General features: G+C 36.7%; 3 protein-coding genes, 1 non-coding gene and 1 pseudogene across 4 annotated transcripts; 4 read left to right on the top strand and 1 right to left on the bottom strand.

Moving 5' to 3' along the window:
• Nucleotides 1-21,916: 21,916 nt before the first annotated feature.
• On the top strand, nt 21,917-78,690 carry PPP3R1 (protein phosphatase 3 regulatory subunit B, alpha). Its single transcript, XM_016137878.2, has 6 exons — nt 21,917-22,343; nt 51,909-51,948; nt 68,133-68,309; nt 69,364-69,423; nt 71,700-71,884; nt 76,517-78,690. The coding sequence occupies exons 1-6, from the start codon at nt 22,341-22,343 to the stop codon at nt 76,562-76,564; spliced, it is 513 nt and encodes a 170-aa protein (XP_015993364.1). The 5' UTR covers nt 21,917-22,340; the 3' UTR covers nt 76,565-78,690.
• On the top strand, nt 36,656-36,774 carry LOC118606086. The gene has a single exon (XR_004952302.1). It is a non-coding gene; the product is annotated as a 5S ribosomal RNA (ribosomal RNA).
• On the top strand, nt 69,430-71,693 carry LOC107506932 (annotated as a pseudogene).
• Nucleotides 78,691-81,974: 3,284 nt separating the features above from the next.
• PNO1 (partner of NOB1 homolog) lies at nt 81,975-90,445 on the bottom strand. The gene is made up of 7 exons (XM_016137877.2): nt 90,185-90,445; nt 89,800-89,949; nt 87,599-87,682; nt 87,359-87,419; nt 87,004-87,121; nt 83,592-83,662; nt 81,975-82,912 (listed from the first exon to the last, which is right to left on the bottom strand). The coding sequence occupies exons 1-7, from the start codon at nt 90,389-90,391 to the stop codon at nt 82,845-82,847; spliced, it is 759 nt and encodes a 252-aa protein (XP_015993363.1). The 5' UTR covers nt 90,392-90,445; the 3' UTR covers nt 81,975-82,844.
• Nucleotides 90,446-90,782: 337 nt separating this feature from the next.
• WDR92 (WD repeat domain 92) lies at nt 90,783-113,771 on the top strand. Its single transcript, XM_016137879.2, has 8 exons — nt 90,783-91,092; nt 99,596-99,696; nt 102,058-102,188; nt 104,458-104,559; nt 107,003-107,118; nt 107,828-107,962; nt 110,203-110,300; nt 112,828-113,771. Exons 1-8 carry the CDS (start codon nt 90,910-90,912, stop codon nt 113,033-113,035), a joined length of 1,074 nt encoding a protein of 357 aa, XP_015993365.1. The 5' UTR covers nt 90,783-90,909; the 3' UTR covers nt 113,036-113,771.
• Nucleotides 113,772-132,397: the final 18,626 nt, after the last annotated feature.

The following is a 132,397-nucleotide window of genomic DNA, read 5'->3' as shown; positions in this document are numbered from 1 at the left end:
GCAGTGTGCTGAGTCAGCCTTTGGATCAAACCTAAGAAGAAAATGACCAAGGTGACAGAATTGTAACTTGACACTCCTTGTGCAGCCAATTAAGCCACCCATAAATATCAGAGAGGAGAGTTGCATGCAAAAGATATTAGACATTACATAGATATTAGCCACTACACATCATTAATAATAACAAAGGCCACTATTTACTTAAGCTCTATTATTCTGAGCCTGTCCTAAGCACTTTATATATTGCACCTTATTTGATTTCCTCAATCACCCTGTAGAGTAGCAGTATTGCTCCCATTTTACCGATGAAAACAGAGAAACTAGGTTCAAGAAACAGGCTCATATTTATCTATTTTCAAAATTTGCCTTGTTAATCCTTGTCCTGTTCTGAAGACAGTCAAGAGCTCTCACTATTCAGAGATCCATTTACAGCCCCCATTTAACGAATTACTGAGGACCTTGACTTTTGTTCCTCCTTACCCCGTAGGTCAAAGGGTTCTTTTCAAAGGTGAGAAAAATAGTCAAGGCAAAAAAGTGACTGTAAACCTATTATGTGCTTTGTACTGACATTTAAGCTTAGTTATACCATTTTTTTTGTTGTTTTTGAGTTTTTATAACAGTTTATTTGAGCCAAACTGATGACATATGCCAGGGGGCTAAGATCTCATATGTTCTAGTTATATACCTTTTAAAAGCAGAACTATACTTTTTGCTAACTTTGACCTCCTCTCAGCACCTCCCATCAAATTCCAACCACAAGCGTTTCTGAAGACTGTGTTCCTTCAGTAACTGGCTGGCCCCTTGTTCACATTTGGAGTCAAAAGTTTGGTTCTGGGATATAACGCAAGGTTTGTGAGTTTCTGTGGGTCATGATTATTTTTACCACCTATTTGCCCTCACCATGAATCCTTGAAAGTTAAATGTAAATTGGTTTCCATATTAAAATATTTTATCTAATTTTTATATGGGTTTAATTTTATTTTGTAAAGAAAAACTAATTAAACTTGGTTGGTTAAAAGTAGTAAACAAGAATAAATCTACCACAACCTTCTTTTTCCTAGGAACTTGGAGCTGGAGCTTGTTTTCATGATATAATTAGGTAGGGACTTGTGCGACTTAATTTAAAAGTCTGAATTATAATCACCTTTTTTTTTTTTTTTAAACCAGTTTTTTTCTCTGCTACCCCTGAATGAACCTGGCTCCGCTTTTCCAAATTCAATGATGTCAGGTCAGCAGGGAGCAAATTCGAGACTGTACAATTCTCTTCAGCTGTTAGCTGGGGAGATCTTTTCATCCCCAAGGTCTAAGTTCAATTCTAAAGGGCATGTTTTTTTTTCAACGTATGTGGTTATCCTTTATTAACGGTAATGGGTGTTAGGTGTGAACATTCAGAAGACTCTATACCCCTGAGATTTTACCAGCCATGAATTTTACGAGGCCAAAGTAAACACATTTTTGCTCTTTGACTCCATTCTCCTACATGTTCAGATAAATGTTGATACCTGAATAAGAGTCTAAGTGATGAAATGTACAATGCATGTGGCCTCTGCATATGTCGTCTATAAGACGTGGCTTTAAAAATGGGTTCTTTTCTTCTCTGATTAATGCTTGGCCTGTCCAGTCATTGTAACCCTGTGAGGGAGGTGAGGAGACATTTCTGAAGTTTTTTTCCTTCTATCTAGATGTCATACAACTTGTGCCAGAGAACAAGATATACTCAGTACAGCATTAATGTCCTATTCTAAAATACTTGTATCCTAGTCTACCTTTAGCTGATTTGATCAGTTTCAGATACCCTGATATCCTCAAGTGAAAAACAGGTGTGAAAAAAGAGTGAGTGAAATATGAATAACAAACTGTTCAAGATGAAACAGTTCTAGAGGGCGCGTTCCACTTGCCTAAGAGGTGTGTCTCAAAGCCAAATAAGCTGAAATAAGAGGCAGGCTTGTTTGTATAGTATTTAATAGGCCCCAGAGGGAAATGGGACCGCTCAATGAAACAATCTTGCCTGATTTTTTCTTAGGCTCTTTATTAGAAAGGTCTCTAAAATGTGATGGTTTTAAGAATACCAATCAGCTGAGGCTTTAAAAATGTATGCTGATGGCTTTAATCTTACCGTGTATATAATTGTCAATAACAATGGTGGCATTTAGCATGTACTTGAACTCAGTAATTTCTGGATAGGAAGAGCTTTATTGACACAAATTCTTTGCCAGAAAAAAAGAGTGGGAAGTAATATGATTAAAAGTAATATCAAGATTCTTTCATTGTGTCTGAAATTATTTTTAAAGACATAAACAACTCACCCTTTTCTTTGAGGGTATTAATATACAAAACACAAAAGTCAACTTGTGGTTGTCTTTTCATGACTGTTGGCCTCAATTCCTGGCTCAGGAGATACCATAAAGCAGTTTAACCGGTTTTGTCTTGTTTGAGAGACAAAAATTAAAATTTCAAGAGTTTTTATCTTAACCCAGAAACAGGAAAGAAAGCAGTCTATCAGAAAAAGTCATAAAACCAGTTTTCCAAAAGTGTAGACCTTTTTCACACAGTATCGATCTTAAAAAATAAAAAAGTGGGTTTTTTTTTTTTTTAAAGATTTGTGTGTGTGCATGTGTGTTTATGTCTTTCTCTAGTTGCAACTGGACACCTTAGATTTTATTCTCATCTTTCAACTACTGGCATGTCATAATCTACTCTAGGGAATGACTGCCTAAATTATTATATTCATAAATATTCTAGTGGAAAACACTTGCAAGGCTCATTTTCAGAAATATACTTCAGTACCTTAAAGCTGAAATCTATCTCATAAGACCAAATTCAATCCTATTTTTCTATATTATAGTCAAAAATTTTGAAGTATTATTTTAAATATTGCAACTCCAAAAATATTACAGAAAAGAGTTACATGGATGCTATACAAACCAATAATGAAGTTTATTATGAAAAAAAGAGAAACTACCTAGTGATGGTGAATTCCATTTTTCATACCACCCAATACTGATAGTCAAGCAGCCTCTAGGATAAGTGATTTTTTGGAAAATAAAATGTGGACAAATGGATGTTATACTGGCTCTCGACACATTCAATCTCTTTCTGTTTTTCCAAAAATCATAAATCAGACCCCAGTTGTCAAATTTTTAGCTTTTGAAGAAGAAATTGCACTAGATGTTTATTTACCAAATTTAACTAAATCAAAGTCATCACAGCTAATTCTGGCTCATTCCTGGGATTCTTCTAATCACAAATTACTTGATTAAATGAGTAAATGTGCTATATTAACTGAATGATTTGAAAGAGTAAAGTTGTTTATACATCGTTACCCATTATACAACATTCTATATTAGTCATTGGCCAATGTATAATTGGAAAGGGTAATAAGAGCCCTCTGTGTACAAAATGGTTGAGGTAGAGGAGGAGATTACAAAATAATCTCTGGATTATCTTACAATTTGTTGTTATTGAGACAGCAATCTAAAAGTAAAACCACAATAAACAAGTAAACCACTTCTTTAATAAGGAGGAAATTTTTATTTTCCTTGTTGCTTTCAGTCTTCATTGTTCTTCTTGAATTCCATTTTTAAGGAATTTTTAGAGGAACAATTTGAAGCTTAGTAAGTAAGTTTAGATCTCAAAGATTGAAGTGTTTGCATTACCAACAAATAATATGTGATTGCAGGCCCTGGAAACAAATGGCTAGCATTTTTGAGAATGCTTAGTACTTAGCATTTTTGACATACAAACTACTCCCTACCACACACACACACTATATCAATCTAAATTGAAGCAGACATGTTTTTATACATGAGGAATGAGTCTCTTCTTAAACACAAAGGGATCTGATTTCAACCTCCTGGGCTTCATTTTCTGGCCTAGCTACTTCTTCCACGCATCCCCAGGGTGAGTTTCTTGGTCTCATGGAATCTTCATCTCCCTGCCTGGTAAAGGGGAGGAGGGATAATAATGATTTCACCACAGGGGTGTTGATAAAAATTAATTAGTATTTATAATATGCTACATTAAGGTCCTCAGGCAATTCGTAACTTAGAATTTATATGACACTTGATCATTGCTTAAAGTTTTTAAAACAACCATTGCTTTTTCAACTTAGGCTAAAAATACAACAGATCTTTATACTTCAAACGGTAGGATTAAACACAGGAACACTTTGGCTTTCCTAGGTACAATTATTTTTCCTGAGGCGAAAATACTAGCATATTACAAAAGCTTATTTCCTTAGCTTTAGACTATGAATAGAGTAGCTTTTATTTATAGTTGACAAAAGGAAAAGGAAAAAGGTTTAATAAAAGCCATTTTAATAGCTTATTCTGCCATCTTTGGTGGAATTTTCAATTACTCATTGCTGAAGGGGAATCGGTTCATCTATTTTACAATTATTTAATTCTAGCACTTAAGAAAAAAACCTTGTAAGTCATCTGGTTGATGTCCAAATGACATCAGGTTATTTTGTTGATGTCCCCTGCCTGCAATAATAGTGAAGAGGAATTTTTCACTCAAATGACTAACCCTGTAATCAGCTCTTTGTTCTGCTTCTGTAGACATGCTTGCTGCATAGACAGAAGGGCAGGGTGACCTTGAGATCAACTGAAGACCCATCTTCCCCTTTGCTTGTTCTGCCTAGATATCAGATGTATCCCCTTTGCTTGTTCTATCTAGATAACAAATGTATTGCTTTTGCTTGTTAAACCCTATGAAAGTAAGGTTACCCCTGAGCTTGGAGCCCAGATCTTCAGAGTGCTAGCTCTTCTGGGACTGCTGGCATAATAAATCTGAGTTCTCCAACTCTCCAAGTGGTGCTTGGTTTCTTGCCAGTCTGATTTTTCTGCAGTAGTATTAAGCACCTACTCTGTGCAGCAACATTCTCATATTATAGATGAGGAAACCGAGGCTCAGTGAGCTTAAGAAATAAAGCAGATTTAAAGCCACGCCATTGGACTCCGCAATCCGTTCTCTTTCTACCACCTCAAACAACCACCTCCAAGAAGTTATACCTAGAGCTTTTCTGCCTGTATAGACAGGCATTTTTTCTCTTCTTTGTCTCCTCTCGCTCAACTTAAAAATTCAACTAAGATATTCTAATGAAACTTCAGTCCCATCCCCAGAGAGCTCAAAAACATACACTAAAATCATCAGTTAAAATTTATTTTGAAAGATAGGTAGGTTCAAAATACTTTAAAAAATACTTTTATGTATTTTTATTGAAGAAAACAAAAGCTACATATATCCTCTCTTGAGAATGGACTTAGTTCACTCAATTTTAATAATTTCTTATGCCAAATTAAAGTGCATGTTATATAATCAGTACCTTTTAAATACTGCATTAAAGTATACTACACATACGGAAATGAAGTATACTTAGTATTTGAAATATCTAAAATCCATCCCATCGTCATCTTGTAATAAGACAAGATGCCATTTCACATCTTAAAGAAGCGTATATAAGTAATAATGAACTCTAATAATGTATAAATTAGCTCATATACCTAAAAGTACTTGAAAAGTTATGCTTATAATTTAAATTAGGGCATTATTGATAAAGTATTATTATAATTATGATAATAATTTAAAATGATAATATATTTTCTTATGCCTCTGGACAGCAGGCAAGATAAAGATAATACAAAATCATAGGCACCTCTGCACACTATCACTACCTTTAAGCAGTGATTAATAACTCATACAATATATAAATATATATAAAAGTTTGTTCACACAATATGTCTCCATATTAATTACATAAATCAACTTCATGGCCTATTATTGGAATGATAATGCCTTAATATCCAGTAGTTCCTAAGAATTTGAATAGCAATTGAGAGAAGTCAAACTTAAATTGATATCCATCTTTGTTCTTTCATTTTACTCATTCGCTCTGTTTAACATTCACTGACAATTAAATGGATGGAGAACCCTTATTAAACAGACATCAAAGCTGGTAAATATCAGATTTTCAATTATGGAGGTTGAATGATGCTCCTGGGCTGGAAATACATATTTATTGAAACATTGCCAATGAGAATAGGTCTTTTATTGTAGTTGGTCGCACGCCTCTTATCTCTAAGCAGTGAATCAACTCAACCCTACCTTTAACTCTTGCAGAAAATGTAGACCACCACATATCCTGCTCTATTGTAAGATTCAAATTAAACAAGAACATAATAGCCATTTCCCAAACACCTTGAAAGATTGACTTGGTCTTAATCTCTATTCTCAGTGTCTATTGTGGCAGGTACAAGAGCTGAGCGGCCTTCTGGGTAGCAAATCTCAGGTGTGCAGCTCCCTCCTGGTCCAGGGGCTCTGGCACCATTAGCAGAAAACACCCTGAGAAGGTCCCCTGAGGGCCTGAATTCAGCTTTTGTCTGCCTGGTGAAAAACATAATTCTTCTCCAACAATTCCCTTAGGATTTTCCCTAGGGAGTAACATATAACACTAAACTGACCCAATTTGAAGAACAAGTTAGCTACAGGAGAGAGAAAACAATGTCCCTTAAACTTACTGACTGAAACCTCAGTAATTTGAGTTTAACTTGCTATATGAAGTTGATTAATTATACTCTTATAGCACTAAAATCTGGTTTTAAGTTTTCAGGGGAGAAAAATCCTATTTTTAAAGAGTATTAAATATAAATACAGGTATTTAAAAGATCATAAAAACTTTCTAACTTAAGAGCTTTGTTGAAAGTAGCTTAAGGTATTTATAAAATTTATTTTCATCTAATATAATGACCTATTTAAACCATTTAATTTTCCAACTTTTTTTCTTTAGAGTGGAAACGTTCACACTGTCTCAGGTTCAAAAAGAAAAAAAGTATTTATGCAGAAATATTTTAAAACTCTTCATTTTATAAACATTATATAATTCTAGAACTTAAACAAAAAATAAAATAAAACAACCAATTAAAAAAGATGTTGTGGGGTGAGGGATGGGGGACTTAGAACTGATCCATTGGTCATGTAGTATATTTCTCTCATTAAATCAGACAGAGGAATTCTATGTCAGCAGATAAAAAGCTATTCCAATTTCCTTCATAAATACGTGTTGATATGTTAACAGCTCCACTGGTGAGAAAGTGTTTTCAGATATTTAAAATTAATGATATAGAATGAGGGGTCGTTATCTGCGTAGAAACACAGTACTTTTGGTACAATAAACTCAAAAACGAAATTCATAAAGCAACTAAAATTAAGTAAACAAAATCTGTATGAATCTATTTCAGAGATGAAGTCTCTTGACTAATTCAAAAAGTATCAGTCTTCCTTCCCCCTCGAACACTCATCTATTTCCTTAATTTATCTGGTTATATAACTGATTCTGTGACTTGTAAACAAACAGTCCCAGGGCTTGACAATTCTGGATCTGGGGGTTTGTACTGCTGTTTCCCTGTGGAGGTTGAGAGCTGCATAATGATTTATTCTTTCCCCCGCCCCTGCCTTCTTTTCCTAGTTGGCTCCCTCTTTTTTGTCAAAGTAGGTTAAAAAAAAAAAAATCAAAGGAAACTATATGTGAAAACAAGTCCTGGTGTTACAGGATTGAGGTTGCCAGCTTAAATACCCTCAGCACAAAAATTGCAAAATGTGAGGGTCTTATACTCAGATGAGCTGCCTACAGGGAGAATACTAACATGTAGTATTTTTCAGCATCCCTGGACTCTTAACCATATGCTTTTGTATGAGGCAGCTTTGATTCCCCCTGATTTCCCACGCATGAAACTCTCACAGCTTCAGAGAGAGCTCTGCATGCAAAAGGTACGTGGGGGTGTAGTTCGGGAGGAGAATGGGGCTAGTAGGCAGAATGTGGGTGAATTAACATTCAAGTCTGTGCTTTCGTTCCAGTGTTACTTTTTACTGGTATGCCCCAGTTATAAAACATGGACTTCTGGAGAATTAGAAGCTTTCTATTTTGGTGATTAGACGTAATCAATTACCTGTAATTAAAATACACCTAGTTCCACCCTAGAGAACTTGCATTTTAGGTTGGTTCTTTATTTATGGATTCTATTTATTTTCAATAGTATAGGTTAAATACAATTTATACTATGGTGTGTTGTGCCATGCACGTACTGGAACGTTTTGTTGCTGATAGAATCTTCAGGAAATATTTTCATTACATAATAATATATTGCAGGTAAAACAAATCTAGGATAAATGAAATATTTTGTGTGTTTAAAAATCTAGAAAATTATGCAGTCTTAAGTGAAGAAAGACAACAGAGCCTTTAGTTACCTTCAACGATTACCAACATTTTTATTAATTCTCCTTCTGTGTTTGCTATTTTAGAAGGCCTTTATTTCTAAATATTTTCAAATGGATTTCTCTCCCCTATATCACCTATTCTTCTATCACTAGGGGCACTGCAAATCATCTACACTGTAAATTATTCTATGTCAAAGAATCTCTTGGAACATTGGAGTCCAATCTGCTAGTGGATTTTCTTCTTTTAAAAAGCCTCTGGGAGTATTTTATTAGCTGCATCAGGGCAGAAATTAGGATCTTTTGAAATTGCAAAAGGCCTCTTTGAAAGCTGTATTTGGAAGTTTGGTCTTATTTCCATGAACGCAATTTGCGATTAAGAAATATTTCATGATTTCTTCATAAGAAATTTACCCCTCCTTCTTTAAAAATTATTTTGTCATGGGAAACTTTTTTATGTTAGTATAGTTTCTAGCTTTATTGTTTAAATTTATTTTCCTGTGCATATTATCAATAAGAATGCCTGATTCTCTCTGATCTTGATCCATGTGATCCAGATTGAAATAAAAGTGGCAGGCTCCAGTTCTATAGCCAGCGGATGTAAATGAGATTCTGAAGTGAAACAGTTGCTAAACCCAAGGAATTAAGAGAAGCCTTTGTGTTTCTCTCAGAGGCTGTCGTTGGAACTTGCTGGGGTTTGCTCTGGCAGGTTTCATAGGCCTGTCAGAAACAACAGAAGCATAAACTCTTGGAGCTGGAAGGACAATGCTTAGCCTTCATCGACTCTAACCCCTTATGTTAGAGATGAGAAAAAGCATACCAGACAGGTATTATAATTCTGAGTGGCACATTTTCCATCTTTATTCTCTTTTAAAAAGTCTCCTTTAATTCAAGTTCACATTAACAATATTATACCCTACTAATGAACTGGGATCCCTGCATTTGTTGTGATTACTATGTCCACATGGTGGAGGAATTGGAGAAATTGCTGCCCTGAAAGGAAAGAAAATGCAGAGCAAACCACTGGACAAAACTTAAGGATCCAATTCGCCAACCATCACATTATTAAAACGTACTATCTGATTTACTTTATATAATCCCAAACTCCACCTGTGAAATATAATAAGACAGAATTATAGAGAACTATATATTCAAACAACGGAACCATAGTTGGGTTTAAAAAAATACAGGTAGTTTAAAAATTAACTTTCTTACCACACATAATTGCTTCCTGTATTCCTTGGAATCACATTTATTTCCTGTATAAATGAAGTTATAATTTTAAAAAAATTACTATTACATATTATTATCATTATTATTTAATGAGTAGAAACACTAGTTGGGGAAACAGTGGAGAAGATTATATTTCTGTTTTTTCTATACAAGAGCCCAAAACATTCCAAATGAAAAAAAGTTGGTGAGTCTGAGGTCATGGATGTTTCCAAGTGTCTCCATGAGTTGACCGTTTTCGTAATATCAGAAAAATTAGACCATTGTATTTCCTCTCATCTCAGTTTCTCGGCTTGCTATCTGACAGACAAGTGGCCCAAATTATTGGTAGTTTTACTATGGTGCTCTGGGACTGTTCCCTATAAAAGGAGTTGGCTTTTATTTAAATATAGTTCTTAGGCTTAGGGTTAGACACCTGGAACCATTGTTATCAACTCTCCCAAGCCTAAAGTGTTACACAAACACAAGAGTTGGTGAGGGAAACAATTACAAAACAGAATAATTCTGTTTATTTTACAAAGAAGATTAAGTATGTAAGGGATAATGTATGTAAGGGACAACGCACACCACAAATATGCACCAAACAGCTGTATAACATAGTGGTGAAAAGCTTGAGTTTTAGAGTCACACAGTTTGGATTCTATTTCCAGCCCTAGCACTTAATCTCCATGCTTCTTAGATCTACACAATTATTTTCGGTCAAGTGAGAAGACTTAAAAATATGGTACAGGGTTCCAAGTCCTTCATATTATATCTTTATAAATGGTTCGTACTCAGTCCCTTGCTCTTCCAGCCATCCCTATGATTCTTCACGTCCTGCTAACTAGCCAAGCCCAGAATCCTCAGTGCTCCTTCACCAATGCTGGGTGCTGGAGCTCTTTACTGGGATTCAGAGTTCTTAAATTCAGTGTTTTTAGTGCCTAACCCTTCCAACCCACCACTATCTAATCATCCTGCAGGCCATGCCTGTCCAATGCCTATTTACTCTGTCACATTTCAACCACTGGTTAATTTGAGTCTTCTGAAACTCCTTCCCTGATCTCAACCTCAGAAGTCCTTACTCTTAAACATACACCCTTTGAGCACCAGGATCACTTTGTCTTGGGCCTCCAAAGACCCATCTTTTTCTCAAAGCAGTTGCTAAAGGCAAATGATCAATTTCAACATCTCTGGTGTTCAGATTAATGAAGTGTTATTCTATACTGAAAATATCCATTACCAATATCCATGACACACACAAGTGTACCCATGAGTTGACCGTTTTCACAATACCAGAAAAATTGGACCATTGTCTTTCCTCTCATCTCAACCTAAACACACATATTTAGGTTTAGCTTAACATGACTACTTGCAAAATGTTTCATTTTGTGCAATCTCTTTTTATCCTTTATCATTAAGAGGAGTTTCTTGTATCACTACATGACTTAGAAGAAGTAAAAATAAGAGATATAGTCATACTTCAAAAGGACCGTAGGGTTCCAGACTTCACAATTAGAAGAAAGGCCTTTCTTCTATAACATCAAGATTGTTTTGTTATGAATAGCAGACAAAAATGTATCATGGTGGGTTGCACTTTCACTTTGCAATTTATTAAACAGCAGGACAGACATAAGGAGGTTCTGTTCATTTAGAGCCAAGTATTTATTAAGCATTGTAGACTTTGCATCAATTGTAAAGTATTTTCTGTACTTTATTGCTTTCATTGCTTTCCATAAATAAAATCTTCTGGCTCTTGCATGGATTCATTCTAATTGCTAATTTCAGTGATTTATAGGATCCCATGAAAGGAAAGAATGGGCCCCAGAGACTGAGTGTGGGTTGGGAGAGGATGTAGGGCAAAGAATTCAAAGCTCAGAACTCGAAATTAGTGCAGGGGCAAGAAAGGAGTGATGATCAGATACAGTTGGCGTATGGAATTTTGGGTGGATTTGGATGCAATTGTTATGTTGGACCAGAGGCTGTACTGTTTCTTCATTCTTTCACTCTCCACTGTTCCCCATTGCTTTCTAAAAGTCCTTTTGTTTCTTGGCAAAAAAGCTATGGATGCCGACACTGTGAAAACACACAAGTCCTGCTAATTGTAAATGCTTTGACAGTAAAAGAGTCTTTTCTGCTTAGAAAGAGTGATTACAGTGGTGTCTTGGGCCTAAATTGGGCAGCTGTTTTGGAAAAATGTGGAAAATTAATGGAACAAGCTAATTGGGACTTACTAAACAGAATCGTTATTGACAAAATTTGTGCCTAAAGTGGAATACGCCCTGAATCTCAACTGCTGCTGGGCAAAGGTAATCTGCTTGTACATTAATATTTCTCTTCCTTCAGATTTGTCAGAGGAGTTGAGAGAATGTTACAATTTTGATGACCTGAAAATACTCTTTAAATTTACAGAATATGTAGAATTTACTGAAGAAACCTTATTTACCAAACATTCTTATTCAAAAACATACTTTTGGATTGAATATTTTCTTAGGAATACAATCAACTTCTCCATTCTGATAAAATGTATCTATACTTAAATTTCTAGCTGTGACTTTATTTTAGCACTAGCGCAATTTGCCAATTATGTAGAACTGAAAAGTTCTATTTACTGTATTACAAATTTTGTGCACCTCATCTCACACATTCACAAATTCTTTTAAAAAGAGCAAATTATTTTAAAAAGCATAGTGATTAATTTTAGTGATACAATCTTCAATCTGCAGGTATGGCTCATTTACTGAGTATTAACAATTTGTAACATTATGTTATATATATTTATACAAGTATATTTCTTCAAAGTATGCCTTTTTTGATTACTCTTGTATTTCCTGGAAGAATAACATTATAGAGAATGTGCTAGTGAATATTTTAAATTTGGCTCCAACAAGTTTGCTCTGAAAAAACAAATTTCCATGATAATTTTAATCATTACAAAGAAAAGTGCCATAACCAGTCATTTTTTAAAAATATATTTCTAATTTAGAGTATTGCACAAGGAAGAATCAACTCCGGCAGAAGCACAGATTGAGAATTAACTACCCAGAATGGATCTTAGGCTTATAACTATATTTAGTTATGATGTTGCTTTTGTTGAAGCAAATTGTTTTCATGTACTCATAGAATATATATATATAGAGAGGGACTATGTTACAATTACCTAATGTACAGATAATTAACTAGTTTAATGTTTTATTAATTACCTTACTCAGGATACTATGATGAGAAAGAACAACACGATATGAAATGTTGTGTGATTTTGCGAGTAGTGTATGAACTTGGTTAGAAAACAATAAAGGAATGTGTTATCACACAGAACATTTTATAACCTTATATATTTATATCAGCTATGTGTGTAACTGGTATAGAATTATCACAAAATAATATACACAGTTGATTAGATCATACGTTTTTTTCAGAAGATATCTTCAGCTGTTTTTCGGTCTCTGAATTTAGTTGAGTTTATAGTTTATTATGTGGCCTTGATGCAGGATTTGCATATATTGCTTGCCTCTTCGTGGAAGAATAGGATTAACAGATCAGTTTTGCATATCTTTAAGGTCAATGAGTTTTGAATGCATTGGATTAGCTATTCAATAGAAAACAGTAAGTAACTACTGTCAAGTCACTGTTAATTAACCTATACTCTGTAAGTAAACAGTGGTTGGTAATTTACTTGTTAGTTGACTTTTCAATCTAACCATTGGATATATATACAATGTTCAGCATAGGAGAGACTAATAATATGAAAAAAGTTAGTTCTTAATTAACTTGAAGGATATTTATATGTTAAAGATATGAATTCTTTAGTTGTCATTCATATATATGTTTTCTCCCATATACGGAATGGGAAAATAAACTTTTTAAATGCCATAAACAGAATCAAAAGTAAAACTACAAGCTTGGAGAAAATCATTTTAACACATGATAAGGGGATTATATCTTTCATGTACAGAAAGTTGTTATAAATCACTGAAAATGATAAATTCCCCCCCCCCCCAAAGTCAGCAATGAATAGGTAAGTCACAGGGATATATTCTTAGTAGTTGAGTTAAAAGGTCAAAACTTAAGAATATTGTTCAGTATTATCAATAAACCAAGAATTGAAAATTATGGTAGGGTGCCAGTTTTTTTAAAAAGAAATGTCGATACATTTAAAAGAAATGTCAAATACATAGTTCGTATACTGGTTGAAAACATGTATTGCTGGTGGGAGTCTACAATGGCACAAACTTTCTTGAGAGTAATGTGACTATATACATATTTAAAACCCTTAAAATTTGAATACATTTGGTTTTCTAATTCCTCTACTATAAGTGTATCCAAAAAAGTCAGAGATGTGCACAAATATTTACACAGCTGTTTAATATACTATTATCTGTAATAGGAAAAACTGAAACCAACCAAAATTAGAATTAGATTCATTAAGTAAATTATGGCATAATTAACATTATTGAATATATAAAAATAAACAATCATATTCTTGAAGAATATTTACAGATGTGAGAAACATTTCCCAAATATTAAGTGGTAAAGTATGTTATAAAATAGTAGGTCCCAATTATATATATAATTTTTTTTTGTAGATATACATAGAAAAAAGATTGGATATACAGTATATCCAAATATAAACAATAATTATCTCTTGCTGGTATGATTAGATGATTTTCCTTTCTTTGTAATTTTCTGTATAAAAATTTTCTATAATAATCATGTTGATCCAGTGGTTTTTCCCCAAGGGTCCTTTAGAATTTAACTGTTCCATTTATGTCACTAAACAATTACCCAGTGTCCAGAGTTAGGCAAGAGAACAGGCTTGCTCAAGGTGAAAAGTTCAGAGAAGTAGCATCCCTTTAGCGGAGGTAAAGGATAGGTTACTAATGTCTAACATTAAGCCCCAGTGTTCCCCATTCCCTTCACATCCCTGTCTAGAAATGCTATCCTAAACTATGCCACCCCAGTTATGCTTTAGCCACAACTTAATAGCATTGTAATGGCACTGCATTGCTTTCCTACTCCCAAGAAAAGTCAGTGGGGACTTCTGAAATCTGCCACCCAATGTCGATTATTAATTCCTGTGTAGTTAGTACCTGTGGGTTATAATCTGTAAAACCTTGTTCCCTTGTCTAGGGATCAGCCTGATCCTGGAGTATATATACCTTTTCTAATATCAGATGAGGTAAGTTAATGAATGGGTAGTCTATGCCAAACCAATCTTCTTTTGCCAGTTTACTTATTTCCTTTACTCAAGGAAGCCAAATGTCTACCTTGAAAATACCTTGAGAGAAACTCTGACAATCGAAAGAACTGGATTCAATATGTTGCATGTTCGAAGTCTTGATTCAGCACTAAGGAATGTTATTTTTAGCTGGATATAAAACTGAAACCCTGATCCTTCATTTATTAAAGATCTCTTAAGAATGTTTGTGAACTGATAGGATTAATACTTTATCTTTAACCACATTCCCTTTGCATTTTAAAACTTCTCTATAGTGTTCTAATTGCTAGTTGAAATCTATATTAGTGCTGTCGATTAAATGTGAAAATCGGGTTATGGTAAAATAAAAATCATTAGTGAAAACAAAGTAAATCAACTATTAATTTTATTCAGTTGCTAAAATATTTTTATAAATTTAAAATTTTCTATGATGTTCATTGCAATATATTTTTGATGCTGAAAAAGCTATAGTAAACATTTAAATATGGAATATATGCATTTTTCAATAAAAGTACTGACAATATTCTTTAAATTTTTAATTTTTCAATCTCTCTCTCTAATATAAACACATTTTTATGACATTAGCACATTTTCACTTGTTATGATATACTTTTCTGGTTTTTTAAATGTCTATTATGTTTATTTAAATGCTAACGGCACCCAAGATAGTTTCAATTAACTTGTCATATTTGAAATTTGCTTACCCCATGATAAAGAAACATTATATTAGTGGTTGGTGATTAATATTTCCAGGTAAAGGACTTAGATAAGTGCTGTCCAACAGAACTTTCCGTGAAGTCCAATACGATAACCACTAGGCATACAGCTATCAAGCACCTGAAATGCAGCTAATGAGACAGAACTGAATTTTAATTTTCTTCAATTTAAATTAATGTAAATGCAAATAGTCATGAGTGGCTAGTGGTGACCCTATCAGAAAGCACAGACTTACACTTAAATAACTTACTAACATTTATATAGATGGACTGGAGCCAGAGGTGATATTAGAACCGAGGTCCTACTCTCTAGTCTTATATGCTGTCTTGCATGAAGAACATGTAGAGATTTGTGAGTGTGTAAGTATATTAGTGAGTTAACAAGTATGACAAACAATTCTTCTCTAGGGTTTTACATTTAAATCATATTTTCTGTTATGTTTAGGTAAATATTGTTTTGGTAAATGCTATAAGATAAATACTCTTAGTAAACTAGTAAATGAAAATACTATCCAAGTCCAAATAAATAAATGGCTTTTTTTTTTTTTTTGGTTTTCACTTTTATGTGCAAGAGACCAAAGAAACAAGCAAGACTTGTAATTCAGAAAAACATTTCAAGACATAATCTAGGACCTCTCAATGAATACATACAGATGTAGACTGGTTGCCTGTATTTCTTGGTCCTCTTTGACCACACTGCCTTTCATCTTGAACTCTTCTTCTTCAGCTTCCTGGTCATCCTTCCTGGGTCTCCTGGTCTTCTGTCTTGTCCATTATCTCTTCTATCACTTATTTCTTTCTGCTACTTAAATGTAGATGCTATCTTTATTTCTGCTTTCGGTCTAGCTTTATACATCTATGTTCTCTATTTCTGTCTTTTATCTTATGGTTTCAACTGTCATCTTTAAGCAGATAGTTACTCAATTGTAATGTACTTAGCAAGTGGAAAAATAATCAGCACAGAAAAAGAATAAAGCTCATCATGTGATGAGTGTTAACAGACTATCTTTAAAAACTCCAGGTTTTTATTGCAACACTTGGAATTAGATGTGGATTTACGAGGTTTAGGAATAAATCTTAGAAAGCCTTTTTTTCCTTTTATCTTTTTGGTCTAATATATAATACAAAAATAATTTACATAACCAATAGCTTTTCCTAATTAAAAAATATTGTTTCAAAAAAAGAACAAAGTAGGAGGTACCACACTACCTAATATCAAACTATCCTACAAGGCTATGGTAATCAAAACAACATGGTGCTGGCATAAAAACAGATACATTGATCAATGGAACAGAATAGAGAACCCAGGAATAAATCTACACCTAAACACTCACTTAACATCTGACAAAGGAGGTAAGAATATACAATGGGGTAAAGGCAGTCTCTTCAGTAAACGGTGTTGGGCAAATTGGACAGGTACATGCAAAAAATAAAAATAAAAATAAAAAAAGCTGGACCTTCTTCTTACATCATATACAAGAATAGACTCAAAATAGATTAAAGATCTAAATGTAAGACCTGAAACCATAAAACTTTTAGAAGAAAACATAGGCGGTAAACTCTCTGATATTACTAACAGGAATTTTTTTGAGGTATATCTCCTCGGGCAAGAGAAAGAAAAGAAAAAATAAACAAATAGGACTACATTAAATAAAAAGTTTTTATACAGCAAAGAATACCATCAACAAAACAAAAAGACAATCGACTGTTTGGGAGAAGATATTCGCTAATGATACATCTGATAAGGGGTTAATATCCAAAATTTATAAAGAACTTATACAACTCAACAACAAAAAAAACAATCCAATTAAAAAATGGGCAAAAGACCTGAACAGATACTTCTCCAAGGAGGAAGTACAGATGGCTAACAGACATATGAAAAGATGCTCAAGTCGCTAATCATCAGAGAAATGCAAATTAAAACCATAATGAGAAATCACCTCACACGTGTCAGAATGGCAATCAAAAATAGCAAGTGTTGGTGAGGATGCGGAGAAAAGGAAACCTTCATACAGTGTTGGTGGGATTGCAAATTGGTACAACCACTATGGAAAACAGTATGGAGGTTTCTCAAAAAATTAAAAACCGATATACCTTTTGATCCAGCAATTGCACTTCTGAGTATTTATCCAAAGAAAACAAAAACACTAATTCATAAAGATCTATGCATTCCTATGTTCATGGCAGTGCTATTCACAATAACCAAGATACGGAAGTGACTTAAATGCCCATCAACAGACTAGATAAAAAATTATGGTTCATATATATAATGGAACATTACTCAGCCATCAAAAAACAAATGAAATCATACCATTTGCAGCAACATGGATGGGCCTAGAGGTTATTATGCTGAGTGAAATAAGTCAGAGAAAGATAAATACCATATGATTGCATTATATGCAGTATCTAAAGAACAAAAGGAATGAACTAATCAAAAATGGACTCACAAATACAGTAGACAATTTGGAGGTTGGGAGAACAAAGTGAAGGGCTAAAGAAGTATAAATTAGTAGTTGATATCTGGGCATGAGGATGGGGAACATGGCGGAGGGGATGCAGTTAGCATTAATATGATAGCTAAGTGGAGGGCCAGGGGAGGGAGGGAGCAATTGGGGAAATCGTTTTATGAACTATATAGATGTCTAACCAATGTACTGTATGCTTGAAACTAATTTAAATAAATTTTTTAAAAAATTGTTTCATCTGAAAAGTAAATAAGATTTTATATTGAACAAATTCAACGCTCTTAATTCTTTTTGGAAATTAGAAAGTTGCATACAGTCCATAATTTTAAAAGTAGTTGTGCTTAAAATTAAAAAAAAGAATGCATCCAGTATGAGATATACATTTTTCTCCAAACTCAGGAATCCATAAAACTACATAATATTTAAGAGAATTGTTTTATCCCATTGTTTTTAATAGCAAATAAACAGGGTTTCAGATACATTATAGTTCAAGCAGGCTTTTGTAGGCACGCCATTGTTTACAGAACTCATTGTAAAATGGTTTCTATGGAGAAAAGAGTTTCCAAGATGAAATTTAGAATCCCTGGCTCATACCTCTGCTGCTTAGCAAGAAGGGAACTAGCTCCTTCGCTGCCATCTCAGGTGCCAAAGAATCTTTCCTCAATCACACCCTGGAGCACGGGGCTAGCTCACATTTCTGTTTTCCCTTCCATACAAAAAAGGATTATGGGAAGGAAGGCAGTCTATTCTCTCTGCAACCTCAGAGCCTACTGAAAAGAGGATTTTATGGTGTGAAACTAGGTGACAAAAAGGTACAAAACATTCTTATATCTGGGATGCTTGAACTAGTTGGTATATATATATGTGTATCTAGGAAGAGTAGTAGTTGTTTCCTCTAAATCTATGGTTAATAAATGAGTACAAAACAACAAAAGAACATTAGTTTCAAGTGGTTTAAATTAACTTTCCTTTTTAATTGGCATTTTCTTCCTACATATAAAGATTAAACATGGTTTGCAGTTGATATTAGTTAATGCAATCATGAATAAGAGTGGGTATTTTTGGGTAATATTGCATTGGAATACCTTAAACAAGTAGAGGGTAGGTAATTTGTTTCTTCTGCCACATTTAAATATATGCAAATAAATGACAGTGCTTTAAGAATAAGGCAGATTTCTGGATATCTCAATGATCTTGAAGGTCTACACATGATAAAACTTCCTGTGACATTTAAAACTTAATGATAATTGCAGGAACATTGAAGCCTGAGGCTGCCTATGGTAAAGTAAAGTAAGACTATAAACATTACTCTTCCTTGAAATGCTTTTTCTTTAATTTCGTTTCTATTTAGCAGCTTTATTACCATCTCTGATTCTTTTTCCTCCCCATCATTAAATACGGGAAAATTAGAAGATTTTACTTTCAATCCCTTTTTAAGTTGATTCTCTCATCTCTATCCTTTCTAACCTGAACCTTCGGCTTCTACTTGGGAGCTTCCACTGGAATATCTCATCAGTAACAAAATTCAGCATTTTAAAATCCAAACTCATCTCTCCTCACTCAGCCACCAATCTTCTCTGACTTCTCTATTTTTTTTTAATGGTATCACTATTTTCTGTCATCCAACTAAAACTGGTCATCTTTGATGTCTTCCTCTTCTGTTCTCTGCACCTACTAAGTTGCATGGTCAGTCCATTTTTGCTTTATATCTTTCCTATTTACCCTTTCCTTTCCTCTGTCATTGATACTTCTCATCCTTAGCTGTTACCATTCTTGCAACTGGTATCTATGTCTTCAGTGTCTCTCCCTCCAACTTCTGACATAACACTTCCCAACAATCATCTTTTGCTTGCTAGATTTTCTAGGAAAAATAATCCACTTATTTAGTTCCTTTGTCTTTTCATTTATCTAGTTATTTAAAAAAACACATATGCCTTCCGCAGGACATTTGGTACCTGTTTTCTCTCATAGCGAGTTTTACACCAAAACTTAATGGACAAAGACAAAAAAAGGACAATGACTATCACTTCTTTCTTTGGCCTTAGGGGTAAAACCTGGTCATTAAAGGTGCATTCAGAATAAGCTCAGTGGATTCAGAATAGGCTAATTAGTTTCAGTGTCAGATATGCAACCTGCTACATGCTTGTATTTTATATACTAAAACACAAAGCTGAGAGAATATAAGTGGTGAATTCTGGGAGATTTATAGGATGAGAAGGAGCAAGTGGACCGCCCTTGTGTCTCTTGCTTTGATCTGTAACAGAGGCTAACTGATCTTTCACAATGTCTAGAACTTGAATTTCTAATCTAGCTACAATAGATATTTGCTGAATGATTATAGTCTAAATTGGCACACATCATGACAAAATTATAGGTTACTCTGAATCTACTGCATCTCATACAGCTCAAATTCCTACTTAGTATTTGATTCTGTCAAAATGATGATTTGATTTTCACTGAACATGTTGAAGGGACAAACACAGTTATACTGATTATCTCAGAGAAGTGGAGCTGAGAGAGAGGAATTTTTTTTAAGTAGTACTTTACAAAAATTAGCATATCTTAATTTCATGATGAAAACTAAAAATATACCTAGACATGACATTTAGCTTAGGGACTTTTCCGTAATTGTTTGGGAACACAGTATCTAAATAGCAACATATCCAAGTCGAGAAACTTAAATGATGGAAGAAACAGTGTCATCTCTTGGCCTTTCTTTGATAGACTGTGTGACACAACTTGTTACCAGTCTAAGTTACTTTTCCTTATTCATCCTGACACAAAAACAAAGTAGTTCTTTAATAAAGGGGGATGGGGTGGGGTGTGGTGGGGAGAAGACCTGAGCCTCTATTAGAAAAGATGAGTGGTTATCATATGGAAAAATAATTAGCACAGAAAGAGAATTCTCATGTAAGCTTTAACACACTGCTTTAAAAACAGTATGGATAAAGGATTTGTCAATAAGGAACTTCTGACCACTTGGAAAACATTCTTTTCCCTCTCTCACATATATACACATATGGGATTATCAAGATTCGAAAAGGAATAACTGGTTAAAATTTTTTGCGAAATGTTTTCTTCACTATCCTTATTACAACTCTCCTGTCAGCGTTCCACCACTGCCCCCCCCCCCCCCCCCACCTCGCACCCCATCACTTTCCTCCCGCTTTTCTGGACTCCATTTCCCATTGTCTGAATTTTCTGAGAATGGTAATTGCCACTGAAGTGGATACAGCCCTACTAAAGGGATGAGTGGGCGTCTTTTAGAAACAAAAACTGCTGCACCCCTTCAAAAGGCAGCCTGGAGAGTTTAAGGAAAATGCAGAGCGGAGTGGGGAAGCCTTTTCGAGAGTGGGAAGCAGCCCCGTACTCTTGTTGTCCAGTGGCTCGTATGCCTCAAGCTGCAGCCAGCTTTCGCTTTCCTCCCTATCATTCCAACCCGACTCCTGACGGCCAACTCATCCAGTAGTGGGCCTGTAGGTGCTGCACCAGGATGCCAACAGTCTAGATGCGCCGTGCAATTCGGTAGTGGGTCCAAGTCGGTACACTGATGGAAAGATACTTCAAGAGCGAACTGATTCCTTTTAGCGCCAGGGTTTAGATTTTTCTCTTTTTGGTGTGGTGTCTGGGTGGTTCTGACACCTTAGGGCCGCTCATCTGTTCCTTTCCTCCATCCCCAACCGCAAGACTCCCACTCCTGGGCCGAAGTCCTCTCTGGCCCGGGCTCGCGTACCCCTTCCATTTCCTCCCTCCCAGGGCACCCTAGCATTTCCTCCTTCCTCTCCCAGCCCTGCCTTTCCTCCCTCCCGCCCCCAGACACATGACAGGAAGGGCTCCGCCACGCGACGTCACCGACGTCCGCGCCCCCGCTCCTGTCCTCCCCCCACACTGCACGCAAGCGGCAGCCGGCGGAGAGGGGAACGTGCTCGGCGCACTCCGCGCTCCCCAACCAGAGCTCTGCAGGGCGCCACGGCCGCCACCACCTAGCCGCGCGCGGGTTCCCGGATGTGCGGTGCTCGCGGAAGCCCCGCCCCCGCCGCCGGCTCCGCGCGCCCCCGCCCTCCGCCCCGCGCGCCGCTGCGCTCCGTTTTCCCCTCCCTCCCGCGCCCTCCCCCTTTTTCTTGCCTTGAGGTTGCGGGTCAGCGCGAGCCACTGCAGTGAGTCCGTCGCGGCTTCGGAGCGAGCGCAAGGCTGCAGCCCCCGAGCCGTCTGGCCCTTTCTCCCCCCTCTCCCCTTCCTCTCCGCCTCTCCTCCTCCTCGCCGTCTCTCCTCCCGCGCTCTTGGTCTCTGAATCTCGACCTTAATTTCTCTTCTCCCCCGCTCGCTCCCGCGTGCCCAGTCACTCGGCCGGCGCGGGCCCCGCGGCGCCGCCTCCCCTCCCCCAGCCCGCACTCCCTCCCCCGCGGGCGTCCCGAGGGCCGCAGCCGCTTCAGCCGAGCGCAGCTGGGCCGCCGCCGCTTCCTCCAGGAGCCCGTCTGAGCGCTGATACTTTCCTCCGCCCGAGCGAGCCGCCGACCGCCGAGCAAAATGGTGAGACCTTTGCTTCCCCAAAGCACCAGCCCTCCCTCGCTTGCCACTTCCAGGGGCGGGGGCGAGCCCCGACGCCCCCCAGTCGGCTTCCCGCGGTGGAAAATTCGAGAGACCCGGCCCAGCTGGTACCGCGGCGGGTCTGAGAGAGCCGTCAGCGGCCCGGGTGCGTTGGCGGCCAGTGGGGGTGGCGGGCGGCTGCTTGACAGGACGCTGGGGCCCCCGCGACCGCCCCCGGGTCTCTGCGGGGCGTTCCTTCGCCCCCTCCCCCGCAGTCGCCGGGATTCCGCCTCTGCCTTGACTACCCCCCGCTCTCCCGGCCGTCGGCCTGCTGCTGTTCCCTAGTCCCCCGCATTACTTCTCTCGGACCCTCCATGGGGAGCCACCTTTCACCCCCAGACTCTCAAGTTCGGGAGTATTCCGAAATGCTTTGGAAATAATATATGACAAGTGGCTCTTTTATATAAGACCCACTTTCGGAGCTGCTCTTTCTCCCACTCACCCCATTTTCAAGCAGTGAGTCTTGGCAGGAATCCTGCCACTTACTTCCCCCCTCTCCTGCTGTTAGTGTTTATTTCGCTGCTGTTTGCACCCTTACGGGGGTTCTCTTGCTGCTGCTTTTCTCTCTGCACTGGCAAACCGGAAAGGACCAAGGTGTATATCGTGAAAACATAGCCTAGCTTGGTCTTTGATAAAAGGGGATGCCTTTTTTTTTTTTTTAATGCTTTCTTACTGCCAAGGGATTTTCATTTTCTTTGTTACCTTCGTAGGTCTCTCTTGTGGTGGTGGTTTTTGAATCATGGCGATTTAAATTTGTCTTTCCTTACCCTCACAGTAATCCCTAGGTAGAATTCACTGCTGTAGTGTTTCAAACCGACGCTAGGGGTGTGTCTCCCGCCTCTGTCACTGTAGCCAAGAAATCAACGACGCCCTTTTAGCCTGTTACCGGTTCTCGCTCCGCACTAGCTGGTGTAGTTTCCTTTTGTAATCAAGAATTGTGTACAGGGTAGAAAAGGTTAGCAGTGCTTTTCTATACATATCAGAGATTCGAACGTGTGATTCGGTTGTTAAACTTTTTATAAAAGTCTTTAAACAATTGTCAGATTTTTAGACCGTTGAACGTTGGGCGGGTTCTTGCACCGTTTACTTTTATTGTATTTCACTCTGTATGTAGAATTTAGATTTTTCAAAACAGAGTGGTGGACTGGTGAAGAGAAATTCTATTGATTGCAGCTTAAACTGAATTTGATGTGATTGTGAGGGAAGAACATGAAATTAAATATTCAAGTAAATCAGCTTTTATTTAAAATACAAGACATGATTAAGTGCACATATTAGTGTCTTTAAAATTCAAGTTAGGAGCTGACCTAATAAATGATGAGTGATTTTGATATGTAGAGGAAGTTTTTCCTTGCCAGTCTGGGAGGCAGCTCAGACAACTTTGGCCCTCAAAGTCACAAAATTAAGCCTTTTCAGATTATTACAGAAAACAACTTAAATCAAAGTCATCCAGTCATTTGTTGGCATAGTCCTTTGGAATTACGAATTACGCTTTAGTGCTTTAATACAGCTTCCTTATACGTACATTGTACTTGAAGGCCAGACAGGATCTTGAGGATTTGTCCATTGCAGTGACTGTTTTTACCCGTATTTAGGAACAGTAAATTTGAGGAAAAAGATCTAGCTTTCTGTTGTTCATATATTATACAGCAGAATGGCCTAATCTTCGTTTTTCTTTAGTGTACCCCCTCAACCTCTCCGTTCCTTTTTTTTGAACAACAGACTGAATTTGGGAAGTTCTTTTTTAGGTCTTAAATTTATCTTCCCCATACTCAGTGTTTCCTTATTTTTAATAATATTTTAAGATTTATTATACAGTAGTGTTTTCCTCCGGGTCATTATTTCCCTCTTCTTTCCAGTTTCCTTTTCAGGATTTATTTTCTGAATTACTTGGTCCTTTTTTCTATCATCCTCAGTACCATCTCAGGACCTACCTAATTTGTGTGACAGTGGCTTCTCAACCTTTGAAAGATTGTGGTCTGCTGAACATATCACTGGCTTGAAAGTATCAAACCAAGTATCTATAGCTAAACTATGCCATATGGGTGGGATATTTATTAATCAACTCAAATAAATTGGGCTTTGGAGTGGTACGGGTGTGGTTCATTTGTCTAGTTAATTTAGCATACAATTATAAATTTTTTTATTCTTTGGAAAATACAACTCTTAATGGGTATCATGAACATATTTACATTTTTATCAGCAGATTTTAATTTGAGTTAATTTATGAATATCACTGATTAATTCAAAGGGGAAGGTAAAAGGCTTATAAGATTGAAACTATTTAGAATCTTTTATCACTAATTATTGTCTTAAAAGTAGTTTACTTTTTTCCTGAGAGTTAAATCTTTCCTTTCCTTCACCTCTGAGTTTTAAACTGTTGAGCATCCAGGTGGAATAGTGATCATGTATATGAATATAAAACACTGAGTTCTGAGCTCCTAGGAATTTTCCCCAAATCACTAATGGTCAGTTGTCTTTGATAAAATAAATAGATATTATTGAAATAAACAGATGTCTTCATGATTATTTCTCTAGGTAAGCATGTGTAGTTTTAGATAGAGTACTTGCAGTGTTACTGACATGTGGAGGAATGGAAAAAGAATAAAATAATAGAAGAATGTTTAGGTTGGTGTGTTTGAAAACGGTCTCAGTAATTTGAAGGAGTAAATTTTGTAGGAGCATTTTTAGAAACCTAGTTAACTTTTTATGTATCAGAAATAGTTTTTACTATGTACTTAGTATAATTTAGAAATATGACCAGTCTTTTGTATGTTTTTATTAGAGTAGGTAGTATGGCTTTTGTTGTGGATCCATATGTGAACATAGTACAGAAGTAATTAGCTATTCTTGTAAACTTTGTTACTTAGGGCAACCTTAAATTTTATAAATGATCTTATGTCTTTGCGTTTTTAAATTTTTTATTAAAATTATCTCCATGATAGATAGTAAATTGAACTTAAAACACATTTATTGCTGTTTATATTAACTGTACTTAGAGTTGTACCTAACATATTCTAGTTCAGATTTTGTGACAAAGGCTACTTTAAAAACAAAAAAGCAATCAGTCTTATGGCCAGCAGAAATGAAATTCATATCAGTTGTGAGGAAAAAATTTTTGACTCATTATGACCTATAGTGGGTGAGAAAATTAAAAAGGATCAGATTGCAAAGTAAAGAAGCTGATTAAGGGTAGGTCAGCAACAAGAGTGACGACCAGTGTGGGAGGATCAGGCATCTGTCATAGGTAGTAAGGCAAGCAAAAGTATAAGGCAGTATAAGGAAGTCAGTTTGGGCCAGGAGGATTAAGCAAGTCATACAGACTGTGGGCCAGAGTCTGGGCAAGCAACAGGGATTCATTCATATCAACAAACACTTGTAGCTTTAGTTTTCTGTTCGCTGGTTACTGTGCCCAGTTGTGGAGGATATTAAAATGATTAAGGCAGGTTCCTACTTCCAGTTAAATAGAGAACATAAGACCAATATTGGCCAGTAGATGCGAAAAAAGTTAGCATGAGTTATAACCTGAATAATATACACAAAGCCCAGTAGAAATTGAGGAAAGAGCAAGATCAGTTTCATCTGGGGTTAGGGAAAGTTTTATGAAGGACGTGACAGTTGAACTACGTCTGAAAAGATTATTAGGTTCTCAGTAGGCAGAGTTGAATGCAGCTAGGAAAAGACTTTAAATCCTGGAGATAGGAAGAGACTGTATTTATTTGTAGCACTGAAACTCAAAATGTTTTTCTTGGACCAGCAACAGCAGCATCACCTGGGGACTTGTTAGGTCTCACCCTAGACCAGCTGAATCTAAAACTCTGGGAATAGGGCCATGCAGTCTACATTTTATGTCTTCCAGGTAATTCTGATACATGCTATATTTTGAGAGCCACTGTTTTAGGTAATAGCAAGGGATGTATTTATTTGAATTTTAGTCGAGCATCTTAATATATTTAGCACTATACAAACATAAGACATAATCATAATTTCTAAAGAACTTGATAACCAAGTAGTTAAAACAAGACAGTTATTTTTCAATGTCGTATGTGCTGCTAATGAACTAAACATGGGTGCCGGAAGAGCACTTGCCAGGGAAGAGGCTTAATCTAAACTGGAGTGTGGATGGGGATGCAGGAGAGGGAGTTGTAAAAGGATGGTTGTGGAATGAACTCTAAAAGTAGTAGAAAGAAGAGAGATGAAAGGAAAGGAGGGACATCAACAGAGAGCAAGGAAATCACGATGAGAGTAGGCCATGGCAACATGTGTGTTTTAATAATGGAGTTCATACTAGGTGGCTTAAATCATCTCAGTTATTTGAGATAGTTTGAGGCAAGATTATCTGCTGAAGTTGAGATTGAGGGTGAGGAGTATGGAAAAAGGTTATAATATCAGTTTTGGGGGATTTGTTACGTATTTAACAAGGGTATTAAGTAAATATTATTAAATAGTAGGTGGACCAGGGGAGAGCTACAGTGGAAATGACCTAGTAAATGAATTTGGCAAACAGGAGTTTTAGCAGGACAGGAGCTTACTGCCTTGTCAGTCTTTGCTTTAGTAACTTCTGAAGTAACGTGGATCTAAAAGGAACCACTTTCTGAGTTCAGGTATTATGGAAGGGGAACATAAACTTAATTTTTTTTTTTAATAAAGCTCAAAAGACACTGTTAATACATTTGTTAAAAAATTCAAACTAGTACTGAAAGGTATAAAATGGAAAGTGAATCTTTTCTAGTTACCCCTTTTTGTTTTGTTGATTACTGTTGAGTTTCTTGTATATTCTTCCAAGAGGGAGTTTTCTCCCATCCTTTTGTTTGTTCATTTAAACCTATGTCAGTGTATGGATTTATTAACTTTTTTATAATTTAGTTTTTTAAAAGATTACAGCAGTCAGAGTTAGAGATTTTAACGATATCATGCTCTAGTTTACTCATTACAGTAAGCTTTATTCCAAGGTTTTAAACTATATTTCATATGTAAACTTTGAGTCAAAAACAAGTCATAATTTTTCTAATCAGTTAGCAATTTCGTGATTGAAGCTGGTACTTTAACATAGGTCTGAACTATGACAGTATTTTATGAAAATTACTCTTAGGAAAAATAATATTTTACTAGAGCATTTTTTATGCTTTTCCGTTTATCACTTTAGTAAGCATTAACTACATGGATAACAATTTCCAAATGAAAAAGAGAAAATCTTTGAGGTGTAGTAGATAAAGAATCTATTTTATTTCAAACTTGCTAGACTAAAATTTCTTCCTCATTTTTACCCTTCCAAATAAACCTTTTCTCTACAGCCGACATCCACTTTTTCCTTTTTTGAATTTCCTTTTTGGACTCTCATACCTTCTTTGTGGTCATGTGTTGGACAGTATAATTATAGCTAATGTATTGATCTGGTGCAGGAACAAAATTTTGAAATGTGACATGTTTCTGGGTTTGTCTTTGGTTTTTATAGTTTTGTACTATAAAACTTGAAAACATTTGAAGATTTCTATAGGAAATCCTTTAAAAGTTAGCACTGATAGTTCAAGCCATAGGTTCTTACAGGTTTCTTCCTCAGTTTTGTTTTGTTAGCTAGAGCTCTTTCTTAAGAGTAATGCAAGGAGGGCCATGTTAATAGCTGTATTGCTCTTCCCATAAAACATTGTATTTTAAAACTGAGGTACAAGAGAGTGAAGCATAACAACCTATAAAAAGGATCAAACCTTTACCATTATCCTTATTAGAGTTATCTGTGAGCACTTGTATTTATTCTCTGTATGGTTTCAGGGATGATCTTTTTCATCTGAGTGTGATGTCATAAGCATTCTTTTATTATAGACATAAAATAAACTGGCATCCTCTAGTATTATTTACTTGTAAGACAATCTACTGAAAATAGGAATGTCCGGAAAAACAAGTGCTGATAGTTAATAAGGGAAATCTTTGAATTTATGTGTTTATGTTGCAACTATTTTTCCAACAAATAGGATTTCATGAATTATATAAACTAACTCATAATAATCTTTTTCAAGTAAGTAGCAAATTTATGAACATACAAGTATATTCAACTTTGCCTTCTTGTCTGGCTGTCACTCTGTCTTTATCATAACTCTTGACTCTTATCTCCATTTGCTCATTTTCTTTTTCAGTCTACTACGGTCTAGATCTGTGATGTCCAGTTCAGTGGTCACTAGTTACATGTGGCTGTTTAAGTTAAAATGAGTTATAGTTAAAAATGATAATTTAAGTGAATTTAAATAAGATGGTAAATTCAGTTCTTCAGTCACAATAGCTACATTACAAATGCTCAGCAGCTTGTGGCTAGTGGTTACAGCATTAACATAGATACAGAACATTTCTGTCATTGCAGAAATTTCTGTTGGATGGCACTGGTCTGGAAATGATATATCTGGACTTCACTGAAACTTATTATGCTGGCAGTTATCTTCTAATTGCCAGCATGAGATTTGGAGGTGGAAAGATTTGAGGTGGATTCTAGTTCTGCTATTTATTAGCTATATGACTGTGAACAAATACCATAAATTATCTAGACCTTATTTAGTACATTGTCAAGTGGGAATAACACCTCGCATTGTAGTGACAATAGAGCGTGTCTGGAAATCCAGTAGATACTCATTAAATTTATTCGGTTCTTTATTCTCCTTTCTTGATTTCTTTGTAATGTTGGACCATGTTGGGAACTTTTAAAATTCTCTCCTTTTTTGGCTTCTGTGACATTTTCTGATAGTTGCTGTTTTACCCCTCTGACAATTTTTAATCTGTGTTGCTACTTTCTCATCTGGGTTTGGTCCAGAGTCCTTTTGAATATGATTTTACTGCTTTCCCATTTAAAATTCCTTACATCATAAAATTAAAATCTTTAACATATCTCATAGACGCCATAGGTTCTACCTGTTGTTTATTTATTTCAGCTTCTTCCACATGTTTTCTCTCTATACTCTAACTCAGTGGTCGCTGACCTTTTTGGCGCCAGGGATCGGTGCTCCTACCCATCAGATTCTAATGCCTGATGATCTGAGATGGAGCTGAGATAGTGATGCTAGTGCTGGGGAGCGGTTGCAAATACAGATCAAGCTTCGCTTGCTTGCCCACCACTCACTTCCTGCTGCGTGGCCCAGTTCCTGACAGGCCACAGACTGGTACTGGTCCATGGCCCAGGGGTTGGGGACTCCTGCTCTAGTTTCTTGGCCTTGTTACTCAGCATTGTATGCTATTTTTATTCTTCTGATTATTCTACCATTGCAGCCTTTTGGATAGGCTGTGTCGGAATGCCTCAAAAGTCTCTCAAGTAAGTGACTAAACATCTCACCCCCTACATCAGGTGTACCTTTTATGTCTTCTTTGTAGCACATGATCGATTAGTTCTGTAGGTGTTTGGTTGCTTTCTGAGGGCGTTATGGCTGTCTTGTTCTTCATTCTGTATACCTGTTGCCACTGTAGGCCCCTGCGCATTACAGGAATTCAGTAAATATTTGCTGAATGAGTGAGTTGAGCGAATACATGAATTCTTTGTTTATTCTCAAATTTCATCCTCTCTTATGTAGAAGTGATTCATATTTTCAGCCCACATCATTCTCTTCTGCTCCAGTCCATGGCTCTAACTGCTCATTGAATATTTATCTAAATAAGGATATTGTAAGACATTAAACTCAACATAATAACTACATCCACATTCATTATTATCATCTTGTTCATGGTTCATTATTCCCTAATTTTTCTCAATGGAAACCTTATCTATCCATTCAGGTCCATCTGGAAACCTAGTATACCTTTTTTGTTTTTTTGCTTTACCGCTACCTAAGTTTTAAGCAGTAATCAGTTGCAACCTGTATTATAACAGTATAACAGAAGAACATGGCCTGCCTATTTGGGGTTGGGAGGCTCAATCACTTAGAGGAACTTTTAAAACATTCCAGTCTAGCTCACAGTCTATTAATGAAGAGGAAAACATATTTATAATGTTCCCAGCATATATTAATGCCTCATGTCCAGAGTCCAGTATACTAAACACAACTGAAAGCAGTGAGCTGAAGAATGCAGTACTGTTTACCAGGGGTCCCCAACCCCTGGGCTGTGGACCTGAATGAGCTGCACAGTAGGAGGTGGGTGGTGGGCAAGCAAGCAAAGCTTTGCAGCTGCTCCCCAATACTAGCATCACCACCTTAGCTCCACCTCACATCATCAGGCTTTTAGACTCATAGGAGCACTGGTCTCTGGTGCTAAAAAGGTTGGGAACTGCTGCTGTATACTATCCACATAGCCCACGTTCTTCTTCTTGACTCGGTTTGATTATGTATCGGTGCTGGAAGAATTTATTGCACAATTTCTCCAGATGTTTATGCATTTTTCCATTGTTTCTATAACAGCTTGAAATACCCCTTACACTTTTTTCTGTTAGTTTAATATGTACCTTTAAAAAGTCCCATACTTACTAGTTATTTAGTGCATCTTATGTTTTTATGTTTATTAGGATTTTTATTGGTTAGTAACTGGTTACAGGGTGGCATAGATTTTGAGTATCTGCTTCCAACTCTTATTTTCCTGAAGCCATGTTATTTTTGATGTAGTTCTAAGAATATAAAGTTTTTTCAGGAACATAAGTATTACAGCAAATGTATCTTCTCATTTAAATCCCCTAAATGCCTCTTGAATCAACTTTTTCTTCAACCCCATTGCCACAGGCATTGTAGCAGTTCCATTTATTTTTCACGTGTACTATTTCTATAACTTACGTGCTTTGTTCTTGCCTCTAGTTTCTTCCGCCTAAATTCTCTCCTTCATACTGCCACCAGAGTTTCTTCTGAAAAGGAAATTTAGTGTTATTGCCTTATTTAAAAGTCATGCTACATTTTCTAGAATTATAAATTCAAACTTGTTTGCTTGGCACTCATATTCTAATCCTTATTTCTATCAATCCTTATGCCTTAACCAAGTCAAACTACAAGGTTCTCGGATGCCTCATCCTTTTCCACTTTTAGTGTCTTTGTATGTACTTTTTCTTTCATCTGCAATGTTCTTCCCCTTTCTGTGTTTGGGAAATATCAAGATCTCATTCAGTGGCATACCGTGAAAACTTTCCCAACTCCCTGAGGCAATTAAGGGCCACTTGTAAGTAACTTTCATTATAGTGCATTCTGTATTTTGTTGTGTTTTAATTGCCTTTCGTCCTAAACTGTGGACCTCTCTAGAGCATGGGATGCATTTTTTTCCATCTTCGTAAAGCCAGATCCCATTGTAGTCTCTTTCAAGGAATTTAAATGTAAGTGATGGATGGGTAAGTAGGCACTTGTCCTGCCAGCTTGGAAAGCCAGCAGAAGTGCAACTAAATTGTTAAATTTGTCATCATCGCTGGAGGGAAAAGTGACAGAACTGAAGCTGTCCTACTTCAGGCACATCATGATACTTCATTCTAATTTCTGTGCAGCTAACAAAGTAGAAACTAAGAATGTCTTGGGCTGCAAGTAACAGAATACCCACCCAACTAAAAGTGGTCTAGTAATAAGAAATGTAATATTTCATAAAACGAGAAGTCCAGAGCCAGAGAGTTACAGAGTGGTTCATTTGTTCATCAGTTTCATTTAGGACAGAGGTCCAGTTTACTATTAAAGCGTGTTATATCAGGAGAGGGTTACCACAATTTCATACACAACATCTGGCTGAAGGAGAGCAAGGAGTACTTCAAGTGACTCTTATTAGAGAGGAAAAACTGTCTTGCATGTCTTGTAGCAGGTTTTTTCCTTAGGTCTCATTGTATTCTTCATGTTTCTTGCATACCAGAAAAAGCTGTCATTCCTTACCTTGGCAATTAAGTTCTTTTTTCAATTTTACTGAGAAATAATTAACATACATCAGTATAAATTTAAGGTGTAAAGCATGATTGTTTGATTACCACAGATAGGTTCATCTAACATCTATCATCTTATATGGGTAAAATGAAAATGAAGAAAAAAATATTTTTCTTGTAATGAGAATGCTTAGGATTTACTCTCTTAACTTTGTATCATACAGCAGTGTTAAATATAGTTATCCTGTTGTACATTACATCCCAAGTACTTATTTATTTTATAACTGGAAATTTGAACCTTTTGACCACCTTCCTCCAAGTCAGTTCTTGGAGGAAGGCCCTAACTTATCAGAGGCTAGGCCTTATAGTAGTAAAAGAACATCTGCAGAATTTTATTTGGTACTCTGAACAATATATGATATTCTGGTGGGATTATAGGCAGTGAAAATTATGTCTTGCTTCTGACGTTGTATTCCCTCACCATTACATAGCTTTCACTCCATACTGTCAGTCTCTTCACAAAACTATTTTCTGTACCTAGTTTACCATAACCAAAATTCTGCTTTCCTCCAAAGAATATCATCTGCGTTGCTGCCCCTTTGAGTGAAGGGAGGGTGTTCATTTTAAGTTAGGGATAGGTGGGAATGGAGTTGGAAATTGGAAAACTTTTTCTGTAAAGGGCCAAATAAAAAATATTTTAAGCTTTGTGGGCCATATAGTCTATGGCATTGTAGCTCGAAGTAGCTATAGACAGACAATACATAAACAAACAAGCATGGCTGTGTTCCAATAAAAGTTGTAAACACAGGTGGCAAATTGTTTTAAAAAGTACAAACAACAAGAGAAAAAAAAGATAAATTGAACATCACCAAAATACAACTTTTATGCTTCAAAAGACACCAAGGAAATGAAGACAGCCCACAGAATGGGAGAAAATTTTTGCAAATTAAAGCTCTGATAAGAGACTTCTATCCAGAATCATAAAGAATTATAACTCAGTAACAAAAAGACACCCAACTAAAAAATGAGTAAAGGATCTGAATAGACATTTCTCCAGGAATGTTCAATAACCACATGAGAAGATGCTCAACATTATTAGTCATTAGGGAAATGCAAATCAAAACCACATGACATACTATTTTGTACCCACTAGCATGACTATAATCAGAAAGACCAGATAAGTGTTGGTGAGGATTTGGAAAAATTGTAACCCTCATTAACATTGCTGGTGGGAATATAAATGTAGTTGCTTTAGAAAACAGTTCTCAGAATGTTAAAACATAGAGTTTACATGTGACCTAGTAATTTCATTCCTAAGTAGTATGTACCCACATGAAACAAAATGAAAAATTTGTACATGAATGTTCGTAGCATCATTATAAAAAATGAAAATAGTGCAAATGTCCATTAACTGGGGAACAGGTAAATAAAATGTGTATTCACACAAGACAATATTATTTGGCAATAAAAAGAGAAGTATTGATTCTTGCTACTACACAGATGAACCTTGAAAGTATTTTGCTAAGTGAAAGAAGCCAGTTACAAAGAAACACATCCTGTATGATTCCATTTATATGTACTGTCCAGAGACAGAAAGTAGAGTACTGGTTCTCTAATACTGGGGTGGGGCAGGGAGATAGGGCATGACTGCTAGTGGATGTGGGCTTTCTTTTGGGGATGATGAAAATGCTCTAAATTTGATTGTGGTAATGGCTGCATAACTCTGAATGTACAAAAGACCATGGACTTGTATATTTTAGTTGGGTTAATTCTGTGGTATGTGAATTATATCTCAATAAAGCTATGAAAAACCCCTTACAAAGCTATAGTAATCAAAACAGTTTGGTATTGGTTTAGAAACAGACACATAGATCAATGGGACAGACTAGAGAGCTCAGAAAGAAACCCCTGCAGATATGGTCAGTTAATCTATGACAAACTAAGCATATACAGTGGGGAAAGGACAGTGACTTCAACACATGGCGTTGGGAAAATAGCCACATGCAAAAGAATGAAACTGGACCACTATCTTACACCACCCACAAAAAATCAACTCAAAATGGAATAAAAACTTGAATGTAAGACCTAAAGCCATAAAACTCCTAGAAGAAAAGTTAGGTGGTAAGCCCCTTGGCATCAGTTTTGGCATTGATTTTTTTGGATTTGACACAAAACCAAAGGCAACAAAAGTAATAAGTAGGATTACATCTGCACAGCAAAGGAAACCATCAATGAAATGAAAGAGAAACCTAAGTGGGAGAAAATATTTGCGAATCATCTGGTCAGAGACTAATATCTAAAATTTATAATGAACTCATGTAACTCAATAGCAAAAAACAAAAAAAACAATTCGGTTAGAAAATGAGCAGAGACTCTGAATAGATATATTGCCAAAGAACAGTGCAGGTGGCCAACAGATATATGAAAAGATGCTCAACATAACTAATTATCAGGGAAAGGCCAATTAAAACTACAATGAGGTAACACCTCACAACTGTTAAAGTGGCTATTAACAAAAAAGACAAGAAAAAACTAGTGCCGGTGGGGATGTGGAGAAAAGGAACCGTCATGCACTGTTGGTGGAAATGTAAATTGGTGTAGCCACTGTAGAAAACAGTATGGAGTTTCCTCAGAACATTGGAGATACCATCTGATTGAGCAGCTCCACTTCTGGGTATATCTGAAGGAAGTGAAAGCACTAACTCAAAAAGATAAAGGCCCCCCCACCCATGTTCATTACAGCATTATTTACAATAGCCAAGATATGAAAGCAGCCTAAGTGTCTATTGATAGATGATGGATGGATGAAGAAAGTGTTCGCACGTGTGTGTGTGTGTGTGTGTGTGTGTGTGTGTGTGTGAGTGTGTGTGAGTGTGTGTGAGAGAGGTTATTCAGCCATAAGAAGGAAGAAAATCTTGCCATTTGCAACAACATGGATAGTCCAGGAGGGCATTGTGCTAAGTGAAATAAGTCAGATAGGGCAGGATAAATACTGTATGATCTCACTTATACCTGGAATCTTAAAAACAAACAAACCCAAAACTGAACTCGTAGATGCAGAGAATAGATTGGTATTTGCCAGAGGCAGGTAATGGGGGTAGGTGAAATGGGTGAGGGGGTTCAAAAGGTACAAACATAAAATAAGTCATGGGGATATAACATACAACATAGTGACTGTAGTTAATGATACTGTATTGCATATTTGAAAGTTGCTAAGAGAGAAGAGATTTTAAAAGTTCTCATCACAAGAAAATTGTATAGCTGTATCGTGACAGATGTTAACTGGAATTATTGTGATCAGTTTGCATTGTATACAGATATTGAGTCATTATGCTGTATACCTGAACCTGATATAATGTTATATGTCAGTTACAGCTCAATTAATAAAAAGATACATCACATACAAAAAAACCCTCAAGAGGTGGTAGTCCTGATTTGGCCTGGGGCCATAGTTTGCTGACTGTCTAATAGCTCATATTATTTATTTATTTTTCTGCAGTCATTTACTTCTGACTGTACCTTCCTTTATTCTCATAGCTATCATTTAACATCTTTCTGGATTACTCTAGTTCTTCATTCAGAATTTAAGTACTCCTGGCACATTTTCCCATTATGTTCCACCATCATTTTAAGTCATTATAGTATAGATACATCCTTGCTCTAGGGTTCATTGACGTTCTCCATTTTGCTAACATATGCTTGCTTTTTTGCTTTAGTTATTTTCTGTGGCCATTGTCAAGACAGTCTCTTACTAGCATCCAGAACTGTTCCACTGCTAGGACTTAATTTCCTCTGTTTTGAGATTATTTCTCAATTATAATTATTGATATGCTATACCTATAGAATTTTCTGTTTTGGGATTATGCATGTTTTTAAATTAAAATACAGTACCAAATTAGTATTGCTCCTTTCAAGAAGTTGTTGGATCGTTTCCTTGTAATAGTATTTTGTATTTTCCATCCCTTCTCAACTGTTTCCACCTATCTTACCCTCTTATCATCATGTTTCTGTGATTGTGATTACTGTTAGATACATAATCAACACATTTTAAATTGCTTTCCAGTGTGAGTTGGCAGTGACAAGCTATTTGAATTTGTGCTGAGATGGGAAGAAAATGATTTTCTTGTATAATGTAGAAAGGGTGTGGCCATATGATATATATGATATAGTAAAAATACTGTGGGAATTATACTGAGTTCAAGTTTGGTGTTTACCACTACCAGCTGTGTGACCGACCGTATGTGAGCTGCTTAATCTTGATACCCCTGTTTATCCAGAAGATTGTTTGGAGGATAAATGAGATAATATGTGTAAAGTCTCTAACAGAGTAACCAGCACATAAATGTTATTTAGATTTTTATTGTATAGTAAACTTTACTTTTTTCTATCCATGTTCGTATTCTCAGAGTTAACTTTTAAAGAATACTTTCTAGATCCATCGGTTTTTACCTTTGAAAAATCCGTTAGAGTCTACGGCCATGCTACCCTGAACAAGCCCGATCCCGTCTGATCTCGGAAGCTAAGCAGGCTTGGGCCTGGTTAGTACTTGGATGGGAGACCACCTAGGAAGACCAGGTGCTGTAGGTGTAAAAAAATAAAGAAATAAGGGATTGTAAACTGACAGGGTCCTTGCAGTCTGTGAGGTTAACGAAGGGTTGCCTCTCCTAAAAGAAAAAAAAATCCATTAAAACTTGACAAAGTAAAAACATTTATTGTATTGCATGTTTAATTTGAACTAAAGTAGTTTTTGAAATTTAAATTAGTACATTTAAAATGTCTGAAGGATTTTAGGACTTGTTTTTAATTTGAATTGTGTTTAATTTGAAGAAAAGCACTTTCATTATTAGAATAAAACCAGATAGAACCAGCAGGTTTATCTATACATATGTGTATATATATGTGTGCGTGTGTGTGTGTGTGTGTGTGTGTGTGTATAACTTTAAAAAGATTTCTGCTTTGATAAAGCTCTTGTCATGTGTCTGTTGCTACTTGAGAGGTATCTTGTACCTTTGGGAATGAAATCTTAGTAAATCCTTGGCTTTTTAAATTATTTACAGTGTATTAAGCACATTGTAAGATATCATTCTTAACATTTTTTGGACAAATACTCAATCTTTTAAGAGCGGTCTTAAATGTTGGGAGCCTTATTTCTGGAAAAAATTGTGAGTTGGCATAAAGGAGATGATTAATTGGCAAATAGGTTATATTTAAAGTTTATATACCAGTTGTTTGGGACTCAATTCATTTTTCCAAAGAAATAACAGAAAAGATTTACCTAATAAAGATTTACAAAACATATTTCAGTGATAATTCAAAAATATTTATTAAGTATTTTTTATGTATCATGCAATGAAGAATAACTGTAAAAAAAAAATGCTTTGTTATCATGGAGGTTGTAGTGTAGGAAGGTCATCATGATGGGAAACTGATTCCATATCTGGAAACTCTGTCTCTTTGCATTTTTGTTAGGTCTTAGTTAAGATAGAATCTTGTCCTATCCGTAGTCATAGTAGTAGTGTGACTACTTGGAGAATATTTTTCTCTGAGAAAGAGACCCAGAATAATGTAGTCCATCTTAGTGTGTGCATTAAGGAAGTACTTACTTGCAACTTTATATTACAGTAAACTGGCAGATCATTAAAAATATTTCATCTATTTTAAAGATAGTTTTGTAGGGCTAGTGCTGGTAATTACTCTTAGTATAGCAATCTGCATAACTTAAAGTTGTTGCTGGTCAAATTAAAGTTATACCTTACTTTTAATATCACTTAATAAAGTCAACCTACCAGAAAAATGGGAGTAGTTATTGTCTCCTTTGCGACTCTTAACTCCTTCCTACTTAAACTTTTTCTTTATATGATATCTAGAACATGAACCAAAATAATATGTATATTTGCTATTATAGGAAACATTATCATATAGGTAATAATAAGGACACAATAGAATATTTGAACTATTAGAATAGGACAATATTCTACTGATTCTCTTCCTATATTTAAATATTTGTTTTGTTTTTGGTTAACTACTAATTTTTTAAGTGTTAAGTTTTCTTTTTTATATTTCATTTTTCATTTTTTTTTTTTTTATAACACACTCTCCCTTGAGTGGGGAAGGTTTCCATCTGTGTTATGTTGATCATTTCCAAAATTGTATCTCCAGTATGATATTTCCCCTGAGCCCAGGTTCTGTACTTGCTGGATATGTCTGCCTGGATGTGCAGAGACCTAAAATTTCAAAATTATGTTTGGAGGACCTCTGAGAATCTGCAGTATTTATTCTTGATTATACCTAGCATATCGCAGTGCACATGGATGGGCAGTCCCCCCACTCCTCACTAATGGTTCTGTAAAAGGATATAAATAGCAGGCTCTTGCCCTCTTTACATAAAGAAAAATACCTCAGAATATTAATAAAGCAATGTAAACAGATAAAAATTCAAATAGTAAAAGTTATATTCAAACAGCTTAGTAAGAGAATATTCAGGTTTGTTTGGAATTAATCATGGTGCAAAATGAGAGATGAATAATTATACTACTTTAAAATCAAGAACTTCTTCATTAAGTGATACCATTAACCATCCTCTACTAAAATTACCTGGGGCTCCTTGGTGAGAGAGCCGATTTCAGGACTGGGCAGGAAAGGTACGATATATGCTTGGAATGTCTTGTGTCAGAAGATAATGCGGGCCCAAAGAATGATGGGGACATGTTAAAAGGACACAGAAACCTGCCTGAAATGGAAGGACTTCCACTGGTCAAATGTGGGACAATTTAAGCATCAAAACAAATTTGATAATGATGAAAAAAGATTATAACTCATTAAAATGATGAGTCCACACCGAAATAAATATATATACAGAGGGTGGGGGGGGAGGGGGAGGATAGATGGAGCAAAGGAGGTCAAATATGTGGTGACAGAAAGAACTCTAACTATGGGAAGTGAACACAGTGTAAATGTATGAATGCCTTACTGTTAAAGTGTACAGTTGAAACATTGGTTTTCGTTAACCTGTGTCACTATTTAAAAAAAATCAATTAAAAAAAAATCTCTTGTAAAAAAAATGGTGACCTTTATATGTCAAATATTTGTGGTATTTTTCAATTTTTAAATGTTTTCTATTGAACATTTGTGTTAATGTTCACTTAATGTTTTCTGTTAGTGGATGTCTAGATCAGGTACAGATTGTTTTTACATGTCTTGAAATATATAATCTTGTCACAAATATAAAAGTACTTTTAAAAATTGATTTTGTGTCAGTTTTTAATGATGATGAGAGTATTTTAAATAAGATTATATTTGCATATGTATATTATATATGTATTATATATAAAAATAAATGGAGGGGAAAAGAAAGCCTTTCCCTTCAAGAGAAAGCCAAATAAGTGTTGAAAGAATGATGGAATTAGAACTACCATATATCAATTTTATCAGTTAACCAATTGCTCTGTAACAAATTACCCGTAAGTGTAGTAGCATAAAATGACACATTTATTATTTTATAATTTTTATGGGCTTAGCTGGATTCTCTGCTTCATGAGTTGAAATCAGAAGGCTGAAATTAAGTTAACAGCCTGGGGTCTGGGGTCTCATTAGAAGGTTTGATTGGGGAAGGATCTGTTTCTACACTCACTGGTTATGGGTGACATTTAGTTCCTTGTGGGCTCTTGGCTGGAGACCACCCTCAGTTTCTTGCTCTGTGAACTTCGTTAAAAAATGTGCAAACTGAGAAAGCTATGGAAGGAGACTTCGTTGGCAAGATAGAAGTTAGTCTTTTGAAACCTAAAGGTGATATCCCCTTAATATTGTCATATTCGGTTGCTTAAAAGCCAGTTATACTAGGGAGGGGAATTGATTATACAAGGCTGTGAATACCAGGAGATGGGGATCATCTTAGAGGCTGGCTGTCTCCTGAGTCATCATAATGTAATTGACTCAGGAATCATCAATGGATGTTAAAATGAGTGGTTATAAGTTTGAGGAGAAAATTGAATATTTGTATAATCTAGAAATAACTTAAAACAAGATGCTTATTAAATAAAGTAACTTTACAATGGAAGAACCTTAACTAAGTGATCAAAGTTACCATTGCTGGTGTTGAGGAAAGTTAACATTATCTGTCTCCTGATATCTGGAAAGAACACATCTATGGTGTTTTACCAGAAGGGTATATATGAATCTAATCATGAGGTAGCTGGAATCTAATCATCAGGCAGACCTGTTGAGAGACAGTCTACAAAATAACTGGCCAGTACACTTTAAAAACATCACATGAAAGGCATAAACAGACTGAAGAATTGTTCCAATTTAAAGTACATTAAAGGGAGACATGACAGTTGAATACAATACATAATCCAGGATTTCGTTTTTGCTGTTAAGAATGCTAGTGGGATATATTTATGTATTAGAGAATAATATAGAATATTATTGTAGAACCATAACATAACTATCCATGGCCGCCCGGTTCTGTTGTAGTGGATTGTTTTTCATTGGTAAATTTCAGATTCTTTAAATGTTGATTTTATTGGTAAAATTTAAATCAGATTTTTAAATTAGATCAGGAGTTTTCAGGTGGTATATGGGTACCAGGGAATCCCAACACCCTTTCAGAGAATTCACAAGGTCAAAACTGTTCTCATAGTAGCATTAATTATTTGTTTTATTCACTGTGTTTGCATTGGCACTGATGGTGCAAAAGCAGTGGTTGGTAAAATTGCTGATGCTTAAGCTTGAATTAAAACAGTGGCACCGTACTGGACCAGTAGTCATTATATTTCTTCACTGCCATGCAGTTGAACACCAGTTTCACTTAAGACTATCCTTGGTAAAGCAGTGAAAAGGATTTTATTAAATCTAACCATTGTGTACATGCCTCTTTAATATTTTTGTGATGAAATAATACATGTACAAAGCCCCACTTCTGCATACTTAAATTAAGATGGTGGTTTTGAAGAAAAACAAGTACGTATATGATTTGCAAGCTGAACTAGCTGCCTTTTTCATAGAACACCAAAACTGCTTGAGAACAACAGACAAAATCTGGTTATTCACACTTGACTATTTGGCAGACATATTCTCAGAAATGAACAGTGAACTTGTCACTTCAGTGAAAAACAACTGACATACATGAAACATGAATAAATAGAAAACCTCAGAAAATAGGAAATATAAAGAAGAACAAATGGTAATTTTAGAACTGAAAAATGTAACTGTTGCAGTGGCTCAGTGAGTGAGCTCATCAGCAGAAGAGAGAAGACAGAAGAATCAGTAAACTGGCGGATAGAACAAAAGAAAATACCCAATCTGAACAGCAAAGGAAATAGATTGAAAAAATAATCCACAGAGCCTCCCATAACTGTGGGACTATGCAAAAGACTTAACACTTGTATCGTTGGATTCCCAGGAGAGGAAGAAAGAGGGAAAGGTTAAAATGTACATAAGGAAATAGTGACTGAAAATTTCCCAAGTTTGACAAAAGATAAAAACCTACAGATTCAAGAAGCATAGTGAGCATTAAACACGGTAATCCCATAGAAATATACCAGGATACCTCAAAGTCAAGCTTATAAAAAGTACAAATAAACTGGCATAAGGGAAATGATACTTTATATAGATGAGAGAAACCGTTTAAATGATAGATTTTTCAAGTGCTGAAAGAAAAGAACTGTCAGCCTCAAACCCTATTTCATCCTCCGGAATGAAAGGGAAGTCAAGACAATCTCAGATGAAAGAAAATTAAGAGAGCATGTCACTAGAAGACTTATCTTAAAAGAACGGCTAAAGGAAGTTCCCAAAAAAGGAAAATGATGAAAAAAGAATCTTGGAACATCAGGAAGGAGGAAAGAACAATACAAAGTGTGAAAGTATGGGTAAGCACAATAGACTTTCTCCTTTTGAGTTTTCTAAAGTATGACAGTTAAGCAAAAATTATAACATTGTTTGCTGTGGTTCTTAAGATATGTAGAGGAAATATTTACGACAGGTATAAGTTGGTGAGGATAAAATGACAGTATTATGTGAAAAGTCAGGTATATATAATGTAGTACATAGAGCAACTACTAAGAAAGCTATACAAAGAGAGAGCACTTAAAAACACTAGATAAATCAAAATGAAATTTCCTGAAATGTTCAAGTAACCCACAGGAAAGCAGGATAAAGAGAACAAACAGAAAACAAAAAGTAAAATGGCACAGTAAGCCCTAACATACACTCACAATTACATTAAGTATAAGTGGTCTGACTATACTAATTAAAATACAGATATTAGCAGCAGATTAAAAACATGACCCACCTTTGTGATGTCTACAAGAAACTTCAAACATAATATAGGCAGATTGAAGGTAAAAGGAAGATGTATCATGCAAACATTAATCCTAAGAATGCAGGAATGAATATATTAATATCAGATAAAGTAGATGGCAAAGAAAATTGCCAAAGACAATGAATGCCCATTATATGTGTTTGTGTCAAACAAAGCTGCAAAATATATGAAGGAAAATATGGATGGAACTGAATGGAGAAATAGACAAGTCCAAAATTATAGTTGGAAACTTCAGTACTTGTTTCTCAAGTGGCAGAACAACTAAGCAGAAAATAAGCAAGGATATAGAAGCACTCAACAACACAATTAGCCAATAGTATATATTAACATTTTTACAATCATTAAACAACTGAAATATACCACCTTTTCAAGTGGCTACAGAACATATACCAATAGGCTATATACTGGGCCAAAAAACAAACCTCAACAAATTGAAAACAGTTGAAATACTCAAAATGTGTTCTCTGACTATAATGGAATAAACGTGAAGTCAGTAACAGAAATATAACTGGAAAATTTCTGAAAACTCAAACTAAACAGCACACCTCTAAATTCATGGATCAAAGAGGAAGTGTCAAGGCAATAAAAATATTTTGAACTGAATGAAAATAAGAATGCAATTTATTGAAATTCGTGGGACATAGCTAAAGCAATGCTCATAGGGAGATGCACTTTAGGAAAGAGAAAAGTCTCTGATAAAGTAAATTTCTACTTCAAGAACCTTAAAAAGATAAAATTTACCGAAAGCATGGAGAAGGAAGGAAATAAAGGTGAAAGCAGGTATCAGTAACACTGAAAACATCAGTGGAGAAAATCAATGACATTAAGAGCTGGTTCTTCAGAAAGTCAGTGAGTTGACAAATCTCTAGCAAGACAGGAATAAGAAATTACCATTATCGAGAATGAAATGGAGGGTATCAGCATAGACCCTGCATACATGAAAAAATAAGGGAATGCTATGAAATACTCTGTACACATAAATTATACACATGAATTTTTCAAGGAAGTAGTCCTTAAAATCAGTAACAAGGCAAAGATAATCTCAACACTTTTTTTTAACACAGTGCTGAAAGTTATAGCCAGTGCAATAAGACAAGAAAAGAATGTAAAAGGTATACAGGTTGGGAAAGAAGAAAAATTGTTCCCATTTTTCAGATGACATGATTGTCTACATAGAACATCCTGAGAAATGCACACAAAAAAAATTAGAACTAATAAATGAGTCCAACAACATTGCAGAATACAGGGTAAACATAAAAATTATGGTTAATATTAGGTAATAGAGAAAAAATAGGATTGGTTAGGTTAGGTGTTACTTAAAAGGAGATAAGTTTTAAACTGTAAAATTGAGTGATAGGTATGAGTATATCAGGCCTCATTAAGCAATAAGATCTTTAAAATAGCATATTATATATCTTCCAACGTTTACTAGATGAATTCAAGCAAGAGTATAATTTTGATAGTATTTATCAGGCTAGAAATGTTTAGGTTTTTCCCTAAAATCATTTGACAAGTACAGATATGGTTTTTTTTACTTCTGCTGAAAAATTAGTCACTGTTTAACAGGGGTATGCTATCTTGATGAATATTGCCATCATGTTATAGCATTATAACTGATTTTTATAGGGAATCTACAAAATTCCTTATGGCCAGATTGGTTGCTATAACTTAGGTCATGTTTGATTTATATTGCCAACAGCTTATACTTGTGAGATTTATTGCCTTTTCCTTATACTGTTGTACTGATCTACAAAAAAAAAAAAATTAAAAAAATTAAGCACACATTGGGAAACTTTTTTTCTCTTGGACCAACAAATTGCTTTAAGGAGTTTCTTGACATTCTTTGCTCTCTCTCCCTTTCTCCCCTTTTTCTTCCATGTTGAAATGTCTAGCATCTTTATTAGTAGTCAAAAAATTTAATACAGCTAGAACGGCCTCTTAAACTCACCTAGTCTTTCTCATTTTCTCCATGGAGAAGTGAGTGCCTAGAGGGAAGGGTACTTACAGTTTGGTAAAAACTTGTCCTTTAAATAAGGGGTCTCCAACCCCTAGGCTGCGGACTGGTTGGTACCTGTTTGTGACCTACCTGTTTAGGAACCGGGCCTCACAGCAGGAAGTGAGTGGCAGGCTTAAAGCAAAGCTTCATCTGTATTTGCAGCCGCTCCCCAGCGCTAGTATCACTGCCTCAGCTCCACTTCAGATCATTAGGCATTAAAGTCTCATTGGAGCACTGGTCCCTGGTGCCAAAAAGGTTGGGGACTGCTGCCTTTTAAGGCTACTAATAATAGCTGTTTTTTGTTTGTTTGTTTGTTTTTCATCTCCTCCTCCTTTCCTTGATCTTTGCATTTCTTTTCCTCCAAATTCACTTATTCACAGTTTCATACTCTGTGTTGTACTTTTAAGTATAAGGAATATCTGAGAATAGTTATTAATATGGTCAGTGATTTTACTCTAGGAAAAAAATTGATTTCGATATAATTGTGTTAATTGTGGGAAGTTAGCAACAGGTAAAGCCATTGGGATTGATCTCTTCAAGTCTGTATTATTCAGTGTTTTAAAGTTTTTATTATGATTATCAGTTTGGTACACATTAAATCAGGAATAGGAAAATGTTTTCTAAAGAAATTTTCTGGCAAAGCAATGAGGAAAATAGTTTTGGATCTCTTTTATCTTGTTTTGTTTAGAGTTACTTTGATCTTAGAGTGTCAGGATGTGAGAGAATAAATATGAATTTTATAGGTGCATACTGTAAAGTTTAGAATATTTTCAAAGGGCATGTTGTCAGAATATTTGATATTTGTCTTTGCTGAATAGACTTGAAGAGGTGACAACATTGTCTTATTTGGTTATAGGCTCTCCTTGTGAACTGTAAATATTACTTCAGTGTTAGAGTACTGCTTGCTTATTTAAAGTATATGTAGACTCAAATGCTTAATAGGTACTTGTTATGAAAAATGAGCATCAAGGAAAGTGAAAATCTAAAAGTTCTTTACTGGACTTTTAAGAATTTATTGTGTCTGCTAGTGTGCCCTTAATCTAGCCACATTCTTTAACACATTAATGCTTAAAATGCCACTTAAACCAAGTTCCTTAAGACTGTATACATTTTTATATGCACCTATAAAATTCTTCCTTGAATAAATTTAGGACATGAAATCTGGCAAGGCTTATCAAGATAATATGATAATTGCTGCCTTCATGGAGTTTAAAATTTAAGGAGACTAAGTAAAGGATGAAAAAATTAAAAGTGTCACATTTACTTTAGCTTCTGGTTTCTCATAATACTACAAGATTAATCTGAAAAACACGTAATTTGCTATCTTGAAATGCATATTTATCGTAAAAATAATCATGTTTTTGGATTAATAATAGTATGACAGGAAACTATAGTATTTTAAAGAAAGTGATGAGATTTTTATCTTAACTAAAGACTTGTGTTATAAAGCGGTTAGTTCTATTGTACCCGAGACTTACTGTCAAGTTTTAAAAATTATATTTATTGAGGTATTACTTACATATAGTAAAATTAACCAGTTTTAAGTGTACAGCTAATGCGTCTTGACAAATATATCTATATATCTATATATATAAAAAACTTGAAAAGCAGTACTATAATGTAGGACATTTGTGACCCTAAAATGTTACCTGATACTCCTTTGCATTCATGCCGCACCTCCACTCTTGGCAACCAGTGATATTTCATTAACTGTAGTTTGCCTTTTCTAGCTTATATAAATGTAGTCATGTAGTATGTAACCTTTCATATCTGGTCTTTTCACCTAGCATATTGGTATGAGATTCATTTATGTTGTATGCGTAGTCTTCTCTATTCATTACCGAATAGCACTCCATGTCTGGATACACTACAGTTTGTATATCCATTTGACAGTTGATGGACATTTAGAATGTTTCTTTTTGGGCTGTTAACAAGAAAGCTTCTATGAACATGTGTGGAGAAATCTTTGGGCATATTTTCATTTCTGAATGTTATGTTAATATTAAGAATCCACCAAAGTTTCTTCCGAAATGCCTGTATCATTTCGAGTTCCCACCAGCAATATATAAAAATTTCAAGTGCTCCACATCTTTTCCAACACTTCGTATGTCAACGTTTTAATTTTAGCCACATACACGTCTGGGTATTAGTTTTCTATTGTCGTGTAAGAAATTACCATAAACGTAGTGGCTTAAAAACAGCATCTATTATTTCATAGTTCTACAGGTCAGAGTTCAGCACAGGTTCCCTTCAGGGTATTACCAAGCTGAAATCCATGTGACAGCCAGACTGATTTCTCATCTGGAGGTTCTGAGTAAGATTCTGTTGCCAAGCTCTTTTTGATGGCAGAATTCAGTTTTGTTGCTTTTGTAGGATTGAGGTCTTTGTTTCCTTGTTCACTGTTACCTGGAGGCCACACTCAGCTGCTCCTGCATTCAGTGGCACATGGTCCACTCCATCTCCTTTATGTTGAATTCTTCTGCTGCTTTGCATCTCTGACTTCTTCTCTCACAAAAGGCTCTACCTACCTGAATAATCTTATCATAAGGTCAGCTGATTTGGAACCTTAAGGACATACACAAATCCCTTTGTAGCAGTACCTGGGTTATTGTTTGACTACCTGGGAGATATGTACCAGGGTCTGGACATTTCAGAGGGCTGTCTTAGAATTCTGCCCTACACCTAACTCTATTTGTTCTACGTTTTCAGCAACATCTCACTTTAGGTTTAACATTTTAGCCATGTATGTACTAGTTGCGCATACAGTGGTATCTCATTGTAGTTTAACTTGGATTTCTCTAATGTCTAATGATGTGAAACATTTTTCATGTGCTTACTTGCTGTGTGTATATCTATGTCTATTCAGTTTTTTTTTTTTCATATTGATAACCATTTGAGCATCATTTCTTGCGAAGATTTTTTCCCCCATTGAATTACTTGGACACCTTTGTCAAAAATAATTAGACTGTGTGTGTGTGTAAGTAAGAGGGAAAGGGAGAGGAGAGGAGGAAAATAATTTAAGTCAGACGGTGTAAGTCTTTCAACGTTGTTTTTCAGATTTTTGGCTGCTTAGGTCCTTTGCATTTCATGTAGATTTTAGAATAGGTTTATTGATTTCGATTGGGATTGTTTTCTGTCTGTAGATCAATAGGGGGAGATTTGCCATCTTACTAGTCTTCTGATCTATAAACATGATATAGGTGGTTTTTTAGATCATCTTTAATTTTCTCAGCTGTGTTACATAGTCTTTATTGTACAATCTTTGTGCATATTTTACTAACATTTTGTATTTTTGATAATTTTCTGAATGGAAGATTTTCTTAATTTTTTTTCTAGAATTGCTTTTAGAATGTAGACATACATTTGTTTTCTGTATATTGGTCTTGTATCCTGTGACCTTGCTTCATTCATTAGTTCTGATAGCTTTTTTGTAGTTTATTTAGATTTGTATATATACACAGTCATGTCATCTGCAAGTAAAGGCAGTTTAACTTCCTCTTTCCAATCTATGTGCCTTTTATTTCTTCTGTTTTGCCTTAGTCCACAGTGCAGATATCTTTATCTTGTTCCTGATCTTAGAAGGCATTCAGTCTTTCACCATATTAAGTATGATGTTAGCTGCAGGCTTTTTGTAGATAGCTTTTATAGATTGAGGATGATCTGTATAGTTTGCTGAATTGTTCTTATTTTATCTTAATGCATGTTGAAATTTGTCATGTACTCTTACTGTGTCTGTTAAGATGACCGTATGTTTTTAAATCATATCTTTAATCTACCTTCATTCTTTGATCTAGATCCATATTGATTTTGCATATTAAACTAGCCTTGCATTGCTGGGATAATTAATCCTCAGCTAGTTATGATGTTTTAGTCATTAAAATTTTTTTAGATTTGCTCAGATATTTTTAAGGAATTTTGCATTCATTGTCATGAAGCAATGTTGGAGTATAGTTTTCTTTTTTGTGGTGTCATCTGATTTTGGTACCAGGGTAATGCTGCCCTCATAAAATAAGTTAAGAACTATTCCCTCCTCTTTTGTTTCCTGAAGGGATTTGTGTAGGATTGGTATGGTTTTAGACTGCAAATATATGACAGAAATGAGCAGTGAAGCCACCTGGGTCTTTGTGGTAAGGTTTTTAACTCAAATTCAGTTTAACAGCTATAGAGGTGTTCAACTTTCCCTTTTTTTCTAGAGTCAATTATGGTAGAATCTATCTTTCAAGAAACTTGTCTATTCTAAGTTACAAAATTTATTTTTATTTTAAGTTTTTGGTTTTATTGATTTATCTTTCTACTTTAGTAATTTATTTTTCCTTTTTTCTCCCCTTCCTTTAGGTTTAATTATTTTATTTTTTTTAGCTTTTTGAGGCAGGAACAGATCATTCTGATTGGAACTTTCTTTTGTGAAATAGCATTTTCTTTAAAACACTACTTACCTGCATCCCATAAATTCTGATAGTTCTGTTTTCACTCAGTTCAGAATATTTTCTGATTTCTCATCATTTCCTCTGTGACTTTGGTTACTAGAATTGTGTTGTCTGATGTCCAAATATTTGGTTATTTCCAAATACCTTTCTAGTTTAATTTTATTGTAATAACAGAATTTATTCTGTGTGATTTCAAACCTTGTAAGTTTATCCAGACCTTTTTTGGGAAGGGGGGCGCTGTGAAGGAATGGACACTGTATTTCTGAGAAAGGGGCAGATAGTGAAGGAAATAGACTTGGCTAGGTTTCCACTTTATGTAAAACATTCCCCAAACTGGAATCCAATACACAGTGCGACCGACATACATCCACTCAGACCCCTTCCCTCACACACACCCCTAGCTCACTCCAGTCCCAATATAACCCGTAGGCATGAATGACAGCGAAAGCCGGTTCCTCCTCCATTTCCTCCTCACCCACCATCTGGGGAATGAGACCATGTGATTCCCGGAGTTGCTGAGGAGGATGGAAGTCTTGTCCTGGGGCTGGCAGCATGGTGGTTCATTGCGTTACCCTTTTCTTATTGAGACTTTTTTGAGGCTCAGAAAAATGTCTTTGTTAGTGTTTTGTATGATTTGGAAAATAATATTCTGTTCTGATACATGTTGGTTGGTAATGTGTTAGGATCTTTTTTTACTGATTTTTTTTTTATCTTGATTTCTGTTAGTTACTGTGAGAGAAATCTTAAAATCAAACATGACTGCCTATTTTCCTTTCAGCTCTCTGCTTTAGTTTATTTTGAAGCCCTGCTATCTATCATATATATGACTTCTGGGACTCAATTACTGTGTTTGTGTGTGGTTTTTCCTTACAAGCCACCCAATTCTGGGACACCAGCTGGGTGTTCTATAATTCAACTCATTTCTGACACTACCCAGAGATAGCACCAGATTCCACAGGTTAAGGGGTCAGTCCTACAGTACTCCTTCCAAACACCCCCCCAACCCCCCCCCCCCCCCCCCCCCCCCCGCACAGATGCTAGTTGCAAGTCCAGGTTGTCACTTGGAGTTCTAGATGTTCAACTGGCTATAGATTGGGGGTTCCAGGGACATCCTCCTTGGGTTTGATTAATTTGCTAGAGCGACTCACAGAACTGAGAAACATTTTACTTAACTAGATAACTGGTTTATTATAAAAGATGTAACTCAGGAGCAGCCAGATGGAAGAGACACCTAGACCAAGTTACAATGTATGAGATGCTTCCATGCCTTCTCTGGGCTCTCCACTTTCCCTTCATTTCCACGTGTTCACCAACCAAGAAGTACTTAGAACCCTGTCCTTTTGGATTTTCATGGAAGCTTCATTACATAGACATAATTGATTAAATCATTAGGCATTGGTGATTGATTCAACCTCTAGCTCTTCGTGTTCTACTTTTAAATAACGTAATGTTTCCCTCATAGTGTAAGATCTTAACCCTATACATCCATTTTTCTGTCTCACATTTGTGCTCCTGTTGTCATACAGAATCTACACATTATATATACTTCACAATACATTGTTACTATGTGTTAAATAGTTATATTTTTTAAAACCTTTAAAAATGAGGAAAATGTATATTTAGAAATAAGCAGAACTCCGTATCTGCTCATCAGTAATTCCAAGTTTTATTAATGTTTGCTGTTTTATCTTTATATTTGACATTTAAAGTGATCTAGAGTTAAATAACCAGTTCTGGGAAATTGCAGTTATCTGCTGTAATTTTCAAAGATAAGACAATTGACAACATTAAGAGTTGAAGATGCTAATTTACTGATAAACCTTTCTTAGACCTTAAGTTTACATAGAATAAGAGATACTTTAGGAATTTAAAAGCTAGTCAGCCAGACTAAAATGATTTTTCAGTTATATTCAATAACTTCCTAGGGTGTAAAAAGTATATTCAAATATTTAATGTTATCCTTTGGTATACTAATTGTCAAGATTAGATAAATGGAGTATAATAGGACTCATGGTGCTCAATTTTATCACTGAACTTTAAAAACTCAGTTTACATAATTTTGAATTCTGTGGACTTTTTAAAAGATCTTCATGGTTTTTATCTCATATGAGTCTGTTATACTTGGGATTTTGACTGTTTTAGATTGAGAACTAATCCTGGTTCTATTACTAATCAAACAGTGTGATCTTCTACTAGGTACTCGACCTCCCTGGGCTGAGTTATCAGGATTTATTAAATATAACATTGGCCCATGTCTTTAGTTTCCTAGAGCATTTTTTTTCCCTTAAATAAATTTCATATAGAATCCTGATATACAAAACAGTTGGTTTTATATTTTTTATAAATTAGGAGTTCATATATATTAACTTAGAGTCTATCCATTGAAATAAGACTTCCCATGAAAAGAAAAACTTGAATTGGCTGTCTGACATTGGACCCACCTCCCTATTAATATTTCTCTTATTTTAGTTGTACAGCATATAGAAAATTATGTTGCAGTGCAGGTATAAATGGTAACAGGCTTTTGCTTTTTTTCTTTTTGCCAGCTTTGCAGTTTCAGGAAACTCTTCAATTAAATACAGAAAGCAGGAGAAACTCTATTCTGAGCTCTACTCCAAATTGAGTTCAAGACACATTAGAGCATTGACAGTCACTAGTATGTTAAAATTTGGTATATAACAATCTCAGTGGCTTAACCTAACTGTTAACTTACTTATCTTGGGGTTATATAAAACATTTAAAATAAATTTTAATCAAATGTTTGTGTAAGTCTTAAGTGACAGAGACACAGCTCAGGCCTGTTTGATTCAAGAGCTCTATCATATTGGATAATTTTTTCTTATCAAAAATATCATTTGTACATCTAGGTATATTAGTTTATGGCTTATTTCTATATGTTTTGTTACTCAATATATAAAGTTAATCTTTTATAGAAAACTGTGCCAATTTTGTGACTAACAACTGTTATTTTTTTCTCCAGGGAAATGAGGCAAGTTACCCTTTGGAAATGTGCTCTCACTGTAAGTCACATATTCTTGTTTTCAAGAATTTCTTTTATTTACATATCTCTGTATGTGTGTGCACATATATCATACACTCTGTAGCAAAGGTAGCCCTAACTGTTTAAAATGAGTAGTGAATTTAACTTACAGTCAATCTAAAGTTATCAGAATCGAGAAGTATTTTTTTCTAGACCTGTTTTACTGTCTGCAGTATGCTTTATTCACAAATCAGACCTCAAATCTCAGTGGCTCAACCTAACTGTTAACTTATTTATCTTGTGGTTATATAAAATAAAGTACTTATTGAAGGTAAAACTTTGGTAGACCAAGTAGATATTGCAAAAGATCTTTCTGGGGAGGATGAGGTGTGTAAGAAGTGAGGGTGGGTTGGATATATCTGACTGTACTGGAGAAGGTAAACTCGAAAAATGACAGTCTTAGAAATTTTTGACTCAAGGATCAGTCAGAAGACCAAGGAGCTTAATAAAAATCATAGGGTCTGTTGTATGGAGGGGCAATGACTGGGATAGAGGGAGATCCTGAGAACTGGAATGAGGACATTTGGTAAATTTAGATACCATCATGAGGTCCCAGAACTCCCATACCATTCTGAACTTCCTTGCTCTTTCCACCTCTATTTGGTGAAGTTTGTCCTGCCTTGCAGTGAGGTGCCACTTCCTTTTTGTTATATTAAAACCATATTCCCAGTTGCTCATTACGTTTCATTCATCTCCTTTATTTTCCCAAAACACTTGTCAGTTTCTTTTATTCTCCTCAACATCTTTGCTTGCTTATGAGTTCTGGGTAGAATTCTCTTGTATCAGCTCTTTCAACTCAGCATAAACACCACCTTTTTGGAGATGGGTAGTACCCTGTTTTTTCCTTCTAGGAGTTACCATAAGCTGAACTTACTTGTTTATTAATAGATTTAATCTTCAATTTTGTAAATTTTTCAGTTTTTTAAATAGTGATACTTTATGACCAATTACCCATAATTCTGCCATCCTAACTACCATTTACCTTTTATTTTACAATTTCTTCCCAGGCTTCCCTTTATTAGTTTCTTATGTAATTATCAGATGTAGGTGTTTGTTTCTATTTTAACCATAAAGATTAAATGTTGCATCCAGCATATTGTTAGAATTATAACCAAAACCCAACCTAATTATATGATTCTATAGACCAGGGGCTGATAAACTACTGCCTGTTGGCAGTTTCTGTTAAAGTTTTATTGGAACACAGTTATGCCCATTCATTTACATGTGGCTATTTTTGGGCTACAATGACAGAGTTCAGTAGCTGCAATAGAGACTGTGTGGTCCACAAAGCCTAAAATATAGGCAGGCCACCTAGCCTTTTACAGAGTAAGTTTGCTGAATCCTGTTGTAGACTTTAGTGGTTTTCTGGATTTGATAACTGCCATTTCTATCACTGCCTTAACTATCTCTGAAAAATGGTCAAGGTAGAGTAGTTACAGACTAGTGCTCTGGGTGTTAACTGGATTCATAATTCTTGTCTCTGGCAAAGTTAATGTGTCAGTTTTGTAAAATTTTTTTTTTTTAGAATTGAAAGGGTTCTTTTCAGAATTATGCTCTGCCACTTATTGTTCAGTTTGACTGTGGGACAGATTTATTCTTCTAGTTGCTAGTGGGCACAAAGACGTTTAGAAGTCTAATTAGCTAGGCTTTAGGCTGTAAACAGAGTTGAGATTAGTTCGTAGCAGTATAACTCTGATAGGTTAGAGGTATTAGGAAGTTCATTTTTGTTTCTTGGTCAAGGAACAGAGGTCCTAAGGAGACAATACTTCTCAGGTTCTTATCTTCTGGTCTTCCTTTACCTGGTCATTTACCTGATTGTAAAGGAAAATATACCAGGGCAAAGACAAGATGGATGTTCCCTTCTGTACACCCAGGATGGCAAAAGCCAGGTTTTTAAAAAAAATGTGTGTTAAGTATTTGAAATAGATGTCACACATTATTAAGCGATTCCTTTCAGTTTTATCCTCAGAAATCAGACTTTATTTATGTTTTCATGAAACTGTTTGAGCCTGTCAGAAAAGGTTCGTGATTGTTCAACCTGCTGTGAATCTATCTGAATTCTTCTGTTATCTAGTATGTGGATTTTTTTCTCTCTTCTCTACTGGGTTCACTAGAATAAAATGTATTTTTATCATGTTTTATATGTGATTTACATTAATTTTTCTCAAAATGAACTTGTTCACATTAAAACCACCAGTCCCCCCCCCACATTATACTAATTTTTTTTCTCATTTACAAACCTCTTCATTATTAAAAGAGCTTAGTGTTATCTGTAAACAGCTACCATCATATATAAAAATATTAAAACCAATCCTTGAGGCACATCACTATTTATACTTACCTGCTCTGGTTAAATCTCGTTCTTCCTTCTCATGCCTTCAAGACCCAGCTCAATTCTGTGTTCTCAGGCCTTATATAATTGTCCCAGCTTTTAGTGGTCTTCTTAGCTGTCAGGTAGCTACTATCTGTTTTGTTCTTCTGGCATTTAAATTGTGCTACTTTTTAAAAAGATAAATAAGATTCTAAATCATATGTTTTAAGGTACTTATTTATTAATTAATTTTAGGTATATCTGTGCCCTGTGACACAGATAAGTTCCCAAAACATGCCGATGGTTTAGCTACTGGGAAAAAGAGAAATCCATAAATTATTACAGTAGACTTATAAACCATTATGAACAATAAAACAGTTTCCAAAGATGGAAAATTACCCTTGGTTAAGGAAATTAAGAAGAGCTTCATGGAAGACATGACTTTTGAAAATTGTTTTTTAAAAGTTATGTAAAATTTCAATGCTGTTTATTAATTCTTTTACCTTTTTGGTCATTTGTGTCTCATTCTCTTTAAATTCCATTCACATCTTCAGCATTTAATCTAAACACACTTCATAAGCCTTTCCTGCTTTTAATCCATAATTTTCCTCCTAAATCTTAAGAAAACTGAGAACATTTTAAGTATGCACCCCATTGTCTTCTCACCTCCACTCATGCTATGCCGTACACACAAACTTTCCCAATCCTGTGTTAATGCTTAACTAACTCCTTCCCTTGAGTGTCAGAGGTTGGGTTATACCGCTCTTCTTCTAGGTCAGCCTCCTCACTGTACTTTTAATCTCATTCCCTCTCATCTCCAGGGCCATATTTTGTTAGTTTCACTCTCTTTTTCAGCTTCCAATGTTCTCTTTTTGTCTTGAGCTTCTCCATATCTCTTCAGTTTATAAACATAATCAACTCCTCTTTTATCCTGATCTTTTATGCACCTCCCATTTTTCTCCATTCTTTCTCATATTTGAGGTTCTCAGAAGAAGAGCATATACAATTATCTCCATTTCCTTATTTCTGCTAATTTTTTGGTTTTCTGCAATCTGGCTTTCATCCCCTATTACTCTACTGAAACCGTTATTATTATTAAGACCATCTTTTATTATATTGACATATTGCTTAATTGCCAAATCTCATGGATTCAAAAGACTTGTAAAATCATTTGTGACATTGTGGACATTTGAGCACTGATTAATATCAAGGAATTATTTATTAATAATTTTAGGTATAATGTTTTTGTGATTTTTTTTTTTAAAAAGTATCTTTCAGAGAGATAATAAGTACTGAACAGTAACAAGGAAATGATATATCTGGTATTTACTCTAAAATAAGTGAACTTAATGTGTAAATAAAATAAGACTTCTCTTATGTTAGTGGACAAAGCTGAATGATAGATATATGGGATTCATTGTACTAGTCTCTCACCATTTGTGTTCAAAATTTTCCTGTGAAGTTTTTTAATGAATATAAAAAATGGAGATGGAAGTAACTAATAGCAAGGAGAAGGTTGTTACTTAATTATAGCTAAGTATGGCATGCAACACAGCAAGTGTTAAGAGTCTTGTGAAGCTAATTTTCACCAATAAAAGAATTAATTGATGTATTGACAGTGGAAGTATAAGTGCAACGCCTGGCATAAAACAAACATTGAATAAGTATCTATTGACTGAATAAGTTAGTAAGAGATCGCAGCTGGACTTGCTGTGTTGTGTAGACAACTAGTTGGATGATCTCAAAGGCTGTACCTTTAGGAAAACCCAGTAGTTACCAATCACCACACTTATTTTCATAAATAATAATAACACATATGCCAGGCAGTATTGTGAGCATTTCACATTCATTTTAAATCTTTTTCATTTTCATGATAGCTTCATGAGAGAGGTATTAAGTTACATATTGTAGAGATGAGAATACAGGTAGAGATCTTCAGTAACTAGCTTAAGGTCACACAGCAGCAGGTAAAGTAACAAAGCCATGTTATGATCTCAAGAAGTTATATTCTAGAGTCTTATTTAATCACAATTTTAATCACAATCCTGCACAGCTTATTAAAGTAAATCTTACAAGGTTAATGTTATGTTTGTATGAATGATTTTAGGCAAAACTGAACTTGTTTAAGACATAGAAAGGTATTCTGTTTTTGTTTGTTTTGTCTCTCAATTCAGTATTCATTATGAACTGAGTTAAATTATTCTAGGCCATTCAGACTTTGTTTCTGTCAGTTAGCTGACATGTCTGAACTGTAGTGGAAATGAATACTCTGTTGGGAAGATTTGCTCAAAGTTGAGACCTTAGTTGTAACTTGGCATGGTAACTTGGAAAAGTGACTACATGCAAGATATTACTTTAGATAGTTTAAGCAGAAGACTAGATCGAGGCACAGTTGTGAAAGTACAAGTGGAAAATCAGATTCAACTGTTTTTTACTGTTGATAAAACCAGTATAATTCTGAATGGTTTTGATAAAATTGGTAAGTACAGGGCATATTTTGTAGACTGAATGTAGATAGAAGACTACTAGTAGTCTTTTATCATTTAAAAAGATTTCTCAATTTTCTTTAATTAGAAGGTGACCCACTAAGAGTTTGGCAGACTCTGAAGGAATGTTTCATAATGAACTGTCTGTAGAAACCTTGAAGACATCTTTAGTCATTAGAGCACTGCTCTGATTTTAAGTAAACAGTCTCATATTCAGGCGGTTTTGTTTCTGGTTTGAATATTTATAGATGACTTGAAAGTGTAGAGATAGTGACTTCGTGCGGTTAAATTCTGCTATCAGATTATCTCAGGGAGGTTTACATGTCTCTATTCTTTACTTAGGCTAGGGTTTTTCTTTGTTGCGAAAACAAAACTTTTTCAAAGAAGACATTAATAAAAGTTAATTTGATTTTTTTCTTTTATATCTGCATTTCTTCGTTTCCTTTCTAAATGGACTAGGTTATTAACTCACTTCAGTTTATAAATAATGTGTGTTCTAAAGAATAATTTCTTTTTACTTCCAAACCTTTATTAATCATCTCAGAAATCTTTGGAGGAAGCCTTTTTAATATTAATAAAAATTCATTTTGAATGTGAACAGGCAAAAATGTTTTAAAACATTTCCTAAGATGCCATTTATTTTTAAAATAATTGTCACTAACTGTGAAATTGACTTGTGCATTTGTTACTTTAGATTAAAATCTTCATAAATGTTATTACACACATTGTTTTTGCTTCTTAATCTACCAGCCATAATTTATCACTTAGTAATTTAGTGATCTTGAAATCTAATTATTTTACCTAGACCACTGATGATTACTTATATTCTGCTTTCTTTCAGTAAAACTTTAGAGCTGAGTAATGAAGAGGGATGAAAGATTTTCTAAAGTTTAGTGCATGAACTTGAACATCTAGGCTTTCAGTTATTACCTTGGTTTGCTGTTACAGTACCTTTTTTTAATACTGGATTGTCTACTGTATTCTAAATACTTCAGGTTTTTAGGTAAGTAGTCTTAAGAAAAATGAAATGCTAGTTGTCATCTTTATCCATGCTGTCAAATTTTGATATGGCAGTGCTTACCAATTTGTAGTTTTAGCAGTGAAGTCCGTAATGTAGTAATTTGATAGTCTACCATAAATTTGAATAATTTTGTAGCCGTTATGTAAAATCAGTTACTTTAGCTGGTGAAAAGCCTAAATAACCATTTACTTTAGCTGGTGAAAAGCCTAAATAACTATACATTCTTGACTCTCCCTCATAATGTCAAAGCAAAAGGTATGGAAAAATACGCAAAAAAAGGACTTGAGAACAAATACAGAGTATTAGCATCTGTCTATAAGGATTTTAGAAAATGTATTAGATAAAATAATAATCAATGAAATAAATAGTGGGTGAAGATTTCCCTCTTGAAAAATCAGATCTGATTGAAAGAGCATTCTGACCATCAAGGTTATTAGATGAAAAAAAGATATATGTTTAGTCTCAACCTGCTTTGTAATTTTAAATTCCAAGAATAAAAAAACCAAAAAACTTAAAAATGGCTAAACAAGGAATAAAACTGCTCGAAAAGAATAAGAGTCTACTGGTATTGAATTTCTTGGCAGCAGCTGTAGATATTAGATATATGTTTTTTATGTGACAGATTTTCTTCTGAAGCTAAATGAGCTCTGACAGTAACTCTAAGAATGTATTTTTCAGGGTTGTTATAAGTGTATAGCTTCTTTGGTAACATCTTTGAACAGCATTCATTTGCCTGAGTGAGTTCTGGTGTGGTGGGTCATTTTTGGTTATATTTTTAATATAAAGTAGAAGGAAGTTATTGGTACCTGATACTCAATTTTGAAGGAACATTCTAGAAGAAAGAAAATACAATTACTAATATTAGTAATCATAACTGAAATCACTACAGATCCTAGGATAATAAGGGGATATTAGAAACAATTTTATGCCAGTAAATTCTGTATTTTAGATTACATGGGCAAATTCCTTGAAAAACAAATATCTAAAACCAACACAAAAAGAAATAGTAAATGTTAGTAGCATCATATCTATTAATGATATTGAATTCTTGTTTTAAAATGTTTCCACAATGAAAACTCCAGATAGCTTTTCTAGTAAATTCAAACATTTAATGAAAAAATATACCAATCATAACCCAGATTCCTTCAGAAAATAGAAGCTAGCATTATACTGATAACAGTACCAAAGGCATTTATGGAAAACTGTAAACCAATATCATGTTCATGAACATATGTTCAAAAATGCTTAAATTTTTGTAAGTCAAATCCAGCAATGTTTAAAAAGGAAAATAAAACACGATCATGTGAAATTTATTCCAGGAGTATGATTTTTAAATAGAAAAAGCAATTAATGTAATTCACTCTATCGACAGAATAAAAGAGAAAAACAACTCAAATCTCAATGGATGTAGGAAAGTGTTTGACAAAATTTAGTACCCATTTGTGATAAATACTGTTAGCGAATTAGGAATAGACGGTTACTTCCTCAACCTGATAAAAAAGGGTACCTACAAAAAACCTACTTAACAATGAAAGACTGAATGCTTTCCACCTAAGATTGGGAGAAAAGCGTAGTTTTTGAGCATTTGCAGTCAAAATTGTACTAAAAGTTCTAGTCAGTAGATTAAGTCCAGAAAAGGATGTTAAATACATTCCGATTGGAAAGACAAGAGTAAAATAATCTTTATTCTTAGATGACTTGGTTTTGTATATAGGAAATCCTAAATTATTAGAATAAGTGAATTTAGCAAGATTGTAGGATACAAGAACAGTTTACAATAATCAGTGGAATTTCTATATAATTGCAATGAACAATTAAAAAGTTAATGGATAGAAATACCATTTATAATAGAATAAAAACATGAAATATTCAAGTATCAATTTAACCAAATATATGTAAGGTCTGTATAGTGTACTATAAAACATCACTGAGAGAAACTTAAGACCTAAATAAATGGAGAGAGTTACTCATAGATTGGAAGATCTGATACTGTTAAGGAATCATCAGTTCTCAGATTGATCTATAGATTCAAGACAGTCCCAATTGTACTCACAACAGGCTTTTTATAAAAATTACCAAACTAATTGTTAATTTCATATAGAAATGCACAGGTCTTAGAAGAGCTAGAACAATTTTGAAAAAGAACAACAAAATGTGAGGACAGTGCTCCCTAATTTAAAGATTTACTGTAAAACAAACCTGATATTGGCATAAGATAGATAAATCAATGGAACAAAGAAGGGGTGTGGGTGTTGTGTTATGTAATTGATTTTTAACATTTTTAATTGAAATACATTTGATATATAACATTGTATAAATTTAAGGTGTGTGACATGTTAATTTGTATAGTTGATTGATTTTTGACAGAAGCGTGCAACAAAATAGCTATAGTTCTATGTGGAATAAAAATTCACCTCTATCCTTATTTATATCCTATATAAAAAATAACATGTATCATAGATTTAAACATAACAGCTAGAACTCAAGAACTTTTAGAAGAAAACATAAGAGAAAAATCTTTACAACTAGGATAGGCAAAGATTTTTAATACACATAAAATATGAATCATAAAAGGGGGAAAAAAGGATTTCATTAAAATTGAAAGTTTTTGATCTTTTTAAATGACACCTAAAAAAGGCAGTTTTTAGACTGGGAGAAAATACTTGAAATACCTACACTTGATGAAGGACTATATGAATTGCCAATAACCAAATGAAAAAGATGTTCAGGATCATTAATCGTCAGAGAAATGCAGATTAAAACTATAACCATACTGCTACCATTCACTAGAATAGCTAAACTTAAAAAGACTTGACAACACCATGGTATTGCCAAGAATGTGGAGCTCCTGGAATTCTCATATATTGCTGATGAGAGTATAAAATGGTACATTATTTTGGGAAACTTTTGAGTTTCTAAAAGTTAAGTATGTGCTTACCTTATGATTCAGCAGTTCCTGGAAAACTTTTGTTCACCAAAAGACATACGTGAATATTCTTAGCAGCTTTATTCCTGATTGTCCCGAACAGAAAACAGGAATGTCTATTACAGATGAACATATAAACAAATTATGGGATATCCCTTCAGTGGACTATATGACTGCAATAAAAAGGAACAAACTACTAACATGAAACAACTTGGATTAATGTCAAAAACATGATGAGAAAAAGAAGATAGACATAAGATACATACTATATTAAATTCTAGGCAGAATTTAGTTATAGAAAGCAGAACAGTGGTTTCCTGGGTCACTGGGGAGCAAGGTGGGTGATGGACTGCAAAGGACCCAGGGTGATGTTTTGGGATAATGGAAAATTTTTTTTTTTTTGGAAATGTGCTTTTTAAAAAAAAAAAAAAAATCTTAGTAGTGATTTTTTTTTTTAATCATAGCGATGCTTACATTGGTGTGCACATTTGTCAAAGCCTATAGAACTGTGTATTTAATACATTTTTAGAATGTTAGTTATTTCTTAAAGTTGGCTTATGATTTCTTTTTAGCATTGTGATTACAGCTTGATTCTTTTGTTGGTGCTGATGTCTAGCTTTTCCATATTTGACTAATTTTTAAAGTATATAAGAATTATCATCTAGAAACACTAAAAGTGCGCATTGCCTCTTTCATTAGAAAATCATGATGTACCCCTGACCTAGATCACGAAGTATAGACCTTTTAAGTGAATGAAAGTTTTCCATTTGTAAAAAAAAAAAAAAACAGCACAAAGGAAGGTGACTGTGTCCATATTTCATAATATGCCTTTTTGATTCCCTCATAATATTGGTAGGGTGATTTCTTTGTTTTGTTCTGTTGTCAAACTATTCTGTGCAGAGTATAAATATTAAACTGCTAGTCTGTACACAGGGTCGGTAAAAAATTTGGGTTTTTTGGAAGCTGTTTATGAAGGTTTTATTTGTGACTGTCTCTACTGCTCCCCCTGGTGGTTTTTAATTCTTATTTGGAGTAATATGAAAATAGTCATCATTTTTCTAAGATAAAGTTTACAAGAGACTTTAAGACTTTTAAACTAACCTTTATGTTGAAACACTACCCAGTAGCTTCTGTTAAGCTTTATGCTTGTGGTGTTCATTACAAGTTACTTAATGCATGTATCTCCATAGGTAATTTTGTCATGTCTGATGGCTCTTTCCAGAATACCTCTAGAGTAGATTCTGAGGTCCCTTATTAGAGTAATGTTTCCTAATAGTTTTTATTCTAAATTATAGTTCTAAATATCCTGTCATACAAAAGAAATAGGGGATTTTTTAAAAAAGAAATATTATATATACTCAGAAATATTATGTAAATTTAAAAATATTATGTATACTGGCATATTTGATGGTGCCAGAAATTAAGGAAGTGCTCAAAATGGGTGTTGTTGAAAGGCAGTACTTAAAGATCCAAGCTGGAGCAGTTTTACTCATAATAATGATATTAATTGGATTTTCACCCATAGGATAAAATAAATATTCATGAATTCATGCTGATATGAATAATTGAATAAAGAAATAAATGGGGAGAAGGGACCGTTTTTTTGTTTTTAAAACAGGAGCATTCCTTCAATGTGGAAGGGAAGACGGGAAAAGAAAGTCATTAGTCAAATACAGTAATGAAATCTTGCTGACAAGACCAAGAGTGGATGCTAAAATTAGGTCAGAGTTTTAGAAGTAGGATATTTGCGTAGTCTCAGAGTATCCTGCTCCCCCCAACCCATCAGTTTTTAGTACAAAGGGTAAGATAGATTTATAGTGGAAAAGTCTGACAGATACCACGTTAGCCAAGTGATCAAAGTTAACATCATCAGTAAAAAGACATGTTGATGTCAGAAATACGTTGATACGATGCACTGAGGACATCATGATTTCTAAGGTATTCTTGTCCCAAATGCCCAAATCCATTCTAACCATGAACAAACACCAGCAGGCTCAAACTGAGAGAAATTTTACAAAATACTAGGTCAAAAGTGTCAAGGTCTTGAGAGATGGGAAGAATTAAGAGCTGTCATAAATTGGCGAAAACTAAGGAGACATTACCTAAAAAATAATAGTTCTTAAATATCTGTCACCTAACTTTCTCTAATGTCAACACCTCACAGAATCATAGTGCAATTACCAAAACCAAGAACATAATATTAATATTGTTAAACTGCATATTTTAGTGAAAAAAACTGGTGACCTTTGAAATTTTTTTTTTTCTTACCAGGATTCTAAATAGGATCCCCCATTACATTTAGTTGTTTCTTTCAAAATATTATTATTGCTAGAAGGATTTGAAAAGACTTGATTTATTTTGTTTTTATTGTTAAATCATTAATAGAGTAATAGGTAAAAATTATTTATAAAGTGGCTATTGAAAGAATTTCCTGAAGGAGCAATAGTCTTATTGCTGTCCACTACTAAGCAGTTACAGGGAATTGGCTAAAATTCGAGGACAGTTCTTTTTCTACCATTCTGCTTATTTATTTTTCGTTTGGTTCTGAGAAACCTCAGAATAACCTAAAAGAGTTTAGACTTCAAGTTGTTTTTACTTTTAACCCTAACAATGGAGGAGTAGTAGCTTGGTATGAATGCAGTAATAACAGTGCTTTAAGAGTCAGAGACTAGATCTCTACTATTTTGGAATATCTTATATTCCTTCTAAATGAGAAAAAAAATATGTAATAAAGGCAGATTTTATATTTGTTAATCTGAGAGGGCGATGAATGAATATTCAACCTGAATATTCAACCTTCTTTCACTGTTAATATTATATTGCTCTAGTGTTAATATGTCCAGTTGAAAATATTTATTAAAATTTACCATAGCAACATGAACTCTCTGAAGATAAATTCCTAATTGTTTTACGTGGTAATATTAATAAGATTCTTGAAATCACTTGTTAAAATGAGTAACCATCCAGATTTCACATTTATCCCTAAAAATACACGGGGTGAGTAAGTTCTCAACAGTTTACTTTGGTGTCTCTATGTAAGCAATTCATCAATTTTTCATTAATAAGTACTTATATTTCATAAACTCAAAGATCTAAGTTTTTAATCTCTTAGATTTTAGACAGTATATATGTGATTTGATGAGATTGTTATAATACTTTGTAATTTAAATTGAATATATGGGTATTTTCAAGTATTAAGAGAGTACTCCTAAAATTATCATTACAAAAAGAAAAATAACATGAGTTTCAACTTGGCAAAACATATGAAAAAGAGTATCTGAGTCACAAGATGAGTCAAGAGGGTGAGGTTTGTTTGTTTGTTTGTTTTCCCCAGTCCATCTGTTTTAAGGACTATAATCCCAAGCAATAGGAAAAGTTTTCAATGAAAGTTGGTTCCAAAAGTTGAAATTTGTTTATTTTTTAATTGATACTAAGTGGAGATCTGAAACATTTAATGTTGCTGCCAAAATAGATTTGATCTATTTCAGAGATCTATACCTAATTTGTAGGATTTTGGTAAATTCCGATATATCAAGAATTGAGACCTTTTTCATGCTTTAGGATATGTTTAATCCTTTAACACATCTAGTTTTAGAGTGTGGGCAAGTGGAAGTGCTGAATAGCCGCTCCTCTGGTGAAAATAACAACCAAATAAATCACTTTGTTCTATACATAAAGGAAGTATTTGTTTTTGAAAGCTAGCTTTCTTAGATCTTGGCTTTAAAATATATTCATTGCATTTACTTCCAAGCTAGTTATTTAAAAATATTATTATTATTTAGGTGCACATTCCTCCAGTGCACAGCTAGTCTCAACTAGATAATAAGTACTGAGTAATCTAGTCTGTCTTACTCATCATTGTAATTGAAGCAGGAAAGGAGAGTATGGAAAGGAGGAAATAAATGGGTAGTTGAAGAATAGATACTGCCTTCTTTCAGACTGCACTGACTTATGCTTTTAAGGTGAGTTTTGGCTGCGTGGGGTATGTGAGAATGGTGAGACTAGAAGATTAGATGGAGTTTCTTTCCTCCAAGTCATACTTAAGAGACTTTTTTAGAAAGCTATTTATTGTCAAGTGTGATCACTGGCACATAGTTTTGCCACTGAGGAAGGTTTAAACTACTCATCTAGAACAGTATCAACTAGTTTATAATACTTCATAAGATACGTAAAGCAAAAGAAAGTAAATGGATTTAAATGTTGCTTTAAGGGTAGAAAGAGTTAATGATACTCATAACTACAGGATATATAGTTAACACTTTCTGCTTTTTTTAATCAGAAAAATTGATAGGACTTTTGTAAATGGAGTTCAGGGAAGGACATTTCAGCAAAGGGTTTATAAGGAAAACGGGGGCATGAAATTTATGCTATCGAAAAATTGTGCCAAGAGCATTGTAGCCAAAATAAAGGTAATGGGACAAGGAAGATGGAAATTTAAATTGAGGCTAAATATTGTCGAGGGCTTTAGACTTTTTATCCTGTTTGCAACAGAAAGCTACTAGAAAATTTTGAGCACACAAGAGCTAGCAATTTGACTGAATATGTGCCTTTTAGAAAGATAACTGTTGATAGTGTTAAGAAGGATGGATTCAGCTAAGTATATTTGATGATTTATGATTCATCTTTATTCTTGGTAGTATTAATATTCCTTATTCATCAAGACTATGGACTTCCTGTCTTCTGAATTAATGGGGTTTTCCAGGTAATTGAAACATAATCCTTCAGCACTTCAGTTTCAGTTTCATGATGTAATTATCTAAACTGTTATTCATGTCCCTGCCTCAGTAAATGGAATCTTAACTAGTTTCTATAAATATTATGGCACTACATTTTTGCCTTCCCTCTTTTTTGTTAATGATTTACTCTAGAGCTATTGTTAAGTGAAAGGACCCTGATTCGTAGGTGTACTATTTGTAGAAACATTGTCCTCTTTCCTTTTCCATTTGTAATTTATTATGTTCAATTTCTTTATTACCTTTTGTGATGTTGTAAACTAAGGAAAAACTAAAGAATGCTAGAAGAAAATGGTTAACTAATCCTTGGTATGCATGTAAATTAAGGCAAGCGGGGAGAAAGAAAGCCCTCAGCAAGGTCTGTGAACTTGGAGAAACTGTTCTCAAAAGTTTCCAATTGGTGTTTGTTAATGAGTTGTACTTTAAATACTGGTGGCATTTTGATCAATAAGTTTAAATCCAAAACACTTAAAAATAATATTTATAATGTTTATTGAGTATCTGTTATATGCAATGTACAGAACACCAGTGAATGAATCATGGACTCTTTTCCTCCCTGAGGTAGGGAAGACATGTAAATAAATAGTGAAAAGCATTTGTGGGACTTAATTTATTAAATTTGTTCCCTCCAATAGTAAGGTTATTTAATTTCATCATGAAAAATTGGAAAATAAGGTTTACTTGAACAGTTTGTTTTTATCTATTCCGTTAAGGAAGGGAATGCACTTTAATAGATGGATAAAATGCTCTATGAAGTTAATGTGTTCGTGAAGAGTATATTTGAAGTTTTGATTGGATTATTATATGTAATAATTATATGATGTAAATATAAATATTATTATAAATATAAGCAATTATAATTATAAAAAATATATAATCAGTTTTGTTGTTTGAAACAGTGTTTAGATGAATCATTAAATTACTATAAAGGCAATATTTCTGTAATACAATATAGTGCATTCCTGAAAAACCTCACATGCTGCATAATCATACTTCTGAGAAAAACAAGAATAGGGTAGACCCCTCCTTATGCAGCTTTGTAACAGAGTACCAACAAAAACAAATCTGATCTTCAAAATACTGGCTCAGATTACCGCTGACATTTGTATCAAGCACCATAGTCGTTCACTTGTTAGCCTTAAACTGGGGCTCATGCTTCCTATTTTGAGGTACAGGTTTTTGAGGGCGTCTGCTTCAGTAGAAACTAATTTTGTAAAAATTAAATAATGAGCCAAGTATAGTCACCTTTGTTAATTGCTTTTTTCAGGGAGGAGGCATTTGGAGGGGAGAGGTGGTAGGCAAGAGAAATTAGAAATTGTCTTTGCAGCTTGTTCATTTGCACCCTTAGTTTTCACCGAAAAACAATGTTGAAAAACTTAAGGTTCTTGAAGCCAGTAAACTTGCTGTTATTTTCTCTAAAGGAAAGCATTTGCTATTTTTTACTTTTTTCTTAAGGTTTTCATATTTTAAGACTTTCTTTTCAATTGGAACAAACTTGCCCCTGATCCCTTTATAACTACTGGAAAAAATCCCTGTGAGCCAGTGACATTTCTGTGTTCTACTGACATCACTCCCTTCTTTATTAATTGCATATGAACTAATTCATATTACAGCAGCATCTTGTAGTTGTACAGTCTATACTTTAGTAGTGCAGATAATTATAATTCTTATTCCATTTTAACATAACATTTTTAGATTTTAAAAACATATACTTTACCTTAAGTTCTTAAAATGAGGATGATCATATATATATTTGAACTTTCAAAACAGTTTGCAATCTCAGTGTCTACTACTGTGGCCCATAATATAGGTATACATATGTGATTATAATATTCATGGCAAATGTAACATTTGACTTGTAAATTTTCTTTTGAAAAGTTGGTGATTGTATTTAATTTTTGCATATTTATTTCTGTTAAGCTATCAAAATTATATGAATTAATCTAATTTTTAAAGGAATGTAAACAATGTAATATAGAAGAAAATAAACCTTTTCAAGAAGGCATATGAATACTTGATACTGAATTTTTATAATAACAAACTGATAAACATGTTTAAGCTGTTCAGTTTTTACTTTCTCCTTTAGAGCATTGAAAGTGAATTTTGTTAGCTGTGTTTTTGTATATGTGTGTATGTGTTAAAAAGAAACCAGAGCTGTAATTTATTTGCTCATACTTGGAAAGAATATCTCTGGAAGCATATTCAGGAAACTGGCAACATTGCCTTCAAGGAGGGGAATCAGATATCTACAAGGTTAGGGTGGGAGGAAGGCTTTGGATTTTTGAACTACGTTCAAACCACATTCAAACTGTGTTCCGATTTTAAGCCATGAGCTATTAAAAATAAAAGTAAATTAAAATTTAGAAAGATAAGCAAAAACTAAGGTGTTTGGTATAGAACAGAGTTTGATTTAGCCTGCCTAGTAGAATCACCTGACTGTCATGATCAGCTTAGCATTGTAAATCCTATTGTAATATCTTGGTGTACTCAGCATACAGTTGGTTGTATGTTATGGCAGGTGCAAAAAAACAAAAGGGTAACCAAATAAAAATATTTCTGTACTTTCTCTGTTATAAGGAATTAGTCAATAGTATATGTAACTCTTTTAATTGGAAATTAAACTGCTGGATTTATCCCTATAATTATAAAATCATTTTGTAAACCTTGCTCTTTTCATTTGCTTTTAGTTGATGCTGATGAAATTAAAAGGCTAGGGAAGAGATTTAAGAAGCTTGATTTGGACAATTCTGGTTCTTTGAGCGTGGAAGAGTTCATGTCTCTGCCGGAGTTACAACAGAATCCATTAGTACAGCGGGTCATAGATATATTCGACACAGATGGGAATGGAGAAGTAGACTTTAAAGGTAAGAAAGTAGTTTTTTACATAATAAGATAGATAATCCATGAGTTGACTTTTATAGTTCGATGTACAAAAATGTTTCAAAATTTTCTTTTCCTTAAACGTCTTTATATTATTATTGGCGATCTTACAATAATTTTGTTAAAATCTCAAAATCTGTGGTACGTGAACCTTTATGAATTAATATCTTTTTACTGTGAATTTTTGGTTTATTCATAAATGATCAAATTGTTTTTATAAAGTAATCTTAAAGATAAGATGCAGTATTTTCTTTGTTTTTAGAAAATTAGTCTCACTTTAGGGAAACTGATAACATTAGCTTGCATTTTTTAAAACTTTTAAAGAATGAGATATACTAAGTCAGCAATAAAAAACTAGTAATAAGGATATGAGCATTATCATAGAAAGGATTAATTTAGTTATTCTGGATTTTACAAAGAATAGTGCTTTTGCTGATATTAATATGATACGTAATTTTATACTTGATTTTATGCTTTAAACATTTCATTTCACTGGAGAATCATCAACAGATTGTTACTTCAATTTCAGGAACCGAATTATAAGTAAAGAGATCTAAAACCGATTATGGTTTAATGTTTAGCAAGCAGTGAGGGAAACAATCATTTTCATGAAACTCCCAGAAGTTTATTTTAAATGATTCTGAATTTTGGAACTGGAAATCCACAATTGTTACTGTTCTGGCAAAACCATTTATAATTTTTTTTCAAAGACCCTTTTTATCATTGTATTCCAAGAAGAAGGCATTAAATAGCGTGAAGAATATGTTTTCGAGTGTCATATGTTGTGTTACTTAGTATTTGTTCAAATTGATTTGATACTCCAAGTTCAGAATTTTAAAAAAACATAACAGAACCATATTTGTTGATGTTTCTAATTTGGCATTTTCAGTTTTAGGCATTGCTAAGTAATATTTTTTTTTTGCAGCAAGAAAATATCCCTTTGTGGGTATGTAAGTTTTTTTGTGTATGTACTGGGTATGTTTTGTTTATATAAAAAATTGGAACTTCTGATTTGTAAATACTTCTGTTCTCATTCAGAATTCATTGAGGGAGTCTCTCAGTTCAGTGTCAAAGGCGATAAGGAACAGAAGTTGAGGTGTAAGTATTTTTTTTTTTTCACTGAGTTTATTCTCAATACCACTACTACCCCATATTGCATTATAACCTTTTAAAATAGTGTAAAAGATACAGTATTTTTTTAACAATGTGTCTTTGTTGCTTTTTAGCTAGATTGAAGGAAAGTAGAATTTCCTTCCACTGAAACAACCATATAAACTACATGACTTAGATGAGAGATTTTTCAATGAAAGTGGGAAGAAGTAAGTGTTCTACTGTGATGAGGTTAACTTAGTTTACACATTGTTTTCAGAAATGTTTAGTCAGAAGTCCACTATTCTGGTTTATATAGGCAGCCTTTTAAAATTATTCAGCTCTTGTTCATTCAGCCTGTGCTTACCAAGTGCGAGCAGTTCTTAGGACCCAGGAGGCAGGAAGGACATGATAAAGGTGGCACATGCCAGCCGTGGGGTCAGGTCCCAGCATTCCCTTTGCTTGCTCCCCTTTCTGCAAGGGAAAGAAAGACGACAGGAAGATTTTGCAGGATTAACAGGAGCAGGAAGAAGCCATTGCCCAGTTCTCATGTGTGGAATTCACTGGGCAGGATAACATCACCTGTCTCAGGTGTCAAAGGACAGGCTGCATTTCAACAAAACAAGTAAATGAGTTGGTGGCTTTGATCACACATAATGATCAGAAATTACACCCTCAAAGAACTAAGCAATGTGTTCTCATGTCTGTTCTGCTCTGTCTACTGGCATCTGGTTTAGTTGGCTTCCTGTTTCCACATTTAGCCCATGTGGATGATGATGGCATCAGAGTAGTGAAAGTCACATTTAATAAGCGGAATCCCTTGTAATCCTTGCCATCATGGCGACCCTGAGAATCAGGAACTCCAGCTTCTACTCCGTGGCAGTGACCAGCCTGTCCAGACATGTTCAGTACATGAACACAGTGGTTGGACCACATGTAACAACTACCATTTTCTTCTTTCCATCTCGGAGGAAGCAACTGGTGAATTTTCCAATGCAGGCTAGAGGAGCGTTTTCCTGTGTGTACTTTTGCACATTACCCGATATCCAGGTGCACAACGTAATGATCTTCATGAGAACTTTGGCGAAGATTTCATGCATTGGCCACGTGACCCAGAGCTCCTTGGAGACACATCATTATGTGTATTGTGGAGCAAATTACCTAGCTATTTAGAAACTGCTTTTGGTTCTTCCATGGTAGCACCTATCAGAAGAGATACAGCATCTATTCCCAGGGCCTGAGTTTCATACCTGCCCCAGGTGGTTGAAATAGAGGAGAACATGGATCTCTTAATCCTCAGCAGACATGGGAGGAAAACTCTCCTGTGTAGCATCATTTATGTTTCTCCAAACCACCAGAATCACACTGCCCAGTGGCCAACCTATGGCCATCAAATACTAGGCACACAAAGAAGGTTTGAAGAATTTAATTCACAGCTTTTCAGCTGTTCTTGGAGCATTATAAATTGAAAGCATACTTTGATACAGGTTATAAAACCATAGAGTGACATGGAGATAGGATTTTAGTGCATTTGCACAACTATTATCCGGACCTCAGCTGCACAGAAGAGGCAGCAGGGAGGGAATATTCAAATACATAAAAGAAGAAAGCACAGACCATTCAAGGTGTGAAATTTTTTCATTTGCTCTCAAATGCCTAGGTATTTAAAAAAAAATTTTTTTCCTGTAAAAAGTTATAATTCCTTTTACCAACAGTCTGTGTGGAGCTTGACCGACTTTTCATTCCTTGACTGGAACATGGATTGGGGATTTGGTAGAATAACCTCACTTTTGATTTAAAGAATAGATAAATAACTCAACTTTTAACTGTTATTCAGTAACAGTTCTGTGAGCCACAGGATATATGCAAACATCCTTTGCAAATGAACCCTTTATATAAATGAGAATAACAGTAATAGCAGTTGCTATCTTTTATTGAGATTTTATCATGTATCTGACGCTGTTCTAAGCAGTTTATATGTATTACCTTATTCAGTACTTTAAGGTACCTGGAAGCAGGAACTGTTATTAGCCTCAGTTTTACATGTGCAGAAATTAAAATCTTTTCAAGGTTCAATAAGGTACCCTGTGCCTAAGCACTCTTGACTGCATTCTTAACAGCTGTGTTAAACTACACCTAAAGGCAAGATTTATATATAGAAAGGAGCCATCCTCATAGTTACAATTCCAGATCTTTGGCAACTTACTGCTTTCTTTCTTATTAAAAGTATTTCTTTGTGATTGCCTTATACTTGCCAATGATTTTTTTCTGCCCTCTCTTTTTAGTTGCTTTCCGTATCTATGACATGGATAAAGATGGCTATATTTCCAATGGGGAACTCTTCCAGGTGCTGAAGATGATGGTGGGGAACAATCTGAAAGATACACAGTTACAGCAAATTGTAGACAAAACCATAATAAATGCAGATAAGGATGGAGATGGAAGAATATCCTTTGAAGAATTCTGTGCTGTAAGTACAAAAGAGCTGGTTCTTCATTTATGTTTTAAAAAACACTTTAAAAACCACCTAATTGAGTATTTCTTATAATTATGTTTTTTGTTGTCAGTGTTAATAACAATTGATTCTCAAGAATTAATACTCAGTGATTATCTGATAAAATACCACAAGAATGGTACTAGTAACTTTTACTTTTTGTTGGTAGTCCCCCAAATTACAACTAGGTTGTATTCTTAAGGTTCATTTAAATATAAACAGGTTTAAAAATATTTTTGCGGAAAATTTGTGTTTGTGAGTTTCATCAGAAATCCAGAGGCTTGGCTTCATGAGGAAGGAAAGGGCGTCCCTGTCCATTTTAGACTTAGCAGCTAGGCAATGTAACTGGTGATTTCCACCTCACTCCTTTTCCAAGCTATTGATGAGTATATTTTGTGTTCTGGGCCAAGGGCTCTGTAGAGCTGGGGCTACAGTTATGGGGAGTCCTAGAAAACGACAGGTGGGAACTGAGGCAACAGCCTAGCTGCCGGTTTACAGCCTTCCTTCAGTAGATGCAGGGAGTTGCCAGCACTCACTGCTTCCAAATAGGAACACATCCACTCAGCTTTTCTTCTCTACTTGGGACCTTAAAGCAAAGATGTTAGCCTTTCGTTGTGTTGTAAAGAGTTTTAACTGTAAGCTAGAGATGATAGAGAATCCAGAGGAGAAGCAAAGGTAACAAAAAGTTTTAAAGTTTTTCAGTTGTGACTGGACGCTTTTATAGGAAGATTTCCTTCCTCCCCTTTTCATATATTTAGACCACACAAGGAAAAACAAATGACTTTGGTGTGAATTATATAAGGACCTAAATAGCTAATTTTGCTTTGTGTAGAAATTCACATTATCCTTTAAGTATCATCTTTTATCTCAAGGGATACTATCTTTGCATTTGTTTGGAACAGTTAGGGTGGTGGTCTAGTTTAAAGAACAAGCTAGGTCTTTTTGGAAGAAAGTTAGGCTTGAAACTGGAGACTAAACTGTGGCCAGGTGGTACTGCTACAGGTGTTTGTTTTGTTATTATCCCTTCCGTTTCTCATTGACTGTTGCCAGAGATCACTGAAGGACTCCCATAGACCAGCCTCCAATTGAGTTAGGACAGGAGACCAGGCTCGTAGTGGCATCATAGAGAGCAGCCAGTTTTCAAAGGAAGGGGAAAAAAAAAATCCCAAACTTTAAGAGAACAAAACAAAAATGGAAACCTCTTGGCCGAAGTGATAAAGGTTGTATATAAATGCATTTAGTGTTTATGAAATGTAACCTGAAATTACATATAAATTCACCTGTAGTAGAAGGACATTAAAATATATCTTTAATTATAGGAACAATGTTAGTTACACTGAAAACGTAAGATAAGTTTGGAGTTCATTTTCCAGTATTTTTTATAAATTACCTTCATTTGTATTTTTCAGGGGCATAGTTCAGGAATGGAGAAAAATGTTTATTTTGTGTTCTAAACCAACCTTTCTGTACACTGACCAAGCCCATAATTTTGGCTTCATTGAGTTTTTTTTATTCTGATTCTCAAGCTATACCAGTGAAAGAGATGGAAAAGCTGTTTAAAAAAAAAAAAAATCACATACTATACTATATGTCTACTTAAATTTTTTCAGAATACTTAGCATACAAATAAAATTTATAAATTATTAGTGACGAGTAAAGTTAGTAGATTGAGGACGAACTTATTTTTGCTTTCTCTCAAAACTCCAGTGAAATCAAATGGATTAAGAAGGAAAGCTTATGAACCTGCAAGGACAAAGTGAACAGCAGAGAGGATAGCAACTAGATTTGGCAACTTAAAGTCAGTGAACTGACTTAGCAGACAGGAGAAAAAAAATGAATTTTAAGCTGTAAGCTTAGAAAGCTGAGAAACAACCTGGTTTATAATGCAGAAAGACTCAGAAATTGGTGGCACAAGATAACTGAAAGAGGGGAGGAAGATGAGGCTAAAACAGGAAAATTATTTAAAGTCTGTCGAAGAAGCAATCAGAACAGTAGATCTTCTTCCTTAACTCTGTTCAGACTCTCCTGCCCTTTAGTGGGAGTTTGGAGAGGGTGAAATATAATCTGTGGGCTGGGAAACGGTAGGCAGAGAGAGAGAGAGAGAGAGAGAGAGAGAGTAATTAGTGAAGATAAGCATATTTGCATTTTAATATCTCTGGCTTTTTTCATGACCAGACTAGACTCCCTGGCAACTAGACTTACACTCCCCAGCTTAGAGATGGGAAAAGCTCTTTTTGGGAAATCAGATCTTTCCAAAGCAGGGGAAGTGTAGCCCACAGTCAATAGTTCCACCACGTACATGGATGGTCCAGTACCCCTTCCACAGAAGCAGAGAGCTAAGGATCACCAGGCATTGGAGGAAAACCTCTCATATGGAATATAAAGATGAAGTGAAGCCCCAAAAAGGAGTTTGGAAAAACAGATGTTGCAAGCCAGTAAAAACTTCAAAAGTAAAACCAAAAATCTGTTGTTATCCTCAGGGATGTAATTTTAGAGATCCATTGTAGGAGATCTAACACCTGATGCTAGGTGTTTCTGAAAGCAAATAGAGAAGGAAATCAAAATGAATCAAAGATAACCAAAAGTAATGTTTCCTGACTGAAAGGACTTAGTAAGTATCCAGCATAGTATATAAAAATAATCTAGACCTAGCCACATTGTCGTGAAATTTTAAAACAGTGGAAACAAAGAGATGGTTCTTTAAACTTCTAAAGAGCTGGGGTACAGGGCGGAGGAGGGACTTCACACAAAGACTCAAGAATCATAGTACCAGTAAATTTCTCAGTAGCAAAGCGGAAACTAGAAGACAGAGGAGCATTGCCTTTACATTTCTGAGGGACAGTTATTTCCAAACTAGAATTCTCTACAAACTCACATGAAATGGAAGAATAAAGACATTGTCAGGTATGCAAGGCATTTCTTTTTCGGAAACTACTGGAGGATGTGCTTCCATTGCAGTAATGTTATAAATCAAAACAAGATAATGTGGGATTCAGGAAGCAGAGGGTCTAACATCAGAGAGCAGGAAATCTCCAGGAAATGGTGACGGGAGATCCAGAGATGACAAGCCTAGATTGGAAGAGCTTGGAAATTTGAGGAGCGATTTAAAGGCAATAAAATTGATAGATTTATATAATACATTGAATATTTAAAACAGAAGTTTGGGGTTAAATTAATGATAAATGCATAGAACACCCAGCAAAGAAAAAGATCAGATAATTATTAATTGTAGCAAAACAAAAGTAATCATAGTTTATGATTCAGTTCTGCTGTAAATAGTATTTTATAGTATCAAAATTACAAAGCTGAGTTTCTCTCTAATCAAAATAAAGATGTAACTGTTGGAGGGGTGAAGGTTGGGAAGTATATGGAGTAGGAGTTAGGAGAGGTGTGTAAGAAAGAGCTAAATCTTCATTTTTTGTGCTAACAAGTCATTAGATAATGTCTATAACTTTAAATCCAAGAAAAGGCAATACAGGAATGTTATTTGAAGACCTGAAGCTAAATAATGAAGATAGTTAAAAATTCTAAATGATTGCCTGCCCCCAGGTAAAAGGAAACAGAGTAAGTGCAGGGCAGCAAACTGCTATTTTCATAACAAATTGTAGAACCAACTGGCTACTTAAACTTTTTTGCAAATAAAAGTTTTTCAAGTAAAAAAATTTTTTAAGCAATAACTGAATTTAAAAGTAATACAGATTCAGCTATACACAACATGGATTAATCTCAGAAACAGAACATTGAGTGAAACAAGCCAAACATGGAAGAGATTTTATTTATAAAATGAATAAAAATAGACCAAACTAACCCACAGTGTTAGTCATGATAGTGGCTACCTCTCTCTGCGTGGTGGGGCAGGAGGAGGGGAGAGTCTTGGTGTAGTGGTCTGGGTGCTGTTACTTGGGTGTGTTTACTCTGTGAAAATTCATCAAGCGGGAACTTAGGCACTTTATATAGGTTATATTTATCCCCCAAATAACAATACAGGCAGTTAAACTTTTAGATTACCATGTCAGTATTCACTGAGATGTCTATAACAACTCTATGTATTTGATTCCATGGGAAAATAATGTGCAGAAAATGTTATTCATGTGGTACTTTTTAATACCTTCTAGAATAGACTGAAATGAAGTCCATGTTTGGTTTTCGAGGTCAACTTTTATGGTAACATCTGGTTATCATTTATTAGGAGACTACCGAGGTGTAGGGTAAGCAAACTACATAGTGGGCCAAATCCTGCCCATGGTCTGTTGTACATCTGTCAGCTAAGAATGGTTTTTGCAAGTTTAAAGTGTTAAAAAAAAAATGCAAGAGAAATTCTATGTAGCTTACAGAGCCTAAAATATTTACTTAAGTCTGGCCGTTTATGGAATAAAATTGCCATTCTTTCTGCTAGAACACAATAAAATGCCTATTATCTTGGAAGAAAGAAGCCATGAAAATTCTCACCAGAGACAATGCAAGCTAAAAACAAACAGCAATAACAATAGCACAGCTTCTGAAAGTTGTTAAAATCATGTTGTTAAATTGCAGTTTTGATAAGATGTTTAGACTGTGTAAAAAGTTTCTTCAACATGGCTAAGCTTGATTTGTTCCCATCTGTTGCAGGTTGTAGGTGGCCTAGATATCCACAAAAAGATGGTGGTAGATGTGTGACTCTTTTTTAAAGAGTACCACCCAACACTTTTGCTTTCTTCTCCATCTCTGAAGATCTGCTCAAGACGTCCAGCAATGCTCTCTGTGTATTTAAATGGAAGTATTTTTCTCTGTGAAGCCACATTTTCCAACATGAGCCTCATGAAGCCAACTAAGTGTTATTGAACTCTTATTCTCTCAATAACTCAGTGTAGCACTTTAAAGTCTGAAGGACAGCAACATGAAAAGAGCATATCAATGTGGTGAAGAAAGGGAAGGGGTTGGCTTTTTAATTTATTTTTCTTCATCTTTTATAACAAGAAAGTATCTATATATACATATGTAAATATTTATATATAGATATATGTAGCTTTCTATATGTGTAGTAGGTTGGCTTTAATTTAATATACTTGATTCAGAAACAAAAGATAGAGTACAAAAGTGCCAAGCAGAACATAAAACATCCTTACTTTTATTTCACACAGTTTTATATATAGGTAGAAGATTGTACAATTTGAGCCGGGTGTTAGGCCAGCTACTTTCCTTTTCCTGTGCTTTCTCCTTTGAGAGATTGACAAAGCATTTGTTAACGTCCTATTATTTACCTTAATTACATTTTTGTAACAAAGGAGTTTGTAACTTTATTTATACCTATGAATATATTTCCAGGGACTATGTCTCATTGCTGAGCAGCTTTTACTACATCTCTGCTTGAGGAGAAAGTATAGTTCAGTCAGTGCTACTGCCAAGAGCTTGTTCTTGTGTTCATATAGTACCTGCACAGAGCTTACAGCTGCTTCATTCTGTTACTTCATAACTAGAAGCCATTACATTTATTAAATGTCCCTGAGTAAATGTAAGTTTCAGTTGTGATTTTATACATGAAGGCCAGAAGCTGTGTGAGGCAATCATAATTTATGTTAGACATTACTTAAGAGTACCTGAAGTAATCATGTTAACTGCATAGGATATCCATTTGTTTTATTACGTGGATAAATAATTTGTCATTAAACCTATGTTTGAACCATAAATTTACCTTCTGTTTCAAAAGACTTTGAGCTAATCTAAAAAAGGGGTGATGTTTAATATGCATGTATTTATCTAAACACCCACATATATATGTGACTTAAAATGAGAGAAACCCTACTCATTTGTACGTCACAGAAGAGCAAAATTTTATCCAAATTTATACCTCTTAAATTTCTTTACCACATGGCATAGAGAGAGTGCATGAAGGTTTGCTTTCTTGATTTGCCCGTATTTGTAATGGACGATAATTTAAATTCGTGTGATATAAAAGCAGTGTATCATGTTCCACCACTTGCTATTGTTCCTTCCCTTTTCTGCAAAGGTACTGTTGGCTGGAAGAGAACATTTTGGTTAGCCTTCTGGGACAGTAGACTTTCCATATATAGATTTTCATTGAAAACTGGTTTTGTAATCATGAGTGGAAAAGGGCAGGTGGAATGAAGGTGAATGAATCTTAAACTGGGCACACCTGCCTGCCATCGCTGTTCCTTCAGCTGAGTGCTGCACATCATGGGCTCTGTCTGTGAGAGAAAAATCTCGGTGCTTGGTGTCCTTGCATGACATGGAGTTTTGCATGTAGATCGATTTAAAATGTACCTCTTGTTTACATAATTTGCATAATTTTAAAAGATAATGTTGCCAAACTTTGGAAATGTTAATGTTCAAACTGAAAATCTCCACTACATGTAACTTTCTTCCTCTGGATCAGTACGTGGCTTGTAATCCTAGCCAGTGGTTTGATCTGTTCCAGTGTCAACTGCCATGTGCTCTGCTTCAAGGGGGAACTAGTCTTTTGTGAATTTTTTGTACATAAGTATTTGTTACAGATATTTTAGCAAATGCTTTCTATTTCTCTTGCTTGTGCATATCTTGGCTGGCGTTACAGAAAAATAGTGCAAACGATATTTCCTTACTGGGGAATGAGGGTTTTTTCCTTTCCTTTCCTTTTTTTTTTTTCTTTTCTTTTTTTTTTTTTTTAGTGTGGGTGGGTGGGTGGAGGAGGGGTGGTTTATGTTGAATGTTTAGTTTTTCTTCTGCATGAAATGTCATGTTGTGGGATCTTTAGAAAACTTCATACTGTATGAATAAGAAAATAAACTATTTGCAACTCGAATGTATTCACAGTGGTCCTTGGTAGATTTCCACAGCCATTAGTCTTTTTCCATTCTTTTGGATTTTTAAAAAACTGATAAATTGGTGTTTGATCTTTGACTATAATCCATAACTTAAAGCAAATCTGTATTATCACTGGGTAAAAACACAAGTCATTATGACTTAAAAAACCCTATCCTTTTAGTATGCAATTCCTCTGCTTCTAGCTTCCTCAGCTGCCCTGTGGTTCCTAGAGCTGGTGGCTTGCTCCCACTGTAGGCATTGGTACTCACCCCCTACCAGCTATCCCCCACACCTAATGCCTCCATGTGTTTGTTCAGGTATGTCCTGGCTCAACAAGAACTGTCCTGGCCACCTGTTTGTTTTAAACTTACAGATAAATCAGAGTCTCCTTTATCTGTTTTCTTCTCCCACAGCACTTAACCTCTTCTTACATAATTTACTTATATATTTGTCTTTCCCAGTTATTGAAATAAAATGAAAGCTCCACAAGGGCAGGGACCTCTCTGTCACTTGTTCACTGGTAGCCTCGGTTGTCTAGAATTCCGCCTAGCCCTTTGTGTAATAAATACTATTAGTACTTTGTTACTCTTCAAAAAGAGGGAAAAACTTTTTTGAGGCTTTCAAAAACTTTGTACAGAGCTCCTACTACATGCCTACCAGTGTAATTTAAGCATGTGAGATACTTGTGAGGTAAATGGCATACCTGGCCCAGATGAGTTAAAAGCTGTTGGGTGTCTTTTATAACCACAACATCCATATTGTCAGGTATGCACTAGTGACGAGCTACTATGCACTGGATTCTTTGACCCCTTAGATTATCTTAGGAGTATAGGGTTAGTTAGGCCTAAACCTTTTTTTTAAAACCCTAGTTGTGATGAGCTTAAGAGTAGAAAAGGACTTCACAGAGTGAAATGGCAACCCATAGAATCGGAGAAAATATTTATAAATCATTTATAAGAGATCGCTATCTACAATATGTAAAGAACTGTTACAACACCACCTAATTAAAAAATGGGCAAAGAACTTGAACAGTCATTTATCCAAAGAAGAAAAATAGCCAATAGCACATGAAAAGATACTCAACATTACTAGTCATTATGGAGATTCAAGTCAAATCCATGAGACACCACTTCATATTCATTAACCTTGCTGTTACCAAGATAAAAAATATTGGCAAGGACATGGAGAAATTGGAACCCTGGTGCATTGCTGGTGGGATTATCAGTCACTGGAAAATGACAAAGTGATTCCTCAAGAAATTAAACACAATTACCATATGATCCAGCTATTTCACTTCTCGGTACACATACTGAAAAGTAAAAAGCAGGAACTTAACACAGCTATTTGTATACCCATGTTCAAAGAATTATTACTTACAAAAGCCAAAAGGTAGAAGCAACCCAAATGTCTATGACAGGTGAATGGATAATCAAAATGTGGTCCACACATACAATGGAAAATTCCTCAGCCTTAAAAGGCATTTTTGACGCATGCTACAACATGGATGAACCTTGAAGACGTGCTGAGTGGAATGAGCTAGTTACAAAAGAATAAATACTATATGATTCTACTTATGTGAGTTCCTGCAGCTGTCAGATTTTAAGTAGCATGATGGTTGCCAAGGCCAGGAGGAGTGGGAAATGGGATGTTAGCGTGTAATGGGTACAGTTTCAGTTCTGGAGATGGATGGTGGTGGTGATAGCACAACAATGCGAATGTGCTTAATGCCACTGAGCTGTACACTTAGAAATTGTTAAAATGCTAAGTTTCGTGTATTCACCACAATTTAATAGACAAGATGGTGAAAAATAAAAGAATATCAATTCTTCTGGATAGTTTCCAGGACTTACTGTCCCAACTCCTCTGTCTTGAAATACTCTAATCCTCAAAAATTCCCACATGTTCAAAAATCTCATTGCGTTAGCTAACATTTAAAGCCCATTACCACTTCAACCTTTCATTTCCCTTGGGCTTATAAATCTATCAGCTAACCAGAACGAAGCTATTAACAATTCCTTATTATCAACTCTCTGAAACCTAAAGATTTACTGGTTTCTTTGACCAAGTAAGTAACTAACATTTGCACAATATGAGCATTTTGCAAGTTGTAGGATGGCTATGTAAATTGTCACTGTATACTTTCAGTAATGTAACATTAAGCATGCTGTACCAGTCTTAACATGGCTCTGCAATCAGTAAAATTAGGTCCCCTCCCAGATGCTCAGTGAACATGAGCTTCCTTCTCTACCATTATAGTTCTAAGTACCATGAGGGTTTGGAGCCCAAATCTTCGGGAATGACTAAGAAGAAATACCTAGGTCTCCCTTATCAGCCATTGAATAAGAAAATATTCCTCAGGCCCATTCTCCAGCCAATAAGTATGTAAACTGTTATATGTCAGAAACTGCTAGGACTGAGTATCCAAAGACCACAGGCATTAGGGTGGGAGGCAGATACAGACCGGGCCTTAGAGGTAGCTTTTAAGAAGTGATTTAACCCAGGTTTTTAAGATCGGCTATCACTGTGATATAGTCAGATTTATTACCTCTATTCCTTCATCATTCCCATTAAGAATTAGTTGAGTTTCCTCTAACATTTTGTCTCCCTTTCAAAACACCAAGGAGTACTGCTCCCCCAGAGGAGAAAGTTGCTTAAGGAGGGGCACAAAACTCAAGGTGCTAAGTCAAAGTTGAGCATCCCAAGTTTTTGCAAGTGCTAGAAAAATATATTTACCCTCATATTACTCAGAGTTCTAACTACATAAGAAATCTTTAAAAGCAAGTCAATTCAAACAATACCAAAACATGACTGCTTTAACACAGAAAACCCATTTTTCCCAGTCAACATTATGCTTTCCTTAAAAATCCACCCCATTTACATTTATCTGGCAATGGTTTTTTTCAGTTCAAGCCTCTTGAAAACTTGATTAAAACTGTAGGCCCCATTCCCCAGAAAAGTACACCCTAAATAGTCACAATTTTGATAGAACTTCCTGTGCGAATCACCAGGTGGATAGTACCTTCTGAAGCCTGTGTAGACTCCAGGATATAATCTCAAATCCCTCTTTTTCAAAAAGATATGAAGAGATTTGATACCATCATACACCACACTCTCCATGCTGCTGTGTTGCCAAAGGACAAAAAAAAATGTTTTGAGTGGGAAATGCTCCCAGTAGTCCTATTAGATTGCCACTGTAATAATACATCTCCAATCCTATACAAAGTACGAACTAGTTTGAGACAGTGGCACATGTAACTGATATAAAAGAAACAGAAGCTTAATAGAATACTTTTTCTAGTCTTTACAGGAACTTTTTAATACTCCCACCAATAAAGTTAAAATTGTTTTCATCAAGGGTTTGAGAGATGTACAAGCGAATGTGGTATCATTCCATTTAAAAAATGCATAAACAAAATCATAGTATTTAAATAGGCAGACACTAGTTAAAATAATCCATTACATTTGGAGAACACAGTAGTTTTCTTAGGAGTAAAAACACTTCACCACATTTCACTTTTAATACCTAGAATAAATATACCCAACATTGGAAAGGTCTACTTTCATTACATACTTAAATGAAAAATAACACTCTTTATGTCAACCTCGTGATACAGGTCTTTAATTTTACAAACTGCAAAACAGGTACAAATATTGGGCCTTTTAGTTAACACAGTGCAGCCAAACTGCTGCTTATGACCTGATTCTGAAACAGTCATATACCACCTGGTATTAAGGGTCATGATTTAGAGAGGTTTTCTGAGACAGTTCTTTAATTACAACCCACAGAGAAGAAATGTTTATAAATTTATAAAGCAGAAAACTTAAAAATTCATAGACAACTGTTTAAATAAGTTTCTCTCCAAATGAGAGAATTAGAAACTATGCAAATCTGCTACATGTGATTTAAAATGAACAAAATGATAAATTATAATTAATGTTTAAATATAATGGTACTAAATTTTGACATTAAAATTGTCCTAAAAGCTATTGAGTGTGAATACTATCAAACTTTTCTGTTTATACTTCTGGCTGAGAACTGAAGAAGGGACTGAGGCTTAAGTGATTAAAAGTGTTTTCACATGGTTTCTTGTTACCACTTGTAGATAAAGTCTTTTTCTCTAGAGTCCAAAGCCAAGATAAAGTCTCTGATTTGAAATTAGAATCGATCTGCTGCTCTGCTAGCCACGGCTCGAATATTGCCATAAACCTTTGATGGAGGATTTCCTGTAGAGGGGGGGAGGGGAGAAAAAAGCTTATCTATCTATAGAAATATACTCACATATATCACATATATAGAAGGTACATGGAAAATAGTCTACAAAACTCTAAAAAAGAACAGGGACATTTTTCACCTATCTTAAAATCAACAAAAGACCTAAAAAGGAAACCATAACCAAATGTTCTCCAAAAAATTTTTTTTTTAAATCTTAAGAGCCAAAACTACCAAGTCATAAGAGTATTTCAAGAAGAAGCTAGTCAATCAGACTTGGACACCAAGGGAGAATCCCAAGGGTTTTCTGAGCAAACTGCTACACCCCTGTAATGCTTATCAGGAGTTGCTGACCTTATTGAGTGATACTAATCAGCAGCTTCCTTTTTGTTGAACCTAAAACATGGTGTTACTGCTATTCTGGAATGGTTTTTCTGTGAACCTCAACGGAGAAGGCAGCCAAGATTTAAGCAATATAAGCCAATAAACCCTTTCCGTTCACTAGCAGACAGACAGATGGAATCCAAGCAAAAAGATGCCTACATTTTTCTATTAGGCCCACATTTGCCAACCCCCAAGAGTTTCTACCTGCTATCTTTAACATTACCCTAAACTGGCTTGCAAATCTAGTTTCAGTTCCTTGATTCCCTATTCTATTCTTTCCAGAGAAAACACCAAAGAAACTGTTATTACCCAGAATGAGGTTGCAGATGGCAGTTCTCGCCATCTTGATGTTTTGGAAAGAGCCAAGGATGTGAACTTTCCTGCAAGAGAAAAAGTGAAACAAGTTAGCAACAAAAAGCATTCCTTAAACTGAGTTCTATAATCCAGAAACTCTGAAAAATCATAAATAAAGGTGGTGGTGATGGTTGCACAACTCTGTAAATATGCTAAGAACTTTGAAAGGCAGAATTTTATGTTGTGAATTATAACCCAATAAAAAAATTATTAGAAGAGACATAAACTAAAAATTAAAAAAAAAAAAAAAAAAAAAGACAAGATTCTTGGTTAATAATGGCTACCATGCAGTGAGTGCTTTCTTTGTGTTAGGGCTTTATACATGTGTTTTCATTTAATCCTCACCAGAACTTTATTAGGCAGATGTTATTGCCATTTTACAGATGAGAAAAGATGTTTACAGGAAACCAAGAACCCTGCCAAGATTATGAACTGGAAGAGCTGGGATTACTTCAGTACCCAGGAAAGCAAGGGGTACTAAACTGAAAGTTTGGATTTCAACTAAAAATCTTCCTAAAAATTACCTACATTTTTTCAGTACTCACTGAGGATCACCCAGACCTTTTCAATGTACAGTCTTTGCTGAATGGCTCAAATAAGATCGACAAGAGTGAATTTTGCTTTTTAAAGCCCATCTTCCAAAATGTCAGTAAACCATCAATAAGATACTGAAACGGGCAGCGGGAACATCAAACAGAACCTTTCCCCCACATGCACACAGGTACTTATGAAATTGGGGTAAAAGTGAAGCTTAAAGCCAAGATAATCAGTTACAGTCTGTTCAAGATGATCCCCCAATTTTCTTCCCCATTCAGTGCAAGCAGGCAAACACCGCTCCGTAACTCTGGCAAAATTATCGGGGTAAGGGGGAGTAGTTTACTGTGGAAGGTGAAAAACACTGTGTCTGGAACAGGGGTACCAGGCACAACTGAAGGAATACCATGTTAAAAACAAGGGCAATGTCTAATAAACATGTGCACACTGAATGCTGGGACCTCCAGCTGTCTTCTATAACTGGGCTCTGAAGAGTTTGGCAGCAAAGACCCTGGGGAACTGACCTGCTCAAACTGAAAGACTAAAGATACTGACATCAGGGCTTCCTTGAAGAAAGAGCCTTGCCAATCACCCTAAGTCAGTGGCCCCCAAACTTTTTGGCACCAGGGACCTGTGCTCTTGTGAGAATCTAATGCCCAATGATCTGCAGTGGAGCCGAAGCAGTGATGCTAGCGCTGGGGTGTATGGGGTGTAAGTAGGGGGAGGGGTGAAAAAAAGCTAAATCTTCGTCTTTCATGGTAGAAAGTCAACGGTGAATCTGAAAAAAAAGCTGATATATAAATAAGATACTTGAAAAAGTGGAGATAAATAATTTTTTAAAATTAGCTAAGAGGGCTGAAATTGGTTTCTCTGAAAGTGGGGAAATGGAGGTAGGTAATAGAAAGTTTTGTCTTTTTTAAGTCTATGCATGTCTAACTTGGATAAAAATAAAATTCTTTAAAATAGAACATGAAAGATGAGGAAACAGACACCACAAAACTACATAAAACATCAGTTTTCCTACTGAACAACCACAGTAATGGGGTAGTAGTTGGAATGGAACGCAGGTCCCGGAAATGTAGATCAACACTAACTCCCAGCTGATGTACTGAGGACACCTGGAACAAGTAGCTTTTAGCTTTCTATCCTGCTCACTATATACTGTATTGTGCGAAGTTATTAGCTGCTCATCAAGAATAACACTTATAGTTGCATAACAGTCCATCTTACAGCTATATCATAATTAATATAAATTGTTGAACCTGTGGATTTCCAATTAGCTTATTTATAACAAAAATTACAAGACAGTGTATTTCTTCAAAATCAAGTAGAAATTCAATTTGTAAAAAAAAAAAAAAAAACAAAACAAAAGATGATAAAATGTAATTCAATAGCAACATTGTTCATAATAGCACCAAAGGGAAAACAACCCAAATGTCCATCAATCTGTGAATGGATAAACAAAATGCAATATATTCATACAATGTTCTAGTACTTGGCCATAAAAAAGAATTACTGATACACCCAACAAGATTGAGAAACTCAAAACAACGTGCTACCTAAAAGAAGCCAAACTATGAATTTCTAGAACAGGCAAAAGCATAGTGACAGAAAGAAGATCCGTGATTGCTTGGGAACAGATGGGGTTGCAAAGATGTACAAGAAATTTTGGGGGTAATGGAACTGTGTGAATGGGGTGGGATTATAGGATTACAGAACTTTTGCCAGAAACTCACTGAACTGTATACCTAAAACAGGTGAATTTTGTTGCATGTAAATCACACTGCAGAAAACCTGTTAAAAAAAATTAGTTCAACTAGTAAATTTTAAGTTAACACTTATAAATACACTTTTAAAAATATGATATACTACCTATAATTTGATTAGCAAATCAGTTACATTTTTGATTTCCAAATTAGGGCTAATATATTTTAAAATGTGGCATACATTTCAAAGGTTTTGAAATTTCCAGTTCAAAAAAGCATTTCCTCTGGCTCTATAGTCCCAACTCTAGACTCAATTCATAAAAAATTAAAATAATAATACACCTGTCCATAGGTAATAGGGTCCACCGAAGTAGTATTACAGTTATCCTTAAAGTATAAAAAAAAGCCTGAAATTTAGATTCTAAATAATGGTGTGCTCCTCAGTTTAGAATAAAGATGAGGCAATTTCAAATAAAATTATTTCTGGATTCAGTTGCAGGCAGATCCCTCCTCCTCTCAGTCAACTGCTTCATTTCTCAACTTTGTTGGCATTATATAATCTCTGAGCCATCTGCCAGTAATCCCAACCTGGCAACAGGGCAGCTTCCACCTCACAGAGAGGTAATCCCAGCTTGACTTCCCGCACCCTTATTTTAAGCCTGTATCATCTTATTTAGGTTCACATGTAACTGCTCTTTAGTGTTCACCCAATGTACACTACTCACCTTCCTTTTATGAAAGACCTTTATATAAATATATATTTGCATATTTTTCTAAAAAAGGAATGGCATTTATTCTCACGATGGCATTTAAAACACTTCTTGCTCTCCCCTACTGATTTAAAAGATTCCCAAGATACTATTTAAATCTTGAACTGTGATGTAATTTCTTTTACTAGTGATCCTAAACATTTCCTTCATTGTTGAGAAAAAAAGCTATAATTTCTAAAATTTTCTCAACTAACAATCTGCTTTCTAAGTTGGTAACTATCTGTTCATCTGGAACCGTATACTGACAAAGATTTAGTGGCAACGTTATGCATAAAATACAATCCTTATGATCTTATGAAACCAGCAAAAGATCAAATATAAATTACAAAAGTAATTTTCTCATGATCACATACTTACACATCAGCCAAAACTATCCGCGTCCGTGTCACATTCTCTATGGTAAATTTGGTTTTTCCTCCTTTGCCAGCGATTCTTCCTATTGCCCTCGACAGGTGGTCTCCTTTTAGCGGCTTCACTAAATGAGGAAAGCAAGACCTCAAGAGGCAAACCATTCCAGTGCACCACCCACTTCCACATAAAGTTTAATCACAGCTGAACTTTCTCTGCTACAAGACGCAAACTATACACTTTTTTAAAAGCTGCTATTAATACAGCTCAATTGATGCTATTAGAGAGCTGAGAGTCACACAGAATACAAAGTAGGCAATAGAAAAGTCCAGTATTTCATAATAAAACACCATCATATGCTCACCATCTGTAATTTCAAAAGACTCTAAGAAGAGGTCATCCAACCTAATGAGGGCAAGTGCATCCTACGATATAAAAATAAATGCTGTGAAGCCTTTCCATTTAGATAACTGAGAATGAGTGTTAAGCTAAAATTCACAAATCAAACTGGAAATCTCAAATTAAAAAAAAAAAAAGCCCAAATCCATTGAAACATTCACATTATTTTTCAAGTCCCCATTTTTTATATCATGAAATCACTCACCTCTACCTGAAACCCGAGAATAAAGGCTTTCACAAAATCAGCTGCTTTTGTCAGAGCGGTAACATCCTTGGTGTCTTTACAAGTCTGTTTTAAAAAAGGCACAAATTATAGGTGAGGATGAAAAAGACAATATGCTAACAGAATACTGGAAATGACTTATCTTACTATAATTCCTACACTACCATCTTCCCCCAGTATATTCTCTATAACTCAGTTTTTGATGAGGCAAGTACTGTGTTTAATTTGCAAAACAGAACTTTCCAGCTTCAAGGCTGGAGAGTTCCACCCAAAGACTGTCAAACGACTGACTGCAACGACTGACTACACTCCATGACTGAACTGACTCTGGGGTTAACAGAAAGATTCCTCTGGCACAGCACAATCACACTCACACTCTGAAGGACTTCCATCCTCAGACCATCGACCCCAGTACTAACTACCAAGAATGCTTTAGGCTGGGATCCTGTCCTCAAAGAGTTTATTCAATAATCATATAAATAGCCACTGTTCATACCTACCACTTTAAATGACATGAACTACGAAGGGATTTTACACACTACAGCTCTAAGGTTCATGACACCCTGAATGTTAAGTGATACAGTTTTACATTTGAGGAAATTAAAGTACTAAAAGGTAGAAATGGTTAGATTCAAACAGGTCTGCTTCCAAAACTTTCATTTCTGCTCTCCCAAAGACTCACAATCTAGTTGAGAAGACCACATATTTGACAAATTCAAAACCATACATACAGGGTTGTGTAATGACATATTTAAAACTAGATCCCAGTCCCAATTACATATGTGACCTTGGGCCAGTCTCATAGATACCCTATTTCTTAAGTTTTCTCATCTGTAAAGTAAGGTCAGAGTAGGAGATGCTGAGAGGTCCCATCTAGCACCAGATTCGCTTATTAGCTTGACAATTTTGGTGAAGATACTTTGATCCTGATTCCTCACATCCATAAGATAGGGATATGTCCTCTACCACACAGAGCTGTTCTAAAGACCAGTATGATGTAGTGCACGCCAATGTATCACCATGTGTCTGGTTTATAGAAGTATCAACAAATGTTAGAAGAATATAAACTAATGATGCTGCATACATATGACAGCGGAGCACAATAAAAATTTAGGGACTGAAGACATGACTGCTATAAAAAAGTGATCAAAAAGGAGAAAGAACTTGAGCTAGACCCTGAAAAATGAATGGAACTGAGGTAGGAAGACAATGGATATAGGGAGGAGAGGGCATTCATCAGAGAAGAAAGCCACCCAAATATATAAATGTAAAAAAATGTTCAAAGAGATGGTAAGACGAACTTGGGACTGAGACTTCTACTTGAAAGGTAAGTTCAGTTAAAAACTTTTATTCTTCAGAGACACTAAATATATCGGGATATCATAATAAAATCAGTGCAGTTTGAGAAAATTAATCTGATTCCAGCATGGAGGATGGAGAGGTGATAGAAAATTTAAAGCAATGAAGCAAGGGAAACCTATAAGGAAACAAGAAGTTTTGACATGAAATCATAAAAACTTGAATGAAAGTGACAAGGAATTCTACTGTTAAGTTCTATATGTTAAACTTTACCAACTATTTAGAGTAGTGCCTTTCAGCTTTTCCATTGTTCTGCTCCCTCAGATGAGTCTATACCAGTCCTGACAGTATAACGATCATCAAAAAGGAAGACATAATTAATTTTGGTCTTTGATTCTGATACAAAATTGGAACTCAGAAAAAGAGGCCCAAAGTCAATTAACTTTAATTGTCTAACTTCTAGACTGACACCATGGAATAACACACAAACACACACACACAGATATGTATATAATTTATACTTATTCTCAAAATAATTTACAGTGCCTGTACTGTAGCCAAGTACTTCACCTCATTATTTACATACTTCTGTTTATGACAACCTCTTTACTTGGCCTTTTCTCAATTCGACACAGAACATTATAAAAAATATGCACACGCATAGCCAGTATTTCGGTATCATCTCAGACTCATCTTATAAATTCAACTAATGTATGTATTAAACGCCAACTGTGAAGGCATTTGAGAAATTTGAACATATTAAATTATAAAATTGGAAGAAAACCATTTAACAAAATAAGTCCCATTAGAAAAGTCTATTCATGTATTTTCATCCCTGTAAGAGAAACTCTAGTATATTTGTAAAGGGTTGATACTCTCCTTACCCTGATTTCTACATTTCTCGATTTCAAGTTAAAGCGTATCTGAAGTCCCAAATGTTCTACAATGGGAGTAAATATCTTCATCCAGTTCTCTTTTAATGGCGTGTATCTGTTAGCTGGGACTGAAATTTTCCTTGTTTCTTCTTTCCCATCCTACGACAGAAGAACACGCAACTCAGGAAGTGACTGAAGGAACAGGGACAGAGTTGTAAAATGACAGGTGACCCACAAAAAAGCTTCCTTCAAGTGAAAAAACTAAAATTCATCAGAGTCACTTCCCTAAGAACTGCACCCCAGAAGAGCCGCCGCAGCTTCATCACCCAGAGATCACCACTTTGATCTCCCTCTAGCCCCTGCCCCGTTCCTGTTCTGGGGGACCCCTCGGTACCAGAAACCCGTCCCGGGAGAGGGGCGGGAAGACCGGCCTCTTCGCGGGCCGAGCCTCCTCCGTGTCCATGCGGCCCGCGTCCTCGTCCTCCCCTGCCGCGGAGGGCTTCTCAGCTTGCCGTTTCTTTGCCCGCCGGCCACCCTTGCGGGTGACCGAGGTAAAGCCGTCCACGGCTCCAGCGCTCTGCGTCTCCATGTCGGTTGCCATCCCTAGGAATCTGCGGCCCTAGCAGATCCTTCCGGGTCTAACACGTGCGCTCTCGCACTGCGCAGGCGCACCTTGCAGGCTCCGGCGTTCTCCAACCAGCCCCAGGGCTCCGCCCCCTTCCCTAAGAAGTCCCACTCAGGGGACCTCAAGCAGGATTTCGTGTTTGGTGGTAGGGGTGGGGGGTAAGGGGGGCTGGCCTAAAATATGCCTTATTTTCGTGGTCTCCCTCTGGCTCTCCTACTCACAGCTAAAGCATTTTGTAACAGCTGGCCTGTATATGTGATAAGGGCATTAAATGGAGACGATAAACGAATTTGTGCCATCGGTGAAGAAAAGATGTGACTTCAGAGCACAGCTGGCATTATCTGAGATAACTAAATTTAACTTGCTTGCGCGTCTGGGGGCGAGTACGGCAAGCGGGAGAGACAAACTGCTCTTAGTGTTTGGGGATTGGTTTCCAGGTTAGTGTGTTTTAGAACCTGAGTGTGCACCTTGGTGGATACGAAATCGGCCGGACTATGTCGGCCTTTGAGAAGCCTCAGATCATCGCCCATATCCAGAAGGGCCTCAACTACACGGTGTTTGACTGTAAGTGGGTGCCCTGCAGCGCTAAATTTGTGACCATGGGCAACTTCGCGCGGGGCACTGGCGTCATTCAGCTGTACGAGATCCAGCACGGAGACCTAAAGCTGCTTCGGGAGGTGGGTGCCGGGTCGAGACTGCCCAGTTCCATGATGTGGGAGTGCCGTTATGGGCGAGTGCGGATCGTAGGGGTCGGCCTTCCTTTTTGGCAAAGTCTTCGTCCAATGGCCCCCAAAAGCCCAGCTCGAGCTACGCGGGAGTAGCGAAGTTGATTGCAGATTGAGGAATACTTCTGCCGTAAAATGCTTTCCATCTGAATTCTGAGTCCTGAATTCTCGGCGGGCTAGTTCACCCTTACCCTGCCGGCCCCTCCCTCCACTCACCCCCGCAGTCCAGAGCGGGGTCTCTGGAAGTGACAACTTCGGGTCTGTATTCGAGGTCCTCTGGGCAGTGCGCAGTTTGTGGAGAGTCTTGTCAGTAGGCCATCGTTAGTAAGGTCTCTCTCATACAAGCAGAGCCAAAGCAGGCACCGGGATGCCTGCAGTGTAATGGAAAGAGACAGCCTAACTAACATTGATTGGTGTCTCTGGGAGTGTGAATGACAATGTCTCCTATTTCATGGCTTTTTCTGTTGGGAGACTCAGTTAAATAATCAAACCAGCGATGCATAAATACAAACCAAAATGAATTCTGTTGCTATAAAGGAACCTGGTTCTAGGAGAGTAAAAACAGATTTAGGATGAGTAGAAACCAGGCCAAACTAGTAGTAGAAGAGGAAGTTTCCAGAGGAAACAGCATATGTGGAAACTCAGCGATGGGAGAGATTATCTTCTTAAGAAACAGGAGTGGTAAGTAGGGACCGTCAGATGTTGCAAGGTCTGTTAGTCATTTAAAGTTTTATGCCTTTTTTTCTAAGAAAAACAGGACAGCATTGAAGGGCTTTTAAGCAGGTTGTGGCAAGATCAGGTTTATAAGTTTTTTTTCTAAGAAAAACAGGACAGCATTGAAGGGCTTTTAAGCAGGTTGTGGCAAGATCAGGTTTATAAGTTTTGTAAAGATCACTAGTGAAAGAACTTGAGAATAGAGATATTAACTAACATTTGTATATGTACTTACAGTTTTTTTAAAAATGCCTTGCTCTACGCCATGCCACCCTGAGCAAGCCCCATCCCATCTGATCTCGGAAGCTGAGCAGGGTCCAGCCTGGTTAGTACTGGGATGGAAGACCAAGTGCTGTAGGTGTCAAAGAATAAAAATATAAGGGATTGTAAACTGACAAGGTCCTTGCAATCTGTGAGGTCAACCGAGGGTTGCCTCGCCTAAAAAAAAAAAAAAAAAAAAAAAAAGCCTTGATTTGGGTTTCCTGGAAAAATAATAAGTCCTACTCAGATGTTTAGGGTTGTACTAGACTATTGAGAAGGTTAACAGCTCCAGAGGATCAAAACCTATGGAGAGTATCTGCTTAGAGGAGTTAGGGGTTAAAGTGGCAAGTAAAGGATGAATATAATTTTGATAAGAAAGCTTAGATTAGAAGGTATGTAAGGCCCCATCTCACTTTAAATTTCTGGGAGTGCCAGTTTTCTTGTTCAGTTTGTCTACTCTAGTCAGACACTCAGAATAAACATGGCTTGTTCTTTTCCACCTTAGGTTATTCACCACTTAGCCCCAGTTACACATTGCTCTTTGTCCAATTTGGATTATTTGATTTATGAAGTCTTTTCCTGAACCTCACTCACAGTAACTTTTCTTACATTGCATTCCTATGGTGCTTACGATCTGTGCCCGAAATATATCATTCTGTCCCACTTCTTTCTAATTAGATTGTAAGCTCCTGAAGAGTAAGGACAGTGTCTTTCTTTAGTGTGGAATGTAAGGAGCAGTCACTCAATAAATTACTTGTTAAAAGAATGAGTAAATGTATTTCTGTAAAAGGATATAACTTGGGAAATTTAAATATTGGGTTGTTGATCATTTGGGGTCCAGGGTTTGAACAAATGGGAAGCATTAGAATTTCAGAAAGAAACAGATGTGAAGTTTTAGGAAAAAATACCAATCAAAGCTCAACCAGAGAGCAGCTACAGACTTGTGACTTCCTTTTTACGAGACTATCATTTGTGTTCACTTCAGGAATACATTTGTTCCACAAAGTGCAAGTGTTCTTTGTCTCTTCTAGAGATTCCAGAGGATTCTAGCAAGATTTTAAAAGAACTTTGCTTTTTTAACAAAAGTAATGTATTTGTGATAGAACATTTTAAAAACATAGGTAGGAAAAGAAGAAAATTAACATGACCCTTAACTTCAACCCTAGGAGTAAGCCACTTTTTATATTTTCACCTGTATTCTTTGGGTCTTTTTTCTACCATAAGCTATTTATTGAGAATTTATTTTATTTCATTGTTAAAGAAGGACAAGATAAGGAAGGCATTAACAAAGACCCATTTCCTTCCTTCCTTTTTATCTTGGATGCACTGAGGTGGTTCCACAATGACAGAATCAAGTATGTTCTTTAGTATTCTAATAAATAATTCATCAAAAGAGCCTACTCTCTAAAGAGGATAAAACAAATGCAAAAGCACTTTAAGAACTTATATTATATTTGGCTGTGATGATGCAAGGAAAAGCAATATAGGTTAAGTACAAGCTCAGTGATTCTCAACTACTCTGCATCAAGATCACCTGAATGTGTATGTATGTTGCTGCTGTTTTTTGTATTTGTGTTTCAAAATATTCATGTCTTTGTCCCAGCCACTAGAAATTCTGATGCACTGGGACTCTTGCATCTAGACTAAGTGAGGCCTGGACCTCAGTACAATATTTTTAAAACCAGGTGATTTTAAGAAGTACCAAGGTTGACTACACTTGAGCTAGATGAATTATGTATTAGAATACTAAGGAACATACTTGATTCTGTCATTGTGGAACCACCTCAGTGCATCCAAGATAAAAAGGAAGGAAGGAAATGGGTCTTTGTTAATGCCTTCCTTATCTTGTTACTAAGAAGATAGATAAGGAATGAGGGTGGGGTCTCCATGTACAGTTGAGCAGTTTGTTGTACCACAAGCAATGTGGCCGAGGGTTCAATGAGAGCTGAAATCCATCTTTCTCATTAAGTCTTACTAGTGTGAGACTTCATCAGCCCATAAAAGGCACCTTTTTTCCAATTGGCACAAAGGACGAGGGGTGGCCTAAAAAGTGGAATCATAGTTGGGGATGTTTACGTTTTAAAAATTAGTAATCTAATAAAGTTCTGCTTTTTTAGTCCCTGTGCCACTGAATTCTCTGCTTGTTAGCATTTGGTTGAATAAACCTCTTGAAGTTAATTAAATAGTGCTAGGATGTGGAGGAGGAAATACTGACAAGCTGTACTAGACCAACCCACAGACAGAACAAAAATAGCTCTCACAGAATTATTGATCATGGGTTTCTTTAATCATCTTAACTTATTGTACAAAGAGAACCAGCAGCTTCATCAAATATGACTGTCATGGATGGTCATTTTAAGGATCATCTAGCAAAAGTTAATATATACTAATTTTCATTGTGGAAAAAAATTTCATTTTTTTTTTAACAGTTTTCTAGCAAGAAAAGTTTTAAGTAATCACTGAATTCTTTTCACCTTTTTCTTTTGCAAAGGTAAAAATACTTAACAGGGCCAGGGAGCGGCCCCTTTTATGAACTGGAAGAAAAAGTAGCTTCACTCCAGTGTCCTCTCTTAATTTGGTAAATTTGATTATGATTTCCATGAATGTCTGATGAAGGAGAACACCTCTGCTTTTAAATGTCCATTTACCAAAAAAGCTCAGCTCTTCTGAGCAAAGTGAAATCCTCACTGCAATGCAGATAAGCTATTTATATGTTTGAGTTTGTTAATATGTTTTTAATATTTTGAGTGTAATTTGATTCTTGCACAACATCACTAGTATCTGTAAGTCTCTATTCTTCTTTGATAGGAGAAAAGAGAACTTGAAGCATAAATACTGTATATTTATATCTTGTAAAGATATGAACGAAGGTAAAAACCAAAGGACACAAATCTGAAAGTAGGTTTAATTCATCCCTGTACCATTTATCTCACCAATCCATTTCAGGATTGGAAGATTTCTTTAGTACTTCTGATGACTCTGATGTTTACAGAATGGGGACTACCTAATAAAATGTTTACATTGATTTACATATAGGCCTGGAGGCAGCCTAGTTTAGTAGAAAGAGCTTGAAGTCTACCTTCTTCTAAGGACCTTGGGCAAGTCTCTTGGTTCTCTGGACCTGTTTCCTCATCTGGAAAGGATGTTCCAAATGCTTAGTTTGCAACTGGGTGTGCTAGAAAGAGAAGGGATGGTTTAGCCTAGAAAACATCTAGAACAGTATCTGATACATAGGTGTTTAATATGTGGATGCTGCTTTCATTGCATATCAATGACACCAGAAACTGCAGTATGTCACAGGAAAATATGGTGTAGAGATGGGAACATGAACTCACGCAGTGGCTTCTCTTTTCCCAGCACCAGGACAGAGATTAATAGGTGTTCATGTATGCTTTCATTCAACAAATGTTGAGCACTTACTGGGTGTTGAACAAATTAGACAAGGCCTCATTCTTGTGGTACTCATTCTAGAAAGAGAAGAGATAGATAATTGAATCAACAAAAATTTTGTTGATAAATGAAATAAAGAAGATTAAATGGGACAAGTGATAGTGATTTTGGGGGTTCCACTTCAGATTGGAGGGGCAGGAAAGGCCTCTCAGAGCAGGTGAAATTTAAACTGAAATCTAAATTGGGAGAAGAAGGCCATGGTGATCTGAGGCAGTCACTGCAAAAATCCTTGGGTGGAAAGGACTTTGGTGTGACTGAAGAACAAAAATAAAGCTGCAGGTGTGACTGGAGTGTAGTAGAAGGAGAGAAGCAGGAAATGAGGTCAGAGAGCCAGGCAAGGCCATATTTCAAAGGGCTTTGAATATTTTGCATACTGTAGTTCTCGGTGCCACTCCTATGAGTCTGTGCCTCTAAATGTAGACTTTTTTTTTCATTCCACTGTATTTGCAATAAAGGCCCACTTTTAGAACCGGCACAATGACATGAAATCAGCATAAGGCTTATCATATAATAGAATAGTTCTCAGTTTGGTTTCTTCTAAGGTAGTTCTCAGATGTGTTCAGGTGTCAGAACATCTGGACATCATGGTGCTATTTATGGAACACCATGAAATACTGGAATAGTCAGTTCCATTTCTGCACAGTGAAGCATTTTTCCAGTGGAAAAATCTGACTATCACAAGTAACCATAACATAAAAAATTTCTTCCTCATTTCCAGGTTTTCTTATTGGTGTTCATTTGTTAACATTTTCTAACAGACAAGCTAAAAATTATTGAGGAAAACTTAAATTTGAGAAAACATCAGTATTTTTAAAATTTATGTTGGTACTGGAAGATCTGTGTGTTCCCTGAGAATGGATCGGGATTCTCTGTTCCAAAGGGTCTAAAGGTGAAAGTTAGGGAAAGGAATAAAAGAAAGAGGAAAGTTTGTGCTTCCCAAGTTTTTATTACCAGAAATAAAATCTTAGAAGAACTGTGTGCTTACTGTAGGCACTGAAATGTAGAAATTAGCTCTCACCTCTTCCATGGCTTAGGAACAAGAATAGAAACCCCATCAGAGGTTTCAGGTGATAGGATTGGAATTATTGGAAGTAGGATACTTCAGCTGGTGGAAGAGAAGAAATGGGGGAACAGTCTTCCCAGGGCTTCTCTGAGAAGAATTTTTCCAGAGAGTTATATCAGTATATAATGCAACTTCCCTCTCTGCTCCTAATCCCCTGAGTCCCTAAAACCATATTCTTGCCCATTAGGGCCCACTTGCTTCTTAACCCGGGGGGGCCTGTCCTCACTCTCTCCCTTGGACCTGGGGAAGTCATTATCTATAACTTAGCACTGGGGGAGACCCAGGATCAGTGTGAGACAAAGGGAGGAGTGAGTGAGTCGTTGGCGTCAAGTTGGAACTTTAAATTAAGTTAACCATAGAAATGGTGTCCTAACAGTGATCAGATGCTAAATCACTATTAATATGTTATTTCAGGTTACTTTAATTTGAGGGAAGGGGAAGGTAGAGAGGACATAAGTGATTTGGAAACTGTCTGCTTTGCTAAATTGACAAAATTTTGATATTCTGTGTTGCCCATTGTAAGATACTCTTCTTCATAAGATAGAAAAAGTAACTAAAGTAAATTAGTATCAGTCAGTGAATAACTGATGCTTTCTCTTGGACCACCTGTGCTTTAAAAAAATTAACATTCTACAGTTCCGTGCTTCTCATCAGTCTGGTCTTTTGCAACCATGTTACTGTAAATGACTGATTTTGTTTACTGGACAATTCCAAGGAAGTTGTGATTGCTTTATTTTTTACCTACTTACATTGTAACTGCTGATTTATCCAGATCCCAAACAGTGTAAAAACTCAGTCAGCTGGGAGTTTCCGAAGTCTTGTACTATGTAATGATATCTTTTGAATCATGAAGTTACTTACTGTTTATGTGAAGTGGATTTTATTTTCTTTTTGTTTGGAAGTTGCTATGTGTACCCTATATGGAAATGCCCAGTCAGACATTAAAAGTGGCAGGCAAATCATATGAAACAGGCCAACCTTAGTGGTAGGGATGAAGATTGGCCCAGGAACTAAAGAGGAGTTAGAAGGGGAGGTACCCTCGAAACTAGAGAACTCTACATAGGAAAATATTTATCTGGATATATTGTTAAGTGAAAAAAATAAAGACAATATATGATCCTCCTTGCATTAAAACCGCCTATATGTATTTGTAAATGCATAGAAAAAGGTCTAGAAGGATGGGGATTACTACTGGGGAGTGTCAAAGGGAGACTCACTTGTGGTCCTTTAGTCTTTTGTTTGAACTTTTATAGGGAACATGTATTACTTATATGTTAATAATTTGAAAATTTAAAGATTTCAGAGACTAAATAAGAGGAATAGTTTTACTCTGTTGAGACTGACAGTAAATGGAAGGTGACATAAGACTTGAGTGTGGTATGGGGCAGGCATCAAGAAGGGGCCTCATCTAATTCCAGATTGGCGGGAGTTTCCAGGGGCCAAGGCAGGGGAAAAGCAGACTCCAGGAGGGATTTCTGGCGGAGTTAGGGTGGGCGGGGGGGTGGAGAAATTGGAAGCATCAGAAAGTAAAAGATTACTGGGAGACCCACAGAGGTGTGGGAGTAGGTGAGAGTAGCATAACGCGTGTGTCTATGTAGGAGGAATCAGATAGGAACTGATACAGTAGTCCCTCCCCCGTTATCCATGGTTTCAGTTTCCATAGTTTCATTAACCTGCTGTCAACCGTGGTCTGAAAATATTAAACGAAAAATTCCAGAGATAAACATTTAGTAAGTTTTAAATTGCGCACCATTCTGAGTAGCTTGATGGAATCTCATGCCATCCCACTCTGTCCCACCTGGAACACAGGTCATCCCTTCGTTCGGTATATCTACGCTGTGTACGCTCCCTACCACTTAATTACCTAGTAGCCATCTCGGTTAGATCGTTTGTCTTGGTACTATAGTGCTTGTGTTCAAGTCACCCTTATTTTACTTAATAATGACCCAAAGCCGGTCACATAACTTTTATTACAATATAGTGTTATAATTGTTCTCTTTTATTATTAGTTATTGTTAATCATTTGCTGTGCCTAATTTATAAATTAAACTTTATCATAGGTATGTATGTATAGGAAAAAGCAGTATATGTAGGGTCGGTACTACCTGCATTTCATGGATAAGTGTTGACTCCTTAACGGTGTGGCCAGTCTTAAACATCTTTGTATCCTCTTCTGCCTAGTTCATTGCCTTGCATGTATAGTAGGAACTTGTTAAGTGTTGAACACTTGAGTTGGGCAAATCTGTAAAGCTCTAGTTTTGATCTCCTTGTTTGTGACAGGAGGGTATTGTGTCAGATAATTTTCAAGGACCTTTTTGTGGTATATGGTCGTCTTCATGTGACTTCCATAAGCCACAGGCCTTAAATAGTGCTTTGGATGTGGTTGTTTTACTAATGTAATTATACAATACTTGGAGCAGTGGCCTTTTTTAAATTAAAGGAACCTCAAAAGATGGGCTAATCTATACTAATAGCAGCACCTTTAGTATACCTATGTGTATACAAATCTTTATGCATTAGAAATGTCCCACAGAGAAATGGACATAAACATTTTCAGTTTATAGGATTCTGCAGGGAAAACTGTAAGAGACACATAAACATTTTTGTTCTTGTAGCCATGTAGAAAGAATATCTTCATTATGTTCTCATTTCTAAGAATATCATATTAAATGCTGAAATTTTCATATTTGCAAACCAGTGGAGATGGTAGACATTCAGCTTTTGAATGTCTCATTAGTGAGATGAGGAGAAAAACAAAATTAAAACTCATTCTTTTTGACAGTTATATACTTGTAAACTATAGAAAAATGACTAAAGGAAAAGCATGATAATTTTTATCAGAAAACATTTTAATTGCCTTTTACATTATATGTGTTATTTAAGTCCCATAATAGAGCCATAAATGTCATGAATTATAAATAACTGCTTACATAAATAATGTATCCTCTCCCCCTCCCTTCTATCAAGATTGAAAAGGCCAAACCTATTAAATGTGGAACATTTGGTGCAACATCTTTACAGCAGAGATATTTAGCTACTGGAGATTTTGCTGGAAACCTTCATATATGGTAAGATTATTTAATCGGTGTTAGGAGATGTGATAAGCAATTTATTTGATAGTCTTGTTACTCTTCCTCTGAAATAGAGAATTCTAAGTTTTCTTTTAGCTATTTCATAAAACCTTGTCAATAGTTATTTCCACAAATGCTGTTTGGTTCTAGCATTTATTACCTTGTGTTTGTATATCAAGAACTATTCTCTTCCACGTTGAAGGATACAGTATATAAAAATTCACATGTATAACACAGGGAAAATTTAGATATTAATTCTTTATATTTCAGCAAGACATTTTGCATTACAGAATGATATACTGAATTTTTGTTGTTTTAATTTTTTTCCCCTCTTTAATTCCACCCCCCTTCCCACTTCCACCCCTGAGGTATAGATGTTGCCGTTTCCCCTTAAGAACTGGATCTCTGAAGTTGGGGTGTCTCCTCCCACACGCTCTCAGTGTGCACCTGGGGCCTGGTGCACCTGGGGCCTGGAGCACCTGGAGCCAGGAGCACCCGGGGCCTTACACACCCGAGGCCTTGCACACCTGGGGCCTTGCACATCCAGGGCCTAATACACCCAGAGTATGGTCCGTGGCTCCATCTGGGGTGCGAACCCAGAATCTTCTGTGTGTAAAGCAGATGTGCTAACCACTGCACTATGGAGCCACCCCCCATTTTAATTTTTTAATGTACAACTCCCAAGTCATTAAAAAAAGATTTAATGCATTAGCTCACATGAAAGCACAGCTTTTTAAGAATACATCTCTTGAGCAAATCAGGATAAACCTGTTTTTGAATGAGCAAAATCACAGTTGTGCCAAATGCTTTTAATTTTCATGTTTTACCTAGAGTTATTTCCTTATATTTAAATTAGAGTTGAGTGAATTCAAATATCCCTGTAATTACTCTTCAGGAATATCCCTTAATCGTCTAAGATACGGAGTAATATTCCAGAGAGAAACTGTCTTCCTTACCTTATGTTTTGTAATGTGACCTTCCTTGATTCTCACTTGGAATCTACTACTTTGTAATTAAATTACATTGACCTACATATGTCTTAGAATCATGATATAAAACAGAATGAAACTTTTAACTGCTTAATAATTAAGTTAGCATTTATTAGAATTTATTAGCATTAGTTCTTACATACTGTGTGATATACTTTCAAAGAAATTGGGAGAGAGACCAGTCCAAATGTTCTTTTTCAAAATGAATATATTGCAACACAAGAATATGCAACAAACACAACTGTTGACTGTCTTCCTAATAGAGTTTCCTAGAGAACAGGTATTACTGACTTATTTTAATGGATAAGTCTTGTAATTTCGTATTTTAAAAAAGTAATGTTTTAAAGTCTGTCAAAATACTAAAATAATTTTTTTTTGAGTAGAACCTCAATCCTGTTTAGTTTCTTCATTCTTTCACAATAATGCTGCAAAGGTAAACATCATCTCTAAACTAGTTTGAACTATCTCAAATTCGATAAGCAAGATTTTACTAATCTTGGCTCATTAATAAGTTGGGAGTACATTTCATGAAAAGCTACATTCATTTTTTTAAATATAAGTCATTCAAAACTGACTTGTTAAAGAGAAACATGGTTAGAGCTCCAGTAGAAAAGCGAAAGGAGGGAAATGCAAGAAAAGGAATTTATTAACATAACCAACTTGAGCTATTCATCACGCAGCCTTCTACTTGTAGACTCAAGCACACATAAGTACTCTCCTGCATTCCTTTCTCTTAAATAACCTAGAATTAGACATACTTCAGCCAGTTCAACTGTAATATTTGTGACCAACATGATGATACACTGAATAATATATAGGTGACAATCAGTATAGAATTTAGTGAGAAAATAAAACATTATAAAGGAAGAAATGTATACAAAGTAAATACTACTTATGTTTTATTCCTCAGAAGGTCCCAAGATGGAACTACCAAGGGCTACTTTGGAAACATTCTGAATCACTTTGAATTCTATATTTAGAGCACTCATTATCAGACTTCAGTCAGCAAAGAGTCAGCAGGTTTGGGGCCCCATCCAAGAGATCCTAATTCATTATGTCTGGAAAGGAGCTTATGAATCTGCATTTATTAATAAGCACACCTGGTAATTATTTTGCAGAGGCCCTAGATAGATCATCTTTGAGGAACACTAAGTAAAGTAGGCTCAGGAATTCATATTCCAAGTCGGATGATGACCATTCTCATTGAGAGCTAAAGTGAAGAGAAGAAATTGGAAGTGTGTGTATAAATTACCTTCACAGCAAAACCCTTATTTCTAAACAGAAATCTAAATGGTATGAATTCTTAAATTTAATGGTGGACTAAATGTTTGAGACATGTGTTGTAAGTAATAAGCTGTCTTCCGTTCAGGAATTTGGAAGCTCCGGAGATCCCAGTATATTCCGTAAAGGGCCATAAAGAAATTATAAATACTATAGATGGTGTAGGTGGACTAGGAATTGGGGAAGGAGCACCCGAAATTGTGACTGGCAGCCGAGATGGTAAGTCAAGGTATTTTATGTATTTTAATTTTTAAAGATAAATCTCTATACAATGGTATATCCTCTCTATGCGGAAATCCTCCTTGGTAACCTTGACCCATTAAATCTAACAGTCTACTTTTTTGATAGGCAAGTTTGTTTGCATATCAATGTTTCAGCCGTTTGGGTATTTTGAGATAGAGGCATAGCACTTACTATTTTAGTTTCAAGCTAGTTCAACTACTAACAACCGTCGTTTCCTATGAACCTTGAAGGATTTAAAATTTCTTTATAGGTTTTTTGAGGCAGCTGACATTGTAATGTGGGTGGCAGCTTTTCATTTTCTTTTTTTAAAAAGCGGAATCAGTACTTGTGAAAATTGTCATATTGACAGCTGGTTGAACACCGAAGTTCTGTGATCCTTCCGCTGAGCCCTGTAGAAAGCTCCAAGGGCACCACCTCGATGCTTCTCCACTCTGCAGTGACTAATGGGACAGATCTTAAAAGAAAAGTGACATGGAATTTTCTAATAGTTACTCAAGACTGGCTGTGTCTTACAAATCAAATATTTTTTTCAATCTTGAAAACAAAAAGGAATATAGAAGGAAAAATAATATTTAATCTACCACACTAATATAACTAGTAGTTTTGTTTTTGTTTCCAGTCTTATATACCATCGGTCCCCAACCTTTTGGGCACCAGGGACCGATGCTCCTAAGAGAATCTCATGCCTGATTGAGTGGAGCTGAGGCTGTGATGCTAGCGCTGGGGAGCAGCTGCAAATACAGATGAAGCTTCATTTGCTTACCCGCTGCTCCTCTCCTGCTGTGCGGCCCAGTTCCTAACAGGCCTCAGACCAGTAGCAGTCCAAGGCCCAGGGGTTGGGGACCCCTGTTATGTACAATTTTGAATAGTTATCAGTGTGAGTTTGATTTCGTATGCTTTTACTTTTTTCATTTAAGGTTTTATTATATGTAAACATCGCTGTTTCCATATAACTTTCACAATTATCATTTAAATGACTATGTAACATTGCATCCTACAGATGGGTCACAGTGTCCTTAACTATGCCCTGTTAGTAAGCATTCATTTGGACTTGTTTTGTATATTGCTTTGGAAGAGTGACTTAAAAATAATGAAAAATGAGTATCATCATCTGTATAATTCTTTCAGAATAAATGTATTTTATGATTTTAAAAATTTGTCAGATTTTCCAAGTACCTATTTACTTTAATTAGCTACAACAGATGAGGTTAATTTCCAGTCTACCCTACCTGCACTGTTTTTCCCAGTCTACCCTACTAGCATTGATTTTTTTCCCCATCTAATTTTATAGATAAAAATGGTATTCCATTCCAACTTATATTAACTTCTATCTGTTTACTAGTTAATTTTGCTTTGTGAATTGTCTGTTTTTTGCATATTTAGTTATTGCAAACATAACATGAATTTTATCAATTTGTATGAACCCTGTAGAATAATATAAACCTCTTGTCACATATATGGGAATTTTTTTCTCCTTAGAGCAGCTTTTTTAATGACCAGTTTTATTTTGTCCTTGCCAGTAAATTTAGTGGACTCACTCTCCTTTTCCTGCATTTGTCATCCCTTTTAAGGATTTTTTTTACTCTTTCCTATTCTCCCTCAGGTACTTGCCTTTTAGCCATTTTTTTAATGTACGTTTTTGTTTCTCATAGGCAGTGACACCATTTAGTTAGTAGTCTTGTAATTGCATTAAAATGAAGTTGAAATTAAATCAAGAAGAATAATTTGTTAATTTCACTGAATATTTCCCTCTTCTCTATTGCCACAAAGATATTAAACTTAATTGTATGTGAAATAGTATTTCAAAACACCATATAAGAAATCATAGATGTAAAAATTAGTGTGTGCATCTGTACGAGAAAAATGGCAATGGTTATATGGGTAGTAAGAAAAAAATTAAAATGTCACTGGTGTTATTTTGGATAAACAATATATTAGTTTTGGCTTAGCAAATAAAGCATGATTTGAATTACATCAGTGTTTGCTGCGTCAATCATACTATTGATAACTTAGGAACAATTGTTGACTTTTCTGTGTATCTGTTAATTTGGAAATTTAACATATGGGTTATATCTCTGATATTAAGTACAACTTATCAATTAGAAGTCAGAAAAATGTGAATATTTTTCAGATGTTATAACATCTGTCACATCACCATGTACACAGGAAGCCATAGGAAGAGAATGCAGAAAAGAACGTTGTCATTCACTATTGAATTTTACCAACTCGCTTTTATTAATGACAGGAACTGTGAAGGTGTGGGACCCAAGGCAAAAAGATGATCCTGTTGCTAATATGGAACCTGTACAAGGAGAAAACAAGAGAGACTGTTGGACTGTGGCATTTGGTAAATTATTGAAGAACTCTTAGATTTGAAGTATCAGGTGGTAAAAAGCATGGTGCTTCAAAAAAACCCTGATAATCTTTTTATAGACCGCTTTATGGATTTTTCTGACAGTTTATTGAGGCAGATAGACATGGTGGTTAATGTCAGCCTCCAGGGCCTGGGTTTGAATTCTCACTGTGCTACATTTTGGCTTTGTGTCCTGGGGCAATTTCTTAAGCTTCTCTGTTTTTTTCAATTGCTTCATTTATAAAATGAAAGTAGTAATGATAATAGAATTTACTTAATAGTGTTGTTATGAGGATTCAATGAGTTAATGCATGTAAAGTGCTTAGAATTGTGCTTAGATTATTAAGTGCTCAAAATTTTTTGTTTTTATTATATACTTCTGTTTAACTAGACAATATTGACCTAGTTTAGAACCAAATGCCATTAATGGAGCTAAGAAGAACCTCAGAGGCAAATGGTAAACTAACCAATCTTACATTATACTCTACACAAAGTATATTTATTTTCTAGGAAATAGTTACACATTCCAGAGTTAATAAAGGATATGAACCATTCTTCGTTTAAACCTCTGTTTCTTTCCCCTTGTTCTTAATATAATTCTGTGTAGCTAACATGTTAAAAGTTGGATTTAACAATATCTGTGAACTCTTTAACTGTTTATGTTATTTTAAAATTGGACTGTTATTTAATTAGAGGAAAGCTTTAGATTTCCAATTAAAAATAAATTATTATATGGGAATTACTATAGGTGTGCATATTATGAGTAATAACACATAAACTTAAGACATGTATACTTGGGGAGAAATTTCAGGATTAGTATTTAGAATCATCATCTAAAAATTGATGTAATAATTAAAAAGTAATACCTTTGGTTCCATTAAAGCTTTTTCATCATTTATCTAAGGGACATAAGTGCAATTTTAAATATAGAACATTGTTTTAAAAAATCCATTGATCTGCCAATTTTTTGTGAATACCCAAAGCTATGGGCACATAAAGGTAAAAGAGACTCATTCTAGCCTCAAGAAGTTTATAGTTTAGTAAAGAGGACATGATATCTACATTAATTATAGTACAAGGTAGGAGTGATGAAGGGTCATGAGAGGCATGGATAAATGCAGAAGGAATTTTAAGGGAGGGAGAAATGATTGGTGGGGGGAGAACATTTTGACCTCAGACCAGGGCTATATAGGATTTGAACCACTGAAATTGGAAAGAAATTTCAAGCATAAGGAATACCTTGAAAAGTACCTAAGAATGTATGTAGAAGGAAATACTGTAATGGTAGAACAACTTTAAAGATGGCTCAGGGCCATGGCCAGAGGTGTTTAGATGGTGTGGAGGTAGTGGTCAACCTTTGAAGGTTTTTGCAAGGTTGAGATAGGATCAGAACTTTGGGAAAATTAACTTAGTGATGTGTAGTGGGGAGAGAGATGAGTGGCAGAGGGGATTATGAGTACTGAAACTATGCAATAGTCCAGGAAAGACGTAGGTTAGAAGCAGTGAGAAAGGGGCAGAGGGGATTGATTCAAAAGGTGACATCGTGGTAAAAAAAAAAAAATAGACTTTGACAATTGTTTTGCAGATAAGGAACAAGGGAAAGGATTATGTCTAAAGTGACTAGATTTTGAGGCTTATTTGAGGTGAACGATGTTATTAATTGAAAAAGTTTCACAAAGGGTGTGATGGTTTGTAAAGGAAGATGGTGAGGTCTGTTTCAGACATCCTGAATTTAAGATGCTGTTGTATCATCTAGGTGGAGCCCACAGTAGAAATGCAGGGCTGAAGTTTATGAGAAAGAATAAGATGGATAGCATGCCCAGAGAGTTTAGCACAGTTATAGGAACCTCCCTCTCACTAAGACATTCTTCTCGGCAAGAGGTACTCCAGAAAAAAATTCCTGGAATGAAGCAGGGTGAATTTAACTACAGCTCATAAACTTACTTCAGGTGTGGTAATCCACACAATTAAAAATAGATCACAGTGTGCTCCAACTTATTTCAGATTTCCTTGCAAAGACGAGATAACACCAGAGCAACATTTTCAAAATAAATAGGTTTTAAAGTAGTTTCTGTTTGCATTCAAATATAGTTACTGCCAAAGAAAGCAATGGAAGCATAGCTGAATCTGTTCTACCAAACCCTACTATGTTTGGATTGTAGTTGGCCTTTTAGTCTTTGAAGATACAGAGAGAACATTTGCTTTCAACTTATAATCCAATACATACTTTCACATATCCCTTTAGTAGAATATAAAATAAAATAAATATATATATCACATGCTAAATTAATAATCTTGATGTCCTGTTAGGATTGATAATATGAGATTCTTGAAATGTGATTTTTGAAATTTGATGTCATATGTATAGTTTCATAAGATGATTTTAGCAGCCTTAAATTAGCATTTATTATCTGAAACACTGTGTCTTGATTTCCAGGCAATGCTTATAATCAAGAGGAACGTGTTGTTTGTGCTGGCTACGACAATGGGGATATCAAACTGTTTGATCTCAGAAACATGTCATTGCGGTGGGAGACAAACATTAAAAATGGGGTAATGCACATTTGGATTCTTTTTAGTTTCTCTGAGCATGTTTTCATCTGCCTCTGAACTACGACCAAAGGAAGCGCTTCTCATAACTCACCTCAGTACAACCTCTCTGCCAGTGGTTCTTAACCTTTTGGGGCTGTGGAGCCCTTTGGGAATCTCATGAAAACCATAGGACTTCTCTTAGAAAGTGAATACATACCCAGATGTGGTATGACAATGGCAGGTGAGTCGCCAGCCCCTGTGGCTGTCTGTGGACCCTTGTGGGCCATGCATTGTGATATCAAAATGAGCAAGTAAGAGGCATTTCTCTGCTAATATTAGAAAGCCTGAAATAGTAATAGCCTCTTCAGCAGGTACTTTCAGATTTTGGGCTCCTGAGTTGTATGCCTTTAGTGAAGAGCGTGGCTCCTTCTGGTTTTCTAAAGTCAGCCTTAACCTAATCGTATGCAGTAATCATGTAATAACTAAAACTTTAAATTATGACTTTACAAATGCATCTGCTAGACAGGGGAACTCAAGATGGTTTTGATCTTATTCACCAAGAAGTAATTTTTTTCTGGTTTAAAAGTATTTGATGTATTCATTCAAAAGATAAAATGATTGTTTAGATGTGCTTTTACATGAGCTGATAGTTTTAAAGTTGTTTTACTTAGTTTTAAAGAACCTCCTAAATAATGATCATTAGGCCATCAATAATATTCTCTATTTTCAGGTATGTAGCTTGGAGTTTGACAGAAAAGACATAAGTATGAATAAGTTAGTAGCTACGTCTCTGGAAGGAAAGTTTCATGTTTTCGACATGAGAACACAGCATCCAACCAAAGGATTTGCTTCTGTTTCAGAAAAGGTAAATATGAGAGAAATGTCTTTCTATGAAGAAGAATGTTCATAGCTTATTCATAGAAGGTTCATAGCTGTTTTAGACTAATAAATAGACTTAGTCACCAAGGTGCCTTCCAGATCTTCATGTGAAAGGAGCTATTTTTATACATTCTTGTGGGATCTTGACAAGTTTTTCTGCACAAAGAGTACTTTCCCAAACTCTTATCAGTTTTAGACTTTTTTTTATTGTAATAAAGGTTTCAGTTGACCAGGAATCTTATTTTGTAGTTTAGGAGCAATCACAAGAAAACTAGCTGATGTTAGGAATTTGATTGACAAAAGCTTTCCTAGTGTTTCCTAATAAATATTTAATATCTGTTTTAATACCTAATTATACACTTTTAAGTGCATACCAATACATACCTTACTATAATACTAATTTTCAAAATATATCAACATATATGTATTATATATGTCATTTTTCACATTTTATTTTATATTCCTATTTGCAACATTAAAAATTATTTGAAGTGCTAATCACTGTAATTGGTACATAGTAGATGCTCAAAATTTATTCATTTATTCATACATACATACATACATTGCTTTACTTAAAATAGTATTTGAGATAGCTTAGAAGGAAACGTGATATTACATTAGAAAAATAGACGAAAGCAGGGCCAAGAGAAAATACTGGTTAAAAAAAATAAAATGATGTTTGGAGTAGGGGATTGCATAAAATTCATCCAGTCATCTGTAAGAGATGGTTGGAAGTGTGACTCTGAGCTTCCTGGAATATTAGAATAAAGATCAGTTACAGATTTGTAGTTTCCGTAAGATTAAAAGATGTAAGTTGCTCAGGAAATAAAAATTCACTCCTTCACTCCCTCTACCATGGATCTAGTAGTACTTCTCAAAACTTTCTATTTTGTCTTATTTTTTATTACAATTATTGCATGTAAATTACTGTCGCTTCTTGAGGAACTAAATTCTTAACAACGTAACTGTACATTGTAATATTTGGTTTTTGTCATTGCAGAATTTATTAAGTATCTATCAACAACAAAATAAAGCACTTTACTAAATTGTTTCATATATATTGAAGCATGTTTCTCATTATCTATAAATTATATTGTCCTCACCAAAGTTTTTTTTGTTACATTTAGTTAATCCAGTAATTGCTAAATCTGTCAAATAAATAACGTGCATTTTAAGAGGTCATTTCCCCACTTGCTTTTTCTCTTCATATCGATTTCCAGAAGAAAAAGAGGTTTACTCTATCAAACAAAATAAATTCTAACATCTTGAACCTAACCACTTGTGGACTCTTATACACTTAAAGTGTGTATTTTGAGAGATATGTTTTTATCTGCTAATGGTAATTCTCTTAAAAGACTATTAAAATCAAATGTCAAGATTAATCACTTGCTAAAATGTGAAATGTCTTCTGTGTGGCTTAGATCAAGTTAGCCAGTTTCAACTGCTCTACAAAGCAGAAGTCTTTCATCTGCCTCTGCCTCTCCCCTTCTTTCTCTTTCCCTCTCTCCTCAAGTTCCCCACAGTGAATATAGCACTATTAGGATTGATTTACTGACTGTTGTTAAGGTGCTAACAAGGTGTTAACTTTAATCCAGTTGCCGTTTTTATCTTTTAGTTTAATGTGACAGATAAGGCCATGGCTTATTATGTAAGTCCCGTGATCTTATTTTGAAGACTAGACAAGTCCAGCAGTGTAGATTTTAGATAAGGCTCTGGCAGCTTTAAGTTAAAATTTATTATGTATATGGGGACTCTCTTTTCACTCAGTTTTGCTGTGAACCTAAAACTGCACTAAAAAATAAAGTTTATTTTTTAAAATAAAAAAATTCAATCTACCCTTTTTTTCACTTAAGAAGAAGTATTTGTTTGTATTTTGAGTTTTTTTCCCCTCAGAGTTAGCTACAGATATTTAAATGTATAAAATCATTGCATAATTTATGTGATACTATAAACTTAAATGGACTTTTAATCTGATAACATCTTTTTTTAATACAGTAGAATTTTGTTTTGTAAAGCAATAAAGAAAAATGATGCTTTTCCTAATTTCTGATGGGCTCCTATAAATCTCTGTAGCCATTATAAAGAGAAGTGCCAAAGCATAATTACTTTCATTGCAGTTGAAATTATAGAAGTAAAAATCCTTTATTTACAGAGTTTCTATTCTAGGACAGCCAGTCTTTGTCACATAAATTTATAAACCAGTTGTGTGCCTCTCATTCTGTTTAGGCTCATAAATCTACTGTGTGGCAGGTCCGACACCTGCCACAGAACAGGGAGCTCTTCCTGACAGCCGGAGGCGCCGGCAGCCTTCACCTCTGGAAGTAGTAAGTCTGCCAGTGCACATGGCTCTTTTTAAGTTACTCGTGGGCGTAAGGACAGATTAGATTAAACTTTTTTGTCTATTTTTCTTCCTTTGACTTAGTTCATTTTAATATGATCTAACATATTAAAATGAACAATTCAAAGATTTGAAATGGTTTTTTGAAGTTATTTTTTTTAGTAGGAAAACTTTCACCAAAGGCTTTTGTGAAATGCTATCATCAGATCATTAGAACAATACCTCTAGGAGATAGTAAAAGGGTTGGAATTCTTAGTATTAGATCCTGATAATTCACTTGTTTAGATTAAGATAACATCCTTGTGATAGAACCGAAACAGAGCCCGAGGCCCCTGATTGGTGTCCAGGAAAAGCCTGGACGTTTTCTGCATATTTGTAGGCAGCAGAAGTGACAGTGAGAGAAGTGACAGCCAGAGTGTACCCTGCACTGCACTCTAAATCCTAAGGGCACAAAGGTGGGAGGTACTAGGTTAGCTGCTCATTTAAAAGCCTGATAAAAATTGGGAGTTAATGGTATTTCTTTCCTTAAACATCACTCAAGAAAAAATAACATAAGCCATAAATGAAATACATTTCAAAAATAAAGTTTTTTAAAAAAAGAAATGAAAGAAAAATACTGTCTTCACTATATCTGGGACTTTCACATTTGCAAAATACTTCTCTATTTATTAGCTCCTTTTAGAAGCTAGAAAGGGTTCTGAAAAACATGGCTCTAGTTGGGAAGTACTTGTTAAAAAAGTGTTTAGAGAGAGAGCAGAGCAGTGAGAGTGGATGCTTTAGATCAAAGCTGTATAGTTTCTGTGGGCAAAAATCATCGGAAATGTTTTAAGAGATCCGGGAGAATGCCTGGTAGTTAGAGCATTTGGTAATTTCCGTTTTCTTAGCACACCGTTGCCTATTGATCTTCCCCGATGAACGAGTCTCTACTCCATGTCAGGCTCCCCAGCTCCTCTTAAGCCCCGCCCCAGCACCCTGCTGCCCTGCCTGGTGACCAGACAGACTCTTTAGGCTGTTTACTCGGAGCACTGCTCTCAGTTTTCTTTGTAATCCACATATGGAGTTGTCTTTTGTGTGATATGCAAACACGTTTGCAGCTGGAATTTTTGACTATAGCAGATTTAGTTAGTGTCAGTAAAGTTGAGTCTGTGCAATTAAAATTTTGAGGTCTATCTTAATATTAACTTTGATCCTTACCATAAGAGATATCTGTTCTAATCTTCAAATTAATTTGGAGTTTCACTGTCAAATATTACACCAGCAAAGGAGACTTGGTTTAAATAAAATAATATTTACCTTTATTTCCATTTGCCAGTCTCTTTTGGTAGTAATGCTTTTAAATTATGAATATTTTTTGAACACTTAATCAAGAGTTCTTAGGGGAACTCATCTAGTTATTCAGAAATCGTTTTTTGAATGAATGGATCCCAACATGCTGATTTTTTTGGCATGTATGAAACACATACATATATATACTCTTTAAAACTTCAGTAGACAATATGGAGAGCCTAAAAAATTTTGTTATTTTTAAAATACTAAATAACTGCAGCCTTTGCCAAGAGAAATGGAAAACATCCATAGACTATTCATCTGACTTCCTTTTAAGCAAAAGAAATTGGAGGGTCTGAGAAGAAGAAAGAACAGTAGGTTATCTGCCCATTGCTCCTGTTTCTGCTCTGCTTCTGAGTTGCTTTGTGTCTCTGAAACCCTTGGCCTTTATTAGCAGTTATGAAATATGAGTAGGGTCATAGCCGATACCTCCCAGGCTTTAAAAGGCCATTTAAGGAGGAGCAGTATCCCTGTATTCCACTAGCAACACATTTCCTTGCAGGGGGTGATGTTTCTTTTCCCCTATCTTGAACCTAGACCAAGTAATATTTCTGAGTTCTTCACCTTCAGTTCTTCTTATTGTGTAAATTTATATTTTCAGCTGAAAGAAAATCAAATGTTCTCAGAATCGTTGTTTTCTTTTTCGAAGCACTGATGTTTAGGTCTGAAATCTCCCCGCAGTGCCTTCCCACAGAAATGGTACACAAGAGGTCCTTAGGCTTGGATGATCTGCATGTTGGAGCTCTGGAGTTAGAAACCAGTGTCTGTGCTCCACTCTGAAGTGTTTAGATGAGCTTCGGCGAATGTTACTTACAGCTTTTGCATGTGCTATTTGCCTGTGGCACCTAGCAGTCCCAGTCTAGAGAAGAACCACAATAAAATATCAAGAGCACCACGTAAATTTATTAAAGAATACTAGCTCAACCTAGAGCTTACATATTCCAAGAGAAAATACAGACTCACGCTGAACAGAAATGATGTTTAAAAGTTTTTTGTAGAACACTTTTTTATGAGATATTTTTAGGGCCAAGGTTGGAATAGTGCATACAGGTCACCATTAGAAACATTCTTTATCCATCCCAGTAATCAACTGAGAAATAAAAATAGAGTTATTGGAGTATATGTATAAAAATAAAATGGTGAATGCTAAGATGTATCTTGTCTTACCACTTTGATCTTGTTTTCAGTGAATACCCTGTTCAGAGGTCAAAGAAAGACTCTGAGGGAGTGGACATGGGAGTTGCGGGTTCGGTCCGCCTTCTGCAGAATGTTACGCTGTCTACCCAGCCCATTTCTAGTCTGGACTGGAGTCCAGATAAAAGGGGTCTCTGCATCTGTAGTTCATTTGATCAGATGGTAAGAGTACTGATTATTACAAAGCTCCATAAAATTTGATCTGAAGACTTTAGACTTGACATCTTCCAGCAGAACACCCTTAGAATTTAAAATGTGTTCTGGATTCTCGGACCCTCATTGAACAAAGTTGGATTTGATTGATGAAAAAGACCCTGGACACAAACCTCCAAGCCACCCTCTCCCTGGGTGTGAAATGCCCAGCAGTGTGTCACGGTGACCTGGCTGCACATGGGGGTGCCACTGTCTCCGGAGCCAGCTGTTTTTTCCATTTCTAAGAAATTGCTACTTGTCTATATTCAAACGTATTTTAAATTTATTTGTTCTGCATCCCCAGAGTTCCATATTTTATAATAACATTTGTGTTACATTTTAGCGTTTGCAGTGTTGTGGTGGGGGTCACTTAATTTGGTTTAAAGTTTGCCTTGGTATAACTGCTGTGAATTAACTTTCATAAATACACTTTGTGAGGTTTCAATGTCACTAAGTTTCAGGACAGAATGATACTTTATAGAATCCCAAAGTGGCACGTTGAGACTAGATTTGGGTAGCTGTTTTTTAGTAGTGTAACTCTTAAAATGAAATACTACAATTTACAAAGACCTCTTTTTTACTTAAAAAACGAGAGTTGTGTTAGTGAGACTTTTGATCGTAAGTCTCACTTATGGTGAGTGATGTTGAATGTTGAGATGTACAGGATTGTGGGGATTTTGTAGCCTTTTTTTTGGTCAAACTTTTTATGAATATGTTTCATGAATAAATTTGTTTTTGAAATCTATGGTAGCTTTGATTCTTTTAACTTAACAGTGGTAATAAAGCTAATACCATCACCTCTTTTGCTTTATAAATGCTTAATAATAAGTACCTTTTATTCACTTTATTCTTCTGTGTTCACCATATCTTTAGCTAAGTTCAGAGGTATTAATTTTATCACACTTTTATTAAGCCTACCACCACCTCACCCCCCCCCCCCATTCAAGAGACAGGGCCACCTAAAATTTACATTAATAATATGGGAAATTCATGTGATTTCAAGGGCTTCTGGAAAGTTGCTTGTTTGGAATATTAAATTCTGAAAATGAACTTTTTTTCAAATTTCAAAATCTGTCTGTACATAATTATGAAAGTAAAATTTAAATTGAACTTAAAAAACGTCTATCCCTGTTATGTTTTTGTTTTTGTTTTCGATTTTCAAAGAAAAAAATGAAAATTTATGAAATTCTCTCTTATAACACTTATATTTGGTGGTATAATTAGAGAGGTTTACGTCAAGAACGATAAATACTTGTATTTCATTAGATCTAAGATGTCATTGATTGTAAAATTATTTTATACCATTGAGAAAGAAAAAATATTGCCAATAAACCTGATACAGTGATTTCTTATCACTTAGCATTTCTTTAATGTTCATAGAATATTCTAGTAAACTTATTTATATAGAGATTTTTTCATTATACATCTCTCTTGAGCTTCCTTAAGAAGGACATATATGAAATAAGTTTGGTATGTAGTACTCAATTTTCTTCCTATTCAGAGTCCGATCCTTCTAAATCACTTTTTGAATTGAGTCATCAGTGTTCATGGTTTTTCTTACAGTGTTGTCCTTTGTACCGTGGAATGTGTTGGTGATGCAGCATTTCTTTAAAACATGCTTCTCTTCAGGGTTTTCTTTCGGTGCACTGACACCCTGCGTGTCTTGGTGTACACGTGCAGGCTGTGGCAGCTGCCGTGACTTAGGCTTATAACAAACCACTGTAGAACTTGGTATTTTAAAACACTAACGATCATTTACTGTGCGTACACAGGAAAGGTTCATCTGTGTCCACTCGGTGTCAGTTGAGCTGGAAGATCTGCTTCCAAGGTGCATTCACATGGCCTGCAGCTTGATGCTGGCCATCAGCTGAGAGCTCAGCCAGGCCTGAGAACCAGGGGCTTCTCCGCCTGGCATGGGCTTCTTTCGGGTATGGTGGCTGAGTTCCAAGGATGAGCATCCCAAAAGAGAAGGCCAGGTAGAAGCAATATCAGTGTTTAATGGCCGGCCTAGTTCATAGTTCACTTAGCATCCCATTTTGCCACACTCTATAAATAGAGGCAGTCAACAAGCTCCCCTGCGTCCTCCCCACCCCCATTTAAAGGGGAAGGACACATTCTACTTCTCGATGGGGGCTTGGTTCTGGAAGAGCATGTGAGACTTGAAACATTGTGTTCATTTTTGGATAATAAGATCTGGTGCAGTGATTATAAGAGGCATCCAAATTTCGCATATGTAAAAATGGAGTGGGGGTGATGTGCTTGGTAGAACTGATGAAATACATTACTTGGAACACAGATATCCCTATCCCCCTCATCTCCCTGCCCCTAATCTATTGCAGACATTACTAATCAATCATGACACTCATTTTCTGTGAGCCTCACAAGTTTTATCACACTCAGAGCCGCTGGGAGCCACTACCAACCATTGGCAGGGAGCTCAAACTTACCTACTATCCCGAGTCCATACAGCAGCACCATATGGAGACCAGGAGCCTCCTGGACCAGGCACCATCGCTTTCGTGTGGTCCCCCTCATCCTCGGTTTTGTTCAACACTCCAGAAAATGATGAGCTGCCCTGCACTAGCCCATGTAAATCAAACATGCAAAAACCGAAATGGCATTTCATTCATATGCAGTGATGCTGGAGCAATTTTCATGAAGGGTTTTTTAACTATTGAACTTAGGGTGTCACGATCCAACTCTATCCTTCATCCAGTATAAACCAATTCACCGAGCAGCAGTGCCCTTCACATAATGTTCAATAAGTGATAAGTGATGAGAAAAATTATGAAATAATGACAAAATGAGTAATTAGAAGTCCCACCTTACTTCTTACCTATTTTTTCCAGGTCTCTCTGTTGGTTAAGACTAGGTTCAGCTACAGGTAACTGAAAATCATAAAATATTTTTATTTCTTGTATCAGATAAGCAGTCCGGGCTGCTGTGGTGACTCCATGACGATGAGAGACCTGGCTCGCTCTATTTTTTTCCTTCACCATCTTCATTATGTATCTTTCACCTCATCATCCAATGTGGCTGCTCCAGCTCCACCATCATATCCGCATTTCACCAATCAGAAAAGCAGGAAAAGTAAGGAAAAGAATACCCGGCTACTTTAAAGAACACTTCTGCTTTCATCCCATTGGCCATGTTTTGGTCACTTGACTGTAAGGCCGCATAGACGTTATTCTGTACAATGATAGACTTAACTCACGTCTAGGAGTTCTGGTACTGAGGAAGACAGGGAAATGGATATTAGGAGACAAGTGGATTCTGCCACAGTGTGACAGAATTGTCAAGCGTAGTCTCCCATGAAGTAAAAACCAGGAAGTGATCAGTTCATGCTTCTTTAGGCTGCATCTAGGTCTTGGCACCCGACAGGCACTTCTGGCTTCTCTTCTAGCGAGTATAGACACGACACAATGGAATCACTTATTTCCGTGACCTGTTATCCACTTTTATTATCTTTCACGTACATCTAATGATAGCCCAGCCCAGTACAAAAGTATGAGAGAGAAATTCCCTTTAACTAGAAATGATCTTCTACCCTAAATTTCTTTTCTTGGGAATTTTTACTTAATGATAATTTGTTGCAAATCCTAAGCACTATTTCCTAAGCACTTTGGACTGCAGGGGCAGTCCAAAGACGTGCAGTGGAACGCGAATGGGGCATGTTACTGCATGCATTTCTATAAACTCATAAAAAACTCGAAGGGAAAAAAATATATTTATGACTTGGTATATATTGGAACCAATGAAAAATCACTTTTGTTGGTGATTTAGGTGGATAAATTTTGTATTTTTTGTAGAAAAAATGATTCGTTTCTGTTAATGTCTAAGGATTGTCCAATATGCAAAATGATTTCATCTTTTTTCTGAATGAGAACAGCCAAATGGTTTCTGGCAAATACTCAGAGCTTTCAGTGATGCCTCAGCCAAGGCACTATCAGACGTACCTCTTACCAACTTGCAGTGAATTGCCTTCCTTTTGGGAAGGAGGCTCTCTCCTAAGCCTGTGCATTCAGAGTCCCAGCACTTTGTGCTAACTAAAGACCCTGTAGTGCACTGCCCCCTTGTGGGAAAATATGGCCAGTGCAGACCTTTTATCAACTCATTTTGCCTTTCAAATGCAACTGGAAAAACGACTTTTCAATTCGCAGTAGGCATACAAGTCAAAGTGGACTGCAAGAAAGACATTATCTTATAGAAATTTCTTCCTCCAATGTGAGCGTATTTATGAAAAGTAACACTTTTCTACGATAACACTTTAAAAGTTGTATAATTAGCTTTATTATAGATTTGACCTTATTTTTAATGCATCATCAGAGTTGACTTCCAAGGAGAAACATTCAACTTTTTATAAAGGGAGACATTTTCTCCCTTTATAAATAAATAGTATATGCCGCAACATCCCACCACCAATTCATCGTATAAATCCTAATGGTAATATGAAATAGAATTTCTCAAAGTAAGGACTTCTTTATATCATCAGTTACCTTCCCGCAAACATTCTAGAATTTTCCCCTTTGGATTTGCATGGGACATACTCATTGTTTTTATAGGCTATTTCTGCATGAATAAGTCAATGAGCAGGAGGCCTTCCTCTGCCTGCTTTCGGGGCTGTGGACCACACAGCTAAAATAAGCAACGCAAACTGTGGTCAGAGACTTACAAGTCTCTTTCACACAGGAGGCTGAAGACACACTTTCGGCTGCTCATTTGAAGTCTTCTTTAACTTTTCTTCTTTATCTTTAAGAATGCTCACACTAGGGCTGAGGGAATCCCTCGGCTAGTTTATCCTCTTCTTCCTGCAAGGCCACAGCAGGCCACTCTGTGCTCCATCCCCCTGAGAAGCAGGGCACCTTTCAGTCTAACCAAGCCAGAAACAGATCAGGTGCGCAAACAACACCACGGTCAGAGGCGATAAGGGTAAGCAAATAAACGACCAGGGAGGAACAAAAGCAGAGGTTTGGCTCTCAGCGCCCTGCAGATAAACAAGTGTTTGATCTGGGCTGAACACATCCCTTATCTGGGGGAAAGATAACATTCACACTCAGAGGGCATCTGTGCTTGCAGCAAGCGTTTGGAACCCTTTGAGTGCTAGCCTGGTCCTCACACTGACTGAACCAGCGCTTGGGAGCAATGGACTGGAGCAAACTGTTACCTCCCACTCCAGGGGGGTCGCAGCACTTGAAGAAGACAGACCCAGAGATCTTAGCAGAAGAGTCTTGGTGGCCACAGTCTCTACTCATTTACCAAGAGCCCCTGGGGCATGCCGTAGATTTTCCACATCTGCTGAGTAAAGCTCCTTAGGCGGGAGATGTCAGAAGCCTCATTCTTTCTCACTGTTCAGGTTACTGAAGCTGAAGAAAGCAGTGAAGAGTGAGACCAGAGGGGAAACCATTAGCGGGTCTCTGGCCAGACTTGATCGGGATAACTTATATGACGATAACGATATTGACAATAATAGCAGCTAATATTTACTGAGCACTTAGCTATGTGCCAGGCGCTATACCAACCTTTTCTCCCGCATTATATTCTTCAATCCTCACCTTTGAGGTCAGTACAGTTGTTGATATTTGCAATTGAGAAACAAGTTTCAAGAGATTGAGAGACTTGCCCAAAGCTCCACCACCAGGAAGCCGATCCAGAAGTAGAGACATGGATTGTCCATTCTAGTATGCAGACTCTTAACCTGTCTTTATTACATACAGGTGGAAGCTGTTTGATGGATTTTCTCCATCAATCTCACTACTTTAAAGGATATAAGTCCTATTTGAAATGTTTCACAGTGAATTTTGGAGAGATTCTGATGAAATCAGGAGAGAGAAAGGAAGTATTGAAAGGAGAGGAGGGGAGGGGAAAACCGGCCATCAGTGGTGGCTTGGCATGGGCTGGCACTGGTTTCCATGACTCCCTCACCACAGCCCTGATATTCTCTCCCACTGTGGCAGGCAGCAGGTTGCCTCCTTGTGCCCACTCTTTATTTTCTCATAACCAGAGCCCATTTTTTATTATAGCACATAATATAGATTGCATTTGCCAGCCTCCCTTTTAGCTCAGTGTGGCCACCATGGACCAAGGATAGGCCTCCACCATTCTGGTGAAACCTAGACTATGAAGAGCTTGGTGCCTGACGACCGGGGAGTCACCAGGCCTGCCCGAGGCTGCTTACCTGGACCTCCTCTGTGTGACAGAAAAAGGAACTCGTTTCTCATTTAAGCCAATGATAGCTTGGATTTTCTCTTGTATGCATGGATACCTAGTCCTAACTACTTTTTTGTTTTTGTTTTTGTCTTCTTAACGAAGGAGAAACAACCTCAGAAAAAGTAAGTAACTTGATCCAAAGTTATACAAGCATTACATGGCAAAATTCAAATTTGAATTTGTCTATTTGACCCCAGAGTTCTTTGTCTTTCTAGGACAGTCAAATTAGTAAGAGTAATAGGAATATGCATATACTTAGTGCTTTGTAACTTGAAAACATTTTCTTACATATTATATGACGTATGGTTTGGAATTCTGGGCTGCAAGCAACAGAAGTAGACTTTAGATAACTTACACTAAAGAGGACTCCAGTAGGAGGATGAGAGGTGGTGCACCGTTGACATTTGATCAGAGAAGCCAAATCAGTAGGGTTTCATTATAGAGAATTGACCTTCCCAATGTGGGAGCCGATTAAGCAGTCTCTGTAAAGCTGCTGTTCATGGGTCTGATGCTGGTGCTTGGAGTCCTCGGGGCCAGAGGTGGGAAGGGGAGATGGATATAATGCGGAGGAGGTCATTATCTGGGGCCACAAAGATGGGTTGCGCCCTGTGCCTCTTGATCGGCCGGAGGAGACGAGAATGAGGATGAAATTGAGCCAAAGAGAAGTATAAAACAGGCTTTATTAGGGTCTGCAGGAGAAGTTCACTGGTCCCGAGGGAAGGGGCCAGAGAAGTCGCACGTGTCTGGGGTATAGGCGCGGTTTTTAAAGGTTTTGACCCAAGATGTCGGTGGGGTTACAGGGCGGGGACTTTTCCGTTTGGCTGATCTCGCTGGCAGGGAAGCCTCCGCTGTAACTTTGGTCGTGAGTCGTCGACCATCCTAGCTATTGAGCCACCTTCCCGCTGGCGTAATGGCGCCCATGAGCAATCGAACACCTCTGACCTTGGTGGCATAAATGTCCTGCAGCAATCAGGACCCTTCGTCACGGAGCTAAGCACACACACCTGGCCCAGAAGTCAGAGAAGCTGAATGAGGATGCTGGGAAAGGCAGAGCCATTGCAGGCTAGCCATTGCCTCATGCTAACAAGGCGAGCCAGCAGATAAATGACAGCATGTTCTTGGCAGAAGGGAGAGAATTTGTGACCTGGGCTTGTAGGGTGGTTGGGCAAGCCGGGGGGGGGGGGCGTTGCCTGGAGTGAGGATGCTAAGGATGGGAATGTGTGCGGCAGGTTGGGGAGAAAGAGATGGCAGAGTAGAACAGAATGAACACTGATCACGGAATCAGAAAGCTGCGGTGTGTTATTCATGCCTTTTTGGGTTCTAGACAGAGGAATTCAACTCTTATTGGATTAATAAGAAAGGGGAGTTGTGTGACCGTGAAGTCTGGGAGTAAATCATCTTCCGGTGTAGCTGAACGGAAGATGCAAAGCTCATTCCATGCTGAGTCTCTGAGTCTGGGCTCTTTCCTTGGTCGAATGCGTTCTCTGGCTGGCTCTCTCTACGTGGTAGTCAAGTGACTGAGTGAGTGTCAGCCCAGGCGAGATACCCCCAATGGCAGAGGGCATGTTCCCCCAACAGTTCCAGCCTGACTGGGCCCATATGCTCCCTGAGCTAATCATGATGGTCAGGGAGAAAGAGGGCTCTCTGTTCCTGGCCCAGGTACATGCACACAGATTCAAAAAAACATGGAGGAAATTGGGGTGGTTCCCACAGCAAAGTCAGGCTACCGTTGTCCCAAGAAGCAGGGGCATGACAGCGGGGCAGGCCAGAGGAGCAGATGCTTTAGAAGCCTCAGTCCCAGTCCCCCTCTTCATGAGCTCTGGGTCTAGTTCGAGGCTTGTACCTGTAACTGGTAGAACAACCCCATCAAATGCGGTAAGGCATGCATAGGCCTTTTAGAAACTGAGACAGCCCCCCCCCACCCCCACCGTCAGATCTAAAGGGCTATTATTGAGAGGAAACCAGCCTTGTCAGACAAGAGAGAGGATATCCAGAGAGAAAACGTGGGCGACAGAGTCACCATGGTGAGTGTGGGCAGAACCCAGAAGAAGGTATAGATACAAAGATGGCAGACTTCAAAATTAGGAAGATAAGCCCTCATGGTGCTAGCTGAGTGATCACTCGATGTTGGACACAAGGGCATACATTACCAAAGGATAAATAACCTTCAGAAGAGTCAACACAGTAACAGCTGCCAGCCTCAGCCCACGAGACTCTCATTAGTAACCAGTGGGGGTGTCAGGGCTGCAGCTCTGGGCCCTGGGGCCTCCCTCTCCTCACGCTTCTGTCAGGGCCAACCTGGGAAGACAAGGAGGAGAAAGGGGACCCGTTAATTAGTGTGGCTCATGTCTAACTGCCTGCCAGCCATGGGGAAAGGACACCCTGAGAGGGGCTGGTCTCTCCGGTGGGCCTGTTATTTATCAGGCCCAGTGAGGCCTCCCGCAGGAGCACTCAGGTGCCCCAAGGGGCTGATCCCCAGGGAGGAGCCATCTATGAAGTCATGACAGAAGGCAGTGGAAACCCAGTGAGTCAGGTGCCCAGCCCAGCCAGGAGACCTGCTCAGCACAGCACAGGCCTCTAAGAGAAGCCATTTAAATCTGCAGGCCAGTGCTGCCCCCTACCTGCAGGGGGACCACTTTCCCTGGGGTGTTGCTGGACTTTCAGTGAGAAAACTGGAACAGCCCCAGGTACACTGGGATGAGCTGGTCACCCTACTCCACCTTCTTAGCAGGGAATTGTCCTCCAATCTCTAAGGAGCTGACCGGGAGGGGCCGCGATGTATGTGAGGAAGGGGGACAAATGGGGCCAGTTTGGGTCTTGCCTGCTCAGGCTTTGGGGACCTTAAAACAAGGAGAGAAACTAAGTTGTCTGCCCCCTGGTGGGATGTCATTCGCTTCAGGGCAAGTGACATCTTTGCCATCCTATAGGGAAGACTTGCAAGGTAAGAGAAGTGTCCTATAGCAAATTCTGAGGGGAAGCAAAAATGCTGGTCACCGATCACTCATGGGTCAAAAAGCAGATCCTTCCAATTAGGATAAGGAGGAGAAGCAGTACTAAAATGCTGTCAGGGAAGGAGGGGGTGGAGGCTCCCACCCCTTCCCTGGGGAACAGGGCTTGTTCTGTCGACACACTCAGTAGATTCAGAGACAACTAACTTTTCTCAATATCTGCTATGTGCCAGAAGAACTAGCATACGTTTTTCTTATGTAATTTTCCCAACTCTAGAAAGTAGATTATTATTCACATTTTACTGACAAGACAACTGGGGCTCAGAGCCGTTACATGAATTGCCTAAGGTGACGCTGATAAAATATAGCAAAGCCAAGATTTCCTTCTATTCTTCCAGTTTCATATCCAATGTCCCTTCCACAACAGCAGGCTCAGTGACTCAGCTATCAATGATGCATACTCATAACAGAGATCCCCTGGGTTTGCTTGAGGCGACCGAACTTTGCCACCCTTGATTCTCATTTGATGAGTCCTACAGGACCTCATGCAGATTAAAAAGGAAATTTTATTTGCTGTCTTAATTTGTCAGGAAAAGTGGGGTTTGGTTTGGGACACAGAACTCATCTGCGAGCACTGTCTGTGACACCTGTCACCAGCAGGGTGGGTGTTTTGTACATGGAGTAGGAGAAGACCCTGGTGAGGGAGGTGACGGGACGTTACGCCGGTCAGGAAGGGTCCTGCAGGGACACGTGAGGGAAGGCGCTCCTCAGCGGGGACGGGAGCAGACTCAGCTGCCCATGGCGGCGGCAACCTTCGGGAGGCCCCACGCATCACACTTGTTCAACAGCGGATGTGGGTCATTAGACCAATCTGACTGGAACTTAGAATAGCAGTCTCTACACGTGCCACCGGTGCTCATCACCGTAACGAAGCTGTCTAATTGGAAAAGTTTATATTAGCAGACCAACAGGAAGTTCGCGGATTTAATGGTAGTTTTGAAGTATTAATTCTGCAGTTTTTATTCCACAAAGATGTTTAAATTTTTTTTTTTTTATCAGGCTTTCTCTTATTTTTGAAAATTCCCAAGATTGAAGTAAAAAAAGTTTTCTGGATACTATAAGAAGCTATTTGGTTTTCCGTATGCACTGGTGCATGTGTGTGTGTGTGTGTGTGTGTGTGTGTGTGTGTGTGTGTGTGTGTTGACTGATTCCTTACGTGATCTGAGCCAAAGATGGGAATTTAAAGTTTATTCTATTAGTGCTGCAAACTGAGACCACCATTTGAGGAAGAAGGGATGAGGACTCAGTGTTCAAGGTCACACACTGGGCACACTGACCAGGTGAGCAGGACAGCCTGATTTGGAAATGAGCCGGGGCCCTGAGGTGATGATCCTGAGTGTGTGACTGGGCTCATAGCGAGTCCTCAGCAAAGACTGGCTTATTGGTGAAATGATTGAAGGGAACACTGTGTCATTCATGAATTGCATTCAGATGCATTTAAGAAAGTCCCAGAGAATGGCGTGTGTAATGTCTCTTATAGCAGAAGTCTGGAGGTAGACAGTCTGAGACTCTGTGGTGGCGCAGCATGAATCAGCTTCCTTTCTCTCCTCTCCGCAATCCCTAGTGCACAGTTCCCATCCTTGTGATCACTTCTTGGAGTGCCAGCCACCACACTGCTATGCAGGTGTGAAGGAGGAGCAAGGCAGGAGGGTGAAGAGTGGCACCTCTTCCAGCAAGCGTGACCCCGGGTGTCCCACACAGGGCTTCCACTCACACTTCAGTGGCAGGTGCTCACACTTAACTGAAAATGAGGCAATGAAGTGTAGTCTTCAGCAAGGCATGCCACCACTCCGAAACAAAACAGGGCCGCTCTTACCGAAGACTTAGGGAAAAGGGACGTTGAGTTGGCGTTACAAATACCACTACATTAGTATGGCTTTTGCAAGAGACAAATCTGTCAAAATGTTAAGTATTTATACTCTTTGAACCAAAAAAATTATTTTTAGAAATCCTTTATACTTACTCTCATATACACACATACATGCACTTACTGTAGTACAGCACTAATTATAATATTAATTAATTGGAGGCAACTTAAATGTCCATCAATAGTCAAATTGTTCAAAACTGATGCATATGATGAAATACTATGCAGCTATGAAAGAAGAATGAGGTGACTCTAAGTACTGAGATGGAATATGATGTATTATTAAAACAAAAAAGCAAGTTGCAGAATATTATATGTTATAATAAGTATAATATAATCCTATTAATAGTATTTTATCCCACATGTCCCTGGAGATGTATCAGAATCTTTGTGGACAGAGAGAAATGAGCCTATGTGATTTTAAAGAGCTGCCAGAAACTCTCAGAGAAAAAAGTCAGGGTTAATGACTGAGCTGAACCCCTGATGCAAATTTAAAAAGCTAGGTCTATGGCGAGAGAAAGTGGTGCCATCTCTTTTCTAGAAGAGCTCTGCTGGCACCAAATTTGCATCAAAATTTCAAATGGGCCTATCAGGTGTAAAGCCTTTGTAGCACATCTCAGTGGGGAAACAGGGGTGCCGCTGGCAGAACGGTGAGCAGATACTCCGATGCAATACTCTGCTATAATAGCATTTGATCCTGGTAATACATGCTTTTTAATGCAGTCACCACTCACCAGAAGGAAAGGGAACTTTCCAAGGATAACAAAACAACAATACACAAACGTACATAGTGAACTAATACTAGAATCGAGAGAGGAAGGCAAACTGCAAAGCTTGGAGGACAAAAGCCAGCACTAGCGACAAATGCAGGACTGGAAACTAAGCTCTGAGCCTGCTTGCTGCCCAAGCCCGTGCCCTGTTTGATAGCACACAGGACTTCAGGAATAAGTAACTGCAAACCTCTTTTGGAAGAAGGCGTCATTAATTGAGATTTTTGGGAATCACATAGATTATGCGAAACCGAATAAAAGAGCACAATAAAAAATGACCAATACACAAGGAAACAACCTTAGAATTAAATTTAGCCTTACATGGCAGAAAAACCAAACAATGCTGGCTTAAACATTACATGATTTTGTTTGTTTTCACATAAAAGAAGTCAGGAAGTAGGTAATTCAGGGCCAGTTCAACACAAACTTATCGGGGACCTGTTTTCTTACAGTCTGTGAGTCTTCCATGTTCTCAGTTATGACCCCTGTTCTTGTGATCAACGGCGGCTCCTGCAGCTCTCGGTAGCCAAATGCCTGGCCACTGTGGAAGGAAGGACATAAAGGGCTGCCTAGTCTCTTTAAGAACATATTCCGGAAGTTGCACATGGCATCTCCACATACAACTCATTGGCAAAATTTTAATCCCACATCTAAAAGTAAAAACAAAAACAAACAACTAAACAAAAATCCTAGGGAGTTTTAACTGGCCAGCAAATAAGTGTGAATGAAGTTAGCATTTGCAGTACGAGGAAAGGATGTGAGAATGGGTACTCTGTGAGCAATCAGCAGTCTCTGACACTGTGAGTGTGTGGCAGGCTGAAAGATGGTCCCCCATATAGCAAAAGAGACTTTGCAGATGTGATTAAGGATCTTGAAAAGGGGAAATTATCCCAGATTAGCCAGGTGGATCGTATATGTAATACAAGTATCGTTATAAGAGGAAAGAAGAGGAAGATTTGATTATAAAAGTAAGAGATGTGACGATGAAAGCAAGAGGTTGGAGCCATGCACGGAAGGGGCCATAAGCCAAGGAGTGAGGGCGGCGAGAGAAGAGAAGGGAATGGATTCTGCCCTCCAGCCTCCAGAATGACCAGCCCTCCCAAGACCTTGGCTTTAGCCCAGTGCTTTTGGACTTCTGGTGTCCAGGACAGTAAGAGAATAAATTTGTATTTTTCAAGTCATCAATTTTGTGGTAATTTGTTATAGTGACTAATAAAGAGTGACAGCAGAAACAAAAAACAAATATTGCCCCCTAAAAAGAATTCAGATGTTGTAGTGATCAGATGCTGAACATATGAAAGAAAACCTAAAGATAATTTAAAGATTAAAAATATTCACTTTAAAAGTGTACATGGAAGACCTGGAAATCAGAAATGAAATCCATTTTCAGAAATGAAAAATTATAACCTTGATATTAATAACACAATAGATGTGTTAAACTGCAGATTAGAAACAGGAATTCTTCCTGAAAAAAATACTGGTAAACTATAGAAAAGAGCTAAAGAAATTATCCATGATACTAAACAGAGACATAGGGAGGTAAAAACACACTGACCGATCAGTTAAACAATATGGAAGATAAATGAGAAAATAGAGGACGGACAATATTTGAAGTGATCATGGATAATAATTTTCCAAATACGATGAAATTCATGAATCCACAGCTAGAGGAAGAACAACACATGTCAAGTAAATGCTCAGTAAATATGAGGAGCGTTTATTAATATTACTTTTATTTCTGGATATACCCTCCCTCTGTAGTCTCTGCGTGCAGTCAGGTTCATTGATCATCGTATATCAGGATGTGGTATCCTCATTTTCACCTCCACCTCTTATTGCCTCTCATCTTTTATGCCTGAATCCTTATCCTCTCCTTTCCTTTCTCTGTCACATATATAAACATGAGTGGTAGCCAGGCTTGTCTGACAGGACATTTAAAAAGCAGGTATATCGATGCCAAGAAGGGAATCCTAAGCATTAAGAGCCAGAATCTTCTTCGTATTAAGGCCCAGTAGATGTGGCTTTTGATTCTGAATATATTTGAATGGTTGTCTTTGGTCTTTTATGGAACTCTGAATGTATAATGTCTAAGTGAGGCATTCTGAGGGCTCCAACCAGGATATTCAACTTCGAAAAAATAAAATCAAGAGTCATCCTTCCTTCTGGGAAGATTTGGATGCTGATGGGGTCTGAATGTCTTGTGAAAAAGACTTCTGGAACTGAGGTTCTCAAGGAATAATGAATGCACAGTTGGTTAGGGCATTTTGACAAACCCTACTAGAATCCTGGCAGCTAAAGTCCCAAGCTGAAACTGTCTGTTTTCATTGTGTTCTCGGGACTGGAGAGAAATAAATACAAAGTCGCCCTCTTTCTCCACTTTCCTATTTTTTCAGCTCCAGCACAGCACAGGCTGATTGCATCTGACTCAGCAGCGAGGCATTTTGCAGCATGTTTTGGAGTGCTTCCAGAATTGTGGTTAGTTCCTTGGCTGGAAACAGGGATGGAAAGAGGAGCTCACATCTAGCTACCTTCACTCTCCTTCAAATCCCTAACTCTCAGCAGATACAATCCACGGTGTGATGCCTAATGTGGTTCTTCCATCTGTGGCTGTCGGCTCCCAGCTCTTTCTTAGGCTGTCGTCTCCCTGGCTGCTGCTGCTGTATCATGTAATAGGTTGTTTTGTGTTTCCCTAAAAGGATATGTGGAAGTCTGTGTTAGGGTTCTCTAGAGAAAGAGAACCAATAGGATATATAGAGATATATGGAAAGAGATTATGAAGGATTGGCTCACATGATTGTGGAGGCTGAGAAGTCCCAAGTCTGCAGTCAGCAAGCTGGAAGCCCAGGAAGACGTGGTACAGTTCCAGTCCCAGCTCGAAGGCCTAAGGACCAGGAGCCCATGGTGTAAGCCCCAGACTGGGTCTAAAGGCCCAAAGATCGGGAGCACCATTATCCCAGGACAGGAGGAGGTGGATGTACCAGCTCAAGCAGAGAGCATATTTGCCTTGCTCTTACCTTTTGTTCCATTCAGGCTCCCAACAGATTGAGTGATAGTCATGCACACTGCTGAGGGAGCTCTTTACTCAGTCTGCCAGTTCAAATGTCAATCTCTTCCAGAAATACCAAGAAATAATATACCAAGAAATAATATTTACCAGCTATCTGGGCACCCTGTGGCACAGTCAAGTTGATGCGTAAAATTAACCATCACAGTACCTCGGTGAATCTTCACAACCCTACAAGTTGGGAGCGGTCATTAACCCAGTTTTGTAGAAAACAAAGGCTGAGGGTTTAAGTAGGTTGCCCACATTTGTCCAGCTATAAAGTGCTAGAGCCAAGATTCAAGCCAGCAAAACCAGACTCCAGGCTGACTGAAGTTGGCTCTCAGAATCTGTCTCAGCTGAGAGCTGTGCAGCAGCCTGTGCAGCTCCTCTGCAGTAAGAACCACCTGGGGGAGGGAGGCAGCTACCAACACAAATTTCTACCCTCTTAGAAAGCTCCTTCAAGTAGTCTGGAGCGGGGCCCAGGAGTCTGCATTTTTAACCTAGTGGTTCAATAGGATATCTGCAAAGTTAGGAATTATAAGATAAACTTATTTAAATAGCATTTTAATTACTAAAGGAGTTTTGGTACCAATTGCAATTTGGGGTAGGAGCTGTCCCCACACAACCAAGCAGTGCTCTGGACACCAGCTGGGTGTCCTGACAATTTGACCAAATTCTGACACTATCCAGAGATAGCTTCAGATCTCACAGGTTAAGGGCTCAGTCCGACAAGACGCGCCCCACCCCCCAACACACACACACACACACACACACACACACTGCCCACTTCAGATGCCAGTCACAAGTCCAGGTTATTACCTGTATTTCTGACCAAACAGCTATAGCTCAGAGGCCCCCACAACCCCTTCCTTGGGTTTGATTAATTTGCTAGAGTGCATTACAGAACTCAGAAAACCCACTTATTTACTAGATCACTGGTTTATTATAAAAAGATATAAGTCAGGAGCAGCCAGATAGAAGAAATGTACAGAGCAAGGTATGGGGGAAGGATATGGATTGAATTCCCTGAGACAGAGATTTGGGTGCATGTGCTTTGTTGAGGGAGTGCTCTTCAGAACCAACCAACTGGCCAGCCAACCAACCAACCAAACAGGAGGCAGGGGAACAGGATTGGGAGGGGAAGAGTGAGTGAGGACACTGACCGAGGTGACATATACCTTGACCTGATCCACAGGAAGTGGACTCTGGAGTAGTGCCGTCCAACAGAAGTTACTGCGACGATGGGAATATTCTATATAACTGGCACCGTTCAGTACAGTTACCACTAGCTACATAAGGCTATCAAGCATTTGAAATATGATTAGTATAACCGATGAGCTGAATTTTAAATTTAAATAGCTACATATGCCTAATGATTACCATATGGGACAATGTCGTTCTTGAGTATAAAACTCAAAACAGAATTGAGGTGAGGAGCTGGCCTCCTGTGCTCCCATTGGCTGTGGCCACCCTCGCTTTGGTGCAAGAGCAGAACAGGGCACCATTTCCCAGGCAAGGCTGTTGGGACATTCATGTACTGGAGGGGTATGGGCATTGGCCAAGTAAAGGCTAGTTCTCACCTGGGCCATCCTGACATTCTGTTTTCATCTCACCTCAAAAATTTCTCCAAGAACTGAACTGTAGCCATAGAATAATCTGAAGCCGACAATTGGCCATGTACTTTATATAGCAGAATAGCCTTCCTAACCCCCAGAGCTGTTGGTTCCTCTCCCACCCCCTTCTCAAATCTTCACTGGCTGTTATTCTATTGGTTCGCTGGTCTCAAGAAGATGGTCATAGTCTTTTGCATAAGTATGCAGAGAGAATTTTTCTGTGGACTTCCAATTATTAGCTGTTTCAGCCATAGAAAATCTATTTGATTTTTTAATATCTCCTGATGGCTAGCACAACAGCTCTAAGAAGGAAGAAAAGGCAAAAACAATTTCACTCTTTCTACACTGAAGTGTCATAGATATACAGTTATAAATGAGGAAACCTGGGTTCATGTTTTATTTATACCTATTACACATGATTCATGGTGTTGAAAAACACACATTCAGCCCAATTTATGCAGAAATTAACTTTAAGAGAGATTAATTTTGGATCTATGGCCCCTTCCTAAAGTATATCATCTGTATTCTTAATCTTGGTTTGCAGACAGAGATGATAGTGAGTTAAAAAAAAAAAAAAGACAGGCAGAAAAAAAAAATGAAAGGAAAAGATAAACAAAACTATAAACAAAACCAAAAACTTCTGAAGGGAAATACATTCTGTCTTTAAAAAGAGGATTACAAGATGCTTTTAAAATTAGAATACCTTTAGAGTTCACTGATAAAGAATTTAGAATTAATCTAACTGCCCTTTCCATTGAGTTTGGACATTCAGTAGAGAGTTTTACATGAAAAGACGTAAAACGGAAGAAAAAAAAAAAGACCTCACATATATTAATATTTAATAATAATGAAAATGTCACCCATGTCACATCTTGATAGACCACCAAGTGAATGTGTTTTGTGCGTGTGTGTGCATGTGCGTGTGCGTGTGCGTGTGCGTGTGTGTGTGTGTGTGTGTGTTGGGAGAGGAAAGGATGGGAAGGAAAGGAGATTAGCTGTATTAAGAAAATCAAAGGGGAGCACAAAATAGAGCTTTGAGCTTCTTGACAGTCAAGGGGAAAGGGGAACAATAGATTTCATGACTAATGCAGAAAATGTATTATTTTGCCAAGAGGAACTAATTTTGTTTTTGTTTCAGACCAGTCTTTAAAAAGAAACAAATAATAACAGAATATGATGTCTTTTTTTTCTTCAGTTTTTCTTTTTTCTTAGACCCCAACTGTCTGTATTTCACTCACTGACATTACCTGCCTGGCCCTGGCTGACACTGTGTTTGTGACTCCTGGTCCTGAAGACGCTGTTCAGAGCTTATCATGCCTGTCTCCTGTATGAGCCTCAGGCCAGTCAGAGAGCCACAAGGTGGGTAAAAGAGGAGACAAAGCGAGTTGTCGGCCACCCTCCCCATGGCAGATGACGCCATCTCCCCACAGCTGTTATGGTTTCTCGACTCTTCTTTCCTGAGCCCCCTGACACTGCTATCACCTCGGCAGCCATCTGGCGCCCAGAACCCAAGGCCATCTCTGGCAATGGGGTAAGGGTGCCATAGGAAGGTCACCAAAAAAGTCTTCCTCACAGAAGGGGTCTTGTTTGTTAGTTTTTACATGAGAAAAAAAAAAAAAATGCGGGGCATTCTCCCTGGCTATGTGTTTTACTGGACAAAAGCAGAAAGTATAATATTAAGTCATCGTTTCTAGATTATCTATCTAACCGTGAGTGATTCCAGTTTGCTTCTAGACTGTGTCCTAGGCAGTGGCGTGATTTAGTTGTGAACAGGACACATGTACATCCTTTACCAGCGCTCCACAAAAGCAATGCAGGAAGCTTAGTCAGTCAAGTGTACAAATCTCTACTGTGAGCTTTTCTGCCACATGTGAGGGAATTACTGGCCCTTGAAAGCTATCACAAATGGATAAGGAGCAGGTTTATAACGGGATTTGGCACGGAGTTTTGAAGGAACTCACTCAGAAATGTGCAGAGTGCAGCTTTAAAGGCACCATTTCAGGAGGTTAGGACTTGAAATTGTGTTGCTCTCTCTCGGCGTTTTCTTTCCACGGGCTTTTCCTTAGGCCTTGCCGCAGAGTTCTTTCTTTTTTTCCCTTCCTTTCTCTCCCCAGTGTACATATGAAGGTTTGTAACGCTTCACGCTTGAAGACTTGAGAAAAACTGAGTAAATTTAATATGACTGGCTTCATAGTCACTGGCTCCACGTGCATTTGCTTGCTGTGGAGAGACAAGCATGCAGGGAAATATATTTCCCCTGTAAGAACGGATCTGTCTCAAGTATAATTGCTCATCTTTATCCTTCTTGTGTGTCTTACCAGAGTGGATAACTGAAGAGGCGGGTCCTGTGGTGCGAAGCCCTCTCGGCCACAGCTCTTCCTGATGGGCCCGTCCCAGGCACACCAGCAACAGCTCACCAGTGCCACCTCCCTGCATCTCTTTTCAGTTCCCTGACATTCCTTGAGATTCTCACAAGGCCGTTGAAATAAGACCTGAAAGAAATCCACTTAGCTCTTCATAACGTGTGCTGAAATCCCTGCACAGCAAGGAGCCAAACTCTTCCACTTCCAGTCACATGGTTGCTGGAGCCACTGGGCTCAGAACCTTAAGTTAATGGTCTTGGAAAGCTTGAGGCCAAACTCAGTCCAGAAAAAAAGAGCAATTTCAGTCCCTGGCCCAAAGCCGCTTCTATTTCCTGAGGAGAGATGAGGAAGCCACCACTTACCTCAGACTTTCTGGAGCAATCTGGTTTCGAGCATTCTTGTTTTGTGGTCTATAAGTATTCTTCTGTCCTTATTAGAGCATGTGTTCTAACTGTGGCTGGGGTTACGGAGGTACAGTGATTGGGAAAGATGTAGGTCTA

Source organism: Rousettus aegyptiacus, unplaced genomic scaffold (genome assembly GCF_014176215.1).
Source record: "Rousettus aegyptiacus isolate mRouAeg1 unplaced genomic scaffold, mRouAeg1.p scaffold_m13_p_7, whole genome shotgun sequence".
Lineage (NCBI taxonomy): Eukaryota > Metazoa > Chordata > Mammalia > Chiroptera > Pteropodidae > Rousettus > Rousettus aegyptiacus.
The sequence above is the reverse complement of the archived record's forward strand: the minus strand, read 5'-3'. Positions and strand labels throughout refer to the sequence as shown.

Coding starts and splice junctions, on each gene's coding strand:
- PPP3R1 (XM_016137878.2), top strand. Junction 68,310..69,363: donor TGGAGAAGTAGACTTTAAAG/GTAAGAAAGTAG, acceptor GTTCTCATTCAG/AATTCATTGAGGGAGTCTCT. Junction 71,885..76,516: donor CCTTTGAAGAATTCTGTGCT/GTAAGTACAAAA, acceptor CATCTGTTGCAG/GTTGTAGGTGGCCTAGATAT.
- PNO1 (XM_016137877.2), bottom strand. CDS start 90,391: ATGGCAACCGACATGGAGACGCAGAGCGCTGGAGCCGTGGACGGCTTT. Junction 89,950..90,184: donor TCTCCCGGGACGGGTTTCTG/GTACCGAGGGGT, acceptor CTTCTGTCGTAG/GATGGGAAAGAAGAAACAAG. Junction 87,122..87,358: donor GTCTTTTGAAATTACAGATG/GTGAGCATATGA, acceptor TTCCTCATTTAG/TGAAGCCGCTAAAAGGAGAC.
- WDR92 (XM_016137879.2), top strand. CDS start 90,910: ATGTCGGCCTTTGAGAAGCCTCAGATCATCGCCCATATCCAGAAGGGC. Junction 104,560..107,002: donor CTGTTGGACTGTGGCATTTG/GTAAATTATTGA, acceptor CTTGATTTCCAG/GCAATGCTTATAATCAAGAG. Junction 107,963..110,202: donor TTGCTTCTGTTTCAGAAAAG/GTAAATATGAGA, acceptor CATTCTGTTTAG/GCTCATAAATCTACTGTGTG.